At 43.8% G+C, this 144,179-nt stretch overlaps 3 protein-coding genes and 1 non-coding gene across 6 annotated transcripts; 2 read left to right on the forward strand and 2 right to left on the reverse strand.

Annotated features, from left to right (window-relative positions):
• Positions 1 to 2,746: 2,746 nt before the first annotated feature.
• Positions 2,747 to 63,611, reverse strand: LOC139279056 (uncharacterized). Its single transcript, XM_070898384.1, has 9 exons — positions 63,445 to 63,611; positions 56,610 to 56,851; positions 52,779 to 52,855; positions 51,545 to 51,627; positions 41,754 to 41,871; positions 41,141 to 41,277; positions 19,762 to 19,922; positions 13,025 to 13,142; positions 2,747 to 4,405 (listed from the first exon to the last, which is right to left on the reverse strand). Exons 2-9 carry the CDS (start codon positions 56,825 to 56,827, stop codon positions 4,163 to 4,165), a joined length of 1,155 nt encoding a protein of 384 aa, XP_070754485.1. The 5' UTR covers positions 56,828 to 56,851; positions 63,445 to 63,611; the 3' UTR covers positions 2,747 to 4,162.
• trnac-gca (transfer RNA cysteine (anticodon GCA)) lies at positions 47,935 to 48,006 on the reverse strand. Its single transcript has one exon. It is a non-coding gene; the product is annotated as a tRNA-Cys (tRNA).
• A 176-nt stretch (positions 63,612 to 63,787) lies between the features above and the next one.
• cenph (centromere protein H) lies at positions 63,788 to 108,171 on the forward strand. Of its 2 annotated transcripts, none has more exons than XM_070898397.1 (10): positions 63,788 to 63,874; positions 69,553 to 69,696; positions 72,153 to 72,208; positions 79,130 to 79,178; positions 79,296 to 79,367; positions 80,609 to 80,665; positions 96,252 to 96,315; positions 104,701 to 104,752; positions 105,181 to 105,341; positions 107,358 to 108,171. In XM_070898397.1, the coding sequence occupies exons 1-10, from the start codon at positions 63,870 to 63,872 to the stop codon at positions 107,463 to 107,465; spliced, it is 768 nt and encodes a 255-aa protein (XP_070754498.1). In that variant the 5' UTR covers positions 63,788 to 63,869; the 3' UTR covers positions 107,466 to 108,171. The 2 variants fall into 2 exon arrangements, with proteins under 2 accessions (XP_070754498.1, XP_070754557.1); XM_070898456.1 differs by lacking the exon at positions 107,358 to 108,171 and adding an exon at positions 103,816 to 103,966 and having other exon boundaries at positions 105,181 to 105,268.
• A 19,938-nt stretch (positions 108,172 to 128,109) lies between these two features.
• kgd4 (alpha-ketoglutarate dehydrogenase subunit 4) lies at positions 128,110 to 142,399 on the forward strand. Of its 2 annotated transcripts, none has more exons than XM_070879655.1 (4): positions 128,110 to 128,187; positions 136,177 to 136,240; positions 138,988 to 139,205; positions 140,777 to 142,399. In XM_070879655.1, exons 1-4 carry the CDS (start codon positions 128,137 to 128,139, stop codon positions 140,792 to 140,794), a joined length of 351 nt encoding a protein of 116 aa, XP_070735756.1. In that variant the 5' UTR covers positions 128,110 to 128,136; the 3' UTR covers positions 140,795 to 142,399. The 2 variants fall into 2 exon arrangements, with proteins under 2 accessions (XP_070735756.1, XP_070735766.1); XM_070879665.1 differs by lacking the exon at positions 128,110 to 128,187 and adding an exon at positions 133,063 to 133,562.
• Positions 142,400 to 144,179: the final 1,780 nt, after the last annotated feature.

Genomic DNA, 144,179 nt, shown 5'->3' on the forward strand with positions numbered 1-144,179 from the left:
TTCTCACAGGCATGTGTGCACTGCAATATCAGCCTGTAACTCAGTAACTGCATGTGCAAGGATCCAGGCAGCTGGTTGCTTTCTTCTTCCAAACACGAAGTTGGCATTTTATACACCAACTTTTATTTTTAGTAGAACCCATTCCTAAAGTCCTCTCACTGAGCTGTCTAGATTATGCAGGAACCTTAAAAGGCCATCAACCAGGTGTCAGTTTATTAATCAGTCAGTTTCAAGTTGGCCTCCTGCCTTCGATTGCTATACATTTGGATCTTTTCTCAGGATAGAGAACACAAATGGAGGAATGAATCCTACTTGTTAATCAAGTAAAGGGTCAACAATCAATTAATGAGTCCTTGTCCCATACAGTCATGCAGAATATTTTCAATTTAATTTTACATCAGTGCGTGCATGGAATTCCCTCTATGTTCGCTGTTGGTATAATTGTACCTCAAATTTCTGGATACACTGGAGTGAGTAATTCTAGAATGGCTGTAGCTTCAAAATGCTATTTACAATCCTATAATAATTAACAGAACAATTAACAAAAAGTGCAAAACAATAGCAGTCAGTTAATTTCCGCCACAGTAGAATGTGACAAACCTAAATAGCAGGGAACATTACGAATAAGGGAAGAGAATAGATACCAGATTGTGTGAAGCTTGATGCTTTTCTGCAAGGCTTCTTCATGCTATTTTATATTCAGCAATGATTTAAAAAGCCAGTCTAGATAGAGCAGACCTCAACTATTTACAATCTATATAAATGACTTGGAAGAAGGGACTGAGTGTAACGTAGCCAAGTTTGCTGACGATACAAAGATGGGAGGAAAAGCAATGTGTGAGGAGGACACAAAAAATCTGCAAAAGGACATAGACAGGCTAAGCGAGTGGGCAAAAATTTGGCAGATGGATTATAATGTTGGAAAGTGCAAGGTCATGCACTTTGGCAGAAATAAATCAAATAGCAAGTTATTATTTAAATGGAGAAAGATTGCAAAGTGCTGCAGTACAGCGGGACCTGAGGGTAATTATGTATGAAACACAAACGGATAGTATGCAGGTACAGCAAGAGATCAGGAAGGCCAATGGTATCTTAGCCTTTATTGCAAAGGGGATGGAGTATAAAAGCAGGGAAGTCTTGCTACAGTTATACAGGGTATTGGTGAGGCCACACCTGGAATACGGCATGCAATTTTGGTTTCCATATTTACAAAAGGATATACTTGCTTTGGAGACAGTTCAGAGAAGGTTCACTAGGTTGATTCCGGGGATGAGGGGGTTGACTTATGAGGAAAGGTTGAGTAGATTGGGCCTCTACTCATTGGAATTCAGAAGAATGAGAGGTGATCTTATCGAAACATCGAAGATTATGAGGGGGCTTGACAAGGTGGCTGCAGAGAGGATGTTTCCACTGATGGGGAAACTAGAATTAGAGGGCATGATCTTAGAATAAGGGGCCACCCATTTAAAGATGAGAAATTTCCTCTGAGGGTTGTGAATCTGTGGAATTCGCTGCCTCAGAGAGCTGTGGAAGCTGGGACATTGAATAAATTTAAGACAGAAATAGACAGTTTCGTAAACGATAAAGGGTAAGGGGTTATGGGGAGCGGGCAGGGAAGTGGAGCAGAGCCCATGATCAGATCAGCCATGACCTTATTAAATGGCGGAGCAGGCTCGAGGGGCTGTATGGCCTACTCCTGCTCCTATTTCTTAAGTTCTTATAGTTCCTGCTACTCATGTCATGTTAGAAACTAAAGATGCCTAAAAATGTATGTGGTTACGCGCTTAAAACTGTGACGCGAAGAATGCCGTGTTTAAATGGTCCTCAGACTAGCTAGATGCTTAGAAATGCTAATGTTTTGATTTCCTACGAAGCATATAGTATTATGTACTATATACAATTTCCCCCTGTTGCTAAGTGATTATCTGTTGTGTTTAAGGTAAGAATGGAAGTTAGCTTAACAGAACTGCTTGCGAAGATAATGGAAGGAAGTTGGGGGAAGTTAGTATAAACACAAAGCAGTTTGCTATGTCATAAAGAAGGTAACGACCGATTGAAGTAAGAAAGCACTACTTTGGGCCTCAGTTATACCTGAGAGGATAGGGACGAGAGTGATGACAAATTCCAAAGAATTTTTAGTAAGGAAAATACATGTGAACAGATCACAAGACATCTTTAAGGCGGGCTTTTGATTCGAGAGTTGTGACAAAAAACTCGAAGCCCCATTGGGTATTGTGATTTATGGGGAACCTGCATAGGTCAAAAGTTCTTATCAATATCCCGTTTCAGGTCCTAAAAAATAAATTAAAAGTGAGCTCCTGTGAGCTTGTCCTCACAGATGGAGGAAGAGAGGAGGCTCTAGACGAAAAGAAGAGAAGCCGCTCAGAGAATTGCTCACGTGTGTCAACCGTCTGTCCGATCAGATCGGTATCAGCTACTTGTCATGGTCGTATGTTTCTGCTGTATAACTAGTGTGTTATAGTCCATCTTAAACTTTGATTAAACACAATATAACCACCATATTGTGTTGCACTCAAACCTGATTATAATTAAAGTGATCAGATAGCCGTAAAGAGGTTATGTCTAACACATTCCTTGACTCAATCGTATTGGAGCTAGTTCACATCTGGCCTATTTGCCTTGAAGTTACAACTGAAAGCTGGAAGTCTTGAGAATAATTGTGTATTAAAACAGTTAACTAATGCAAAATTCATCATGGTGTAAAAGTTGGACACAAGTCTTAAAATCAGTTAAATTGTAAGTTTATGTAACAAGTCTTTTATATTCATCATACAATTTTATACTAGCATATTACAGATACAAGATAATTAAGGTTCTCACTACTGGCTTATTATACTGCTACAAAATTTGCAGTGTCAACAGATCTTCTTTCACTATCTAGCTTCCCATTTTGCTGTGTGCATCAGCAGACTATTCAACTGCAAGGAATGTTACAAATGAACTCATCTTTCCCGCATCGGTTGTCCACATATACATCACCAGCAAGAATCACTGAATAGCAATCTCGAGTAGAAACACTGGCTGATTTGTCCATTCCCTAACCCAAGTGGCTAAGGTTAATTGTAGCGCTCCCTCGCGAAGATCAGCTAATTCAGCACAGACCAGGGATTGAAACTTGTACCTTCCTGGTCTGAATGGCTCAGGTACTCAGGCTTATGTATAAAATAAAATAGGTATATCTACTATACATACTTGAAGTGTGATGGACAGAAAATTATCACCATTTATACTTTTAAATGTGACACAAAGGTTTAAGAATGAAAAGAACTCTAGAACCAGCAAAATGGCACATCCTCTAACTTGCCATAACCAGCAAAGTGGAGATTTGCTAATATCATGTAAAAAAAATGCATGTACTTCCCGTCCATCACACTTCATATGCCAGTCAAATGCAAATTTCTGTGTCACACTTGGAAATGATATGGAAGCAATAGCATTCATCCCCTATAGCACATGGTGGGGAGGGCAAATTCATTTGTGACTAAGCAACTGCAACTGCTCAGGCACTCCAGTTGCATTAGCAGGAGCAGCTCTAATTTAAATAAATTGCATGGCCTTAATGAATTTCAGTACAAGGAGCACTTGCAATGGCATTATCAACCCCACTGTATTTTACACAGTAAGTTGGAGGGCGTACTATTTTATATGGAGCAAAAGTGGGTAAGTGAAGTTGAGGTACAGTTTAGCCACAATCTAATTGAATGGCAGTGCAGGCTCAAGGGACTGAATGGCCTATTCCTGTTCCTATGTAATGAGCAATACATGATTATACCCATTTGTATCTAAATCATTCTAAAGTCAAGACTCGTTTAAAACGGCATTCCTAAATCTTTTGCACAAATATTGGTGTAAAACAAGTCAAAATGCTAGTCCAGATAAAAAACGTTACATTACTTTATAACAAGCTAGTTATACAGAGCAGCTAGAGAATAATAAGACTGAGATGTCTGTTCTAGAATTAGTTACAATTTGACACCAATATCAAGTTCTAGTTGTTTGCAAAACAAGAAATATCCAATAATTCAGAATACAAAAATTGATCATAAAATCAGTTACATAAATTCTTAATATGGCATAGACCTCACATCTCTGAATAGCTCTACAATCTGATTTGGAAGAAGTTAAATTTGCAACAGTCCATTTAGCAGACACATGGCCAGCTGTAGATAGTCTTCAATGCAAGTAATAGTTTAATAACTGGTGTGCACAATGCAGTAATCACTGGCAGGCTGTAGTATTGAAAGTAAAAGGAGACATCGTGGACTTTTATTAATCCGAATATGTTCAAAATCCCACGGCTTGTTGGAGGAAGGCATCGGAATCGCCAATAGGTGACAATGTCATGGTAGCTGCGAAGATCATAGCCCGTTACTGCTAGATCGGCCTGAAATTGTGCAACACATATTGATTAGTTTACATCATCACAGCTTAAAAATGAAGCTTCCTTCCATTTTTGCAGAGGAAGGCTTACTTCCATGGGATAATTTGTCTTTGTTGTGGGTTTTAAATCCATAACAATGCAAATTTATGAAAATCATAAGGCATTGAATCTGACTCCATATGGGCCCCACTTAGTCTACTCAAAGTAATAACCTGGTGATAGAATAACAGGAATTCCAGTACATCAGCTAAATATGAAATACAGCACAATCCAAATCACACAAGAACATCACCAAACACATCAAAACCCCACTGTAACTATTTACTATCAACTACCACACATCTGTCCCCATAGGCTAGTAGTGTGCGTGTTGCTAGGTCATTCTGGTCCGAAGATGTGGCCGGAGACAGGTACTGAGGGACAAGGCAAGGTTCTCAGTCACTTCGACTCAATGCTCAACAAATCAGTGCCGTGACTGGAACATAATGCTTCACGCTGTCCAGCATCAAGACCAATCTCAACGCTAGGCTGGTCTGTGATAACGGCCCCAAATAAGGTCTAACTGGTGACAAAACTGCTACCTCAAGCATTGTGGGAGTAAATCTTGAAATTAATTTGCTGAGGCATAGTGATGGTTGGGAAAGACATAATCCTGGTCAGAGCAGTTCACTTGATCAGTGGCCCTGCCACTGGACTCCATGCCAGCTCCCTACATCACTGGCGCACTATGGCTGCAGTACGTTTGATCTGCAGGATGCACCGCAGCAATTCACCAAGAATACTACAACAGCACCTCCCTCCCCTGCGACCTCTACCATGAAGAAAGATAAGAGCAGCAATGCTGTGGGAACTCCATTGCCTCCAAGCTCCCCAAATCACCCAACATCCTGACTTGGACGTATATTACCGTTCTTTCATTGTTGCTGTGTCAATATCCTGAAATTCCCAACCTAACGCCATTGTGGGAGCAACATTACCACATAGACACTAGTGGTTCACGCAGAAGGCACACCAGCAGCTTCTCAGCAGTGGAACGAGCAACCTTGCCTCCATTGCCCACATCCAGAGAACAAAAAAAAAGGGGACATGGGTGTGTGTGTGTGTGTGGCTGGGAACTTGGGCCGAAGAGTAGCTAAAGCGTGGAGATGGGGAAGCCAGTGAAGCGTGCATTTGAGAAATAAATTCTTATTGCAGTGAAGATGCAGAAAAGGGTTTTAGCATGGGTGGAATTAAGATAGGTCAGGGTCAGGATCAGGCATGAGATTTTAAGCTCAGCTTAAAATCAAACAGGACTGAAGCTGCACACCACTTGATTCAACCAGAGAGACTGAAGAAGTTAGAGGCACATAGGTGCAAATGAGAGATGCACTGGTGTTCAGAGTTTCAGAGGAAGCAAGATCATTAATTGTAGTTGCACAGTATAATCCAGGGCAATGCAAGTTAGACATGACGAAATAAGTCTCTCTGTGCTGCTCAGATTAGTACAACAGTGATAACTGAAGGTGAAAGAAAATAGTGTAATGCATAGAGAATATTTATTTATACACTTATTAAAATGGAGAACTTAATTCTGACTGTAAACCATTATTTCAGGTTTGATAGATTCATTTAATTCTATTAAGATCACGATGCAAGAGGCCAAAATTAGAACAAATATTGCACAGGAATGAGGGTGTGCAATTTAATCCATTCTGTAAAGTTTCTCCCCTTTTTCTAGGCATACCCTGTGCCACGCACCAGAATTAGACTAAGACCGTGGGTGTTACCGTGCAAAACTGAACTCCTGGTTCATTTTAAGATCACTGTAGTAGTCTAAATATAGTTTTTTTTGCATCATCGACTTGAATCCGGTGCTATTTTTACACTGCACTGTGGTCCTTTATGTCACCAGCTTTAGCTTCCTCCCAAGTGTTTTTTTTAAAAATGGTGTTGCTTGTTCTCATTATAGCTGTCTCAATCTTATAGCGTCAACATGGACCCTTCTTTCTGTGGCAGCTCATTAAAATGGTAAATTAAGTTTCATTAAAGTTACCAAAAAAATGAAAGCCAAACTTTCTACATTCCACAGCCTTTGAGAATCAATGGGAGAGTGAGATTTCAGATGCATTGTACCTGCACAAAATCCACATTCTGATCTGGCTTTCCAGCAATACACTTTTAATCTAAAGGCACCATGAAGACTGACACACACATGTATTACCAACTACTCACTAGATCGTGGGCTCAATTTTCCCCAATGCCGTTTTTTGCCGTATTTCAAAAGTTCCGCCCGTTTCTTTTGGCACCGACGACTCTCAAAAAATAACTTGAAAGTTTCCCCGTTCTAATTTTTGAAATTGGTGCCGCGCAGCCTGTCCTTTAGCTTTGGGGGGGTGGAGCCTAATGGCTGTGCCGGAAAAAAATGTTGCCCCTTCTGCGCATGTGCGAAAAAAAAAGACATTTTTTACGTGACTGCTATAGGCGCGCATGCCCAGTACACCACCTGGTCTGCATTCGGCCATTTTTAAAGAGCGTGAGAACTTTAATTCTCAGTGGGGGAAAAAAAAAAATCAGAGCTGCAATATGCAATGCGGCTCAAAGACTAAGAATTTCTCACAAGAGGAAGTGGAGGCACTAGTTACTGTAATTGAGGCTAGATGGCACGAGCTGGACACCAGCAGAGGTCAAATAAAAGTTTCACCAAAAGAAATGAAGAAACGCTAGAACCAACTTGCACAAGATTACTGTGCAATGGTGATCACCCCGAGGTCCGGAGGCCATTGCAAAAAGTGGCAGGACCTTGGTCAAGTAGTTAGTGTAAGTAATATTTTCATTTATTCACTGGAATTGCAATTGTAAATGTGACCAGCTGTATATGTCCCACCCAGCAGAAAGACACCCTCTCAAAAAAAGTGTTATATTTTCACCTTTGCAGAGGAAGGTGGCACACATCAAAAGGGAAAGCATTCGAACAGGAGTAGGCCCAGCAAATCTGTACCCACTGACACCCTTGGAAGACAGGGTCACTGCTTTGATGGGTCCTGCCTGGAGAAAAGCAACCACCACTGCACAAGCTGGGAAAGGGCAAGTCCTGCACATTCCACAGTCTGGCTTTGCTAAAAGTTAAATACTGTGTGGGCTAGCCATGCTTCGGTTCATGGGGATTTCTCCATCAGCTACGCTTCAGTTGATGCTACCATTCATCATGGTCCTTCAAATGAGCCTGCTGTCTGTGCTGTGTGAGGGTACTCATGCCACCCACCCTGCCCCCTCCTCTGCTGCTAACCATTTGTCTGTTCTGTTATATTTTGCAGAACTTGAGGCCAACTCCGATGAGGATGAAGCCGATGCAGAAGATTCAGACGTGGACGAGCCTGAAGAAAACATTTACCAATCCCATCTTCCAGACCAAGAGCATGGGGGTGAGGACAATGGTGAGGGAGAGGGGGTGGATGAAGCCCCCACTGTTGTACTCACTCTGGAGGAGGTGCCAGCCCCTTTCCCGAGTGGGACGAACGTTGGGACATTTCATGGTTTCACACTGTCCGAGGCTGCGGGTCCCAGTGGGACGCAGCGAGCCACACCCAGGGTGAGGAGGGGAAGGAGAGCTCGACAGCACTCTCCTGAGGTGCAGGATGTAACAGATGTGGTTCAAATGATGGCAATGAGTGGGGAGAGCATTGACCTGGCGTAAAAATAAAAAAGGGAAGGTGGCTCAACCATGGCTATCAAGGGAAATCAGGGATAGTATTAAAGCCAAGGAAGTGGCATACAAATTGGCCAGAAATAGCAGCGAACCAGGGGACTGGGAGAAATTTAGAACTCAGCAGAGGAGGACAAAGGGTTTGATTAGGGCAGGGAAAATGGAGTACGAGAAGAAGCTTGCAGGGAACATTAAAACGTACTGCAAAAGTTTCTATAGATATGTAAAGAGAAAAAGGTTAGTAAAGACAAACGTAGGTTTCCTGCAGTCAGAATCAGGGGAAGTCATAACGGGGAACAAAGAAATGGCAGACCAATTAAACAAGTACTTTGGTTCGGTATTCACTAAGGAGGACACAAACAACTTTCCGGATATAAAAGGGGTCAGAGGGTCTAGTAAGGAGGAGGAACTGAGGGAAATCCTTATTGGTCGGGAAATTGTGTTGGGGAAATTGATGGGATTGAAGGCCGATAAATCCCCAGGGCCTGATGGACTGCATCCCAGAGTACTTAAGGAGGTAACCTTGGAAATAGCGGATGCATTGACAGTCATTTTCCAACATTCCATTGACTCTGGATCAGTTCCTATCGAGTGGAGGGTAGCCAATGTAACCCCACTTTTTAAAAAAGGAGGGAGAGAGAAAACAGGGAATTATAGACCGGTCAGCCTGACATCGGTGGTGGGTAAAGTGATGGAATCAATTATTAAGGATGTCATAGCAGTGCATTTGGAAAGAGGTGACATGATAGGTCCAAGTCAGCATGGATTTGTGAAAGGGAAATCATGCTTGACAAATCTTCTGGAATTTTTTGAGGATGTTTCCAGTAGAGTGGACAAGGGAGAACCAGTTGATGTGGTATATTTGGACTTTCAGAAGGCTTTCGACAAGGTCCCACACAAGAGATTAATGTGCAAAGTTAAAGCACATGGGATTGGGGGTAGTGTGCTGACATGGATTGAGAACTGGTTGTCAGACAGGAAGCAAAGAGTAGGAGTAAATGGGGACTTTTCAGAATGGCAGGCAGTGACTAGTGGGGTTCTGTGCTGGGGCCCCAGCTGTTTACACTGTACATTAATGATTTAGACGAGGGGGATTAAATGTAGTATCTCCAAATTTGCGGATGATACTAAGTTGGGTGGCAGTGTGAGCTGCGAGGAGGATGCTATGAGGCTGCAGAGTGACTTGGATAGGTTAGGTGAGTGGGCAAATGTATGGCAGATGAAGTATAATGTGGATAAATGTGAGGTTATCCACTTTGGTGGTAAAAACAGAGAGACAGACTATTATCTGAATGGTGACAGATTAGGAAAAGGGGAGGTGCAACGAGACCTGGGTGTCATGGTACATCAGTCATTGAAGGTTGGCATGCAGGTACAGCAGGCGGTTAAGAAAGCAAATGGCATGTTGGCCTTCATAGCGAGGGGATTTGAGTACAGGGGCAGGGAGGTGTTGCTACAGTTGTACAGGGCCTTGGTGAGGCCACACCTGGAGTATTGTGTACAGTTTTGGTCTCCTAACCTGAGGAAGGACATTCTTGCTATTGAGGGAGTGCAGCGAAGGTTCACCAGACTGATTCCCGGGATGGCGGGACTGACCTATCAAGAAAGACTGGATCAACTGGGCTTGTATTCACTGGAGTTCAGAAGAATGAGAGGGGACCTCATAGAAACGTTTAAAATTCTGACGGGTTTAGACAGGTTAGATGCAGGAAGAATGTTCCCAATGTTGGGGAAGTCCAGAACCAGGGGTCACAGTCTAAGGATAAGGGGCAAGCCATTTAGGACCGAGATGAGGAGGAACTTCTTCACCCAGAGTGGTGAACCTGTGGAATTCTCTACCCCAGAAAGTTGTTGAGGTCAATTCACTAAATATATTCAAAAAGGAGTTATATGAAGTCCTTACTACTAGGGGGATCAAGGGGTATGGCGAGAAAGCAGGAATGGGGTACTGAAGTTGCATGTTCAGCCATGAACTCATTGAATGGCGGTGCAGGCTAGAAGGGCCGAATGGCCTACTCCTGCACGTATTTTCTATGTTTCTATGACCTTACACGATCACTCCTGGACACCATCAGTGGGGTGGGTGATGAGGTATCGGGACTGTCAGGAGAAGTTAACAATACTCTCGCAAGAAATGGGAACACTGTCTGGGCACATTAGGGATAGAATGTCGCAGGTAGCTGATATACTGTCGGTGAATATGAGGGAGGGAATGTCGCAGGTAGGTGAGACACTGTCAGGGCACATGAGGGAAGAAATGTCAGAGGTAGCTGCTGCAATGAGGGACACGCCCAGACCCCACGGCCATTGACTGAATCAATTGCCACTCCCACTCCAATCCCCAGACCAACCTCTGAAGAGGCCCAAGCTGGGCCTTCCACATTACCTCCTTCCCATGCCCCCCATCAAGAAGTGCGCATTACCTGAGATGCTCGAAAGAATAACTTGGTATCAACCAGAGAAAAGCTGTGCTACTGCCTGCGGGCGGGGATGGAGTCACCAAGACCAAGCACAGCGGGTGGTCTTCGAATAAGGTGGAGGAGAGATGGGTGCAGCCTTTCTTTTCTGCTGCTGTTATTATTATCATTGTTGTTGGTACTGTTGTAACTGTTCTCAAATTAAACGTTTTTTGTAAGTGATGTAAATTTACAAGTTTAAAAGTTTGTAAGTGATCTTAACTGAAAACTTTAAAGTTTGATACAAGAATATTTTTATTAAAGTTAAGTACAAACAAGTGTTAAACTTTTGAATAAAATATATTTTAAATTATAACTGAATCATTTACATTATTTGTTCAATTATTAACACAACTTTTTGAACTAAAGAATCATTTCTATTATTTGTTCCATTAACACAACATTATGGAAAAGGTCCAAACAGTAAACATGGTCCATTTGGAACAGTTGCCGCTGAGCCTTCAGGCAGCAAAGCATTCACGGATGAGCTGCTGGCACAAGGCTCGAGCAATCATTAAAGGGGCACGACGGCCCGCCCTCCTTCGCCGTCATGCTCTGGGTTCAGATAGTTGCATGGCTTCCTCATCATCGTCCTCCTCCTCCTCCTCGTCATCTGCATCTTCCTCATCATTATCATCAGCCACTCTCACCTCAGGTGGGTCGTCTTCTACCAGCTGCTGCTGTCTCATGATGGCTTAGTTGTGCAGCATGCAGCACACAATAGTGAACTGACCGACAATCTCAGGGGAGTATTGCAAGTTGCCTCCGGAATGGTCCAGGCATCGGAAACGCTGCTTCAAGATGCCAATGGTTTCTATTACGCTGCGCATCGCAATGTGCGCCATGTTGTATTCCCCGGTCAGCTTCTGTCCGGGTCACACGTAGGGGCATCATGAGCCAGGTGGCGAGGCCATATCCTTTGTTCCCCAGCAGCCAGACCTGCCCTTCTGGCTGCTGCTGAAACATGGCAGATTTAGCACTCTCGAGTAGGATGAATGCATCATGGATGTTCTTAGGGTATCTTGCATCAACTGACATGATGCGATGCATGTCGTCACAACGAGCTGCACATTCACGGAGTGGAAGCCTTTTCTGTTCCTGTACATCTCAGAATCCTCCAAAAGGTTCTCGTGAGGCAATGTGGGTACAATCAATGTAGCCCTGCACCTTTGGGAAGCCAGCAATCCTGGAGAAGTCCACAGCCCTGTCATGCATTGCCTGGGCGGACATGGGGAATTTTATGTAGTCATTCCTCCGGGCATATAGTGCAGCAGTCACCTGCCATATGCAGATATGTGCTGCATGTTGAGAAATGGTGCAGTGTTGTGGCCTGGAATGATCCAGATGCATAAAATGAAAGTGCAGCTATAACCTTTACTTAAACTGACAAAGCAATCCGCCTGACGATTCTAGGGTGCAGGTCTGCTTTTATTAACTCACAGATCTCGGTTACAACTTCTTTGTGGAAACGCAGCCATCTGACACAGTTTGCATCACTCAGGTGCAGGTATGAACACCTGTCTCGATATACCCGATGTGGATAAGGCCTCCTGCCCATCATCCTACATGTTCTGAGGTTCCTCATGAGATGATGCCGAATCAATCTTCTCCTCCGCAGCACCATCATGCAGAAGGCTTGCACAAGGTATGGCATTGTCAATATTGCCCCCATAATTTAAGTGTAGCTTTGCAAGAAGCTCAAAACAGCAAGACAAAGCACTCATACCTTCTTTCCTCTCTCTCCTCAAGGTGGACGCCCTAGTATGGACCACACCCTGGTTTGTGCATGCGCAATAGGCTTGCTTAGAACATGAATTAAGACATTTGGGGTAATGAAATCGAATGCAATTCTTGAATTTTTGATGATTTTCAAAGTACCACCTCACCACCAAACATCTCCTTACCGGGCTCGAGAGTCTGAGCGCAGCCGGCAGAATCGCTCGGCTTCCAGCAACCCTCTCTCTTTCCCTCTCCCCCACTGCTGCTTCTTTTGAAGCTGCTGTATAGCCTAAGGGTTCTCATACCTTATACAAGTGGATGTGGCTGGCAGTTCAGTTCCCTCAATTGGAGAAAATTGAGCCCATATTTTCTATTTAGAAATATATCTATTACACATCCAAACTCAGAGAAGGTAGTTGATTCAAGATCAATTAGCACTTCTACAAAGGAGTTCCATCGGTGTCTGTTGAGATGTAGAATTCAATGTTGTAGAGATATTTAACAGCACTGCATGATTTTATTCTCCCAAGGAAAGGAACTGGTGTTCCCTCAAATAGAGAATCAACAAGTCAGGAGGAGTTTCTGAACTAATAATTATACATGGACTGGGGACAGAGTAGGTTCGAAGGGCTGAATTGTGCTTGCTCTGGATTGTTTTATGTTCCAATGTTTATTATTTCAAATATTCATAAAAAGTGCAGAATTTGTCTCGGTAGCATTTGTATGTAAGTTAAAGTCTATGAAGTGATAAACCATGTGCCTCACCAGTTCTTCTAACAATCTGTACACTGTTCCTTCAATTGCACGTTCTAAGTGGTGTGCAGCAACCAGCAGCTTCATCATAAGAAAGGTCCAGGACGCAGTAACCACCAGCAGAGTCAACCTATTTAAAAGAGCAAATACATTTCTTATAATGACAAACATGAATGGTTTTCCAACAGACAGCATTATAATAGTGACATCGGACAGTGCCCTTTATTAAGGTGCTCTAACCTGTCAATGTTGATCGCAACCGTCATGCAATAGTGTTAACATAATGCGCATAGTGTGTGGATATTTTTTAAGCAATATATGATCCAGGTTCTATCAATGAAGTGGTCAAGCTGTGGATTCCTTTGTTAGTGCAGACTGCCTCAACATCTCGTACTGTTGTCAAGCTACATATCTGTTACATAATCCATGGTATATGACCAAACCAAAAAAATCAGTGGTGCATCTAATCCCTTTCTACTGAGACACACCCGGGATAAATCAGTTAACACTGGTTTAGCAATTAAAAAAAAAAATTGTTCCTGGGATGTGGGCATCGTCAGCAAGGCCAGCATTTATTGTCCATCCCCAATTGCCATTAAGCAGGTGGTGGTAAGCGGACAGAGATGAGGAAGAATTTCTTCACTCAGAGGGTTGTGAATCTTTGGAATTCTCTGCCTCAGAGGGCTATGGATGCCAAGACTCTGAATACATTCAAGTCTGAGATAGATAGATTTTGGGAGTCTAGGGAATCAAGGGATTATGGAGATTGGGCAGGAAAGTCGAGTTGAGATCGATGATCAGGCCTACTCCTGCTCCTATTTCTTATTTTCTTATGTTCTTCTGGAACCACTAGAGTCAGTGTGGTGAAGGTACTCCCAGTGATGTGAGGGAGGGAGTTTCAGGATTTTGAGCCAGCAACAATGAAGGAATGGCGATATATTTCCAAGTCAGGATGGTGTGTGACTTGAAGGGGAACTTGGAGGTGGTGGCATTCCCATGCTCCTGCTGCTCTTGTCCTTCTAAGTGGTAGAGGTTGTGGGTTTGGTAGGTGCTGCCAAAGAAGCCTTGGCGAGTTGCTCCAGTGCATTTTGTAGATGACACACACTGCAGCCACGGTGCACCGATGGTGGAGGGAGTGAATGTGTAAGGTGGTGGATGCGATGAACATTTTACTGGAGTCAAAGTCCACCATTTCCCTTGCACCTGCCCCTCCCCTTTCCAGCAGCAGATTTGTATATAAATGGATAACATACAGCCTCAGAAGTAGCCTTTATACACTAGTGGTCTGGTTTCCATACACAGGGCATCATTCTGGGAAAGTGAATGTTTTTAAAAAAAATATGGCTCACTTGCTTAAAAGGGACTTAAAAGAAATCCAGGTTGTCAAAATTCTACAAACATAGACAATCTAAAACGTATTTTAATAGGAAAGTCTAAAAAACAAGTCAAATAACTTCCAAAATGTGAACCTTGATCTATATTCCATACAGCATGAATTATGAAGCAGGCAGGTTAAATGCACTTTTTCCATATGCAAACAGATTAGATTAGAAACAGTAACTGACAGGCAGGTGCAACATTCTGCTGCTAATAGTTCAGTCACTGTTCCACCTTCACCAACATGGAAGGTGTTATTTGTTCCACTGATAACTGCCAGCCATTTACAGGCAACAGATGCTGAAATGATTCCAATCATGGAAAGTTGCAAGCCCACCATCTGGTAGACTGGCTTAAATACAGTGAAACACTATCACACTTGGGTGACTCGGTGAGGATTGCCTGGTACCACATTTCAGCAGCCAGTCTACAACTGCAGGAAGTGCATTTAATTTCTTCCAGATTCCAGTCCTAATCCACCCAACGCTCACCATGAGGCAGTGTAATCAATGGAATAAAACATCAGGCGGGTTCTACACTGTTGGGCAATCCACTCACCAGGTTACTGACCATGCAGTGGAGGTTAAAATTACCCTAAGAGTGTCTTTTGAGCCAGTCAGGTTTCTCTCATATTAAGTGTGTTGGTGACATCTAGTGACAGTGAGAAGGTACTACAAGAAAAGTCTGCATATATTTCAAGGTCTATTCACTGAATGTTTTAAGAGATTGATGGCGCTGCAGTAATAAAATTACATAAATCTATTTTGGTTTACTTAAATCAAATTAAGTGAAGAATCTAAAAGTCCCGATGTGAAATCATTAAACAATTTATCATCATCATCATCGGCAGTCCCTCGGAATCGAGGAAGACTTGCTTTCACTTCTGAAGTGAGTTCTTTGCTGGCTGAACTTGGTATAGGGAATAAAATAGAGAACTTTAAATAACAGTGGACTATTGTAACTAATTTAGCTCCTAAAGCATACTCTAAATAAACTGTGCTGTACATAGTGCATTACATAACTCCCTCCTACACCAAGGACAGTTCTGTTACAAGCAGAAGATATCATATTGTAGGTCACGGTTTGTTTTTCCAGAAGCATGTGTGACAGTGGGCCATATAATATACAAAATATTTACAGACATTTTTTTTAAATATTTGAAGTTAAATTCTAATAACTTCAGCAATGACCAAGACTAAACCACACATTTGAAAACAGATTAGAGACAGATCAGAATTGCGGTGGGTTGTTTTAACTTTGTTTGCATCTGTAATATACAATGAAGCAACACACTGCAGAAAAAAATCTAATATCAGAGTGATCAGCTTAAAATGTTGACTGATTTCAAGTACCTGTACAAATTTTGTAACACAATTCAATGCAGATATGTGCATTTTGTCACTCGATTACTACACCAAAACTCCATCAAAAATATTTTAGCCATTGGAAGTTTACAAGCACAGTCAAATATTCGTGATCAAATCCGGGTAAGATTAGGCAGTGTATGATTTAGACCAATATTGTCCAGTACATTAGCCACTAGCTTTATGTGACTAATTGGGAATCCAGATGTGGTTAATTGTAGTTTTAATTAGAAAATAAAAAATGAGTAATAAACACAATTGGGCATATGATCTCAATAATCATATTTGCACAGGGTATGCATGTGTACTTTAACTTTTGTGTGCACTTGTGAATTAAAATGGCAAGACAAAAAGCAAAGTGTTTGTGCTTTACTTCCTTGGCTCCTGTTTATAGAAACATAGAAAATAGGTGCAGGAGCAGACCATTCAGCCCTTCAAGCCTGCACCACCATTCAATATGATTATTGGTTATCTACTAAAATGGTATGTAATATGGGTGAAAATGACACACTTTAGCACCATGGAAACAGCAGCAATATTGTTCAGAGAAAGGAGCTGTCATTGTGGTCAGCTCAACCAATCAGAATAACCACTCCAGGTCAACAGAGGAAAAGCCCAACAAATAATGAACAGCTCCAACCAGGCACATCATGGCAAAGGGCAAACAGCATCCAACTGCATCCTTGGTAGAGAGCAGGAACTGAAGCAAAAAGCCGAGAGTCAATATTCTCAGCAATCACTCTGATGAAGTCAAAGTACCGCTTGCAGCTGCTGGGTAAATAGCTAGAAACTGCACTGAGATGTGCTGGATCTGATAACCTCATACCAGAATTTCAATCTTTGGTGAAACAGAAAGACGCCAAAGTTATGCATATACTGGTGGTAGATGTGTGTTAAGTAAATATGCACGAAGTACATTTACCTGTACTGTGTGCAAGTCGTTTTCTATTAAAATGAGTGCATGTGGCTGAAACGGTGTTGCCGTAGCCACACCTGTAGCTAGTCAGCGATTTCTATTGGACAACACTGGTTTAGACTAGACAGTTAAAACCTATGATTAGAATATTTAGTATACGGTGTACTGACAATCTCTGCAAACTCCAATGTCCTCAACGAGGATTTAAACCTGCAATCACAAAAAGTGTGATTGTAGTGACTGCACTACAGAGACTGATTTTTTGGGCAAGTAATTAATCATGTTGGTAGCCACTTGGAAGTGTATAGTTGTGTTTCAGTAGTGTGAACATAATACCAGGATATTATTAGAGGTTATGACAAAATGGTTATTGTATATCATGCAATGGTGTTGTAAATAAATTCTGCATTCCTAACTTTAAAGAAGCAATGTAATACAATCATATCATGTACGTTATATGGGGACAAGGAATACTTTTTATATAGGTCACCGCTTGTGAGGTCACAAAAATAACCGGTTTACAAAATATATTTTATAGGAATGGTATAAATTCAATTTTGCATTTTAACCTTTGTTCCGGATATAACTCCTAACTTGACTTGGTGTGTTAGTGTAGTGGTTATGAGCCTAAGTTTCCCCAGGAGTTGCTCCTATTTTTTTGGAGCAACTATTTTCTTTAGGAGTATCTTAAAAATCGCAATTCTCCCCATTTAGTTTACTCCAGTTTAAGTGAGTTAGTTCATTTTTTTTTCCCAAAAGGGGGCGTTACCAGCCACTTACGCCTGTTTTGGCCATTAAAGCAAGTTTAGCCAATGAAAAGTTACTCCAAACTAACTTAGGCCAGCGTATGTGTCCACTTTTGTACGCTCAGAAAAACCTTGGAGACTTAAGAAATCAGTGCAGGTAGCCAGAGATTGGGGGGGGGGGTGGGGATGTTAGAGGATTTTCCAAAGCATTAAACACTTCACTTTTAACAATAAAGAAGCATAGAAACCATCATAATTAATAAATAATAATAAATGAAAAATAAATCATGTAATAAGAAATAAAAAGTCCTACCTTGCCGACTGGAGCACACACCGGCAAAGCCGTTCGGCCAGGGGTAGGAGCAGGATCCACAGAAGAAGCACCGGGAGAGCTGCTCCTGTTCCCATGCCAGATCTTTGCCGGAAGCATGGCGAAAACCCCATGTTGGCGCCCGTTAACGGGAGTTTGGCCTCACTCCCGACTGAGTGATAGCAATGTAGCCAGGAGCAGCTCGGCATCGATGTGGAGCACTCAGGCTGCTCAGTCAACCTGACTGTTTGCCTGAATGACTTTGGGCGCATACTAAACGATCGATTGAGATAACATCTCCTTGTCTCCCGCCCCTTCCGACCTTGCTCCCTTTTGTTAACTCATTTTCAGCTGCTCCTGTTCCCTTTGTTGCTCTCACATCTCCAAATAATTCCCATGTCTTTCGCATCAATCTCAACCTTGGGCAGTGCATTTAATAATCACTCACACGTCTCCTCGATAAAGGCTCCTCTGTGAAGCATCGATCCAACTCTCTCCACAAATCAATCTTAAACCAAATATTCCTTTCTTGCTGCTAAACCCAAATTGTCTTTTACTGAGCTCAATGAATGATACTGTATTGCAGAGGTGTTAGTTCACTGAATGCCAGGGCAGGTGCTATCTTTTTAAACTCAGTTTAAAATCATTATTAATGGAACAGCAAACACTTACTTCTCTCTCTGGTACATTTTCCTCTGGTCAGGTTCTCTTGCTTCCGACTTATATCTACTTTCCCCGCTCACATTGGCAAATGGAACAGAATAAGGAAATGGGACCACAGTGGTTATGTTCCGGGACAAGTAATCCACAGTGCTAGTGAGCCAATGCACATGCACGCACGCTCCAACGCGCATGCGCAACGCTGCCGACACTCAAACACACTGGGCCCTAGCCCCGCCCCCCCCGCAGCTGTGTTGACCCAGCACGGCCATAACTCCGCTCCCTCACTGGTTCTGCTGCGCTACGCCAAGGGCCTGCATCGTTCAGACTGCGGGGAGAATAGCAAGGTAACTTTTAGGCGTGGTTTTTGTTCTAAAAAGTCGGCGCACCTCGTGGGGGCAAACTTGGGCCCTATGATACTGGACGAGTAATCCAGAGGCCTGGATTAATATTGCAGAAAATGCGAGTTGAAATCCCACCATGGAAGTTTAAGAATTTAAATTCAGCTTAAAAAAATAAAATCTGGAAATAAAGAAATCCAGTGTCAGCATAAGTGACCATGAATCGGTCGGATTGTCGTAAATGCCTGACTGGCTCGCTAACGTCCTTTAGGAAAGGAAACCTGCTTTCCTTACCCGGTCTGGTTTATATGTCATGCCAGTCCCACACCAATGTTATTGACTCCTAACTGCCCTCTTAAGTAGCCTAGCAAGCCACTACAATGCACCAAAGACCAGCACTACCGTCTCATGGTAATTAGGGATGGACAATAATCGCCAGCTTTGCCAATGATGCCCACAGCTTGAAAATGAATTAAAAACATTACAAATAGGCAGGAAAGTAGGGCTCTAATCAGCTGAGAACTGTTGTATAAATAACAGTTAAAACGTACACGTAAATACGCTAATTTTTTAATTATTTATCTTGGGATGTGGCAATGCTGGCAAGACAGCATTTTGTGCCAATCCCGAGTTGCCCTAAAAAGTATTAAGAAACAACATACTGTGGGACTTGAATCACACATAGGCCAGACCAGGTAAGTTGCACAGTAAGGTCCCACAAACAGCAATGAGTTAATGACCAGACAATTCTGTTTGTGGGGTGGGTTGAGGTGGAAAGTGACAGGCTCCCCTCACAAACGTTCCATATTCCACAAAGAAAGCTACTTTTGACAATTTAAAGTGGCCATGGAGAAATGTAGTGGATTGCTCTCGCAAACTGACAACATAGACACAATAGGCCAAATTACCTCCTTCTGAGCCACAAACATGTACAGTTCTACCACTTAGGCCCTTAGTCTTCTGCTTGAAGGAGACAGGAGGGAAATAGAAAGTTGTGGCTGCTTGTTTACATACATTAAGGGATGGGAAACTTACCAGATCTTTGTTCTCTTTGGAGTGAGTCTGCTTTTCTGAATCATGTTATCCACTAGGTAATAAAGCAGCACTGTTATCCCAGCAATGTACAACATTATATACAGGATGAAGGTCACAGGCACATGATGAAAGGGCACTTCAAATTGCCGTTGAATGTTATCCTGTAGTTTAAACAAATTACACCAATGACATCATTTAATATCGATGGAAATAATTTATTTGACATCTGAGGCTTTATCTAAATATAATTAAAAATACCATTTTTGAAGAACAGTCCTGATATCAACACTACAGTCCAACTGGAAGACCAGATTTTGAAACACTGGTGTGAAATGTTGCCAGTCTGAGGGAAAGAGGAAAGATTGTCTGGAAGAAGCAGACATCCCGTTTCACTCTTGGAAAGTATACAGCCTGACAGACCAATCAAGAAGTTAGCAGAACATAAGAACATAAGAATTAGAAACAGGAGTAGGCCATCTAGCCCCTCGAGCCTGCTCCGCCATTCAACAAGATCATGGCTGATCTGGCCGTGGACTCAGCTCCACTTACCCGCCCGCTCCCCGTAACCCTCAATTCCCTTTTTGGTTAAAAATCTATCTGTGACTTGAATACATTCAATGAGTTTCCTCCTAAACAAGAGATTTTGACATTCTATACAAACTCTGTGGGATGGAAAGAGAAGGGGGAAAATGCGACAGTGAAGGAACACACCACTGGTGAATCAGTAACTAGTGTGCATAAATTTATCATCACCGAAAGAGGGGTTTAGGAGAATATCTGTTTTAAAAAAAAAACACAGAAGTTTTAGAACAGCAGTCAAATGCATTGCTAAACATGCTCAACCAAAGCTGAGTAGCAATCAACAATGCCAAGAGAATGTTTAACTATATAACTAGAACGGTAGTGTACAAGTTAGAAATTCAAAGTGCACAGTACTCATGTTCAGACTACATCTTGAGTACTGTGCCAGTTCTGGTTACCCAAGAACAAAAGAGACATTTATTGCTGGATGCAACTCCTTGGGTAATGAAGCAGTCCATGCCTGCATGCAGCAAGACATGAACAACATCCAAGCTTTGGTTGATTAAGTGGCAAGTAGCATTCGCACCACACAAGTGGCAGGTAATGACAATCTCCGAGAAAGCTTAACATAAGAACATACATGAGAAATAAGAATTAGGAACAGGAGTAGGCCATCTCGCCCCTCGAGCCTGCTCCGCCATTCAAAAAGATCATGGCTGATCTGGCCGTGGACTCAGCTCCACTTAACCGCCCGCTCCCCATAACCCTTAATTCCCTTATTGGTTAAAAATCTATCCATCTGTGACGTGAATACATTCAATGAGCTAGCCTCAACTGCTTCCTTGGGCAGAGAATTTCACAGATTCACAACCCTTTGGGAGAAATAATTCCTTCTCAACTCGGTTTTAAATTATCTCCCCCATATTTTGAGGCTGTGCCCCCTAGTTCTAGTCTCGCAACCAGTGGAAACAACCTCTGCCTCTATCTTGTCTATCCCTTTCATTATTTTAAATGTTTCTATAAGATCACCCCTCATCCTTCTGAACTCCAACGAGTAAAGACCCAGTCTACTCAATCTATCATCATAAGGTAACCCCCTCATCTCCGGAATCAGCCTAGTGAATCGTCTCTGTACCCACTCCAAGGATAGTATATCCTTCCTTAAGTAAGGTGACCAAAACTGCACGCAGTACTCCAGGTGCGGCCTCACCAATACCCTGTACAGTTGCAGCAGGACCTCTCTGCTTTTGTACTCCATCCCTCTCGCAATGAAGGCCAACATTCCATTCACCTTCCTGATTACCTGCTACACCTGCAAACTAACTTTTTGGGATTCATGCACAAGGACCCCCAGATCCTTCTGCACCGCAGCATGTTGTAATTTCTCCACATTCAAATAATATTCCCTTTTACTGTTTTTTTTCCAAGGTGGATGACCTCACATTTTCTGACATTGTATTCCATCTGCCAAACCTTAGCCCATTTGCTTAACCTATCCAAATCTCTTTGCAGCCTCTCTGTGTCCTCTACACAACCCGCTTTCCCACTAATCTTTGTATCATCTGCAAATTTTGTTACACTACACTCTGTCCCCTCTTCCAGGTCATCTATGTATATTGTAAACAGTTGTGGTCCCAGCATCGATCCCTGTGGCACACCACTAACCATCGATTTCCAATCCGAAAAGGACCCATTTATCCCGACATTCTGCTTTCTGTTAGTCAGCCAATTCTCGATCCATGCTAATACATTTCCTCTGACTCCGCGTACCTTTATCTTCTGCAGTAACCTTTTGTGGCACCTTATCGAATGCCTTTTGGAAATCTAAATACACCATCGGTACACCTCTATCCACCATGCTCGTTATATCCTCAAAAAATGCCAGTAAATTAGTTAAACATGATTTTCCCTTCATGAATCCATGTTGCGTCTGCTTGATTGCACTATTCCTATCTAGATGTCCGGCTATTTCTTCCTTAATGATAGCTTCAAGCATTTTCCCCACTACAGATGTTAAACTAACCGGCCTATATTTACTTGCCTTTTGTCTGCCCCTTTTTTTTTTAAACAGAGGCATTACATTAGCTGCTTTCCAATCCGCTGGTACCTCCCCAGAGTCCAGAGAATTATGGTAGATTATAATGAATGCATCTGCTATAACTTCCACCATCTCTTTTAATACCCTGGAATGCATTTCATCAGGACCATGGGACTTGTCTACCTTGAGTCCATTAGTCTGTCCAGCACTACCTCCCTAGTGATAGTAATTGTCTCAAGGTCCTCCCTTCCCACATTCCCGTGACCAGCAATTTTTGGCATGGTTTTTGTGTCTTCCACTGTGAAGACCAAAGCAAAATAATTGTTTACGGTCTCAGCCATTTCCACATTTCCCATTATTGAATCCCCCTTCTCATCTTCTAAGGGACCAACATTTAATTTAGTCACTCTCTTCCGTTTTATATATCTATAAAAGCTTTTACTATCTGTTTTTATGTTTTGCGCAAGTTTACTTTCGTAATCTATCTTTCCTTTCTTTATTGCTTTCTTAGTCATTCTTTGCTGTCTTTTAAAATTTTACCAATCGCTAGTTTCCCACTAACCTTGGCCACCTTATACGCATTGGTTTTTAATTTGATGCTCTCCTTTATTTCCTTGATTATCCACGGCTGGTTATCCCTTCTCTTACCGCCCTTCTTTTTCACTGGTATATATTTTTGTTGAGCACTATGAAAGAGCTCATAGAAACATAGAAAATAGGTGCAGGAGTAGGCCATTCGGCCCTTCTAGCCTGCACCGCCATTCAATGAGTTCATGGCTGAACATGCAACTTCAGTACCCCATTCCTGCTTTCTCACCATACCCCTTGATTCCCCGAGTAGTAAGGACTTCATCTAACTCCTTTTTGAATATATTTAGTGAATTGGCCTCAACAACTTTCTGTGGTAGAGAATTCCACAGGTTCACCACTCTCTGGGTGAAGAAATTCCTCCTCATCTCGGTCCTAAATGGCTTCCCCCTTATCCTTAGACTGTGTCCCCTGGTTCTGGACTTCCCCAACATTGGGAACATTCTTCCTGCATCTAACCTGTCTAACCCCGTCAGAATTTTAAACGTTTCTATGAGGTCCCCTCTCATTCTTCTGAACTGCAGTGAATACAAGCCCAGTTGATCCAGTCTTTCTTGATAGGTCAGTCCCGCCATCCCGGGAATCAGTCTGGTGAACCTTCGCTGCACTCCCTCAATAGCAAGAATGTCCTTCCTCAGGTTAGGAGACCAAAACTGTACACAATACTCCAGGTGTGGCCTCACCAAGGCCCTGTACAACTGTAGCAACACCTCCCTGCCCCTGTACTCAAATCCCCTCGCTATGAAGGCCAACATGCCATTTGCTTTCTTAACCGCCTGCTGTACCTGCATGCCAACCTTCAATGACTGATGTACCATGACACCCAGGTCTCGTTGCACCTCCCCTTTTCCTAATCTGTCACCATTCAGATAATAGTCTGTCTCTCTGTTTTTACCACCAAAGTGGAAAACCTCACATTTATCCACATTATACTTCATCTGCCATGCATTTGCCCACTCACCTAACCTATCCAAGTCGCTCTGCAGCTTCATAGCATCCTCCTTGCAGCTCACACTGCCACCCAACTTAGTGTCATCCGCAAATTTGGAGATACTACATTTAATCCCCTCGTCTAAATCATTAATGTACAATGTAAACAGCTGGGGCCCCAGCACAGAACCTTGCGGTACCCCACTAGTCACTGCCTGCCATTCTGAAAAGTCCCCATTTACTCCTACTCTTTGCTTCCTGTCTGACAACCAGTTCTCAATCTATGTCAGCACACTACCCCCAATCCCATGTGCTTTAACTTTGCACATTAATCTCTTGTGTGTGACCTTGTCGAAAGCCTTCTGAAAGTCCAAATATACCACATCAACTGGTTCTCCCTTGTCCACTCTACTGGAAACATCCTCAAAATATTCCAGAAGATTTGTCAAGCATGATTTCCCTTTCACAAATCCATGCTGACTTGGACCTATCATATCACCTCTTTCCAAATGCACTGCTATGACATCCTTAATAATTGATTCCATCATTTTACCCACTACCGATGTCAGGCTGACCGGTCTATAATTCCGTGTTATCTCTCTCCCTCCTTTTTTGAAAAGTGGGGTTACATTGGTTACCCTCCACTCCATAGGAACTGATCCAGAGTCAATGGAATGTTGGAAAATGACTGTCAATGCATCCACTATTTCTAAGGCCACCTCCTTAAATACTCTGGGATGCAGTCCATCAGGCCCTGGGGATTTATCGGCCTTCAATCCCATCAATTTCCCCAACACAATTTCCCGACTAAGGATTTCCCTCAGTTCCTCTTCCTTACTAGACCCTCCGACCCCTTTTATATCCGGAAGGTTGTTTGTGTCCTCCTCAGTGAATACCGAACCAAAGTACTTGTTCAATTGGTCCGCCATTTCTTTGTTCCCCGTTATGACTTCCCCTGATTCTGACTGCAGGGGACCTACGTTTGTCTTTACTAACCTTTTTCTCTTTACATATCTATAGAAACTTTTGCAATCCGTCTTAATGTTCCCTGCAAGCTTCTTCTCGTACTCCATTTTCCCTGCCCTAATCAAACCCTTTGTCCTCCTCTGCTGAGTTCTAAATTTCTCCCAGTCCCCGGGTTCGCTGCTATTTCTGGCCAATTTGTATGCCACTTCCTTGGCTTTAATACTATCCCTGATTTCCCTTGATAGCCACGGTTGAGCCACCTTCCCTTTTTTATTTTTACGCCAGACAGGGACGTACAATTGTTGTAGTTCATCCATGCGGTCTCTAAATGTCTGCCATTGCCCATCCACAGTCAACCCCTTCAGTATCATTCGGCAATCTATCCTAGCCAATTCACGCCTCACACCTTCAAAGTTACCCTTCTTTAAGTTCTGGACCATGGTCTCTGAATTAACTGTTTCATTCTCCATCCTAATGCAGAATTCCACCATATTATGGTCACTCTTCCCCAAGGGGTCTCGCACAACGAGATTGCTAATTAATCCTCTCTCATTACACAACACCCAGTCTAAGATGGCCTCCCCCCTAGTTGGTTCCTCGACATATTGGTCTAAAAAACCATCCCTTATGCACTCCAGGAAATCCTCCTCCACCGTATTGCTTCCAGTTTGGTTAACCCAATCTATGTGCATATTAAAGTCACCCATTATAACTGCTGCACCTTTATTGCACGCACCCCTAATTTCATGTTTGATGCCCTCCCCAACATCACTACTACTGTTTGGAGGTCTGTACACAACTCCCACTAACGTTTTTTGCCCTTTGGTATTCTGCAGCTCTACCCATATAGATTCCACATCATTCAAGCTAATGTCCTTCCGAACTATTGCCTTAATTTCCTCCTTAACCAGCAATGCTACCCCACCTCATTTTCCTTTTATTCTATCTTTCCTGAATGTTGAATACCCCTGGATGTTGAGTTCCCAGCCCTGATCATCCTGGAGCCACGTCTCCGTAATCCCAATCACATCATATTTGTTAACATCTATTTGCACAGTTAATTCATCCCCCTTATTGCGGATATTCCTTTCATTAAGACACAAAGCCTTCAGGCTTGTTTTTTTAACACCCTTTGTCCTTTTAGAATTTTGCTGTACAGTGGCCCTTTTTGTTCTTTGCCTTGGGTTTCTCTGCCCTCCACTTTTCCTCATCTCCTTTCTGTCTTTTACTTTTGCCTCCTTTTTGTTTCCCTCTGTCTCCCTGCATTGGTTCCCATCCCCCTGCCATATTAGTTTAAATCCTCCCCAACAGCACTAGCAAACACTCCCCCTAGCTCCTTAAAAGTCCTCCACTGTTCCTCAATTGTGCCACCGTTTAGTCTGTGTTCCCAGTCTACTTTAGCCAACTCTGCCCTCATCCCACTGTAGTCCCCTTTGTTTAAACATAGTACGCTCGTTTGAGACACTACTTCCTCACCCTCAATCTGTATTACAAATTCAACCAGACTGTGACCACTCATTCCGAGAGGATCTTTTACTAGGAGATCGTTTATTATTCCTGTCTCATTACACAGGACCAGATCTAAGATAGTTTGCTCCCTTGTAGGTTCTGTAACATACTGTTCTGAGAACCAATCCCGTATGCATTCTATGAATTCCTCCTCAAGGCTACCCCGTGCGATTTGATTTGACCAATCGATATGTAGGTTAAAATCCCCCATGATTACTGCCGTTCCTTTTTCACATGCCTCTATTATTCCCTTGATTATTGTCTGCCCCACCGTGAAGTTATTATTTGGGGGCCTATTAACTACGCCCATCAGTGACTTTTTCTCCTTACTATCTCTAATCTCCACCCACAATGATTCAACATTTTGTTCATTCGAGCCAATATCATCTCTCACAACTGCCCTGATATCATCCTTTATTAACAGAACTACCAACTTCCCAGTGCCATTCAATGACATTACCATAGTTGAATCCTCCACCATTGACCAGAAACTTAACTGGAATAGCTAGATAAATACCTTGGCTACCAGAACATGTCAGAGGTTGGGTATTCTGTGACGAGTATCTCACCTCCTGACTCCCCAAAGCCTCTCCACCACCTATAAGGCACAAGTCAGAAGTTTGATGGAATACTCTCCAATTGCCTGGATCGGTGCAGTTGCAACAACACTCACGAAGCTCAACACCATCCACGATAAAGCAGTCCACCTGATTGGCACCCCATCCATGACCTTAAACATCCACCCACTTCACCAATGCTCTGTGGCTACAGTGTGCAATATCTGCAGGATGCAAGTCACCAAGGCAGCACCTCCTAAACCCACAATCTTCACTACCTAGAAGGACATGGGCAGCAGGTACATGGAAACATCACTACCTGCAAATCATACAGTCTTAACTTTTTTTTTCCGTTCCTGGGATGTGGGCGTCGATGGCAGGGCCAGCATTTATTGTCTATCCCTAATTGCCCTAGAGAAGATGGTGGTGAGTTGCCTTCTTGAACCGCTGCAGTCCATGTGGTAAAGGTACTCCATAGTGCTGTTAGGGAGTTCCAGGATTTTGACCCAGCAACGACATATTTTTAAGTCAGGATGGTGTGTAACTTAGAGGGGAACAGGGTGTTCCTATGTCCCTGCTGCCCTTGTCCTTCTAGATGGTAGAGATTGCGGGCGTGGGTATAGGAGGTGCTGCCGAAGAAGCCATGGCGAGTTGCGGCAGTGTATCTTGTAGATGGCACACACTGCAGCCACGGTGTGCCGGTGATGGAGAGAGTGAATGTTTAAGATATCGAGCTTGTTATTGGAGCTGCACTCATCCAAGCAAGTAGCAGTATTCCATCACACTCCTGACTTGTGCTTTGTAGATGGTGGAAAGGCTTTGGGGAGTCAGGAGGTGAGACACTTACCACAGAATACTCAGCCTCTGACCTGCTCTTGTAGCCCACAGTATTTATGTGGTTGGTCCAGTTAAGTTTCTGGTCAATGGTGATCCCCAGGATGTTGATGGTGGAGGATTTGGCAATAGTAATGCCGTTGAATGTCATGGGGAGGTGGTTAGACTCTCTTATTGGAAATATATATTGCCTGGCACTTGTGTGGAGCGAATGTTACTTGCCACTTAGCAGCCCAAGCCCGAATATCATCAATGTATTGCTGCATTCGGGCACAGACTGCTTCATTGTCGGAGGAATCGCAAATGGAACTGAACACTGCAATCATCAGCGAACATCCCCACGTCTGACCTTATGATGGAGGGAAGGTCATTGATGAATCAGCAAAAGATGGTTGGGCCTAGGACACTGCCCTGAGGAACTCCTGTAGCAATGTCCTGGGGTTGAGCTAGAGCCATCTTTCTTTGTGCTAGGTATACTCCAGTCAGTGGAAAGTTTTCCGCCTGATTCCCATTGCCGTCAATTTTACTTGGGCTCCGTGATGCCACACTCGGTCAAATGCTGCCTTGATGTCACTCTCTCTTCAACTGGAATCGAGCTCTTTTCCCATATTAGGATCACGACTATAATGAGGTCTGAAGCGGAGTGGTCCTGGTGGAACCCAAGCTGAGCATTAGTGACAGGGTATTGGCGAGTCCGCTTCCATGTCCGGACCGGGGTCAAACAGGGCTGCGTCATTGCCCCAACCCTCTTCTCAATCTTTCTCGCCGCCATGCTCCACCTCACAGTTAACAAGCTCCCCGCTGGAGTGGAACTAAACTACAGAACCTGTTCATAGAAACATAGAAAATAGGTGCAGGAGTAGACCATTCGGCCCTTCGAGCCTGCACCATCATTCAATAAGATCATGGCTGATCATTCCCTCAGTACACCTTTCCTGCTTTCTCTCCATACCCCTTGATCCCCTTAGTCGTAAGGGCCATATCTACCTCCCTCTTGAATATATCCAATGAACTGGCATCAACAACTCTCTGCGGCAAGGAATTCCACAGGTTAACAACTCTCTGAGTGAAGAGGTTTCTCCTCATCTCAGTCCTAAATGGCCTACCCCTTATCCTAAGACTGTGTCCCCTGGTTCTGGACTTCCCCAACATCGGGAACATTCTACCCGCATCTAACCTGTCTCTTCCCGTCAGAATCTTATATGTTTCTATGAGATCTCCTCTCATCCTTCTAAACTCCAATGTATAAAGGCCCAGTTGATCCAGTCTTTCCTCATATGTCAGTCCTGCCATCCCAGGAATCAGTCTGGTGAACCTTTGCTGCACTCCCTCAATAGCAAGAACGTCCTTCCTCAGATTAGAAGACCAAAACTGAACACAATATTCCAGGTGAGGCCTCACCAAGGCCCTGTACAACTGCAGTAAGACCTCCCTGCTCCTATACTCAAATCCTCTCGCTATGAAGGCCAACATACCATTTGCCTTCTTCACCGCCTGCTGTATCTGTATGCCAACTTTCAATGACTGATGAACCATGACACCCAGGTCTCGTTGCACCTCCCCTTTTCCTAATCTGCCGCAATTCAGATAATATTCTGTCCGCGTTTTTGCCCCCAAAGTGGATAACCTCACATTTATCCACATTATACTGCATCTGCCATGCATTTGCCCACTCACCTAACCTGTCCAAGTCACCTTGCAGCCTCCTAGCATCCCCCTCACAGCTCACACCGCCACCCAGTTTAGTGTCATCTGCAAACTTGGAGATATTGCACTCAATTCCTTCATCCAAATCATTGGTGTATATTGTAAAGAGCTGGGGTCCCAACACTGAGCCCTGCGGCACTCCACGAGTCACTGCCTGCCATTCTGAAAAGGACCCGTTTATCCCGACTCTCTGCTTCCTGTCTACCAACCAGTTCCCTATCTATGTCAGTATATTACCCCCAATACCATGTGCTTTGATTTTGCACACCAATCTGTTGTGTGGGACCTTGTCAAAAGCCTTTTGAAAGTCCAAATACACCACATCCACTGGTTCTCCCTTGTCCACTCCACTAGTTACATCCTCAAAAAATTCCAGAAGATTTGTCAAGCATGATTTCCCTTTCATAAATCCATGCTGACTTGGACCGATCCGGTCACTGCTTTCCAAATGCGCTGCTATTTCATCCTTAATCATTTATTCCAACATTTTCCCCACTACTGATGTCAGGCTAACCGGTCTATAATTACCCGCTTTCTCTCTCCCTCCTTTTTTAAAAAGTGGTGTTACATTAGCTACCCTCCAGTCCATAGGAACTGATCCAGAGTCGATAGACTGTTGGAAAATGATCACCAATGCATCCACTATTTTTAGGGCCACTTCCTTAAGTACTCTGGGATGTAGACTATCAGGCCCCGGGGATTTCAATCTCATCAATTTCCCGCCTAATAAGGATATCCTTCAGTTCCACCTTCTCACTAGACCCTCGATCCCCTAGTACTTCCGGAAGGTTATTTGTGTCTTCCTTCGTGAAGATAGAACCAAAGTATTTGTTCAATTGGTCTGCCATTTCTTTGTTCCCCATTATAATTTCACCTGAATCAGACTGCAAGGGACCTACGTTTGTCTTGACTAATCTTTTTCTCTTCACATATCTAATAGAAGCTTTTACAGTCAGTTTTTATGTTCCCGGCAAGCTTCTTCTCGTACTCAATTTTCCCCCTCTTAATTAAACTCTTTGTCCGCCTCTGCTGAATTCTAAATTTCTCCCAGTCCTCAGGTACAACCTGCACTGTTTCCAGGCCAGATCCAAGACCACCCCAACCTCTGTCATCGAGCTACAGCACGCGGACTCCTGCGTCTGCGCACATGCAGAGGCTGCACTACAAGACATAGTCGACGTATTTACTGAGGCGTACGAAAGCATGGACCTTACGCTAAATGCAACCCTGAACACTGTGGATCACTTCCCATATCTCGGGAGCCTCCTATCAACAAGAGCAGGTATCGACGACGAGAGCCAACACCGCCTCCAGTGCGTCAGTGCAGCCTTCGGTCTCCTGAGGAAAAGAGTGTTTGAAGACCAGGCCCTCAAAACTGCCACCAAGCTCATGGTCTACAGGGCTGTAGTAATACCTGCCCTCCTGTATGGCTCAGAGACATGGACCATGTACAGTAGATATCTCAAGTTGCTGGAGAAATATCACCAACGATGTCTCCGCAAGATTCTACAAATCCCCTGGGAGGACAGGCGTACCAACATCAGCGTCCTCATTCAGGCTAACATCCCCAGCATTGAAGCACTGACCACATCTATCATCTCCGCTGGGCAGGCCACATAGTCCGCATGCCAGACACGAGACTCCCAAAGCAAGTGCTCTACTCGGAGCTCCTTTATGGCAAACGAGCCAAAGGTGGGCAGCGGAAACACTACAAGGACACCCTCAAAGCCTCCCTGATAAAGTGCAACATCCCCACTGACACCTGGGAGTCCCTGGCCCAAGACCGCCCTAAGTGGAGGAAGTGCATCCGCGAGGGCGCTGAGCACCTTGAGTCTCAACGCCGAGAGCATGCAGAAATCAAGCGCAGACAGCGGAAAGAGTGTGCGGCAAATCAGTCCCACCCACCCCTTCCCTCAACAACTATCTGTTCCACCTGTGGCAGAGTCTGTGGCTCTCGTATTGGACTGTTCAGCCACCGAAGAACTCACTTCAGGAGTGGAAGCAAGTCTTCCTCGATTCCGAGGGACTGCCTATGATGATGATATATGATGAGTAAGTGCCACTTGATATCACTATACTTGAACATATACTGCTGTTCCTTCATTGTTGCTGGGTCAAAATACTGCAACTCCCTACTTAACAATTATTGCCATAGTTCCACCACATATACTGCTGACATTCAAGAAATAGGCCCATCACCATCTTCTCAAGGGTAACAAGAGATGGGCAATAAATGCCAGCCTTGCCAGCGAAACTCACATCCCCAAAGAATGGTAAAATAAGTGTGCAAAGAGCCACAAGGCTGCTTCCTCGTGTTAGAAGTTTCAGGTATGAGGAAAGACGGGAGAAATTTGGATTTTTCATGAAAGGTGATCATAGAGGTGTATCAGATGGTTAAAGGTATTGTAAAGATAAATCTGGAATACTACTCAAAATAAATTGCAAGAGTAGGACAAAGGGATCACAGGTTCTATCAAGTAACAGGTAAATTTAGGACTGTCATCAGGAAATTCTTCTTCATACAAAGAGTGATCAACACGGAGTGAACTCCCTGATATAGTGCAGGCAAAAACTCTCGAATAATTTACGAAACAGTTAGATACTGCAATTGAGAGGGTGTAAAGTTCATTCTCGGGATATGAACATCACTGGCAAGGTCGGTATTTACTGCCCATCCTTAATTGCCCTGGATAGATGAATCAAGATGGGCTGAATGCCCTTTCTCATCCATAATTATTTTGTGTGACATGCAATGCCCCACCAGAAACAGTGGTACATGCAGAATCCAAAGAAATAATTAAAATTAAATTGGATAAATATATATTTTTTAAAAAGGATAGAGAGAAAAGCCAAGGGAATAGGACTAAGTGACAGGTCTTTCAAAGAACTGGCTCAGGCGCAATGGGTCAAATGGTCTTCTGTGCCGCAGAACTCCGATTCTGTAACACAAGATTGCTCTCAATACAGTAGTATGCTATTATGCTTTCACTCAGTGCTAAACACACACATTTGAAATAACATCCAGCAACTTAGCCTATGAGATTTATGTAAGGCCTTCAGTAACATGTGACTAGCATTGTGATTACGCCCTACACAAAAAGAGAGAGGAGAAACATACTATAGTTTCAGGATTTCATTGCTGAGTAGCGCATTTTTAACAAATTGGCTCTGACTTCAGGAACTCATGGCGACCGTGGAATGAGTCATAAGAAACATAAGAAATAGGAGTAGGCCATTTAGTCCCTCGAGCCTGCTCCGCCATTTAATAAAATCATGGCTGATCTGATCATGGACTCAGCTCCACTTCACTGCTCACTCCCCATAAAACTTTATTCCCTTATCCCACAAAAATCTGTCTATCTCCACCTTAAATGACTCAGCCTCCACAGCTCTCTGGGGCAGAGAATTCCACAGATTTACAACCCTCAGAAGACATTCGTCCTCATCCTAGTTTTAAATGGGCGGCCCCTTATTCTGAGACTATGTCCCCTCGTTCTAGTTTCCCCGAGTGGAAATATCCTCTCTACATCCACCTTGTCGAGCCCCCTCATTATCTTATGTTTCGATAAGATCACCTCTCATTCTGCTGAACTCCAATGAGTACAGGCCCAACCTACTCAACCTATCTTCATAAGTCAACCCCCTCATCTCCGGAATCAATCTAGTGAACCTTCTCTGAACTGCCTCCAATGCAAGTAGATCCTTCCTTAACCAAGAGACCAATACTGTTTGCTGTACTCTAGGTGTGGCCTCACCAATACCCTGTACAGTTGTAGCAGGACTTCTCTGCTTCCATACTCCATCCTCCTTGCAATAAAGGCCAACATTCCATTTGCTTTCCTGATTACTTGCTGTACCTGCAGACTCACTTTTTGTGTTTCATGCACAAGGACCCCCAGGTCCCTCTGTACTGTAGCACTTTGCAATTTTTCTCCATTTAAATTATAATTTGCTTTTCTAATTTTTCTGCCAAAGTGGATAACTTCACATTTTCCCACATTATACTCCATCTGCCAAATTTTTGCCCACTCACTTAGCCTGTCTATATCCCTTTGCAGATTTTGTGTGTCCTCCTCACAATTTGCTTTCCCACCTATCTTTGTATCGTCAATAAACTTACATTACACTCGGTCCCTTCATCCAAGTCATTAATATAGATTGTAAATAGGTGAGCACCGATCCCTGCGGCACTCCACTAGTTACTGTTTGCCAACCGGAAAATGACCCATTTATCCCGACTCTGTTTTCTGTTAGTTAGCCAATCCTCTATCAATGCTAATATATTACCCCCAACCCCGTGAACTTTTATCTTGTGCAGTAACCTTTTATGTGGAATCTTATCGAATGCCTTCTGGAAAGTTAAATACACCACATCCACTGGTTCCCCCTTATCCACTCTGTTCATTACATCCTCAAAGAACTCCAGCAAATTTGTTAAACATGATTTCCCTTTCATAAAATCTCCCGACTCTGCTTGACTGAATTATGCTTTTCCAAATGTCCTGCTACTGCTTCCTTAATAATGGACTCCTGCATTTTACCAACAACAGATGTTAGGCTAACTGGTCTATAGTTTCCTGCTTTCTGTCTGCCTCCTTTTTAAAAAAAAATAGGGGCGTTACATTTGCGGTTTTCTAATCTGTTGAGACCTCCTCAGAATCCAGGGAATTTTGGTAGATTACACCCAATGCATCCACTATCTCTGAAGCCACTTCTTTTAAGACCCTAGGATGGAAGCCATCTGGTCCAGGGGACTTGTCCACCTTTAGTCCCATTATTTTACCGAGTACTACTACTTTAGTGATAGTGATTGTTTTTAGTTCCTCCCTCCTTATAGCCCCTTGATTATCTGCTATTGGGATGTTTTTAGTGTCTTCTACAATGAAGACTGATACAAAATATTTGTTCAAAGTCTCTGTCATTTACCCTGTTCCCCATTATTAATTCCCCAGCCTCATCCTCCAAGGAAACCAACATTTACTTTAGCCACTCTTTTCCTTTTTATGTACCTGTAGAAACTCTTACTATCTGTTTTTATATTTTGTGATGGTTTACTTTCATAATCTATCTTCCCCTTCTTTATTATATTTTTAGTCATTCTTTGCTGGCATTTAAAAGTTTCCCAATCCTCTGGCCTCCCACTAGTCTTGGCCATTTAGTATGCCCTTGTTTTCAATTTGATACCATCCTTTATTTCCTCAGTTAGCCACGTGTGGTTATCCCTTTTCTTAGTCTTTCCTTCTCATTGGAATATATTTTTGTTGACGTCAATATATATATTTTGGGTCAATGGACAGGAATTGACTAAAGCAAGATCAAAATTTGCATATTAAGGACGTGTTCTCTCTATGCAATAGACAAGGTCAGGATGGAAATTTAATGAAGCATTAAAATCAAACAGAAGTAGTGACGAGTTGTACAGCTGCATTTGGTTTATTTAAGGTTCTGTAGACATTGTTATTTGCTTGCTGAAATCAGCATAATTTAGCCAATGTATATTTAATATGCGAGCTTTAAAAAAGGCTAACGTTGGGATCCTTCTGCTTCATTATTAATCAAAATACAATTTTATGTTGAATTTTAGCCCAAAGTGCACAATACAATTTCGTGTTTATCCTTCTTCCCACTATTAGAAAATACGAAGGATTCAGAGAATTGTGACTAGATCAAGTCAGACTACAAAAGCAGACAGCAGATCCATGCAGTATTCATTATGCAAGAACATAATAGGAGCAGGTGTAGGCCATTTGGCCCCTCGAGCCTGCTCCACCATTCAATAAGATCATGGCTGATCTCATCTTGGGCTCAGCTCCACTTCTCTGTCGCTCCCCATAACCCTTCACAACCTTATCGTTTAAAAATCTGTCTATCTACGCCTTAAATATATTCAATGACCCAGCTTTCACAGCTCTCTGGGGCAGAGAATCCAAAGATTTACAACCCTCAGAGAAGACATTGCTGCTCATCTCAGTTTTAAATGTGCAGCCCCTTATTCTGAGACTATGCCTCCTAGTTCTAGTTTCCTCCATGAGTGGAAATATCCTCTCTGCATCCACCTTGTCGAGCTCCCTCATTATCTTGTATGTTTCGATAAGATCACCTCTCATCCTTCTGAACTCCAATGAGTACAGGCCCAACTCAACCTACCTTCATAAGTCAATCCCCTCATCTCCGGAATCAATCTAGTGAACCTTCTCTGAACTGCCTCCAATGCAAATATATCCTTCCTTAAATATGGAGACCAAAACTGTATGCAGTACTCTAGGTGTGGCCTCACCAATACCCTGTACAGTTGTAGCAGGACTTCTTGGCTTTTATACTCCATCCCCCTTACAATAAAGGCCAACATTCCATTTGTCTTTGAGTACTTGCTATACCTGCATACTAACTTTTTGTGTTTCATGCACAAGTACCTCCAGGTCCCTCTGTACTACAGCACTTTGCAATTTTTCTCCATTTAAATAGTAATTTGCTTTTCTATTTTTTCTGCCAAAGTGGATAACCTCACATTTTCTCACATTATACTCCATCTGCCAATTTTTTGCACACTCACTTAGCTTGTCAATATCCCTTTGCAGATATTTTGTGTCCTCCTCACAATTTGCTTTCCCACCCATCTTTGTATTATCAGCAAACTTGGCTACATTACACTCAGTCTCTTCATCCAAGTCATTAATATAGATTGTAAATAGTTGGAGTCCCAGCACTGATCCCTGCAGCACCCCACTAGATATTAATTGCCAACCTGAGAAAAAAACATTTATCTCGACTCTCTGTTTTCTGTTAGTTAGCCAATCCTCTATCCATGCTAATATATTACCCCCAACCCTGTGAACTTTTATCTTGTGCAGTAATAGTACATCAAGCCAATTCCAGTACAATAAATGTCAATACTTACGTAAATTACTTATTCTAATCACACGTTAGTGTTAAAATTTGGAATTTGAACCACTAGAAGCTGCTTATCATATATTTTTAGTATATGATCAGATCAAAATGCTAAAACATTATTATTTTATGTGGTACGTTGGCACAGCGGTTATGTTACTGAGCTAGTAATCCAGAGGCCTGGATTAATGATCGGGAGAGGTGAGTTCAAATCCCACCATGACAGCAGCGAATTTAAGTTGAGTTAATTAAATAAATCTGGAATTAAAAACGACCGGATTGTTGTAAAAACTCATCTAGTTCACTAATGTTTACTTTAATTTGCTATCCTTACCCGGTCTGGCCTAAATGTGACTCAGCAATGCAGCTGACTCTTAACAGCCCTCTGAAATGGCCTAGCAAGCCACTCAGTTGTACCAAACCGCTGCAAAGAAGTATCATGGACTGTAGTGGTTCAAGAAAACGGCTCACCACCATTTTCTTAGGGTGACAATTAGGGATGGGCAATAAATGCTGGACTTGGCAGTGACACCCACATCACTTGAACAAATTAATTAAAAAAATATATTTCCTCTTGGATTTAGGTATCCCAAGCACCATAACCAGTACCTGTCTGTAATCGCAAGCAGGCAATCTATTCAGAGCTCAGCAAAAGTGCATTGGAGGTGCAAAGGAGGGATACAGATTAACTCATCCTCTTACTTTTTCTTAGAGAACTGGGATCATGGCCAGTCTGTCGGGAAATAGATCAGCCATACAATCAGTTTTTGTTATTACTATATAATTGAACCTCATCACAAATCATATTGCAGCCCATTTTATCATTCTTGTAAGTTAAAAGCAAGCACCTGAACCATTTCTAGCCTGCCAGCACATCATTGTACAGGCAACTCTCGATTATCCGGGGCCCTCGGGGATTGGGCTATTCCGGGTAAATGATTTTGCCGCTGTGCGAGTGCACGTACTTGCCGAGAATATTTTGGTCCCAAATTTATACTTTAATGCAAGATTAACTTGCTGGAGTCAACGACCCCTCCCTCAAATCAATGTTGAAACTAGTTAGAACACCAACTCGACGAGCCTAATCCCCAATCCTTCGGCAGTCATCGGTCGGCGGAGAAAGAGCACTGACAAGCCGGACGGTGCCAGCATTGCAGGGTCCCCAGATCCTGCCTAGAAACCCAAGCTCATTCCCCGCTAGTGCCGCGATCAGGCCCAGCAGCGTGGCTGAAAGGTGAAATGGCCAGTCTAAAGGCTTCAACCGCTGGAGGTCGAATGAGACTCGGCTTTATTTACCCGAGGCCAGGCGGCACCCTCAGTGGCGGACAGGTGCAGAAAGTGGTCAGCGCAGGACTGTGTGTGGAGTGGGTGTATTGGTCGCATTCAGCTGTACACAGGACAGAATCACAGTTTTTAAAAGTGCCGTTGCAGCGGGTTCTCCGTTAGATCCATGTAATCGAGAGTTGCCTGTATTTTCATATTCTGCCTAAGTGAATAGGTTCCAGTAATATCATCTGGCTATTTATTTTTATCACTTATCTTAACATAAGAAAATCTTCCACTGCAACACTTATTTAACAAGATTAACAAAAATCACATTAAATTTTACTTAATCCACTTTGCCTTTTCTGTTCGCAATTGTGAAAGGATTCATGACTGAAGCAGTGGAACCATGTGCTAATCTATTTGCATTATCAGCATTTTGCCCAAAGCCTTTTGTGATAAATAGGTTCTATTTTCTTTATAAGTTGCAGTCGCTGGAACTTCACCAATTGGCTGTAGTACTGAACTACTGTCAATAGAGGGCATGAGAACATTATGTAAATACAGTTACGCTGTACTTAAATTCTTCAATAATATTAAGAATTTCAAATGGAACATGTCCCATGTTTGTTCCCCAATTATTTCTGGAACATGCATAATTCTGCCAGCCACCTACTCAGCTTCAACAAGTTGCACAGCTACATCATTTAATTCAAATTGGCAACAGTAGTCTGGAGGAAGAGTTCATGGAATGCATTCGAGACAATTTCCTAGAACAATACGTCATGGAACCAACCAGGGAACTGGAGATTTTAGATCTTGCATTGTGCAATGAGACAGGGTTAATTAGTAATCACATAGTAAAGGATCCTCTGGGGAAGAAATATGAAAACTTTTACATTGAGTTCGAGAGTGAAATACTTCAGTCGGCAACTAGAGTCTTAAACTTAAATAAAGCAATTACATAGGTATGAGGGGCGAGTTAGCAACGGTAGATTGGGAAGTTAGATTAAAAGGTATGATGGTAGATAAGCAATGGCAAACATTTAAAGCAATATTCAAAAATTCTCAATGAATATACATTCCATTGGAGAAATAAAAACTCCATGAGAAAAGTGATCCATTCGTGGCTAACTAAAGAAGTTAAGAATAGTATTAGATTAAAAGAGGATTAGAAACTAACAACGGATGACCAAAAAATTGATAGAGAGAAAAAATAGAATAAGTAAACTGGCAAAAAAAGATTGTAAGAGCTTCTCCGAGTATGTAAAAAGGAAGATAGCAGCAAAAGTAAGAGTTGGTCCTTTAGAAGCTGAGACAGGTGAAATTATAATGGGGAATAAGGAAAAGGTAGAGACTTTAAACAAATATTTTGTACCTGTCTTGACAGTAGAAGATACAAAAAGCATATCAAAATAAGTGGAGAACCAAGGGGCTAATAAGAGTGAGGAACTTCAAGTAATTAATATCAGTAGTGAAAAAGTACTTGAGAAATTAAGGGAATAAAAGCCAACAAATCCCCTGGACCTGATGGCCTATATCTCAGGGTTCTAAAAGAGGTAGCTGCAGAGATAGTGGATGCATTGGTTGTGATCTTCCAAAATTACTTAGATTCTAGAACAGTCCCAGTGGATTGGAAGGTAGCAGATGGAACCCCGCTATTCAAGAAAGGAGGGAGAGAGAAAATGGAACTACAGGCCAGTTAGCCTGTCTGCAGTCGTCAGGAAAATGCTGGAATCCATTATTAAGGAAATAGTAACAGGGCACTTAGAAAATCTTATGATTAGACAGAGTCAACATAGTTTTATGAAAGGGAAATAGTGTTTAACAAATGTATTAAGAGTTTTTTGAGGATGTAACCAGCAGGGTAGATAAAGGTGAACCAGGGGATGTAGTAAATTTGAATTTCCAAAAGGCATTCAATGAGGTGCAACATAAAAGGTTGGTACGAAAGATAAAAGCTCAAGAGGTCGGGGGTAATATATCAGCATGGATAGAGGATTGGTTAACGGACAGAAAAACAGAGAGTAGGGATAAATAGGTTATTTTCCAGTTGGCAGGTTGTAACTAGTGGGGTGTTGTAAGGATCAGCCTCAGCTATTTACAATCTATATTAATGACTTAGATGAAGGAACCAAGTGAAATGTATCCATGTTTTCTGATGAAACAAAGCTAGGTGGAAAAGTAAGGTGTGAGGATGACACAAAGAGCCTGCAAAGGAATATAGACAGGTTGTGGGCAATCAGGTAGCAGATGGAGTATAATGTGGTGAAATGTGAGGGGGTTATTCACTTTGGTAGGAAGATTAAATAAAAAGGAATATTTTTTTTTAAACGGAGAGAAACTATTTGGTGTTCAGAGAGATTTAGGTATCCTTGTAATGGAAACATGGAAAGTTAGCATGCAGGTACAGCAAGCAATTAGGAAAGCAAATGGCATGTTGGCCTTTATTGCAAGGGAGTTGAAGTACAAGAGTAAGGAAGTCTCACTACAATTATACAGGGCTTTGGTGAGACCACACCTGGAGTACTGTGCAGAGTTTTGATCCCCTTATTTGAGGAAGGATATACTTGCCTTAGAGGCGTTGCAATGAAGGTTCACTTGACTAATCTCTGGGACGAGAGGGTTGTCCTACGTGGAGAGATTGAATAGTTTGGGCCTATAGTCTCTGGAGTTTAGAAGAATGAGAGTTTATCTCATTGAAACATACAAGATTCTGAGGGCGATTGATAGGGTAGATGCTGAGAGGTCATCTCCCCTGGCTGGAGAGTCTAGAACTACAAGGCATAGTCTCAGGATAAGGGGTAGGACATGTAAGAATGAAATGAGGAGGACGAAAGATGGTCAGTCTTTTGAATTCGCTATACCATAGGGCTGTGGCAGCTGAGTTGTTAAGTATATTCAAGGCTGAATTTTTGGACTCCAGGGGAATCAAGGGATATGGGGGTTGGGTGGGAAAGTGGAGTTGAAGATCAGCCATGATCTTATTGAATGGTGGAGCAGGCTCGAAGGGCCGTATGGCCTACTCCTACTCTTAATTTTTATGTTAAGTTATTCACTGTTGTAGTGTAGGGAAATTGGACAGTCAAATTGTGTACAGCAAGCTCCCACAAACAGCTATGAGATAAGTGACCAGATAATCTGTTTTTAATTATGTCAGTTGAAAGATAAATATTGGCCAAGGCACCAGGAGAGCATCCTTGCACTTCTTCAAATAATGCTATGGGATCTTTTACATCCACCCGAGAGCCTCAGCTTAATGTCTCATCCAAAAGATGACACATTCAACAGTACTCCCTCAGTACTGTACTAAAATCTTAGGCTAGATTTTGGGTTCAAGTCTCTGGAGTGGGGCTTGAACCAATAACCTTCTGACTCAGACAAGAGGGCTATCACTGGGCTACCCTATTTAACAGGTAAGTAGGGGAGCAGCACATAGTCCGTGATAATAGGTAATGGAGTTTTGGACCAGTTGTAGTTTTTGTAGGGTGGAGCTAGGGTTGCTGGTTAAGGAAAGCACCAGAAAATTCAAGCTTTGATTCTGTATTAATAGGCTTTCCAGTTTTTCTTTACTCACCAATAGCTTCCAGAAATCCTTGTGCCACCTTATGAGCGATTGGTTGAGTGCTATTTCAGAACTGCTTGTAATAGGATGATGCCTGTGAAATGCCCTCACTCTCCCACTGTAGTAATTCAAATGCATCAGTAATGGGCCTAAAAACAGATACAAGTTCAATCACATGACTTGATGTGTCCTATTAAAGTTAAAGCATAAGCAGATTTAAGAGTAAATTGCTCAGATGGTACAAAGCACCAGAGAGAAGGTGGATTCTCTTCAGATTAGAGACTCAAATAAATATGGGCTACTAAATGAAATAGAAAAAGGCTATTCATCCCATCGAGCCTGCTCCTTCCAGAGATCACATGCAATCTACTGTAACCAGAGGACAAAAAAAATCAACAGCTTCTAATAAAACAGTTTAATCTGAAGGAAAAAAGTGTAAAAGCTAGATACTGAAATAAAAACAAAACATTGGACCCGGTGTGTATTTCCATCAACATCCGAAAAGAGAAAAGATGGTTAACATTTCGGAGACAGGCACAGGCTAATTTTAGAGCCAAAACTGTGGTGAAGTAATGGGTAATTTAAATAAGCTTTTGGCCCTTCCAGTATTAAACTGAACACATACCATGCAAGTATTCAAACAAGATGATAACAGCAAAACATAGGAGCAAAGATGACATAGTGAGAACAATTACTTCTCCTTTAGTAAGTCTCATATTGTCCATTTCTGGCCATAGGCTGATCTGTAAACATAGAAATTGGATCATTAGAAATCTGTTATAAACGCACGATTTTTCTTTAAATTTATCTGTTAGCTTAATTTCTCATCAAGTCTTTTTTTTGGCGATTCTTCGTGTTAATCAACATGAGGGACTTCTGTGTTTGGGAATGGAATTACTTTTCCATTTTGGGCATTTAAATTAGGTATAGTGTTGCTAGATACCAAATATATTTCCCTGTACTCTGCTCTACTATATCTTAACCTCAACACCATGGTGTTCCTAACTCCCCAATGCTTTACAATCTTCTAAACTCAGTGTGATTGTTATTTTTAGCACCTATTTGTGCCAAATTTTGGGAATTGTTTCCTTGTTTCCTCAAGAGCATACATTCAAGATCCTGCAAATCCATTGGCAGGATAGGCACACCAACGTCCGTATACTTGCTCAGGCCAACATCCCCAGCATCAAAGCATTGACCACGCTCGATCAGCTCCGATGGACGGGCCATATCGTGTGCATGCCCGATACTAGACTCCCAAAACAAGCGCTCTACTCAGAGCTCCGACACGGCAAACGAGTCCCAGGTGGGCAGAGGAAATGCTTCAAGGACACCCTCAAAGCCTCTTTGAAAAAGTGCAACATCCCCACTGACACCTGGGAATCCCTGACCTAAGACCACTCAAAGTGGAGGAGAAGCATCTGGTAAGTTGCTGAGCACCTTGAGTCTCTTCGCCAGGAGCACGCGGAAGCCAAGCGCAAACAGTGGAAGGAGTGTACGGCAACCCAAGCACCCCACCCACCCGGCCCTCCAACTATCGTCTGCCCCACCTGTGACAGAGACTGTAGGTCCCGCATTGGTCTCATCAGTCACCTGAGAATTCATTAGCGTGGAAACAAATCATCCTTGACTCTGAGGGACTGCCTAAGAAGAACATTCACTAGTGGGCTTATCTAGTCAAATAGATTTTACATAGGATTTTTATCGCTGGCAGAGAGAGATTTATCACATCAATTTAGACTATATTCAAGGACAGATCCCACAGGTGACTGTGTTCCAACTCCAATATGCTACTCTCTCTCTCTGCAAACAAACCCCCCCCCCCCCACCACACAAACGTTTCAATTGAAAAGCACAGCAAGAAAGTCAGGCAATTAACTGACATTAAATATGGTGTTTTTTTGTTAATTTAGCCTGGGTGCACATTAAGTAACTACTTATCAGACAGGAAAGGAGAGAGAATGACAAAGACTTTGTATAATTATAGACTGCCACATTGATTGGTAGCATTGAGCACTCAGAGCACTGGGGTGCACAGTTCCCTAACAATGCAACACTATTTCAAATGCAAGACAGCTCCTCCAGCAACCAGTGTGAGATTCCACTTCATAACAGGAGGTAAAAGAGCGACAGAGTGGAGATATTAGAAAACATAGAAACATAGAAAATAGGTGCAGGAGTAGGCCATTCGGCCCTTCTAGCCTGCACCGCCATTCAATGAGTTCATGGCTGAACATGTTTGTTTCAAAATTAAATTTCTTTAGCTTCAAAAAAGATACAACTTCCATCGTCACCACCTTAGCTACATTTCTACTACTGGTTGGATTACAATGATCATGAGATTTTGGAATGCCTTAGTTACAGCATCCTTGTGACAGCAATACATGGACAAGGTGATGTTGTGACCTGAAGGAACTGTGATAATGATGGCAAATTCTAGCAATGCAATGTTACAATTTGCAGTCTAGTTACATCCACACCTCCTCCCCTCCCAACACAGGAAGGTAGACTGATAAAGAAGCTAGTCTGCAAGGAATGAAAATTGCTGTCAACAGCCTTATTCCGTATACAGAAGTGCCTTTTAATCAACTCGCACGCCATGTTATTGTAATACTATACTGTACAATATTACAGTCTACAAATCTTTAACCAGCCAATTTACTCAGATTAGTGAATCCAACTATGGTATAACTATTTCCCCAAACTACACAGTTAGTGCTCATGTATCATTAAGATATTTCAGATCATTTTAACTATTTAAATATTACACTTGTCCAATGAGTAACAGATGATGAAAGTATTATACAAAGGGATGGAAATTCATTACAGAACTTTCCTAGGGCAAAATAATCATAATCGAGAGTTTTAGTGAACCTTTTAGAACAAGAAGGGTTTTCTCCAAGGTCAATAATTTTGTATTTTGCAACTCAACCGGTAATAGAACTATAGATTATGTGGTAGTAATGGGGTTTTATTTAGCTGAAGTATTTACATTTTGAATTTTTTTTTAAATGTTAGTTTTCTCTTATTTCCACGGTCAGAGTGGATAACCCTTCTCCCCAAATGTGCACACACACACACACACACACACACACACATAGGCAATTGCTTTCTAACTGGCTAAATGACTGGCCACACTGTTATGGGCTTTTTGAATCTGTTTGCTTGATTGACTTTGCCTGGTAAGATGATCACACACTTGTTATTACTATCTACTACACCATTTAAAATATGCAGCTGATTTTCTTCTTTGCCTTAAGCCATGCACTTCAGTGTTATCTGAATGCATGCCATCATTTTCTGTACTGAAGTGAGCTTTGCAAAAACAGACTCAAGTGGTTTTGGAAACAAAGGTTCACTTAGGAAGCTCAATCACTGCAACTTGTTCACAGTGACCTTCCACCCCCCCGCAGATTTGGAACAGTTCCAACAGATGGAAGCCCCCAGCAAATTGGAGCTTTTGTTAGTGTTCAAATGGCCAACAGGTCAAATCAAGGTGAGCAATAGGGAAAGAGAGAAGCTATCACAAAGCAACCAGCATGAGGAACATACCAGAAGATAGGCAGAAGCTGAAGGAGTTACGTGGTGGTAAAAGCATGACCATAGCAGCTTTTCGAGGGCATCATCAAAAAGCATCACAAGGGGTCTGGACAGAGTAGAGAGAGAGAGAAACTGTTCCCATTGGTTGAAGGGTCGAAAGGTGATGCAAGAAAAAACTTTTTTTATGCAGCGTGGTTGGGTTCTGGAATGCATTGCCTGAAAGGGTGCTGGAGGCAGACTTAATCATGGCTTTCAAAAGGAAATTGGATAAGTATCTGGAGGAAAAAAAATTGCAGGGCTACAGAGAAAGGGCACGCGAGTGGGACTAGCTGAGAGTCGGCACGGACTCAACCGGCTGAATGGCGTTCTGGGGAGGGAAGGGGAACAGCCAGTGGTTGTGGTCCACATTGGTACCAACGACATAGGTAGAAAGAGGGGTGAGGTCCTGAAAGCTGAGTTTAGGGAGCTAGGAGTAAGATTGAAAGCCAGGACCTCAAAAGGTGGTAATCTCGGGATTACCTCCAGTGCCACGAACTAGTGAGAGTAGAAATAGGAAGGCTAGTCAGGTAAATACGTGGCTGGGGCATTGGTGTAGGAGGGAGGGCTTTAGTTTCTGAACAATTGGGACCGCTTCTGGGGTAGGTGGGACCTGTACAAGTCGGACAGGTTACACCTCAACAGACACGGGACCAATGTTCTCGCGGGTGGTTTTGATAGTGCAGTTGGGAGGGCTTTAAACTAGCTTGGCAGGGGGATGGGAACCCAGGAGAGGGCTCTGAGCTAGTTAGAGTGGGTGAGAGCTCAGATGAACAGAACCCCAAGAAAGGATGCAAAAGGCAGGAGGCAACAGAGCAGAGTAGCATTGGGGTAAGTGTAAACCACAAGGTGATAGGAAGGGACAATATGTATGAATATAAAGGGGCTGCAGGAGGGGTCAAAACTAAAAATCATGGTTTAAAAACTAGTATTAAAACACTTTACCTAAACGCACGCAGCATTCGAAACAAAGTAAATGAGTTGACGGCACAAATCATTACAAATGGATATGATTTGGTGGCCATTACAGAAACGTGGTTGCAGGGTGGCCAAGACTTGGAATTAAACATATAGGGGTATCTGACAATTGGAAAGATAGACAAGAAGGGAAAGGAGGTGGGGTAGCTCTGTTAATAAAGGATGATATCAGGGCAGTTGTGAGAGACGATATTGGCTCTAATGAACAAAATATTGAATCATTGTGGGTGGAGATTAGAGATAGTAAGGGGAAAAAGTCACTGGTGGGCGTAGTTTATAGGCCCCCAAATAATAACTTCACGGTGCGGCGGACAATAATCAAGGGAATAATGGAGGCATGTGAAAAAGGAACGGCAGTAATCATGGGGGATTTTAACCTACATATCGATTGGTCAAATCAAATCGCACGGGGAAGCCTTGAGGGGGAATTCATAGAATGCATACAGGATTGTTTCTTAGAACAGTATGTTACAGAACCTACAAGGGAGCAAGCTATCTTAGATCTGGTCCTGTGTAATGAGACAGGAATAATAAACGATCTCCTAGTCAAAGATCCTCTCGGAATGAGTGGTCACAGTATGGTTGAATTTGTAATACAGATTGAGGGTGAGGAAGTAGTGTCTCAAATGAGCGTACTATGCTTAAACAAAGGGGACTACAGTGGGATGAGGGCAGAGTTGGCTAAAGTAGACTGGGAACACAGACTAAACGGTGGCACAATTGAGGAACAGTGGAGGTCTTTTAAGGAGCTCTTTCATAGTGCTCAACAAAAATATATTCCAGTGAAAAAGGGCGGTAAGAGAAGGGATAACCAGCCGTGGATAACCAAGGAAATAAAGGAGAGTATCAAATTAAAAACCAATGCGTATAAGGTGGCCAAGGTTAGTGGGAAACTAGAGGATTGGGAACATTTTAAACGACAGCAAAGAATGACTAAGAAAGCAATAAAGAAAGGAAAGATAGATTACGAAAGTAAACTTGCGCAAAACATAAAAACAGATAGTAAAAGCTTTTACCGATATATAAAACGGAAAAGAGTGACTAAAGTAAATGTTGGTCCCTTAGAAGATGAGACGGGGGATTTAATAATGGGAAATGTGGAAATGGCTGAGACCTTCAACAATTATTTTGCTTCGGTCTTCACAGTGGAAGACACAAAAACCATGCCAAAAATTGCTGGACACAGGAATGTGGGAAGGGAGGACCTTGAGACAATCACCATCACTAGGGGGTGGTAGTGCTGGACAGGCTAATGGGACTCAAGGTAGACAAGTCCCCTGGTCCTGATGAAATGCATCTCAGGGTATTAAAAGAGATGGCGGAAGTTATAGCAGATGTATTCGTTATAATTTACCAAAATTCTCTGGACGCTGGGGAGGTACCATCGGATTGGAAAGCAGCTAATGTAACGCCTCTGTTTAAAAAAGGGGGCAGACAAAAAGCAGGTAACTATAGGCCGGTTCGTTTAACATCTGTAGTGGGGAAAATGCTTGAAGCTATCATTAAGGAAGAAATAGCGGGAAATCTAGATAGGAATAGTGCAATCAAGCAAACGCAAAATGGATTCATGAAGGGGAAATCATGTTTAACTAATTTACTGGAATTCTTTGAGGATATAACAAGCATGGTGGATAGAGGTGTACCGATGGATGTGGTGTATTTAGATTTCCAAAAGGCATTCGATAAGGTGCCACACAAAAGATAAAGATACGCGGAGTCAGAGGAAATGTATTAGCATGGATCGAGAATTGGCTGGCTAACAGAAAGCAGAGAGTCGGGATAAATGGGTCCTTTTCAGGTTGGAAATCCGTGGTTAGTGGTGTGCCACAGGGATCGGTGCTGGGACCACAACTGTTTTAATATACATAGATGACCTGGAAGAGGGGACAGAGTGTAGTGTAACAAAATTTGCAGATGACACAAAGATTAGTGGGAAAGCAGGTTGTGTAGAGGACACAGAGAGGCTGCAAAGAGATTTAGATAGGTTAAGCGAATGGGCTAAGGTTTGGCAGATGGAATACAATGTCGGAAAATGTTGGGGAAAAAAAAAAAACAGTAAAAGGGAATATTATTTGAATGGGGAGAAATTACAACATGCTGAGGTGCAGAGGAACCTGGAGGTCCTTGTGCATGAAACTCTTTTGGAGAAACTCCAACTGACCTTCATCACCACAAGGATTCACTTGTGGAGAATAGTGCTTATGGTCACTGAGAAGCACAGAATGGTTAGTTGTGCAACATGAATGACTCTGAGGGGGCATCTGGATTTGAACCAGAGACCTCTTGATCTGCAGTCAAATGCTCTACCACTGAGCTATACGCCCAGGCACATAATCGAAGCTTTTTCCTAATTGACTGAATTTTGAGTCGGCTCCTGGGAGTTGTGAACTCACGACCCCAGTTTGCTAGACCAGTGCTCTAACCCCTGAGCTATGGAGCCACCTGCCCCAAAAAGTTAGTTTGCAGGTGCGGCAGGTAATCAGGAAGGCGAATGGAATGTTGGCCTTCATTGCGAGAGGGTTGGAGTACAAATGCAGGGAGGTCCTGCTGCAACTGTACAGGGTATTGGTGAGGCCGCACCTGGAGTACTGCGTGCAGTTTTGGTCACCTTACTTAAGGAAGGATATACTAGCTTTGGAGGGGGTACAGAGACGATTCACTAGGCTGAATCCGGAGATGAGGGGGTTACCTTATGATGATAGATTGAGTAGACTGGGTCTTTACTCATTGGAGTTCAAAAGGATGAGGGATGATCTTATAGAAACATTTAAAATAATGAAAGGGATAGACAAGATAGAGGCAGAGAGGTTGTTTCCACTGGTCGGGGAGACTAGAACTAGGGGTAAAGCCTCAAAATACGGGGGAGCCAATTTAAAACCGAGTTGAGAAAGAATTTCTTCTCCCAGAGGGTTGTGAATCTGTGGAATTCTCTGCCCAAGGAAGCAGTTGAGGCTAGCTCATTGAATGTATTCAAATCACAGATAGATAGATTTTTAACCAATAAGGGAATTAAGGGTTATGGGGAGCGGGCGGGTAAGTGGAGCTGAGTCCACGGCCAGATCAGCCATGATCTTGTTGAGTGGCGGAGCAGGCTCGAGGGGCTTGATGGCCTAATCCTGTTCCTAATTCTTATGTTCTTATGTTCCATGCTGTAACCAATCTATGATTCTAAACGTGTCCACCTTTTATGTACAGATTCTTACAGAAGTTTAAAGAAAGCATGTTGGAAATTCAAGTGCACACTTGCCCCTTATAAATGTTGAAGGTTTACAACAGTATACACAGTAGGGACTGAGGTGTGACAGTCACAAATGGTTCTGTGGTTTCTCCCTCACTCCTGAAATGTGCTACACATTCCTCTGTTAGTTCTTTAGATATTACCCCAAGTTTTTTTCTCGGCAAGGTGTATACTTTCACATGTTGAAGCTAATCCTTGAGCTGCTCACTGTAGAAAAAGGCACACCACCACCACCATATGAGTGCAACTATCATGGGCAATAATCGTAGCCTTGCCAGCGCCACACACATCTCAAGAAGAAAAAAAAAACTTTAAAATGACTTCCCATCAACTGGTGGCAATTGATGCGAATCATCCTTCGTTGTGGACATCACTGCACAATGACGTGGAATATTTTCTTCAGATTCATCCACATCATTCACAAGTGAGAGAGGGCGAGGGTTCTGCTCCCAGGCTCAGCAACGCTTGCCTTAAATCAGTGGATAGAAGGCAGATGAGAACACACGAGGGTAACTCTCGATTTCTCCTTCATGTTAAGAAGGGCTTGATGGCCGGCCAGCACTTTGTGTGACAGAATCACTAAGATAGTTCACTCACAAAAATGAAGAATTGAAATCATGAGTTCATGCCTCATCATTCCACAGGAGACTGTGCACCACATTATCAACTGGTGTCTATGTGTTATTAAGAAATGGATATTCTGGAGTGAGTTAAAGGTAATAGATTAGGGGAGCGAAATTGCCCTCCGCCTGTTTGGGGCGGATAATTTGAATGAACTGAAGATTTAGCGCCTGTAGAGATGGGGCGGAGAATGGAGCAATATTCGGGACTTCGTTTTTTGGCAAGCCTCCTGGCGCTTTCGAAACGTTTCCCCACCCCACCCCCACCCCCCTTCATTACAAGTGACTACACTCCAAAAGTACTTCACTGGCTATAAAGCGCTTTAAGATGTCTGATGGTCATGAAAGGTGCTATGTAAATGTAAGTCTTTCTTTCTTTCCTTCTTCACTTAAAGAGGTGAGGCTTCCGTGACATCCTCTGGGCCACCAGTGGCCGCCATTGTCAACAACAACTTGTATTTATATAGCACCTTTAACGTAGTAAAATGTCCCAAGACAAAAAAATGTGACACCGAGCCATATAGGAAGAAGTTACAGCAGATGAACAAAAGCTTGGTCAGAGGTAGGTTTTAAGGAGCATCTTAAAAGGAGGAAAGAGATACAGAGGTGGAGGTGTTTAGGGAGAGAGTTCCAGAGCTTAGGGTCCAAGCAGCTGAAGACACAGCCACCGATGGTTGAACAGTTATAATCAGGGATGCTCAAGAGGGCAGAATGAGGAGCGCAGATATCTCGCAGATATGTGAGGCTGAAAGAAATTAGAGATAGGGAGGGGCGAGGCCATGGAGGGATTTGTAAACAAAGATGAGAATTTTGAAATCGAGGCATTGCTCAAACAGGAGCTAATGCAGGCCAGTGAGTACAGTGGTGATGGGTGAATGGGACTTGGTGCGAGTTAGAAAATGGGCTACCAAGTTTTGGATGATCTCAAATTTACATGAGGTAGAATGTGGGAGGCCAGCCAGTAGTGTGTTTGAGTAGTCAAGTCTAGAGGTAACAAAGGCACTGGTGAGGGCTTCAGCAACAGATGAGGCAGGGGCGGAGACAGGGAATAGGCGGTTTGAGTTTTGCCATGGATATGTTGCCGGAAGCTCATTTCAGGGTGAAATCGGACAGCTAGGTCGTGAACAGCCTGGTTCAGCCTCAGATAGATGCTAGGGAGAGGGATGGAGTCGGTGGCTAGGGAACGCAGTTTGTGGCGGGGACCAAAGACAATGGCTTGGGTCTTCCCAATATTTAATTAGAGAAAATTTATTTTCATCCAGTACTGGATGTCGGACAAGCAGTCTGACAATTTAGAGACCGAGGAGGGGTCGAGAGAAGTGGTGGCGAGGTAGAGCTGGATGTCGTCAGCGTACATGTGAAAACTGACGGCATGTTTTCGGATGATTTCACGAAGGGGCAGCATATAGATGTGAAATAGGAGGGGGCCAAAGCTCAGGAGTCGACCGACAATTAAACAAAATGGCGGCCGTGGCGGTACGCCTCCCTTTGAAGGGCGGCCACAGTACGCAGCCATCGGCAGCTTTGCGCTCCGCGAAGTTGTCGGCGACACCAACCAACGCCGTCCGCAAAAGAGGTTGACACACCAGGCTCGGGACAATTATGGATGGGTCGCACCCTCCGCCTGCCCCCCAGGCGGAAAATCCTCCTCCTCCTCCCCCCCCCCCCCCTCCCCACGCCTTTAAAAAAAAGGGCAATTCCGCCCCATAGATGTTTTTTCCTAATCAATTATCTAAAACTGACATTTTAAGGAAAATATGATTCCTTCAATTTCATTTCTGTTCATTTAGGCGCATGCATTTCATTTTAAAAAGTGTAGGAATCTTTTAATGAGAACACAAATGCAGCCTTTATCTAGTAACAGAACACCAGACATACAAAGGAAATGCAACTGTGCCTGTGTAGATGTCCCCATTAACCAGCACATCGTGTTCTCAGCAAATGGCAGGATGTAATCCAATACAACGTAAAGCATTCAGAACATTTTAGGAGATAAATACTTACCCCACCTCCTACAGGAATCTTGTCCACTGACGATTTTGCCTTCAGATGCTTTTCCTGTAAAATCTTTTGTTTCTGTTGAAGACCTGGTTCATCAAATATGCAAAATATAATTAAAAGACTTTCAATTTTACTTTGCATGCTACCGTTGTGTAAGTGTGTACTGCAGCTTTTTATAAGAACAGTTTGACAGTTTAAACATATTATTCTGGATTTCAGGAAAATTAGTGTAATGAAACATCAGCTTTGGCGACTGAATAAGCCTCAAACTGTTTACAACATCTTGAAATGAATGAGCATTCGTTATCATCAGGGACCTTCACTAATTTGATATGGTCCAATCAAACAGAGAGAGCTTATCGCATGTTCCTTGCAGGAATGTCAGCAACAGCTAAAATATGGGACAGAAGAGCTGAGATCACCGTGGAAACGTTTATAAAGCATGCTCAGCTGTAATGCACCATTACATTTTAAAACTACAGATGATGCCAAATGTGTCCTTCTCTTGCAGTTAGTAATATAAATGCCAAATTCCCTTGTTCTATCGGCAGCAAAGATCCACCTTTTTCATGAGTCTTAGGAACTGCTGCTGGATTCACCAGCTCCGTTTCTACTCAGCGTATGATGAACAGCACCAGATAGAAGAGAGGAGGCAGCCCGATAGAACGCTGCTCTCCCAAAACCAGGCTAGAAACATAAAGGCAACTAAAGAGGCTCTTCAATCTGTAGCTAAAGATAATGCCAGATCTTTAATTAATTGCTTGGATTCCCCTCCAATCACCATTCATAGTCGCACTGTTCTCTCAATAACTTAACAGCCCTGGTTGAAATACATCATCTAATTTGCATCTGTGATGAGCTTTTGTGGCAGAACATCCAAACCTTTAGCGTTTATGGGTTATATAGATGCGTACCACAGAGGTGGGAGGCACATATAAATCCATGTTCTTATTGCTTTGCATATATCTGAAGTTACTGATCGTGACAGATCTTAGTCTTCTGATTTAGATTTATCCACCAATAAGAGCACCATGAACAACATTTTCCTAACCTTCAGATCCACAAAATGCAAACAGGACAAAGCAGCGAGTAAGGAATGTAAACACAACTGGGACTTAGCTGCCTGGGCTTTGAGGGTCAGATTGCCAGGGTGCAGGGACTACTCCAAGTCAACAGGTTGTACACCTTTGTGGCATTCGATTTAAAGTAGTAAGATTTCATCAAACTACCAACTCACCTGGTGTCATTCTAAGCATCGCAAGATTTGGGCTGACTGGTTTTTCTGATTTTTTTTGGCTGTTTTCAATACTGGAGCTGTACAAAACAAAACATTTTCTTTCAAAAGAAAATTCAATGAAATGAAAACTTTTTTCTGCTTCCTTTCCTGAAAATACCTGGGGGCGATTGTAAGCTACGTCAGTGGCAGAAAGCGGGTGGTAGTGGGTTGGCCGCTCACCAACGTTTCCTTTAAGCTGCGCAGCTGCCATCTTTTCAATACAAAAACCACGCATGCACAGTATTGTGAATAGGGGGCTGCGTGGGCCAAAGAGGTCATGTGGCGCCAAAAACAATTAGAGGAAACATTGCTGCTCACTATACATCTCCTTTCAAAAGGTGGGTGTATGAGTGGCTGATCCATTATACATCCCCTTTCAAAGGACAGGGTATAATGAGTAGCTGATCCACTACCGCCTGTTTTCCGCCACTATCACCACCGACTCTTACTGGGTCATTTCAAGGGCACAGGCTACCTTAGGTGGTTATGCTTTACTGTGATCTAAGACAGTGGCAGGTGGTGTCACAGCCGAGCCCAAACCTGCTCTCACCCCATGCACCTCCCAACAGGGGGTTGCTGTATATACCAATACCTTGCCGATTCACCACCCCACCCCCCACCCAAGGAAATGGGAACCTAATTATAGCAATCCAACCACTGACCAGAAGGAGAGAGCTAACTCAGCACAAACCAGGGATTGAACTCTGTTCTCTATCACTCAGTTCCACAGCAAATAGTGCATTTGCCCACTGAATTATCAGGGAGCCCAACAAAAACTTTAAAAAGAGGTTTCTATCTATCCCTTATAATAATGTATAATCAGATGAATATTTTCAGTCATACCAACCATTTTGAAGACTTACTGTGAATATGTAGCAAGCATAGAAGGTAATTTTTTTTTTTTTAAATCAGTTTTTCCATACAATGAAATGAATGCCATGACTTCCTGAGCATGGGAAATATGCTACAGACAATGCTGGCATGAAATTTCCCAAGTGGCGAGACACTGCAACAACGTCTGAGCTACTGTGGGAACATACAGCAGCTCGCAAACACTCTGGGGGGGGAAAAGTGGAGGTCATGGGAAAAATCGAATGTCTGCCATCCACTAAAGAAGTGGTGGGACTCAGGAGACAAAGAATGCATTTTTTCCACATTAGATGGGAGTTCTGACAAAGACAGATACAACTTTGCATTTTAAGTACATTGTGGCATTAAATTAAAATGTTTGCTTTATATTTCCCAAAACAATAATTCCAGTGGAACACTTCTGCCAATCAGTCCACTCTCCTGGGTCCAGTGGTCTTTGCAAACCTGACTTTCATCATCTTCCATGGGACATAAAATAATGGAATTTATCATTAGCAGTAAACATTAGGATTATCTGTACAGGCAGAGTCAGCATGGATTTATGAAGGGGAAGTCATGTTTGACAAATTTGTTGGAGTTCTTCGAGCATGTAACAAACAGGGTGGATAAAGGGGAACCAGTGGGGATGTGGTGTATTTGGACTTCCAGAAAACATTTGACAAGGTGCCACATAAAAGGTTGCTGCACAAGATAAAAGTTTATGGGGTTGGGGGTAATATATTAGCATGGATAGAGGATTGGCTAACTAACAAAAAACAGAGTGTCGGGATAAATGGTTCATTCTCGGGTTGGCAATCAGTAACTGGTGGGATGCCGCAGGGATCAGTGCTGGGACCCCAACTATTTACAATCTATATTAACGACTTGGATGAAGGGACCGAGTGTAACGTAGCCAAGTTTGCTGACATTACAAAGATGGGAGGAAAAGCAATGTGTGAGGAGGACACAAAAAAACTCCAAAAAGGACATAGACAGGCTAGGTGAGTGGGCAAAAATTTGGCAGATGGAGTATAATGTTGGAAAGTGTGAGATTATGTACTTTGGCAGGAAAAAAAATTGAGGAGCAAGTTATTATTTAAATGGAGAAAAATTGCAAAGTGCCGCAGTACAATGGGACCTTGGGGTCCTGGTGCATGAAACACAAAAGGATAGTATGCAGGTACAGCAAGTGATCAGGAAGGCCAATGGTATCTTGGTCTTTATTGCAAAGGGGATGCTCTTATTAGTAACCTAGTTAACAGCAGTCAGCTTGGATTCAGAAGGGGAAGATGCTGCCTGGCCAACCTCCTCAACTTCTTTAAGGAACATAAGAAATAGGAGCAGGAGTAGGCCATACAGCGCTCGAACCGGCTCCGCCATTTAATACGATCATGGCTGATCCGATCATGGACTCGGGTCCATTTCCCTGCCCGCTCCCCATAATCCCTTATTCCTTTATCGGTTAAGAAACTGTCTATCTGTCTTAAATTGATTCAACGTCACAGCTTCCACAGCTCTCTGAGGCAGCGAATTCCACAGATTTACAACCCTGAGAAGAAATTCCTCCTCATCTCAGTTTTAAATGGGCGGCCCCTTATTCTAAGATTATGCCCCCTAGTTCTAGTCTCCCCCATCAGTGGAAACATCCTCTCTGCATCCACCTTGTCAAGTCCCCTCATAATCTTATACATTTCGATAAGATCACCTCTCATTCTTCTGATTTCCAATGAGTAGAGGCACAACCTACTCAAACTTTCCTCATAAATCAACCCACTCATCTCTGGAATCAACCTGGTGGACCTTCTCTGAACTGCCTCCAAAGCAAGTATATCCTTTCTTAAATATAGAAACCAAAACTGTACACAGTATTCTAGGTGTGGCCTCACCAATACCCTGTATAACTGTAGCAAGAATTCCCTGCTTTTATACTCCATTCCCTTTGCAATAAAAGCCAAGATTCCAATCTTTCTCCATTTAAATAATAACTTGCTCTGTGATTTTTTTTCTGCCAAAGTGCATGACCTCACACATTCCGACATTATACACCATCTGCCAAATTTTTGCCCACTCATTTAGCCTGTCTATGTCCTTTTTCAGATTTGTTGTGTCCTCCTCATACTTTGCTTTTCCTCCCATCTTTGTATCGTCAGCAAACTTGGCTACGTTATACTCAGTCCTTTCTTCCAAGTCGTTAATGTAGATTGTAAATAGTTGAGGTCCCAGCACTGATCCCCTGAGGCACCCCACCAGTTACTGGTTGCCAACCAGAGAATGGACCATTTATCCTGATTCTCTGTTCTCTGTTAGTTAGCCAATCCTCTATCCATGCTAATATATTACCCCCAACACCGTGAACTTTTATCTTGTGCAATAACCTTTTATGTAGCACCTTGTCAAATGCCTCTTGGAAGTCCAAATACACCACATTCATTGGGAAGACTGGAGAAACTTGGACTATACAGCCTGGAAAGGAGGCATCTGAAGGGTGATCTTATTGAGGAATACAAAATACAGAATAAGCAAATCTAGAATGACACTGAGCGAGTACTGTACTGTCAGAGATACTGCCTTTTGGACAAGATATTAAACAGATGTCCTAATGCCTGTTCTGGTGGTTCAGGATCCATAGATTCTATTAAAGGAAAATGAGAGTTCTCCCAGTATCTTGGCCAACATTAACTTCTGTCAACCAGTGCCACCAAAAGCACATTAACTGGTCATTTATGTCACTGTGGGACATGCTTATGGACAATGGCTGCTCCCTTTGCCCACGTAACAGTAACTGCACTTCATAAAGTAATTTGTGTGAATCTCCACGATGTTTTGATGTGATAAAATGTTATACAAATGCAACAATATTTAATGCTTGGAGGTCAGTAAGACTGTATGCAACAAATCATTAGGCTTTTTGCCCGATTTTCTATATTTAACCCCAATACTTACATCAGATGATTCAGTGTGTTTGAAATTAGAGGCGTTACCAATCGCTGTCGTGGAGTAAAGGCAATTTTGGTCTTCTCATTAGAAGTCTGCATGTTTTCCTTTCTGTTTGAGAAGAGATGCTGAGCTTGCATTTTTATTCCTAGTTGGAGGTTCTTACATCCATGGCATGGCGTGCCATCTACTTCCTGAAATTTGTTTGATCTAGGAGTAGGAGCCATAATGTGGCACTGTACTCACCAAATCTAGAAAAACAATAGAATATATTTAGATTTATACAAATTCCTTATTAAAAACTGAAATCTATGCACTGTGTGAGGCTCTGGGTAAGTGGCAGTGGTAAACAAGAGTACGAAGAATGTACAGCTGTACATACTTTTTAAATCATATTCTGCAAGGTACCGTGACATAGGGCAACACTTACACCGTCAAATGACTTAGCCACTGTGCATGTGCTAATACATAGGGGGTAAATGTTGTCTGCCTACCACACTGCTCATGTTGAAACATGAGGCAGTGGGCATACAGCACAGAAGGTGGTCATTTGAACCATCGTGCCTGTGCCGTACTCTTAGAGAGCTATCCAATTAGTCCCACTCCACTGCTCGTTCCCCATAATGCTGCAAATGTTTCATTTTCAATTGTATACCCAATTCCCTTTTGAAAGTAACTATTGAATCTGCTTCCACAATCCTTTCAGGCAGTGCATTCCAGATTATAACTCATTGCAATAAAAAAAATCTCATCTCGCCTGATTCTTTTACCAATTATCTTAAATCTGTGTCCTCTGGTTACCGACTCACCCACCAGTGGAAACCGTTTTCCCTTATTTACTCCTATTTGGAGATTCTTACAACCAGGGCACGGCTTTTCAATAACACAAAATCAAACCCCTTCATAATTTTGAACACCTCTATGAAATCTCCTCTTAACCATCTCTGTTCTAGAGGACAATCCCAGCTTTTCTAATTTCAGAGGGCATATGAATTTTTTAAAAAATGCATTGGTACCTGAAAATTGGGTTTGTTTACTGCAACTGGTGTATAACTAAATCCATAATGTCCATAGTGTCAGCCATGGCTCAGTGGGTAGCACTTTCACTTCGGAGTCAGAAGGTTGTGGGTTCAAGTCCCACTCCAGAAACTTGAGCACATAAATCTAGGCTGACACTCCAGTGTAGGGCTGAGGGAGTGCTGCACTGCCGGAAGTGCTGTCTTTCAGATGAGACGTTAAATCGAGGCCCTGTCTGCTCTCAAGTGGGCGTGAAAGATCCCATGGCACTATTTCAAAGAAGAGCAGGGGAATTATCCCTGGTGCCTTGGACAATATTTATCCCTCAACCAACATAACAAAAACAGATTGGCCCTGAAATCCTGGCCTCGCTGGGTCTGTACAGAATACGCAAGGACCCGGCGAGGCCTCACAAAAGCTGGTTTTCGGCGCGCAATGCGCATGTGCCTAAAACCAGCTTTTCTGATTGGTCAAGATATCTCAACAGATCGAATGTATCCCCACAGGGAGGACATTCGTGCAGGCTAGATTGGGCTATTTGCCCAGCGAATGTCCTTCAAACTCTTGCGCCTGGTAAAAGCAGGCGCATAGCCTACTTTTGCCAGCGTAAGAGTTTTAAAACAAAAATAAAATTTAAAAACACATTTTAATGTTAAAAACCCTGTCCACTAAGGCAATTTTATTGCAAACCCTATTAAAACACAAAAAAAAAATCCCCAAAATAAATATTTTTTCCAAAACATTTAATTAACTTTAATTTTAATATGAGAGATTTGTTTTTAATTTTTTATGTTGTGTTTGGGTGGTTTAGGGGGTATTCTCATTGATAGTAATAGGAACTCGGAGTTCCCATTATTATCAAGGAGGATACTGTACCGTGATTGGTTGCCCAGTCCCACGTGACCACAGTATCTGCACCCTTATCTCCAAGACGTGAATGCACTGCGAAGCGTGGGAAGAGAAGGCCTCCGACCGGAATTCAGGGTACCTCTGGGACCACCAGGTACTTTCGCAAACATTTTTTAGGTCGGAGGCGTTCGTCCGAAGGTAGCCTTCAACCAGAATTTTAGCCCCAGTATCTGGTCATTATTACATTGCTATTTGCGGGAGCTTGCTTGTGCGCAATTTGGCTGCCGCATTTCCTACATTACAACAGTGACTACACTCCAAAAATACCTCATTGCTGTAAAACGCTGAGACACATTCGGTGGTCGTGAAAGGCGCTATATAAATCCAAGTCTTTTTTACTTTATCACAGTATCTTGTGCTGTAGCAAAATCTTAAAATATTGTACTGGCATTCTTGTATTTAGGAATCAATTAAAACTCATTATTGCACCAAACAAGCTCTCTTATTATTTACAAATTGTGACAATTTCACAAGTGCAGAGATAGGAATGTCCAGATAATGCCAGGTAATGCATTCACACCAGAACTATCCTCCTTAATTCAAAGGAGTATCTGCAGCTAATCTTGGAAAAAAATACAGATATTTACAAGTGGACAGTCAGTTAGAAAAGTGAAGTTTTTAAAGAACTGTCTTTCAGTAACTTAGTTATTTGGAGACATACACTAAACAGCTGCAACTCTCAAAACACCACCTCATCTAAAAAAAATGCTACCTCTAATTCCTAGACAGGCAATAGCAGAAAGCAACACCTGACTGTTTGAACACAAGAACATAAATAGGAGCAGTACCCCATACTGCCTCTTGAGCCTGTTCCGCCATTCAATAGGATCATGGCTGAACTTCTGCATCAACTCCACTTTCCCACCCAATCCACATATCCCTTGATTCCCTTAGTGCCCAAAAATCTATTGATTTCAGTCTTGAATATATTCATCGACTGAGCAACCACAGCCCCCGGGATAGAGTTTTCCAAAGATTCACAACCCCGAGTGAAGAAATGTCTTCTCATCTCAGTCCTAAACGGGCGACCCCTTATCCTGAGATTATGGACTCAATTTTCCCCAATTATTGGCGCCGTTTTTTTGGCGTGCACCATTTTTTTGGAGTAAATTCAAATCTCCAAGTTTCCCCAAAGTTTCTGTGCTAGCGTAATTCACTAAGGTATGATTTTTTTTAGGCTACCAATTTTTTTTTACCTCATTGGGGGCGTAACCTGCCACCCAAGCCAATTCTGGCTATTTAAATAAGTTTAGCCAGCTCCGATTTACTCCAATTTTTCTTAGGACAGCGTATGTGACCACTCTGGAAAAACCTTCTGGGCAGTTGGCAAAAATCAGCACAGGTAAGAGAATCAGTGCAGTAGATGCAGTTCCACGGCTAGAACAGCAGCAGAGAGAGGGAAGGTTGGGGGGGGGGGGGGGGGGGGGTGAGGGAGTGGCCTTTTGGCCAGAGTTAGGAGCGGCAACCGGCACCAGCAGGGAAGGGAAGGGAAGCCTTTTGGCCAGGGCTAGCAGCGGCAACTGGAAGGGGGGAGGGAGGCCTTTCGGCCAGGGTTAGGAGCGGCACCGGCGGTGCAGGGAGGGGGGGCCGGGGGGGGGAGGGGCAGGGAAAGAGAATAGACTTTTGGCAACCTGATCTTTTTGGCGCAGATCTTAGGCTCCACCTCCAAAGTTAAAGGACAGGCTAGGCAGCGCCAAAATCAATTCAAACAAGGAAAGTTGGATGATTTTTTTTTGACGTCGCTGGGCCCCCAAAAATCAAGCGTAACTCTTCAAGTATGCCAAAGAATGGCTTTGGGGAAAATTGAGCCCGATGAACACTAGTTCTGGACTCTCAAGCCAGGAGAAACAGCCCTCTCAGAATTTACATGATCAAGCCTTCTAATAATATAGGTTCATTCTACTCAATCTTTCCTCGTAGGATACCCCTCTCTCCCAGGAATTAGTCTGGCGAACCTTCATTGCACCTCCTCCAAGGCAAGTATACCCTTCCTTAGGCAAGGAGACCAAAACTGTACAGTGCTGCAGGTGTGGTCTCACCAACACCTATATATCCTTATACTTGTAATAATGGCTAACTTGCTTTCCTTATTGCTTGCTGTACCTGCATGTTAACTCTGTGATTAGTGTACAAGGACCCCCAAATCCCTCTGAATTCCAACATTTATTAGTCTCCCATCTTTTAAAAAAGTATTCAGATTTCCCATTCTTCCTACCAAAGTGGATAATTTCATATTTCCCCACATTATACTCCAACTGACACTTTATTGCCCAATCACTTAACTGCTCAATATCCCTTTGCTGCCTTTTCACATCCTCTTCACAGCTTACTTTCCCACCTAGCTTTGTATCATCAGCAAACTTGGATATATTACACTCAGTCCTCTCATCCAAGTCATAGATATAGATATGCTTCAGTCCTACTTTCCATCCGTTCTGATGGTTGCGGCAAGAAACCAGTGAAAGAAAAGGCTGATTTTTCTGGTGAAGTACTTGTTGTTTTGTATGACGGGAAACGTTTAGAATGAGATGTCTAGTTTGGCTATCCATTTGATGGCCTCCTGAGGCACCAAGTGGAGAAATGAGGTGCCTCCTGCAATAGATCTTAGGTTGATGTGATGTGTTCCATGGTCTGGGATTCACGGCCATGGTCACACTTTGGGTCGTCCCTCACCTTCCACTTGTGGAGCAGTTGGCCGCATCATCTGTGCCCTGTGCAACTCGGTTGAGCCTTGTCTGCTGTTTTTGATGGCGGTTGAAGCCAGGGTCCTCTGCTGTTGGGTCAGGGTCATCGACCTGAAACGTTATCTGTTTCTCTCTCCACAGATGCTGCCGGAGCTGCTGAGTATTTCCAGCATTTTCTGTTTTTTTATTATTGTTGGTTCTTTATGTTGCATGACAAGTTGACACATTGTTTACAACAATAATGGTTGGCACATATGCAGTCATTGCATTTCAGAATCAAAACTAGAAAATACTAGTTTCAGTGCAGCAACAACATTGGCACCTACCCAACAAAGTGGAAAATTCCAGATATGTCCTGTCCACAAAAAGCAGGACAAGTCCAATCCGACAATTACTGCCCCATCAATCTACTCTCAATCATCAGCAAGTGATGGAAGGTGTAATTGACAGAGCTATTAAGCGGCACTTGCGCACCAATAACCTGTGCACCAATGCTCAGTTTGGGTTCCGCCAGGACCACTCGGCTCCAGACCTCATTACAGCCTTTGTCCAAACATGGACGGAAGAGCTGAATTCCAGAGCTGAGGTGAGAGTGACTGCCCTTGACGTCAAGGCAGCATTTGACCAAGTGTGGCATCAAGGAGCCCCAGTAAAATTGAAGTCAATGGGAATCAGGGGGAAATCTCTCCACTGGCTGGAGTCATACCCAGTACAAAGGAAAATGGTTGTGGTGGTTGGAGGTCAATCATCACAGCCCCAGGACAATGCTGCAGCTGTTCCTCAGGGCAGTGTCCTAGGCCCAACCATCTTCAGCTGCTTCATTAATTCCATTCGCAATTCCTCAGAAAATGAAGCAGTCCATGTCCACATGCAGCAAGACCTGGATGACATTCAGGCTTGGGTTGATGAGTGGCAAGCTACATTCGTGCCACACAAGTGCCGGGCAATGATCATCTCCAACGAGTGAGAGTCTAACCCCCGCCACATTATCATTGTCGAATCCCCCACTATCAACATCCTGGGGGTCACCATTGACCAGAAACTTAACTGAACCAGCCAAATAAATACTGTGGCTACTGTCAGATGCTGGGTATTTTGCAGCGAGTGACTCACCCCCTCCTCCCAAAGCCTTTCCACTATCTACAAGCATTAAATCAGGAGTGTGATGGAATACCCTCCACTTGCCTGGATGAGTGCAGCTCCAACAACACTCAAGAAGCTTGACACCATCCAGGACAAAGCAGCTCACTTGAATGGCACACCATCCACCATGGCTGCAATGTGTACCATCTACAAGCTGCACTGTAGTAAATCCCCAAGAAGGACAAGGGCAGCAGCTGCATGGGAACACCATCCTGCCTTGTCACCCATTCCTTCATCGTCGCTGGGTCAAAATCCAGGAACTCCATACCCAACAGCACTGTGGGAATGCCTTCACCACACGGACTGCAGCAGTTCAAGAATGCAGCTCACCATCACCTTCTCAAGGGCAATTAGGAATGGGCAATAAATGCTGGATTTGCCAGCGACGTCCCCATTCCGTAAATGAATTTTAAAACTACACCGCAGGTCTGGGAGCATCTGTACAGAGAAGACTCATTCATATTTCAGATATAACCCTTCATCAAAATTGAAAAGTGGAAAAAGACTTGCATTTATATAGAGCTTTTCACAACCACCGGACGTCTCAAAGCGCTTTACAGCCAATGAAATACTTTAGGAGTGTAGTCACTTGTAAAATATGCAAACAATCTGTGCAGGTGGTGGGGGGAAAAGGGCAGCATCTATGGAGAGAGAAACCGACCTGAAACGTTAAATCTGTTTCTCTCTCCACAGATGCAGCCTGACCTGCTGAGTATTGCCAGCATTTTCTGTTTTTATTTTAAATTCCAGCATTCGCAGTATTTTGCTTTTTGTATTGTGTGGGAAAGGGGTTATTTAAGTACTATTTACCCAACCCTACTAACTACTTTACCCTCTCTGTATATACCACCTTCTCAAGGACAATTAGGGCTGGACAATAAATGCTGGCCACGCACGCGACGCCCACATTCCGGGAACGAATTTTTAAAAATGTTAATGACTCTGTTCTATATAGCTGATGCCTATTTCCAGTATTCGCTATTTCCATTTGCAACTATCAAAGTCTGCCCCAATGTTATGTCAAGACCTCCTCGATGCAATGCAGCTTCTGAGATCCGAGACCAGGTCTTCCCCTTGCCACCAAACCTTACCTTGATTTATGCTTCTGGCTGGGGTTGCTGCCTGGTTATTGGCTCATGTTGTAATTAGTACAGAGAAAAAGGACGGGGTCTGTGTCCTTCTCCCGAGTACCTAGGCCCGAGTCGGTTTAGAGCAGGGACGCCCCGCCTCCTCTCCCGCTTCAAATTGAACTGGCTGGGTTCGTGAGACGCGGCTAATCGACTGCGGACCCGAGCAGCGCGCGCCCTCATCGATGTCAGCTGCAATCGATTGGTTGCTGATTGACGTGTCTCTCCACCAAACAGAGGCCGGGAACGGCCGAGCCCCGCGAGCCTTTGCTCGCTCGGCCAATCCGAGGAGCGGATGGGCGGGGCCAGTACCAACGGCGGGCAGCCTTTGAAAAGTGTTGTGGGCGGTGGAGCCGGAGCCCGGAGCGGGAGTGGCGGCGGCGGGGAACATGGAGTAAGAGATCGGGCTGCTTCATAAACTACTTGTATCATGCTGTGGGTTGAAAGCCGCTCGGCAAATCGTAGTCTCCCCGGGACCCGAGCCTCCGTTCGGTAGCGGGGGATGTCTGAGCTGGAGCCTCTCCGCCCTTTAAGAGTTTGATGGCGGTCTGCCTGCCTGCTGAGGTCATCATTATGGGCAGGATCGAGGAAGACTTACTCCCACTCTTAGCATGAGTTCTTAGGTGGCTGTACAGTCCAATACGAGAACCACAGTCCCTGTCACAGGTCGGACAGATCGTCATTGGAGGAAAGTGTGGGTGGGACTGGTTTGCGGCACGCTCCTGCCGCTGCCTGCGCTTGATTTCTGCATGCTCTCGGCGACGATACTGAGCTCAGCGCCCTCCCGAATTCACTTCCTCCACTTAGGATGGTCTTTGGCCAGGGATTCCCAGGTGTCAGTGGGATGTCGCACTTTATCAGGGAGGCTTTGAGGGTGTCCTTGTAATGTTTCCTCTGCCCATCCTTGGCTCGTTGCTGTGGACGAGTTCCGAGTAGAGCGCTCGCTTTGGAAGTCATGTGTCTGGCATGCGAACAATGTGGCCTGCCCAGCGGAGCTGATCAAGTGTGGTCAGTGCTTCGATGCTGGGGATGTTGGCCTAGACGAGGATGGTAATGTTTGTGCGTCATTCCCTGCTGAGGTCATCATCATAGGTATTGTATCGAGGATGACTTGCTTCCAGCCAAAAAAGGATGAGTTCACAGGTGTTTCAATGAAGGACCTAATATTCCATGTCCTGAACTACATGTTGAAGGGTGGAAGATGTCTGTGCATGGATTTTTTTTAACGTGTGGTGGCCGTTGGAGTTAACCAAGATGACTGGAGACCTGCTCTGCTGCACGGATCTAGTGCGCACTCGTATCGCAGTTTGGGCTGGCCCGTGCTGCCTCTGGGCCCACGCCTCTTCTGCCCCCGAACTCGCACCTCTCCTGGGCCCCGATCACGTCGCTCCACAATCTCTCGCCGCTCCTGCTGTAACTGCCCACGCTCCAGTCAGCGACTTGCACCTTGTACAGGATCTGTGAATGCATGCACGTCCTCTGGGACCAGGCACTATTGCCCACTATTCATTTGTGAGCCGGGGCAGTGGGTGTCCGCAGACGATTGGACTGTGGGTTGGGGTTGGGTGGAATGGAATGAGTGGCATCACAGCTGAGTTGTATCCTGTACTCACCTGAACTGTACTAAACTGGCTTCAGGTGTGGTGCCAGAGGACTGCTAATGTGGTACCCTTGTAAGAAGGGAGAAAGGGATAGACCGAGTAATTACAGGCCAGTCAGCCTAACCTCCGTAATGGGGAAATTATTGGAAAAAATCCTGAAGGGCAGGATAAATCTACATTTAGAGAGACACTGATTAATCGGGGACAGTCAGCACAGATTTGTTAAGGGAAGGTCATGTCTGGTTAACTTGATTGAATTTTTCGAGGAGGTAACCAGGAGGGTCGATTAGGGTAGTGCGTATGATGTAGTGTATATAGATTTTAGCAAAGCTTTTGATAAGGTCCTACATGGCAGACTGGTCATGAAAGTAAAAGACAATGGGATCCAGGGCAAAGTTGCAAGTTGGATCCAAAATTGGCTCACAGGCAGGAAGCAAAGAGTAATAGTTGATGGATGTTTTTGTGACTGGAAGGATGTTTCCAGTGGTGTTCCACAGGGCTCAGTACTGGGTCCCTTGCTTTTTGTGGTATATATCAATGATCGAGACTTGAATATAGGGGGTATGATAAAGAAGTTTGCAGGTGATACAAAAATAGGCTGTGTGTTTGATAATGAAGAAAGCTGTGGACTGCAGGAAGATATCAATCAACTGGTCAGGTGGGCAGAACCATGGCAAATGGAATTTCATCTGGAGAAGTGTGAAGTAATGCATTTGGGGTGGGCTAACAAGGAATACACATTAAATGGTATGAGACTGAGAAATGTAGAGGAACAAAGGGACCTGGGGGTGCATGTCCACAGATCTTTGAAGGTAGCAGGCCAGGTAGATAAGGTGGTTAAGAAGGAATATGGAATGTTTGCCTTTATTAGTCGAGGCATAGAATATAAGAGCGGGGGGGCGGGGTGGTTATGCTTGAACTGTATAAAACACTGGTTAGACCACAGCTGCAGTACTGTGTGCAGTTCTGGTCACTGCATTACAGGAAGGATGTGATTGTACTGGAGAGGGTACAGAGGAGATTTACAAGGATGTTGCTGGGAGTGGAAAATCTTAGCTATGAGGACAGATTGGATAAGTAGGGTTTGTTTTCGTTCAAACAGAGGAGGCTGAGGGGAGACCTCATTGAGGTGTATAAAATTATGAGGGGCCTAGATATACTGGATAGAAAAGGTCTATTTCCCTTAGAGGGGTCAACAACCAGGGGGCATAAATTTAAAGTAATTGGTAGAAGGATTTGAAGGGAGGTGGGGGTTTGGAACTCACTGCCTGAAAGGGTGGTAGAGGCAGAAACCCTCACCACATTTTAAAAAGTACTTGGATGTGCACTTGAAGTGCTGTAACTGCAGGGTTACAGACCAAGAACTGGAAAATGAGATTAAGCTGGATAGCCTCTTGTTGGCCAGCATGGACACGATGGGCCGAAATGGCCTCCTTCTGTGCTGTAAAATTCTATGATTCTGACCTATACAAACCCAGAAATTGGAAAAATAATGGTGAGTTCAAAGCATTCACCATTCATCATAGGCATTCTCTCGGAATCGAGGAAGACTTGCTTTCCCTCTTAACATGAGTTCTTAGGTGGCTATAGAGTCCAATACGCGAATCACAGTTTTTGTCACAGGTAGGACAGATAGTCGTTGAGGGAAGGGGTGGTTTGCCGCACACTCTGCTGCCTGCGCTTGATTTCTGCATGCTCTTGGCGACGAGACTCGGAGCTCATCGCCCTCCCGGATGCATTTCCTCCACTTAGGGCGGTCTTTGGCCAGGGACTCCCAGGTGTCAGTGGGGAAGTTGCACTTTATCAGGGAGGCTTTGAGGGTGTCCTTGTAACGTTTCCGCTGCCCACCTCTGGCTTGTTTGCCGTGAAGGAGTTCCAAGTTGAGCGCTTGCTTTGGGAGTCTCGTGTCTGGCATGCAAACCATTATTGGTGCATTAACCCCCTCCCCCCCCCCCCCCCCCCCCCCCAATTTGGGGCGAAGAAGAGCTACACAGTGGGATTGGAATTAGTGGTGGGTAATAATGGTGAACCAACAGCATTCATAGTCATTACCCCTCAGAAACTGATTGTAATGTCGAGGTTTAGCGCATGCGCAGCTAAATGTAGAAATCCTGAAGTTGCAGTCAGTCGTTCATTGCTCCGACACTGGCAGTGCTGTGAACCTCACCCTCTGATGAATACTCTGGCTTATAGAATGGTTACAGCACAGAAGGAGGCCATTCGACCCGTCGAGCCCGTACCGGCTCTTTGCAAGAGCACTTCAGCTAGTCCCACTCCCCTGCCCTTTTCCCATAGTCCTGCTAATTTTTTTCCTTCAGATACTTATCCAATTCCCTTTTGAAAGCCACGATTGAGTCTGCCTCCACCACCTTTTCAGGCAGTGCATTCCAGATCCTAACCACTCGCTGTGTAAAAACATTTTTCCCTCGTGTCGCCTTTGGTCCTTCTACCAATCACCTTAAATCTGTGTCCTCTGGTTCTCGACCCTTCTGCCAATGGGAACAGTTTCTCTCTATCTACCCTGTCCAGACCCCTCATGATTTTGAACACCGCTATCAAATCTCCTCTCAGTCTTCTCTGCTCCAAGGAGAACAACCCCAGTCCGCAATAACGCTGTGAAATATTCCATTAAATGTTAGGCTTTGTTGGATTAGGTGTAACTGGGGTTTCCACAGCGTATTGACCGCTAAACAAATGTTATGGCCCTGAAAAATAAAGTCCCTGTTTTAAGTGTCAGCTTTGGCTGTGGTACCCTCGTAGATAGAAGGTTTTGGTTCAAGTCCCACTCCAGCGACGAGAGTGCCTCACTGTAGGAGGTGCTGTCTTTTGGATGGGACGATAAATCGAGGCCCCGCCTGCCCTGTAAGGTGTACATAAAAGATCCCATGACACTATTTCGAAGATGAGATCCCCTCCGTGTCCTGGCCAATATTTATCCCTCAACTAACATCACAAACAGATTATGTGGTCATTATCTCTTTGCTGTTTGTGGGACCTTGCTGTTTGCAAATTGGCTGCTGCACTTCAATACACTACAACAGTGACTATAACTTCCAAAGTATGGTCAACTTTTGTCCGATTACACTCCTATGAAGCACCTTGGAACATTTTACTATGTTAAAGTGCTATATAAATGCAGTTATTGTTGTTCATTGGCTATAAAGTACATTAGGACGTCCGTAAGTCATGATGGGCACTATATGAATGCAAGTTATTTCCTGTTCTTTTAGTGCCATGGGATCCTTTACACCCACCTAATGGGGCCTAAAATTAACATCTTATCTGGAAGACGGCACCTCTGAAAGTGGAACACATCACAGCACTGAAGTGTTAGCCTGGATTATATGCTCAAGTCTTGGAATGTGGCTTGAATCCACAATCTTCTGATTTAGAGGTGCCTGTGCTGGCACTGAGGCAAGATAACATGCAAAACACTTAACTGGGAGGTGCCAGAGCATGAACCAGTGGCCTCAAATGGAAAAAGTGCCCTTCCACTCCAAGTCCCCTTCCCTTTTTCTCTTCCCTGTGGGAGAGTACCTGGACCCCACAGAAGGTGTGACCGACATCTATCCACTCTGACAGTCAGAATACACTTTTAAGCAAACACGTTGTGGTGAAGAAGGCAAATGGCATGTTGGCCTTCATAGTGAGAGGATTCGAGTATAGGAGCAGGGAGGTCTTACTGCAGTTGTACAGGGCCTTGGTGAGACCACACCTTGAATATTGTGTACAGTTTTGGTCTCCTAATCTGAGGAAGGACATTCTTGCTATTGAGGGAGTGCAGCGAAGGTTCACCAGACAGATTCCCGGAATGACAGGACTGACATATGAAGAAAGACTGGATCGACTAGGCATGTATTCACTGGAATTTAGAAGAATGAGAGGGGATTTCATAGAAACATATAAAATTCTGACAGGTTAGATGCAGGAAGAATGTTCCCGATGTTGGGGAAGTCCAGAACCAGAGGTCACAGTCTAAGGATGAGGGGTAAGCCATTTCGGACCGAGACGAGGAGAAACTCCTTCATTCAGAGAGTTGTGGGCATGTGGAATTCTCTACCACAGAAAGTTGTTGGGGCCAGTTCGTTAGATATATTCAAAAGGGTGTTAGGTACGGCCCTCATGGCTAAAGGGATCAAGGGGTATGGAGAAAAAGCAGGAATAGGGTACTGAAATGCATGATCAGCCATGATCGTTTTGAATCATGTTGCAGGCTCGAAGGACCAAATGGCCTACTCCTGCACCTATTTTCAATGTTTCTATCCAGTGTTGGCATAAAACACCCAATGGCTAACTTTTAGAAGTTGTGTGATGATAGCTCTCTCAATTTATCTCTTTCCTTTGAGGATGTATCTAGCCTCCACAGAATCTGTGGCTGCGATCTGGAGAGACAACCACTGTACACTTCTTAAAAATTGTGGCATTCTCTGTTTTCCATCTTACGATACTTTACTTGTTCTCTCTATATCAGTTATAAAGCAGAGAGACGTATTCTTCAGGAGCTTGGTACTTCCTGCATGAAGCTGGGACAGTTGGCACTTGATAACTTCCATGTAACACCAGCAGTTGGTCAAGAAAATCCTGCTGTAACGGACTCCATCCTGTACCTTATGTGGTGAGTAATGGCTGTGCATTAAGTGAAGTATGGTAGATTTTCTACATCACATTATTACAATAAAAATGTTAGAGCAAATGTTTGTTACTAACTCAATTGAAATAGTAATTTTGAAGGTGTTGAATTCAGGATAAAGATTAGCTTTTGCCTTTGAAAATGTTTTAGTTTGAAGTTAAATTTTAGAATTTCCTTTTTTATTAACCAGTGCCTTCCAAATTCAATGCTTCATCTGAGCTATTACTGACTCGTATTCATAAAATAATATAGTGCAGAAGGAGACCATTCGGCCCATCATACCTGCACTTTTCGAAAGAGCTATCCAATTATTCCCACTCCCCTGCTCTTTTCCCATAGCTCTGCAAATTTTCCCCCTTCAAGTATATATCCAATTACCTTTTGAAAGTTCCTATTGAATCTGCTTCCACCACCCTTTCAGGCACTGCATTCCAGATCATCTTAACACGCTATGTAAAAAAACAATCCTCATCTGACTTCTGTTTCTTTTGCCAATTACCTTAAACCTATGTCCTCTGGTTACCAACCCTCCTGCCAGTTGAAACAGTATTCAATATTTTATTGTAGCAATTTGCATTTTCCTTGAAAGCATTAAGAGCAATTGTATATGTATCTAAATATCTATTGCTATCTTTCTGGAGGGGAATGTGTGAGTTATACAGGAAATGACATATGCAGCATTACCAATGGCAGTAGGGTGTAATTATAGCACGACCAGCTTACATAGGCAGTTTCTATTATAAATGTGGTCATACAAATGTTGCTCTAAATGTTTGCCTGCTGTAAATTAAAGTAGCTTAATGATTTATGTCTGACCTTGTCACACCAAGTGTTCACTCGAGCTGTCTTCAAAGAGATTGAAGAGCACCTGTTTCCAAGGACACAAATATCCAGTTCAGATCACAATGGGATACTATTGCACAAGCAGATATAGTGCAGTGAGAGTCAATCCCGTGAGGGGAAAGAATCCAATGCAGCACCTCATTTTGTTGATCCGTGAAAGATTGTAACTTTATTATTTTTCTCAAGTTCTAAGATTCAGGAATTTTATTCGTCACAAATGTATTTTTAACTTTGATGCTGACTTCTGTAGAACTTGATGAAATGTGATAGTCTTTCTCATTTGTTTAACCTTCACATACAAGCAAGATGCCATCATGTGTAGGGTGAGGAGGGAAACATCTGAGGACACTGTCCCATGAGATGCATTGTCTTGTATGGATAGGTGATCTCCCGCACCTCATCATCAATGCAAGTACGGCCTATTCCGAACAATGTCTTCATCCATTTTTTCCTCCCGTTTCTGCCAATTTTGTTTTACTTAAGCATACTTTATATAGAGAGGTTGAAAAAACACACACGTAATTACCTGCCTTCGAGTAGGTCTTACTCAATGTTTGAGTGCGGTTCAGCCTCTTTATATGAAGCTCCTTAATTTGTCTTCTCTTTTTGGTTAAGCATGGCTTGTGCTATATTTTGTTTTGTTTCAGTGGTCTTGTTATTAATTGCTGTTTCCTTCAAGCAAAGTGTTCGGGCTACAGTCTGGAATTTGGCCTAATGTACAGCAAAGTTAGAATAGACTGTGGTGGTATACAGAATGTGTATTTTCTTAAGAGGCAGTATCTTAAGCTTTCCCCTGTTTCATGCTCCTACCCCATAAGACTATAACAATATCCTATAACAGCAAAACATTCCAAGGCACTTCACAGGGGCATTATGAATTAAGCAGGACTTTGGAGAATAGTTAGACAAGGCTTTGAAGATGTAGGCTTTGACAAAGCTTCTGAAGATGAAGAGATTTTTCAAGGTGGAAGAATTTAAAAAGAGAATTCCATAGTGTGGAGCATGCTGGCTGCAAGCTCTGCCACCAGTGGTGTAGAGGGTGGGAGGAAGGCACAGTATACCTGAATCTGAAGAGTGATGTCTTCAGATTAGAAGAGGTTGCAGATGTAGAGCGAGGCCATGAAGGAATTTGTGAACAATATAAAGATTTTTGAAATCAATGCACAAGAAGGCACCAGTGGAAACCATTGAGGACTGTGGAGCAGGATATAGTACTGGATTGGCGTTTGGTCTCTTGTGCTCCACCCTACATAATGAGAATAGCACTGAAGAATTTGGATCTGGAGATATTTCAACAGTGAGGGGAAAATAAGCAACCTTTGTGTTTGGTTGAATATTGACGCTCAGCTGAGCAGTACATCAAAATTGCTAAATATCCCAAGTATGTGGAGGGTCAATGCTATTCAGTGTAAAGTCAGTAATATTTCAAATGGAACATTGCGGTAATAAGGCAAGCCCAATGTCCGTTTTACTCCTGAAAATCTGAAATGAAGGTAATACATGTGTTTTTCCCATCTTGCTGGACCTGACCTGCCCTGGTATATACAAAGAAAACACTTGCCAATCTTACATTTTTTGTATTTTTTTTTTCTTTTTAGGTTAAAGGATCAAGTAATCCAACAAACTGTGGAACTGCAGACTGGTGTGAAAGCTTGTAAGTTCTTTTGAATTGTATGTTAAGTCATTTAGGTTTACCTCGGGTTGTCTGAGTTGTTGCAGCTTTTATTTTTACTTGTTAAAACCAGTGTACTTGATTTGACAATATTATAATAGAATAATGCTTATAATAAGTATATATATTTCCTTGTGTGGAACATGTTTGATATTATAACATGGAAAAATAATGCTGATACAGAAACCATTGATTCATATTCTGTTCCTTTTACATGTTCGCCCAGAGACTCCATTAGTACGAGCCCTGCACTGTGAAACTGAGCCATAGAAACTAGAAACATCCCAGGTTCAATCCCTAGTCTATGCTGAGTTATCTGGTGTCCGCCTGGGTGACAACGAGGCCCGATAATGAGTCTCAGTCCTCTTACCTGAGGAGATTAAAAATCTACCAGGATTCCCACTCCAAATTGCCACCCAGTAACTTCTGTTGGAAAGTTTTTGTGTGGACATCAAATGCCAATATTTGATTCTATCCTACCAAAACTCAATGCTTATAACATGTGAGGTACCAGAGAAGTTGGTACTAGTGGAGCCATAAACCAGCATGAGTCTCGAGTATCGTGAATCTTGTGACTGCCTCTGCGGTTGCTTTCCTCCCTCTGCCCCCCCACCCACACACACACACACACACACACCCATCCTTCTCGTTGGCTACCTTTACCTCCTCTCTCTCTCTCTCTCTCTCCATATATGCTCCTTCCGAGCTCAACTTGTCCATGACACCCACTTTTTGGTCCCATGCTAGCTGAGATTGTAAGTGATTCTCTTTCAAGGCGAAGTCTGCCTTGGCTCAGTGCTAGCATTCTAGCCTCTGAGTTAGGTTGTGCATTCAAGTTCCACTCCAGTGATTTGCGCACATAATCTAGTGCAATGTAATACTAAGGGAGTAATGCACTGGCTGAGGTACCGTTTTTCAAATGAGATGTTCAACCGAGGTCGTGTCTACCCTCTTGGATGGACAAAAAAGATCCCATGACACTATTTCGAAGAAGGGCAGGGGAATTCTCTGTGGTTCCTGACCTTCAACCAACATCACTTCAACAGATTACAAGGTTGCTTTTTCTCATTGCTTTTTGTGGGATCTTAGTATTACAAATTGGCTGCCACGTTTCCTTCATTACAATAATAACTACACTTCAAAAGTACTTCATTAGTTGCAAAGTGCTTTGTGACGTCCTGAGGTCATGGAAGATGCTATATGAATGTAAATCGTCCATGCCTTTGTCACTCTCCAGACTCGACTATTCCAATGCTTTCCTGGCCAGTCTTCACACTCTGTAAACTTGAGTTCATCTAAAAGGTTGCTGCTCATATACTATCCTGCAACACTCTTGTCCTCGTTGACTCACATTTGGCTCCAGGTCCTCCAACACCTCCTATTTTAAATTTCTCAATTTTGTATTTAAATCTCTTCTTGACCTTGCTCTCTCTCTAACCTTCTACAGCCCTACAACCCCACCAGTACTCTCCATTCCTGAGACTCTGTCCCATAGTGCATCCTTCATTCCCTTTGACCCACCTTCAGCTGTGTAGGTCCCATACTTGGGAATTCTCTCCATAAACCCCTGCCTCTCCACCTTCTTCTCCTTTAAAATTTTCCTTAAAGCTCATCTCTTTGCTTAATCTTTTGGTCATTCTGCTTAATATCTCCTTCTTTGACTCGGCATTCATTTTTATCTGGATTACCCCTCTCACCTTGGGGCAATTGGTAAAGGCATTATATAAATGTAAGTTGTTAAGTAGGGGAGAAGAGAAAATTGGATGGGGAAGATGCTTCATTTTGACTTTTAGTTACAGAAAAAGACAAGTTTTTCCCCTATTTTCTACTCCTGCATAACATTACATAGTTGAAAGTAGGGAGGGAGCCAGGTTCTTGGCCTCACTTAAGGGTATTGCTTAACTTCTAGGGGCTTTCTAAAAGAGGCTCAGTGTGACTTTGCTGTGTTTTTTTCTAATGTTCCTTTCCTTGGTGCATCCTTCAATAAAGTGGCTGGTGTTCCCTGTGCGGCATTGTCTGTTAGTATATAAAAACAGAAAATGCTGGAAATCTCAACGGGTCAGGCAGCATCTGTGGAGAGAGAAATAGTTAACATTTCGGGTCGATGCCCCATCATCTGAACTGTTTGTTCCTATTTTGGTTCACCCACAATGTTTGTGAATGACATTTTGTATATTACTTTTTGATTTTTCTGAGGGGTGAAATAAATATTATCTTGCAGAAAAAGTTACTTCAATGTGTACTGAATAACTAGAAGCAAATGAAATAGTTTCTAGTGCTCTTTAAATTGTAATAGATATAAGAACATAAGAATTAGGAACAGGAGTAGGCCATCTAGCCCCTCGAGCCTGCTCCGCCATTCAACAAGATCATGGCTGATCTGGCCGTGGACTCAACTCCACTTACCTGCCTGCTCCCCATAACCCTTAATTCCCTTATTGGTTAAAAATCTATCTATCTGTCATTTGAATACATTCAATGAGCTAGCCTCAACTGCTTCCTTGGGCAGAGAATTCCACAGATTCACAACCCTCTGGGAGAAGAAATTCCTTTTCAACTCCGTTTTAAATTGGCTCCCCCGTACTTTGAGGCTGTGCCCCCTAGTTCTAGTCTCCACGACCAGTGGAAACAACCTCTCTGCCTCTATCTTGTCTATCCCTTTCATTATTTTAAATGTTTCTATAAGATCACCCCTCAACCTTCTGAACTCCAACGAGTAAAGACCCAGTCTACTCAATCTATCATCATAAGGTAACCCCCTCATCTCCAGTAACAGCCTAGTGAATTGTCTCTGTACCCCCTCCAAAGCTTAGTATATCCTTCCTTAAGTAAGGTGACCAAAACTGCACGCAGTACTCCAGGTGCGGCCTCACCAATACCCTGTACAGTTGCAGCAGGACCTCCCTGCTTTTGTACTCCATCCCTCTCGCAATGAAGGCAAACATTCCATTCGCCTTCCTGATAACCTGCTGCACCTGCAAACTAACTTTTTGGGATTCATGCACAAGGACCCCCAGGTCCCTCTGCACCATAGCATGTTGTAATTTCGCCCCATTCAAATAATATTCCCTTTTACTGTTTTTTTTTCCAAGGTGGATGACCTCACATTTTCCGACATTGTATTCCATCTGCCAAACCTTAGCCCATTCGCTTAACCTATCTAAATCTCTTTGCAGCCTCTCTGTTTCCTCTACACAACCCGCTTTCCCACTAATCTTTGTGTCATCTGCACATTTTGTTACATGACACTCTGTCCCCTCTTCCAGGTCATCTATGTATATTGTAAACAGTTGTGGTCCCAGCACCGATCCCTGTGGCACACCACTAACCACCGATTTCTAACCCGAAAAGGACCCATTTATCCCGACTCTCTGCTTTCTGTTAGCCAGCCAATTCTCTATCCATGCTAATACATTTTCTCTGACTCCGCGTACCTTTATCTTCTGCAGTAACCTTTTGTGTGGTGGCACCTTATCGAATGCTTTTTGAAAATCTAAATACACCACATCCATCGGTACACCTCTATCCACCATGCTCGTTATATCCTCAAAGAATTCCAGTAAATTAGTTAAACATGATTTCCCCTTCATGAATCCATGTTGCGTCTGCTTGATTGCACTATTCCTATCTAGATGTCCCGCTATTTCTTCCTTAATGATAGCTTCAAGCATTTTCCCCACTACAGATGTTAAACTAACCGGCCTATAGTTACCTGCCTTTTGTCTGCCCCCTTTTTTAAACAGAGGCGTTACATTAGCTGCTTTCCAATCCGCTGGTACCTCCCCAGAGTCCAGAGAATTTTGGTAGATTATAACGAATGCATCTGCTATAACTTCCGCCATCTCTTTTAATACCCTGAGATGCATTTCATCAGGACCAGGGGACTTGTCTACCTTGAGTCCCATTAGCCTGTCCAGCACTACCCCCCCTAGTGATAGTGATTATCTCAAGGTCCTCGCTTCCCACATTCCCATGACCAGCAATTTTTGGCATGGTTTTTGTGTCTTCCACTGTGAAGACCGAAGCAAAATAATTGTTTAAGGTCTCAGCCATTTCCACATTTCCCATTATTAAATCCCCCTTCTCATCTTCTAAGGGATCAACATTTACTTTAGTCACCCTTTTCCGTTTTATATATCTGTAAAAGCTTTTACTATCTGTTTTTATGTTTTGCCCAAGTTTACTTTCGTAATCTATCTTTCCTTTTATTGCTTTCTTAGTCATTCTTTGCTGTCGTTTAAAATTTTCCCAATCTTCTAGTTTCTCACTAACCTTGGCCATCTTATACGCATTGTTTTTTAATTTGATACTTTCCTTTATTTCCTTGGTTATCCACGGCTGGTTATCCCTTCTCTTGCCGCCCTTTTTCACTGGAATATATTTTTGTTGAGCACTATGAAAGAGCTCCTTAAAAGTCCTCCACTGTTCCTCAATTGTGCCACCGTTTAGTCTGTGTTCCCAGTCTACTTTGGCCAACTCTGCCCTCATCCCACTGTAGTCCCCTTTGTTTAAGCATAGTACGCTTGTTTGAGACACTACTTCCTCACCCTCAATCAGTATTACAAATTCAACCATACTGTGATCACTCACTCTGAGAGGATCTTTTACTAGGAGATCGTTTATTATTCCTGTCTTATTACACAGGATCAGATCTAAGATAACTTGCTCCCTTGTAGGTTCTGTAACATACTGTTCTAAGAAACAATCCCGTATGCATTCTATGAATTCCTCCTCAAGGCTACCCCATGCGATTTGATTTGACCAATCGATATGTAGGTTAAAATCCCCCATGATTACTGCCGTTCCTTTTTCACATGCCTCCATTATTCCCTTGATTATTGTCCGCCACACCGTGAAGTTATTATTTGGGGGCCTGTAAACTACGCCCACCAGTGACTTTTTCCCCTTACTATCTCTAATCTCCACCCACAATGATTCAACATTTTGTTCATTAGAGCCAATATCGTCTCTCACAACTGCCCTGATATCATCCTTTATTAACAGAGCTACCCCACCTCCTTTCCCTTCTTGTATATCTTTCCGAATTGTCAGATACCCTTGTATGTTTAATTCCCAGTCTTGGCCACCCTGCAACCACGTTTCTGTAATGGCCACCAAATGATACCCATTTGTAATGATTTGTGCCGTCAACTCATTTACTTTATTTCGAATGCTGCGCGCGTTTAGGTAGAGTGTTTTAATACTAATTTTTAAACCATGATTTTTAGTTTTGACCCCTCCTGCAGCCCCTTTATATTCATACATATTGTTCCTTCCTATCACCTTGTGGTTTACACTTACCCCAGTGCTACTCTGCTCTGTTGCCTCCTGCCTTTTGCATTCTTTCTTGGGGTCCTGTTCATCTGAGCTCTCACCCACTCCAACCAGCTCAGAGCCCTCTCCTGGGCTCCGAATACTCCTCGCATTGAGTCACCGAGCTTTCAGGCTTGCCTTTTTATTACACTTTGACCCTTTCGAATTTTGCTGTACTGTGGCCCTTTTTGTTTTTTGCCTTGGGTTTCTCTGCCCTCCACTTTTACTCATCTCCTTTCTGTCTTTTGCTTCTGTCTCCATTTTGTTTCCCTCTGTCTCCCTGTATTGGTTCCCATCCCCCTGCCATATTAGTTTAACGCCTCCCCAACAGCACTAGCAAACACTCCCCCTAAGATATTGGTTCCGGTCCTGCTTAGGTGCAAACCGTCCGGTTTGAACTGGTCCCACCTCCCCCAGAACCAGTTCCAATGCCCCAGGAATTTGAATCCCTCCCTGCTGCACCATTGCTCAAGCCACGTTTTCATCTGAGCTATCCTGCGATTCCTACTCTGACTAGCACGTGGCACTAGTAGCAATCCCGAGATTACTACTTTTGAGGTCCTACTTTTTAATTTAGATCCTAAAATTCGTCCCGTAGGATCTCATCCCTTTTTTTACCTATATCGTTGGTACCAATGTGCACCATGACAACTAGCTGTTCACCCTCCCTTTTCAGAATGTCCAGCACCCTCTGCGAGACATCCTTGACCCATGCACCAGGGAGGCAACATACCATCCTGGAGTCTCGGTTGTGGCTGCAGAAATGCCTATCTATTCCCCTTACAATTGAATCACCTATCACTATCGCTCTCCCACTCTTTTTCCTGCCCTCCTGTGCAACAGAGCCAGCCACGGTGCCATGAACTTGGCTGCTGCTGCCCTCCCCTGATGAGTCATCCCCCTCAACAGTACTCAAAGCAGTGTATCTGTTTTGCAGGGGGATGATCGCAGGGGTCCCCTGCACTACCTTCCTTGCAATGCTCTTCCTGCTGGTCTTCCATTCCCTATCTGGCTGTGGACCTTTCACCTGCGGTAAGACCAACTCGCTACACGTGCTACTCACGTCATTCTCAGCATCGTGGATGCTCCAGAGTAAATCCACCCTCAGCTCTAACTCTGCAACGCGGTCCGTCAGAAGCTGGAGGTGGATGCACTTCCCGCACACGTAGTCATCAGGGACACCGGAAGTGTCCCTGTGTTCCCACATGGTACAGGAGGAGCATATCACGTGACCGAGCTCTCCTGCCATGACTTAACCTTTAGATACACTTAGTTTGGCGACAACACATATGTGACTATAATTTTGCAAACGACATTGAAAATTCAAATAAAATAATGTGAAATTAAACTGTTGGCTGATGGAAGATGCTGTTTTTCAGAATATGATGGATGCTATGTTTACTTCTCACCTCCACCCCACCTCCCATACACACATGCATTCAGAATAGAATGCCCTGCTACCACACAGTGCTTCATCTCTCAGTCTGTAAACTGACCAGCAAAGCTCAACCACCAAAATGAAGCCGATAACAAAAGCTTGTATTTTTTTTTAAATGCCCAGTTTAACTGGTATCTGTATTTTATTGCCAGGTGTTGAAACCAATACAGAGGCCATGTCAGAAGACAACCTGAAAGAAGCGTATGTTGGTGCAATTTACTGTTCTGCTGTGAATTTCATTACCAAGAAACATAATGGAAAGGCAACATGACCTGTCAGTTGTTTGTGGTATGATTATTTTTTAAATGTTTTTGGCAGAATTCAAGTGATTGAAAAGGAATTAGAAGATGCTTCAGTATCTTTCCAGCACAAAACCATGGCACTCCACAGGTACAAAAAAAAAATCCAGATCCCACTTTTGCTCAGGCACATTTATCTTGTTTGTAACTCAATTCCAAATCAAATAAATTGCTTTTTTTATTTTCATTGCTGGGATGTGGGCAAGGCTGGTATTTATTGTCCATTCCTAGTTGCCTTTGAGAAGGTCGTGGTGGGCCACCTCCTTGAACCAATGCAGTCTATGCGGTGAAGATGTTCTCACCATGCTGTTTGGTGGGATGTTCTAGGATTTTGGCCTGGCGATGATGAAGGAACAACGATGTATGTCCAAGTCAGGATGGTGTGTAACTTTGAAGGGAATTTTATTTTTTTATTAAATCTAGACTGCCACAAACCTGTACTGTTAAACACTTCCAAGTAATCTATACTGCATGGATATATACTGTTTTGATGGCTTAGATTTTCCACCTGCACCCGACTTTTTTTTCTTTAACTTAACTGGATGGGCATAGATGGAAACTTTCTCATGAACATGCTCTACCACATCCCCACCTCTTCTCTAACCCTCTCCCCACCATTTTCCAGTTGGCAAACCTGGCATTCTCCCATATATGGGCAGGTGCATGCAAATTGAATTAAAATGAGGTAAATATGGACTCTGCCATATTTCCCACTGTTTTCTCTAATTGGAAGCTGGGACTGTGTTTTAGGCTCCAGTGTTGTAAAGTCAGCAGAGTGGGGGGTGCTTTGGGGTTCTAATGAAGAGGGGTCTGTGTAAGAGCGTTTAGCGTTGTTGTGCATAGGCCCCATCAGCAACAGACAAGTTTATTTGAAGGTTGGTCTTGGTTGCCCCTTCTTCCTATTGTGACAGGCCCCTGAAGCCCCCGGCCTGGTGAGACTCTCTGTAGAGGCCAGGAAAGCTGTCTCTCACGTGCAAACAATTCCAGGGTCAGGGGCATCTCCAGGGCAGGCAGAAGACCCAATCCAATACCAGTGCACTCTCATCATAAAATCCAGGCCAATATCTTTGAATTATGGTGTTGGACCTTCTGTGAAGAGTTGCAAGTTGTAATCTTAGACATGTCTGCCATAAGTTGGATCACTCTGTCAAGCTACTGCTAAAGGCAGATTAATCCATCTTGATGAGCATCAGCCCTATACTTCCTGGATAGCTAACCTAAAGAAACCTATCAGCAGACTACAGTTTTTCCAGCTTTCAGGTGCAAACTTGGGACCCAAAAAGAAGAAACACACAAAATAACTTGCTGTTGCATTCCTTTCTTGTTTCACAGGCTTCAGTACACACATGCACTCCGAGAAGTAGCACAGATGAATAATGAAGAAGGAAAGTAAGTATTTTCACTGCATGAATTTTAGTGAAGGTTATATTGTCTTCTCCATTTGTGTGCATCTGCGCTAAAGTCAAAGTAGATTCTTAAGTCAAATTTCTGCTCCTTAATTTCTATGGGATGAGTTCTCTTGATTGTTAATTTAAATTTGGCCTTCAGTACTGTTACTTTGCAAACATGTTTTGTAACAGGCCTATTGATTGCCACTGTGAGAAGGAAGAGCAATGAACTACATTTATGTAGAAGATAATAGGACCACTGCTTTTCTTGATGTATATTAATGACATGGATGTACAGGGCGTAATTTCAAAATTTGCAGAGGACACAAAACTTGGAAATATAGTGAACAGTGAGGAGGAGAGTAATGGATTTCAGGAAGACAGACTGGTGAAATGGGCGGACACATGACAGATGAAATTTAACGCAGAAAAATGAAGTGATGCATTTTGGCAGAAAGAATGAGGAGCGGACATCTAAACTAAATGGTACAATCCTAAAGGAGGTGCATGAACAGAGACCTGCGGGGGGGGGGAAAAAGGTGTGTGGTGGTGTGCATAAATCGTTGAAGGTGGTAGGGCAGGTTGCGAAAGCAGTTTAAAAAGGCCCATGGGATATAAATAGCGGTGTAGAGTACAGAAGTCTGGGAATTATGATGAACCTGTATAAAACACTGGTTTGGCCCCAACTGGAGTACTCTGTTCAATTCTGGGAACCACACTTTAGGATGGATGTGAAGTCCTTGGAGAAGAACATAAGAAATAGGAGCAGAAGGCGGCCATCTGGCCCCTCGAGCTTGCTCTGCCATTCAATACGATCATGGCTGATCTGATCTTGGCCTCAACTCCACTTCCCTGCCCTCTCCCCATAACCTTATCTCTCAAAAATCCGTCTATCTCCACCTTAAATATATTCAATGACCCAGCCTCCACAGCTCTCTGGTTAGAGATTTCCAATCGTGAGACTCTGAGCGAAGAAATTCCTCCTCATTTCCATTTTAAATAGGTGACCCCTTATTCTGAGACTATGCCCCCTAGTTCTAGATTCCCCCACGAGGGGAAACATCCTCTCTGCATCTACCTTGTCAAGCCCCCTCAGAATCTTATACACTTTAATAAGATCACCTCATTCTTCTAAATTCCAATGAGTATAGGCCCAACCTGCTCAACCTTTCTTCATATGACAACCCCTTCTTCTCCGGAATCAATCTCTTAAACCTTCTCTGAGTTGCCTCCAATGCGAGTATATCCCTCCTTAAATAAGGAGACAAATACTGTACGCAGTACTCCAGGTGTGGTCTCACCAACGTGGTGCAGAAAAGATTTACGAGAATGATTCCAGGAATGAGGGATTGGAGAAGCTGGGGTTGTTCTCCTTGGAGCAAAGAAGATTGAGAGGAGATTTGATAGAGGTGTTCAAAATCATGAGGGTTCTGGACAGAGCAGATAGAGAGAAACTGTTTCCATTGGCAGAAGGATCGAGAACCAGAGGTCACAGATTTAAGGTAATTGGCAAAAGAACTAAAGACGATGTAAGAACAAAAAAATTACGCAGTGAGTGGTTAAGATCTGGCATGGTTAAGATCTCCAGACCCACAGTAATGTGGTTGACTCTTAACTGCACTCCAGGAATGGCTCCTTAGTTGTATAAGGTGGCTCACCAACATATTCTTACGAGGATGTTGCCAGGACAGAGAATTTTAGCTATGAGGCTCGGGTTGTTTTCCTTGGAACATAGGAGGCTGAGGGGAGATTTAATTCGGGTGTATAAAATTATGAGGGGTCTAGATAGAGTGGATAGGATGAACCTATTTCCCCCAGCAAAGGGGTCAATAACCAGGGGGCATAGATTTCAAGTAGTTGGGAGAAGGATTAGCGGGGGAAATGAGGAAATGTTTTTTCACCCAGAGGTTGGTAGAGGCAGAAACTTTCTCCACATTTAAAAAGTACTTGGATGTGCACTTGAAGTGCCATAACCTGCAGAGCTACGGACCAAGAGCCGGAAAATGGGATTAGGTCGGGTGGTTCTTTGTCGGCCGGCATGGCCACAATGGGCTTAAATGGCCTCCTTCCATGCTGTAAATTTCTATGATGCACTACCTGAAAGGGTGGTGGTGGGAGACTCGATCTTATCTTTAAAAAGGGAGTTGAATAAGTATCTGAAGGAAAAAGATTTGCAGGGCTATGGGAAAAGGGTGGGAGAATGGGACTAGCTGAGAGTCGGCACAGGCTCGATGGGCCGAATGACCTCCTTCATGCTGTAACTATTCTGAGAATGGGGGCTAATCAAGCAGTCTTTATAAGAAGTGTATTTTGATTCGGCCCTTGCACAGTAATATTTGGTTATAGTAGTAATACCCGCCCTCCTGTATGGCTCAGAGACAAGGACCATGTACAGTAGACACCGCAAGTCACTGGAGAAATATCACCAACGATGTCTCCGCAAGATCCTACAAATCCCCTGGGAGGACAGGCGCACCAACATCAGCGTCCTCATTCAGGCTAACATCCCCAGCATTGAAGCACTGACCACACTTGATCAGCTCCGCTGGGCAGGCCACATAGTTCGCATGCCAGACACGAGACTCCAAAAGCAAGCGCTCTACTCTCAGCTCCTTCATAAGAACATAAGAATTAGGAACAGGAGTAGGCCATCTAGCCCCTCGAGCCTGCTCTGCCATTCAATAAGATCATGGCTGATCTAGCCGTGGACTCAGCTCCACTTACCCGCCCTCTCCCCGTAACCCTTAATTCCATTGTTGGTTAAAAATTTATCTATCTGTGACTTGAATACATTCAATGAGCTAGCCTCAACTGATTCCTGGGACAGAGAATTCCACAGATTCACAACCCTCTGGGAGAAGAAATTCCTTCTCAACTCAGTTTTAAATTGGCTCCCCTGTATTTTGAGGCTGTGCCCCCTAGTTCTAGTCTCCCCTACCAGTGGAAACAACCTCTCTGCCTCTATCTTGTCTATCCCTTTCATGATTTTAAATGTTTCTATAAGATCACCCCTCATCTTTCTGAACTCCAATGAGTAAAGACCCAGTCTACTCAATCTATCATCATAAGGTAACCCCCTCATCTCTGGAATCAGCCTAGTGAATCGTCTCTGTACCTCCTCCAAAGCCAGTATATCCTTCCTTAAGTAAGGTGACCAAAACTGCATGCAGTACTCCAGGTGTGACCTCACCAATACCCTATACAGTTGCAGCAGGACCTCCCTGCTTTTGTACTCCATCCCTCTTGCAATGAAGGCCAACATTCCATTCGCCTTCCTGATTACCTGCTGCACCTGCAAACTAACTTTTTGGGATTCATGCACAAGGACCCCCAGGTCCCTCTGCACCGCAGCATGTTGTAATTTCTCCCCATTCAAATAATATTCCCTTTTACTGTTTTTTTTTCCCAAGGTGGATGACCTCACATTTTCCGACATTGTGTTCCATCTGTCAAACCTTAGCCCATTCGCTTAACCTATCCAAATCTCTTTGCAACCTCTCTGTATCCTCTACACAACCTGCTTTTCCACTAATCTTTGTGTCATCTGCAAATTTTGTTGCACTACACTTTGTCCCCTCTTTCAGGTCATCTATGTATATTGTATCGGTCCCAGCACCGATCCCTGTGGCACACCACTAACCACCGATTTCCAACCCGAAAAGGACCCATTTATCCCGACTCTCTGCTTTCTGTTCGCCAGCCAATTCTCTATTCATGCTAATACATTTCCTCTGACTCCGCGTACCTCTATCTTCTGCGGTAACCTTTTGTGTGGCACCTTATCGAATGCCTTTTGGAAATCTAAATACACCATATCCATCGGTACACCTCTATCCACCATGCTCGTTATATCCTCAAAGAATTCCAGTAAATTAGTTAAACATGATTTCCCCTTCATGAATCCATGTTGCGTCTGCTTGATTGCACTATTCCTATCTAGATGTCCTGCTATTTCTTCCTTAATGATAGTTTCAAGCATTTTCCCCACTACAGATGTTAAACTAACCGGCCTATAGTTACCTGCCTTTTGTCTGCCCCCTTTTTTAAACATGGCAAATGAGCCAAAGGTGGGCAGCGGAAACATTACAAGGACACCCTGAAAGCCTCCCTGATAAAGTGCGACATCCCCACTGACACCTGGGAGTCCCCGGCCAAAGACCACCCTAAGTGGAGAAAGTGTACCCGGGAGGGCGCTGAGCACCTCGAGTCTCACCGCCAAGAGCATGCAGAAATCAAGCGCAGGCAGCGGAAAGAGCGTGCGGCAAACTAGTCCCACCCACCACTTCCCTCAACACACCTGTGACAGTCTGTGGCTCTCGTATTGGACTGTTCAGCCACCTAAGAACTCACTTCAAGAGTGGAAGCAAGTCTTCCTCGATTCCGAGGGACTGCCTAAGATATATTTGGAATTCCTTTAGGCATCAAAGTTTAAGCTTTCAGAGCATCCAACAGAGCTGAAATCTGTTAGAATAATCCCGAAAGCATTTTGGCAATTACCAGCATTTAGCTGAAAGTGAAACATAACTTAATTGCAGAAGATATAAAATAGTTGAGAGCCTCTTCGAAAATTCAATAGTTGTGCAGTTAATATGCACAGTCCTTGCTTTATCAGATTAGCAGTTCAGCATTTTTATATGTAGTCTATTGTGTTCCTAACACAGATGAGACTGCACACAGGGAGGTTAAAGTAACAGTGACCTCAGTCTTTATTAAAACACTCCAGAGTGAGTAACTGGCCTCAGGGGTTGGCTTATATACAGTGCTCCCAAGGGATGCTGGGATCCCTTGGGACTTCAGGGGATGCGCTCCCTGGTGGCGGAACATGGGAGTGCATACATTACAGATACACAACATCACTCCAACCGCCCCCCCACCCCCCCCCCCAAAGTCAAAGTGAAAACTATTTGCAAGGTGAGGCAGTCAGGAGCCTTTCTTTCCCAGTCTGTGAACCGCAGTCTCGTTTGGTCCAGGTGCTTTCTGCAAATTTGTCCATTGTCTAGTTTGACTACAAACACCCTACTCCCTTCTTTAGCTATCACCGTGCCCGCGATCCACTTGGGATCATGTCCATAGTTTAGCACATACACAGGGTCATTCAGATCAATTTCCCATGACACAGTGGCGCAACCATCATTTACATTTTATTGCTGCCGCCTGCTCTCTACCTGATCATGCAGGTTGGGGTGAACCAGCGAGAGTCTGGTTTTAAGTGTCCTTTTCATGAGTAGCTCAGCCGAGGGCACCCCTATGAGTGAGTGGGGTCTCGTGCGGTAGCTGAGCAGTACTCGGGTCAGGCGGGTTTGGAGTGAGCCTTCTGTGACTCATTTAAGGCTCTGTTAGATTGTTTCTACTGCCCGCTTTGCCTGCCCATTGGAGGCTGGTTTAAACGGGGCCGAGGTGACATGTTTGATCCCATTGCAGGTCATGAATTCTTTAAATTCGGCACTGGTGAAACATGGCCCGTTGTCACTGACCAGTCTGTCAGTCAGGCTGTGGGTGGCAAACATGGCCCTCAGGCTTTCAGTGGTGGCGGTGGCGATGCTTCCCGACATGATTTCACATTCAATCCATTTTGAAAAAGCATCCACCACCACCAGGAACATTTTACCGACAAATGGGTCCGCATAGTCGACACGGATCCTCGACCATGGTCTGGAGGGCCAGGACCACAAACTTAGTGGTGCCTCTCTGGGCGCGTTGCTCAACTGAGCACACGCTGCATTGCCATACACAGGACTCTAAGTCAGAGTTGATACCGAGCCACCACACGTGGGATCTGGCTATCGCTTTCATCATTACTATACCCGGGTATGTGCTGTGGAGCTCCAAGATGAACATCTCCCTGCGCTTTTTGGGTAGCACTACGCGGTTACCCCACAGCAGGCAGTCTGCCTGAATGGACAGCTCGTCCTTTTGCCGCGGGAACGGCTTTTTTAGCTCGTGCATTTCAACGGAGATGCTGGCCCAGCTCCCATGCAGAACACAGTTTTTTACTAGGGACAGCAGAGGATCTTGGCTGGTCCAAGTCCTAATCTGGCGGGCTGTGACAGGTGATTTATCATTTTCAAACGCTTCCATGACCATCAACAAGTCTGCGGGCTGCGCCACCATCAAGTTTGCAGGCTGCGCTATTTCCACCCCCGTGGTGGGCAATGGTAGCCGACTGAGAGTATCCGCACAGTTCTCGGTGCCTGGCCTGTGGCGGATGGTATAGTTATACGCTGATAGCACGAGTGCCCATCTTTGTATGTGGGCTGAGGCATTCGTATTTATCCCCTTGTTTTCAGCGAACAGGGATATGAGGGGCTTGTAATCAGTTTCCAGCTCAAATTTGAGGCCAAACAGGTACTGATGCATTTTTTTTACCCCAAACACACACGCTAATGCCTCTTTCTCAATCATGCTGTAGGCCCTCTCAGCCTTAGACAAGCTCCTGGAGACATAGGCGACAGGTTGCAACTTACCCACAATGTTAGCTCGTTGTAATACACACCCGACTCCGTAGGACGATGCATCACATGCTAGCACAAGTCTTTTACACGGGTTATACAATACAATCAGCTTGTTGGAGCATAAAATGTTTCTGGCTTTCTCAAAAGCAATTACTTGATTTCATCCCCATACCCAGTTCTCACCTTTATGCAATAACACATGTAAGGGCTCTAAGAGGGTGCTTAACCCCGGTAGGAAGTTACCAAAATAGTTGAGGAGTCCCAGGAATGACCGCAGCTCTGTGACGTTCTGTGGCCTGGGCACGTTCCTGTTCAGTTTTAATGTAAAATATATTTTATTCAAAAGTTTAAAATAACTTAACTTTAATAAAAAATGATTCTTGTATCAAACTTTACTTTAAGATCACTCAAAGATCACTTATAAACTTGTAAATTTACATAACTTATAAAAAAAATTTATTTGAGAAGTTACAACAGTAAAATATTAATGACAACAACAGCAGCAAAGAAAGGCTGCACCCATCTCTCCTCCACCTTATTCTAAGACCGCCCGCTGCACTTGGTCTTAGACACTCCACCACCCCTGCCTGCAGGCAATGTCGCAGTGTTTCTGGGCTTGATACCAAGCTTATTCTTTCTAACATCTCGGGTACTGCGCACCTCTTGAGGGTGGGGGCCGTCAGCTTCAGGCAGCAAGTTGGAGGGTCCGGCTTTGGGCTCTTTAGAGACTGGTGTGGGGATTGGAGTGGGAGTGACAGTTGATTCTGTCAATGGAGGCGGGGTCGGGGCGTGTTCCCTTATTGCAGCAGCTAACTCCAACATGCCGTCCCTCATGCGCCTTGACAGTGTCTCAACGACCTGCAACATTCCCTCCCTCATGGCTAGTGACGTGGTTTGCACTCCTTCTGACATTCCCTCCCTCATGGCCACTATTCCCTCACTGATGGTCCTGGATATCGTTCCCATTTCTCATGAGTGTTGTTACTTCTCCCGACAGTCCCGCTTCCTCATCACTCACCCCATTGATGGCGTCCAGGAGTGATCGGGTAAGGTCAATGCTCTGCGCACTCAATGACATCATCTGAACCACATCTGTTAGATCCTGCACCTCAGGAGAGCGCGGTCGAGCTCTCCTTCCCCTCCTCCCCATGGGTGTGGCTCGCACCCCAACACTGGGACCCGCAGCCTGGGACGGTGGGGCCCTGGGTGTGCCTCGCTGCACCCCACCACTGGGACCTGCAGCCTCGGAAGGTGGGGCCCTGGATGTGACTCGCTGCACCCCACCACTGGGACCTGCAGACTCGGAAGGTGGGACCCTGGATGTGCCTCGCTGCAGCACACCATGGGACCCGCAACCTCGGAAGGTGTGAAACCACGGAATGTCCCACCAACACTCAAACCACTAGTCACGGAAGGGGCTGTCACCTCCATGAGCAGCACCTCCTCCAAAGTCAGTACAACAGTGGGAGCTTCATCTAGCTCCATCCCCTCACCCCTATGTTCTTGGTCTGAAGGGTTGGATTGGAAGAAGTTCTCCCCTTCAGACTTGTCCGCATCTGAATCTTCTGCATAGTCAGGGTTGGCCTCAAGTACTGCAAAATATAACAGTCAAATGGTTAGCAGTAGAGGAGGGGGCAGGATGGGTGGCATGAGAAGGCTCACACATCGTAGGCCAGGCAGCAGGTTGATTTGAAGGGCCACGATGAATTTGCACGACTTGCCCTCTCCCTTGAGTGTGGGCCCAGCTTGTGCAGTACTGATTGCTTTTTTCCAGGCAAGACCCATCAAAGCAAGACCCTCTTCCAAGGATGTCAGTGGGTGCAGATTTGCCGGGCCTCCTCCTCTTCGAGTTCTTTCCCTTTTCTTGTGTGCCACTTTCCTCTGCAAAGATGAAAATGCAACTTTTTAGAGAGGCTGTCTTTCTGCTGGGTGGGACACATACAGCTGGTCACATTTACAATTGCATTGAATAAATGAAAATATTACTTACACAAACTACTTGACCAAGGTCCTGCCATTTCTTTTTACATTGGCCTCTAGATCTCATGATGTTCACCACTGTGCAGTAATCTTCTGCAACTTGGTTCCAGTGTTTCTTCTTTTCTTTTGGTGGAACTTTTATGTGACCTCTGCTGGTGTCCAGCTCCTGCCATCTGCTCTCAATCACAGTAACTAGTGCTTCCACTTCTTCCTGTAAGAAATTCTTGGTCCTTGCACTGCGTTGCATCTTGTACTGCTGCAGCTCCGATTTTTCCAATGCTCTCACAAAGCACTTGTACCACACACAACTGGCTCTTTAAAAATGGCAGATGGCCAAATCCGAGCTGTAGTGAACATGTGCGTCCATTGGAATGACGTCAAAAACTTAACTTTTTTTTCCCGCGCATACACAGAAGGTTTGGCATTATTTTTTGGCGCAGACAGCAGGCTCCACCACCCCGACTGGACAGGCTGTGCGGCGCCAAATTTGAATTATACATCGGGGAAATTTTGGCAAAATATTTCTGGCCTAGAAAAACGGGCGTAACTCTGGCAATACGCCAGAAAACAAGCTTGGGTAAAATTGAGCCCATTGAGTACAACATCAAAGAGGTAATGCAAAACTTACACAAATCATTGACTAGACCATGGTTAAAATTGTGTGTCTAGTTTTGGGCTTCTTACTTTAGGAAATATATCAAGACTATAGAGAGGGTACAGAAGAAGTTCACTAAGCCAATAACAGCGACGCAAGGGTTTAGAACATAAGAAACAGGAACAGGAGTAGGCCATACGGCCCCTCGAGCCTGCTCCACCATTCAATAAGATCATGGCTGATCTGATCATGGACTCAGCTCCACTTCCCTGCCTGCTCCTCATAACCCCTTATCCCCTTATCGATTAAGAAACTGTCTATTTCTGTCTTAAATTGATTCAATGTTCCAGCATCTACAGCTCTCTGAGGCAGCGAATTCCACAGTTTTACAACCCTCTAGGAGAAGAAATTTCTCCTCGTCTCTGTTTTAAATGGGCGGACCCTTATTCTAAGATCGTGCCCTCTAGTTCTAGTCTTCCCCCATCAGTGGAAACATCCTCTCTGCATCCACCTTGTCAAGCCCCCTCATAATCTTACTCATTTTGATAAGATGACCTCTCATTCTTCTGAATTCCAATGAGTAGAGGCCCAACCTACTCAACCGTTCCTCATAAGTCAACCCCCTCATCCCTAGTGAACCTTCTCTGAACTGCCTCCAAAGCAAGTATATCCTTTCGTAAATATGGAAACCAAAACTGCACGCAGAATTCCAGGTGTGGCCTCACCAATACCTTGTATAGCTGTAGCAAGACTTCCCTGCTTTTATACTCCATCCTCTTTGCAATAAAGGCCAAGATACCATTGGCCTTCCTGATCACTTGCTGTACCTGCATACTATCCTTTTGTGTTTCATGCACAAGTACCCCCAAGTCCCGCTGTATTGCGGCACTTTGCAATCTTTCTCCATTTAAATAATAACTTACTCTTCAATTTTTTTCTGCCAAAGTGTATAACCTCACACTTTCCGACATTATACTCCATCTGCCAAATTTTTGCCCACTCACTTAGCCTGTCTATGTCTTTTTGCAGATTCTTTGTGTCCTCCTCACACATTGCTTTTCCTCCCATCTTTGTATCATCAGCAAACTTGGCTACGTTGCACTCAGTCCTTTCTTCCAAATCGTTAATATAGATTGTAAATAGTTGGGATCCCGGCTCTGATCCCTGCGGCACCCCACTAGTTACTGGTTGCCAACCAGAGAATGAACCATTTATCCTGACTCTCTGTTTTCTGTTAGTTAGTCAATCCTCTATCCATGCTAATAATATATTATCCCCAACCCCATGAACTTTTATCTTGTGCAGTAATTTTTAATGTGGCACCTTGTCAAATGCCTTCTGGAAGTCCAAATACACCACATCCACTGGTTTCCCTTTATCCACCTTGTTCGTTACATCCTCAAAGAATTCCAGCAAATTTGTCAAACATGACTTCCCCTTCATAAATCCATGCTGACTCTGCTTTTCCAAATGTCCTGTTACTAATTCTTTAATAATGGACTCCAACATTTTCCCAACCACAGATGTTAGGCTAATTGGTCTATGGTTTCCTGTTTTTTGTCTGCCTCCTTTTTTAAATAGGCATGTTACATTTGCAGTTTTCCGATCTGCTGGGACCTCCCCAGAATCCAGGGAATTTGGTAAATGACAACCAATGCATCCACAATCCCTGCCGCTACTTCTCTTAAGATCCTAGGATGCAAGCCATCAGGTCCAGGGGATTTATCTGCCTTTAGTCCCATTGGGCCCAAGTTTCCACACGATAAAAAACGGGCGCCCCTCTGAGCTGGGCGCCCGTTTTTCGCGCATAAAACAGCGCCGGAAAAAAAACTCGCGATTCTGGAGCGCCCTGCAGCTCCTTGTCTGTTTGGCGCGGCGCCCAGGGGGGCGGAGCCTACACTCACGCCGATTTTGTAAGTGGGAGGGGGCGGGTAATATTTAAATTAGTTTTTTTCCTGCCGGCAATGCTGCGCGTGCGCGTTGAAGCGTTCGCGCACGCGCAGTGTGAAGGAAACATTGGCACTCGGCCATTTTTGTAGTTCTTTGTAGCTGTTTAATTTTTGAACATTTTTTAATAAAAGCACATTGCCATCAGCACATCAGCACTGAGAAGGCTGCAGGAAGCCTCAGAAAGTTGAGGCAACCGTTTCCCGACGACCTCCCCCTTTTGCCGTTGGGAAATGGCTCCTCAATTTCTAAGGCTTCCTGCAGCCTTCTGTCTCCTTCCCTCCCTCCCTCCCGCCGTCTGGAACGGCTTCCTTCCCCCCACGTTCGGTCGGCGGTCGGCTCCCTCCCGCCATCTGGAACGGCTCCCCTCTTCCCCCCCCCCCCCCCCCCCCGCGTTCGGGAACGGCTGCCTCGTTTTGTGAGGCTTGCTGCAGCATTCTCCCTGGCTGAAGCACTTTCACACAGGTAGGAAGATGGTTTATTTAATCTTTTCTTTGATTATAAATGTTTATTCAGGTTGGATTTATTTGTATAATATTTGTATAAGTATAAATAAGGATTTATTGTAGAATTTAATGACTTCCCTCCCCCCCCCCCCCCCCCACCTCGTTCTGGACGCCTAATTTGTAACCTGCGCCTGATTTTTTAATGTGTAGAACAGGTTTTTTCAGTTCTACAAAAATCTTCACTTGCTCCATTCTAACTTGGTTTGGAGTACGTTTTCACTGTGGAAACTTTGAAATCAGGCGCCAGTGGCCGGGCACGCCCTCTTTTGAAGAAAAAATTCTGTTCCAAAGTGGAACTGTTCTACCTGACTAAAACTGCAGAAAAAAAAATGTGGAGAATTGCGATTTCTAAGATAGTCCGTTCTCCACCAGTTGCTCCTAAAAATCAGGCGCAAATCATGTGGAAACTTGGGCCCTAAATCTTACTGAGTACCACCTCCTTTGTGATTGTGTTAAGTTCCTCCCTCCCACCCCCATAGCCCCTAGACTATCCATTGTCAGAATATTGTTAGTGTCCTCTACCGCAAAGACTGATACAAAATATTTGTTCAGAGTTTCTGCCATCTCCATGTTCCCCATTACTAATTCCCCGGTCTCGTCCTCTAAGGGACCAACATTTACTTTAGCCACCCTTTTTCTTTTTATATACTTATACAAACTCATGCTATCTGTTTTTATATTTTGCGCTAGTTTACTTTCATAGTCTATCTTCCCTTTCTTAATCATTCTTTTAGTTGTTCTTTGCTGGCTTTTAAAAGCTTCCCAGCCTTCTGTCCTCCCACTAGTTTTGGCCACTTCGTATGCCCTTGTTTTTAATTGGATACCGTCCTTTATTTGTTTAGTTAGCCACGGATGGCTATCTTTTCTCTTGCACCCTTTCCTCCTCACTGGAATATATTTTTCTTGAGAGTCGTGAAATATCTCCTTAAGTGTACACCACTGTTCATCAACCGTCCTAATTTTAATCTATTTTTCCAGTCCACTTTAGCCAACTCTGCCCTCATAGCTTCATAGTCTCCTTTATTTAAGCTTAGTATGCTGGTTAGAGATCCAACTTTCTCACCCTCCATCTGAATTTGAAATTCAATCATGCTATGATCACACATTTCGAGGGGATCCTTTACTAGAAGATTGTTTGTTTATTAATCCTGTCTCATTATACAGGACCAGATCTAAGATAGCTTGCCCCTTGGTTGGTTCCGTTACATACTGCTCAAGGAACCCGTCCCTTACGCACTCTATGAACTCCTCCTCAAGGCTACCCTGACCAATTTGATTTGTCGAATCAGTATGGAGGTTAAAATCACCCATGATTATTTATGAGACTTAGTTATGAGACTCTGGAAACTTGGACTCTTTTCATTAGAGCAGAGAAAGTTACGAGATATGAGGAAGTGTTAACTTGATTTTGATACATTAATCATCTATTTTGTTGATGTAACATTACATCCACATCATTTTCCTAAAGTTCATTGTTCTGATGCTGGTAATATTTTACTTATTTTCACTCTTTCCACGCTCATTTTATTGTCGGCTGTGGCTCAAAAGGAGGCAGACAAAAAGCAGGAAGCTATAGACCAGTTGGCCTAACATCTGTGGTTGGGAAAATGTTGGAGTCCATTATTAAAGAAGCAGTAGCAGGACATTTGGAAAAACATAATTCAGTCAGGCAGAGTAAGAATGGATTTATGAAAGGGAAGTCATGTTTGACAACTTTGCTGGAATTCTTTGAGGATGTAACAAACAGGGTGGATGAAGTGGATGTGGTGTATTTGGACTTCCAGAAGGCATTTGACAAGGTGTCACATAAAAGGTTACTGCACAAAATAAAAGTTCACGTGGTTGGGGGTAGTATATTAACATGGATGGAGGATTGGCTAACTAACAGAAAACAGAGAGTCAGGATAAATGGTTCATTCTCAGGTTGGCAATTAGTAACTAGTGGGGTGCCGCAGGGATCAGTGCTGGGACCCCAACTATTTACAATCTATATTAATGACTTGGAAGAAGGGACCGAGTGCAACATAGCGAAGTTTGCTGACGATACAAAGATGGAAGGAAAAGCAATGTGTGAGGAGAGCACAAAAAATCTGCAAAAGGACATAGACAGGCTAAGTGAGTGGGCATACATTTGGCAGATGGAGTATAATGTTGCAAAGTGTGAGGTTATGCACTTTGGCAGAAAGAATCAAAAAACAAGTTATTATTTAAATGGAGAAAAATTGCAAAGTGCTACAGTACAGAGAGACCTGGGGTACGTGCATGAAACACAAAAAGTTAGTATGCAGGTACAGGAGGCCAATGGAATCTTGGCCTTTATTGCAAAGTGGATGGAGTATAAAAGCAAGGAAGTCTTGCTACAGCTATACAGGATCATCATCATAGGCAGTCCCTCGGAATCGAAGAAGACTCTAAAAATGAGTTCTTGGGTGATTAAACAGTCCCTGGCACAGGTGGGACAGACAGTCGTTGAAGGAAAGGGTGGGTGGGACTGGTTTACCGCATGCTCTTTCCGCTGCCTGCGCTTGGTTTCTGCATGCTCTCAGCGATGAGACTCGAGGTGCTCAGCGCCCTCCTGGATGCACTTCCTCTACTTCGGGCGGTCTTTGGCCAGGGACACCCAGGTGTCGGTGGGGATGTTGCACTTTGTCAAGGAGGCATTGAGGGTGTCCTTGAAACGTTTCATCTGCTCACCTTTGGCTTGTCTGCCGTGAAGGAGTTCCGAGTAGAGCGCTTGCTTTGGGAGTTTCGTGTCAGGCACGCAAACAATGTGGCCTGCCCAGCGGAGCTGATCGAGTGTGGTCAGTGCTTCAATGTTGGAGATGTTGGCCTGGTCGAGGACGCTAACATTGGTGAGTCTGTCCTCCCAGGATATTTGCAGGATTTTGCAGAGCAACAAGGGTTTATCAACACCGCCTCCAGTTATACAGGGTATTGGTGAGGCCACACCTGGAATACTGCGTGCAGTTTTGGTTTCCATATTTAAGAAAGGATATACTTGCTTTGGAGGCAGCTCAGAGAAGATTCACTAGGTTGATTCCGGAGATGAGGGGGTTGACTTATGAGGAAAGGTTGAGTAGTTTGGGCCTCTACTCATTGGAATTCAGAAGAATGAGAGGTCATCTTATCAAAATGTATAAGATTATGAGGGGGCTTGACAAGGTGGATGCAGAGAGGATGTTTCCACTGATGGGGGAGACTAGAACTAGGGGGTATAATCTTAGAATAAGGTGCTGCCCATTTAAAACAGAGATGAGGAGAAATTTCTTCTCTGAGGGTTGTAAATCTGTGGAGTTCACTGCTGGGTCATTGAATAAATTTAAGACAGAGATAGACGTTTCTTAACCGATGAGGGATTATGGGGAGCGGGCAGGGAAGTGGACCTAAGTCCATGATCAGATCAGCCATGATTGTATTAAATGGTGTAGCAGGCTGTATGGCCTACTCCTGCTCCTATTTCTTATGTTCTTAGTTGGTGTAGCACTCTTGCCTCTGAGTTAGAACGTGTGGGTCCAGAGACTTGAGCACAAAAATCTAGACTGGCACTCCAGTGCAGTACTGAGGGAGTGCTGCATTGTCGGTGGTGCCGTCTTTCAGATGAGATGTTAAACCGAGGTCCCAGCTGCCCCCTCAGGTAGATATAAAAGATCCCATGGCACTATTTTGAAGAAGAGCAGGGGAGTTATCCCTGGTGTCCTGGTCAATATTTATCCCTCAATCAACATCACAAAGAAACCGATTATCTGGTCATTTTCACATTGCTGTTCATGGGAGCTTGCTGCGTGCAAATTGGCTGCTGCGTTTCCTACATTACAACAGTGACTACTCCTCAAAAAAGTACTTGATTGCCTGGAAAGTACTTTGAGACGTCCGGTGGTCGTGAAATGTGCTGTATAAATGCAAGTCTTGCTTCCTCCATCCATAAACTTCTTTGCCTATTGGTGGGAAAGCTTTTTAAAGATGTTCTCCATAAGGCAATTTGGGACATTTTCTGTTAATGCTACTATATAAAAGCAAATTATTGAGAGTTGTTAATGAATATCAATGTGTATTGTAGTGTGCAACTCAAGTCTTGAGCTTTTTTCATGAAGCATTCCTTGTTTTTAGGTTGATAATGGAAACTATCAAGCACTCTTTAGACCTTTGCTCTGAGATTGTAACAACCCAGAAAGTAAGTCTGATATGATTAGTAACTCCTGTAGTTTAGGGTTGAAAATTGTTGCCAACAATATGTAAAGTTTTATTATCTGCAGGTACTTTATTTAGCAGTATCTTCAGTTATAAACTACTGTAGTTGATTTTTTGTTTTGGAACAGGAGTAGGCCATTTAGCCCTTCAAGCCTGTTCTACAGTTCAATGAGATCATGGCTGATCTGTGACCTAATTCCATATACCCACCTTTGCCCTATATCCCTAACAAAAATCTATCAGTCTCAGATTTAAAATTAATTATTGACTTGGCATCAACTGTCATTTCCAGAAGAGACTTCCAAACTTCTACCACCTTTTGCGTATAGGAGTGTTTCCTGACTTCACGCCTCAAAGCCTTCGCTCTAATTTTTAGGCTATGTCTCCTAGTCCTTGAAACCAGCAAAAATAGTTTCTCTCCATCTACCCTGCCAGTTCCCCTTAATATCTTGAAAACTTTGATCAAATCATCTCTTAACCGTCTAAATTTCAGGGAATTCAACCCTAGTTTGTATAATCTCTCCTCTTAATTTAACTCTTGGACCTCCACCCCAAAAAATGGACCACTGACCTTCCCAATGCCTGCCCCCAGTCAAACTTCGGATCACGTACCATCTCACTAAAAGGCGCTACTCAGCGCCGAGCTTACGGCCCGCATCTTGCTGTAGGCAACTAGGCTCGCACAGCAGTGCCTAGTCTCCAGTCGTCTTGGACCCCCTTGCCACTGGACCAAGACCTTGCTCAGCTAAGCCCATGTGGTAGCTGGTGTGCAACGGCCACCCCACGTTGAAAGAACTCACGCGCTGCGTAGTTGACCGGGAACTTAGACACTTCGATGTCGACATCGCCCGCCCTAAGCGAGACCTGGCGGGCAGGGGAAGGCTAACTCGAGGAACAAGATGGAGGTTACACCTTCTGGAAAGGGAAACCAGAGGAAGAATGCCGCCTCCATGGAGTCGGTTTTGCCATCAAAAATGAGCTGGTCAACCGCCTCAAAGACTCCCCCTGCGGGATTAACGAACGTCTCATGATTCTCCGACTCGCCCAATCCCGGAACCAATGTGCCACAGTCATCAGTGCGTACGCCCCAACACTCGATGAGACCAAAGAGGGTTTTTACTCCAGCCCTTCAAAATCCCTATTCCCCCCTTGTCCCTGCGGGCAACAAACTGATCCTCCTTGGTGACTTCAACACCAGGGTCGGCAAGGACATAGCCCTCTGGGGAGGCGTGATCGGCAGAGAGGGGGTAGGGAACACCAACTCCAGCAGTACCCCACTCCTGACAAAATGTCTAGAACACGACCTTGTCATCACCAACACCTTGTTCCGTCAGAGGGACAAGTAGAAGGCATCATGGCAACACCCTCGCTCCAAACACTGGCACCTGCTTGACTATATCATCGTCCGAGTCAGGGATCGCAAGGATGTGCGCATCACCCGCGCCATGACAGGAGCTGACGACTGCTGGATAGACCACCGCCTAATCCGATCCATCATCGACATCAACATAGCCCCAAAGCGACAACAGCAGCAGAAGCAGTGCCGCAAAAAAGTCAATGCCGGGGCACTCAAAGACCCAGCTAAGAGAGCCCTATATAGTCAGCGCCTCATTGTTAATCTGGCGTGCCTTGATGACCCCGAGACGCAGAATGCCCACAGCATTTGGTCTGCCCTCCAGGCCTCCATAACCAGTGCCTGCGAAGAGATGCTCGGTCACTCAACCAGGAAACACCAGGACTGGTTTGATGAGAATGACCAGGAGATCCAAGAGCTAATAGATGGCAAGCGCAGGACATTTCTGAGCCTCCAAAACAGATATACCACTTTGGGTACTGTTGGGGGAGATGGCCAATCAGGGGAAGGCAACAGCAGCCAAGTTCATGGCGCAGGAGGGCAGGAAAAAGAGTGGGAGAGCTATAGTGATAGGGGATTCTATTGTAAGGGGAATAGATAGACATTTCTGCGGCCGCAAACGAGACTCCAGGATGGTATGTTGCCTCCCTGGTGCAAGGGTCAAGGATGTCTCGGAGCGGCTGCAGGGCATTCTGGAGGGGGAGGGTGAACAGCCAGTTGTCGTGATGCATATAGGTACCAACGATGTAGGTAAAAAATGGGATGAGGTCCTACAAGCTGAAATTAGGAAGCTAGGAGTTAAATTGAAAAGTAGGACCTCAAAGGTAGTAATCGCAGGATTGCTACCAGTGCCACGTGCTAGTCAGAGTAGAAATAGCAGGATAGTTAAGATGAATACGTGGCTTGAGGAATGGTGCAAGAGGGAGGGATTCAAATTCCTGGGACATTGGAACTGGTTCTGGAGGAGGTGGGACCAGTACAAACCGGACGGTCTGCACCTGGGCAGGACTGGAACCAATGTCCTCGGGGGAGTGTTTGCTAGTGCTGTTGGGGAGGATTTAAAACTAACAGGGAAGGGGGATGGGAACCTATGCAGGGAGATAGGGAAGTAAAATGGAATCAGAAACAAAAGGTATAAAGGAGAAAAGTAAAAGTGGAGGGCAGAAAAATCAATGACAAAAATCAAAAAGGGCCACATTACAACATAATTTTAAAAGGACAAAGAGTGTTTAAAAAAATAAGCCTGAAGGTTCTGTGTCTCAATGCGAGGAGCATTCATAATAAGATGGATGAATTAACTGCACAGATAGCTTTTAACGGATATGATGTAATTGGGATAACGGAGACATGGCTCCAGGGTGACCAAGGCTGGGAACTCAACATCCAAGGGTATTCAATATTCAGGAAAGAGAGACTGAAAGGTAAAGGAGGTTGGGTAGCGTTGCTGGTTAAAGGGGAGATTAATGTAAGGAAGGACATTAGCGTGGATGAGGTGGAATCGGTATGGGTAGAGCTGTGGAACACCACAGAGCAGAAAACGCTAGTGGGAGTTGTGTACAGACCACCAAACAGTCATAGTGAGGTTGGGGACAACATCAAACAACAAATTAGGGATGCGTGCAATAAAGGTACAGCAGTCATCATGGGTGACTTTAATCTACATATAGATTGGGCGATACAAACTGGTAACAATACGGTGCAGGAGTGTATTTCTAGACCAATATGGCCATCCTAGACTGGGTATTGTGTATTAAGAGAAGATTAATTAGCAGTCTTGTTGTGTGAGGCCCCTTGGGGAAGAGTGACCATAATATGGTAGAATTCTTCATTAAGATGGAGAGTGACACAGTTAATTCAGAGACTAGAGTCCTGAACTTAAAGAAAGGTGACTTTGACGGTATGAGACGTGATTTGGCTTGGATAGACTGGTGAATGATACTTAAAGGGTTGATGGTGGATAGGCAATGGCAGACATTTAAAAATCACATGGATGAACTTCAACAATTGTACATCCCTGTCTGGCGTAAAAATAAAACGGGGAATGTGGCTCAAACGTGGTTACAAGGGAAATTAGGGATAGTGTTAAATCCAAGGAAGAGGCATTTAAATTGGCCAAAAAAAGCAGCAAACCTGAGGACTGGGAGAAATTTAGAATTCAGCAGAGGAGGACAAAAGGTTTAATTAGGAGGGGGAAAATAGAATATGAGAGTAAGCTTGCAGGGAACATAAAAAATGACTGCAAAAGCTTCTACAGATACGTGAAGAGAAAAAGATTAGTGAAGACAAATGTAGGTCCCTTACGGTCAGAATCAGGTGAATTTATAATGGGGAACAAAGAAATGGCAGACCAATTGAACAAATACTTTGGTTCTTTCTTCACTGAGGAAGACACAAATAACCTTCCGGAAATACTAGGGGACTGAGGGTCTAGCGAGAAGGAGGAACTAAAGGAAATCCTTATTAGTCAGCAAATTGAGTTAGGAAAATTGATGGGATTGAAGGCCGATTAATCCCCAGGGCCTGATAGTCTGCATCCCAGAGTACTTAAGGAAGTCGCTGTAGAAATAGTGGATCATTGGTCGTCATTTTTCAACATTCTATAGACTCTGGATCAGTTCCTATGGACTGGAGGGTAGCGAATGTAACCCCTCTTTTTTTTTTAAAAAAGGAGAGATAAAACAGGGAATTATAGACTGGTTAGCCTGACATCGGTGGTAGGGAAAATGTTGGAATCAATTATTAAAGATGTAATAGCAGGGCATTTGGAAAGCAGTGACAGGATCGGTCCAAGTCAGCATGGATTTATGAAAGGGAAATCATGCTTGATAAATCTTCTAGAATTTTTTGAGGATGTAACTAGGAGAGTGGACAAGGGAGAACCAGTGGATGTGGTGTATTTGGACTTTCAAAAGACTTTTGACAAGGTCCCACACAAGAAATTAGTGTGCAAAATTAAAGCACATGGTATTGCGGGTAATGTATTGACGTGGGTAGAGAACTAGTTGGCGGACAGGAAGCAAAGAGTAGGAATAAACGGGTCCTTTTCAGAATGGCAGGCAATGACTAGTGGGGTACCGCAAGGTTCAGTGCTGGGGCCCCAGCTATTTGCAATATGCATTAATGATTTAGACGAAGGAATTGAGTGTAATATCTCCAAGTTTGCAGATGACACTAAGCTGGGTGGGAGTGTGAACTGTGAGGAGGATGCTAAGAGGCTGCAAGGTGACTTGGACAGGTTAGGTGCATGGGCAAATACATGGCAGATGCGGTATAATGTAGATAAATGTGAGGTTATCCACTTTGGTGGTAAAAACAGGAAGGCAGATTATCTGAATGGTGACCAATTAGTAAAAGAGGAGGTGCAACGAGACCTGGGTATCATGGTACATCAGTCATTGAAAGTTGGCATGCAGGTACAGCAGGCGGTGAAGGCAAATGGCATGATGGCCTTCAACGCGAGAGGATTTGAGTATGGTAGCAGAGAGGTCTTACTACAGTTGCATAGGGCCTTGGTGAGGCCACATCTTGAATATTGTATACAGTTTTGGTCTCCTAATCTGAGGAAGGACATTCTTGCTATTGAGGGAGTGCAGCGAAGGTTCACCAGACTGATGCCTGGGATGACAGGACTGACATATGAAGAAAGACAGGATCGACTAGGCTTGTATTCAATGGAATTTCGAAGAATGAGATGGGATCTCGTAGAAACATATAAGATTCTGACGGGATTGGACAGGTTAGATGTAGGAAGAATGTTCCTGATGTTGGGGAAGTCCAGGACCAGGGATCACAGTCTAAGGATAGGGGGTAAGCCATTTAGGACCGAGACGAGGAGAAACTTCTTCACTCAGAGTTATGAACCTGTGGAATTCTCTATCACAGAAAGTTGTTGAGGCCAGTTCATTAGATATATTCAAAAGGGAGTTAGATGTGGCCCTTATGACTAAAAGGATCAAGGAGTATGGAGAGAAAGCAGGAATGGGGTACTGAAGTGCATGATCAGCCATAATCATTTTGAATGGTGGTGCAGGCTCGAAGGGCTGAATGGCCTATTCCTGCACCTATTTTCTATGTTTTTAAAACAACAAGCCAACTCTGGAGCAGCAAGGCAGCATTACAGACGGCTTATGGCCGAGGTCCAACAAAAAAGCCGGGACCTAAAGAACAGGTGGTGGGTGGAGAAAGCAGAGGAGATATAGCAGTTGGCCGACAGCCATGGTGTGCGAGGATTCTTCACCGCAGTCAAAGCTACCTATGGCCCAAACACCCAAGGCCCACCCCACTGCTGGCCAAGAACAGGGAGACACTCATCAAGGACACCAAAGCAGTCAGGACCAGCTGGAAAGAGCATTTCGAAGATCTCCTCCACTGAGACTCTGCCTTTGACTCGAGTGTGCTCAACTCCATCCCGCAGCATGCTACCCGCCACCACCTAAGCAAAACCCCAGCCCTGCACGAGGTAGAAAAAGCCATAAGTCAGCTTAAGAATAACAAGGCTACGGGAGCAGATGGAATCCCCGCTGAGGCATTAAGTATGGCGGTGGGGCACTATTGGCACGAATGCATGACCTCATCTCTCTCATCTGAAAGGAGGAGAGCATGCCGGGAGACCTCAGAGATGCAGTAATCATGACCATCTTTAAAAAAGGGGATGTCCGATTGCGGCAACCACAGAGAAATCTCCCTGTTATCAGCCACTGGGAAAGTCGTTGTTAGAATTCTCCTCAACTGTCTCCTCCCTGTGGCTGAGGAGCTCCTCCCGGAGTCACAGTGCGGATTTCGTCTCCAACGGGGTACAATGGACTTGATTTTTTCAGCGCGACAGCTGCAAGAAAAGTGCAGGGGACAGCGCCAGCCCTTATACATGGCCTTCTTTGACCTTACAAAGGCCTTTGACACCGTCAACCGCAGGGGTCTGTGGAGCGTCCTCCTCCGTTTTGGCTGCCCCCAAAAGTTCGTCACCATCCTCCGACTACTCCATGACGACATGCAAGCCGTGATCCTTACCAATGGATCCATTACAGTCTGAGTATCATTCTGGTAAATCTATGCTGCACTCCCCGCAAGGCCAATTTATCCTGCTTAAGGTGTGGTGCCCAGAACTGAACACAGTACTCCAGGTGTGCTCTAACTAGGAATTTGTATAGCATAACTTCTATTCCCTTGTATTCTCATCCTCTAGGTATAAAGAGTTCCATCAGCAGTTTTGATTATTTTCTGTATCTTTCCATGACATTTTAACAATCTATGTACATGGACCCCTAAGTCTCTTTGGACCTCCACATTTTCAGCATTTAGAAGGTACTCTGATCTATCTTTTTTAGATCCATGGATGACCTCACACTGTAACGGCACTTGCATTGTTTTACATATTTTAAATCATGCACAAACTCAGACCAGTAATATGAAGGATATTATTGCATTGGAAATTTATTAGTAATCCTATTATATAGTCCAAGTAATTTGTCACAATTGTTTGATTGCAAATATTTATTATAGAATATGTCATGGGTTTCTGTTAAAGCCTATGTAACTCAAAGAATTCATACAAAAGACTTCACTCCCTTTTATATTGGGTGCCGACCTTGGTTCAGTGGTCGCATTCTTGCCTCTGAGTTAAAAGGCTGTGGATTCAAGTCCCTCTCCAGGATTTGAGCATATAAAGCTGACACTGGGCTGAGGGAGTACTGTATAGCCAGAGGTGCCATTTCTTGAATGAGATGCCTGCTTATTCAGGTGTACATAAAAGATCCCAGCACCATTCATACAAGAGGAGAGTTCTTCCAGTGTTCTGGCCAACATTTATTCTTCAACAAACTGCCAAAAAAACAGATTATATGGTCATTCATCTCCGTGCTGTTTGTGGGACCTTGCTTGTGAAAATTGGCTGCTGTGTCTTCCTACAGAACAAGTGACTACAACTGAAAAGTAATTAATTGGCTGTAAAGCACTTTTGGGATGTCTTGATGCTGTGTAATGTTTGTTTGTACTTTCTCTGCAGCTAAAGTGCACTTTTTCCATATAAAGGAGACAATAACCTCTCCAAATGATACATATGCTGCATAGTTTTTTATTTAATCATCCTGTCAATACATCTTAACATTATTTGCTTTAATAAAATACTTTCAGCACCGATCGTGGACTTTGAAAGATTCATGCACTATAACATCCAGCTCCTTCTCCTGCTTGGCAGCCTTGAGCAGTCAACCCTGCATGGTTTACAAGTGCTTGGTGTTGGCCCTGCCCACGTGGATAAAACTACATTTATCTATATTAAAAGGTATCCTTCAGATGCAGGCTCATTTCCCTCTTTCCCTTCCCCCCTCCCCCCCCCCCCCCCCCCACCTCTTTATCTAGATCTGCTGGTAGTCTGTTTTTCTCATCTAAGATTTTAACACTTGCACATATCTTTGTATCATCCACAAATTTGCAGATGGTTCCTTGACACTTTATCCAAATCATTAATAAAGATGGTGAAAAGCAAAGGTTTTAACACCAGTCCCTATGGACTCTGCTAGTAACTGGTCCCTGTGCAGATCCACTACTATTAATAACTGAGAATGAAACCAATACTTTATCCAATCCAAAATCTGCCCACTACTCCCAACAAGACTACTATCTTATTTAGTGGCCTATTGCGTGGCATCTTATCAAAGGCTTTTTGAAAATCAAGATACACATTGTTGACTGGGCTATCTACCAACTAGGTGACTTCCTCAATTCATGTTGAGGTTCAATAATGCTCTTTTAGAGGTTGGGGCTGAGACACTTTGTTGAGGCAGAATAGAGGCAACTTTACTCTGCATTTGGCTATGCTGTCTGTACCTGACTTGGGAATGCTCGATGTTAATACTGCATGTCAGAAACACATCTGAGCACACAAAAACTAGAGAGTTACTGCTGCAGATGCAAAGTGGTTCATTGTTGGTGTATAGTAGACATTTGATTAACATTAAACATCTAGAGATCTTGATGTAAAGACATTACTGACTCTGTTATATTTTGCTGTTGTAGGAAGTTCGCACTTTGGAGAATGCAGTGCTTGAAGTTCAAAAGCAGAGGCTAAGTAAGTGCCGTAGAGCTGCATTTGTTTCCCATTACTGTATAGACATAAATATTTTGGTAAAATCTATTCTAGGCCACTAGTGTGCTGTATCAATAAAATTATTCCTTGGCTATCTAGAATACAACATTACACCCAGATCTCATTTCAAAATGTAGAATGGATTTTTTTTGTCAGGAAGTTAAGTTGTCAGTAGCTCAGTTACTGCACCCAGACCTGCCAATGCCAGCAGCTAGGAGACACAAGTAGAAACAAATTTCTAATGTTTGCAATACAACATAATTACTAGGTAAGCAAATACAAACAAGTTTGAGATAGACAGTCTTCTGAAACAAGAATAAATATAATTAAAAGTGACAGTGGTACAAAGTGAATTTACATCCTTATCCTCCACAAACAAAGTGATGTATATATTTTTTCAATTTACTTAGTGTTAAAACGAAAGATGCAAGGTGTATTGAAGGACATGAGAACTGAAAAGAAGAAACAGCAAGAATTACTGCAACAACTGGAAAATGAACTTCCAAAACGTGGAGAAAAAAACTTGCGAGAGCTTGTGAAGATGGTGGCTTTAATTCAGAAGGTTTTGCAGGTAGAGATTGGCAACATTTAAATAGCAGAACTAATATTATAACATACATTTGCTTTTTTTTATATATTTAAAAAAATATTGAACATGGAGTTTTCTTATTTACTTTTGAAATGTTCTCCCCCTCCTTCTCTCCTGAATACCTTGATTGCCTCTGATGTGCAATTACCTGGACATTGGGTTCCCTCTAGTACCTTGCCAGATATTCATGCTTCATGTGTGATCCTGGTCAGCAAAACCAGGGTTTTCCACTATGCATTTGTCAGATCGAGATTTTCCTCCCCATTAAAATAATGAGGGGCTATCATAGGTTGGCAACTGTACAAGTATAAACCTCAGCCCAAATGTTGTCAGGCTATTCAACTGCTCGGCGCATCACCACTGAACCCAATCCTGGCCTCTTCCAACATCCACACACACACTTTCAGGCAGGGCAAAAAGGAAAAACTTGCATTTATATGCTGCTATATCACATCTCATGAAAATATCTCAAAACATTTCACATACAATAATTTCAGTTTAAAAGTGCAGTGACAGTTATGCAGGGAATCACAGCAGCCATTTTATGCACAGCCAGCTACCACAAAGAGTATTGAGGTGAATTATCAATTAGTCTATTTTTTGACACTGATGGTTTGAGAAACCAGAAGAACCCCTTATTGCTGTTCGAATAGTGCCATAGGAATAAGCAAATAGGAAGCATAATACTGAAGATGCTGGAAATCTTAAATTTAAACAGAAAATGCTGGAAGCACTCAGCATGTCAGGCAGCACCTGTGAAGCGAGGAAGGTAGGATTAACGCTTCAGGTCAATGATTTAGCAGAGTAGCAATGGGGAAGGGAAGCATGGAAAATCTAGAAAGGCGGAGAAGGCTCAAGTGGCCCGAGTGCAAGAAAAAGGCAGGTGTCACCAGAGGTGTTGTTTCCATCTGTTTTGCTATTCTGTTGTCACCATCTGCACATTCTCTAGGTCTTGGATGCATCTTTTATTTCTCTATTTTCTCTCATTATTGCCTTTTGTCTTAAATCATTATAACTTGATCATCTCCTGCCCTCCACCTAATAACAAACCCATTTTTTCTCCCTGCCGCCATTTCCCTGGCTCTGTTCCTCCTTATTGGCTCTTCCTCTGTAACATCTCCCAAATCTGTCAACGGTCATCGACCTGAAACGTTCATCCTCTCTCCACAGATACTGCCTGCCCTGCTGAGTGTTTTCAGAATTTGCTGTTTTAATTAGAGGCAAATAGGATCTTGGTTTAATGTGCCATTCCAAAGGACATCATTATCATAGGCAGTCCCTCATATCGAGGATGACTTGCTCCCACGCCAAAAAGGGATAAGTTCACAGGTGTTTTAGTGAAGGACTTAATATTCCAGGTCCCGAACTACATGTTGAAGGGTGGAAGATGCCTGTGCGTGGATTTTTTTAACGTGTGGTGGCCGTTGCACACCAGCCATCACATGGGCTTGACAGAGCCAGGAGACGACTGGAGATCAGCACTGCTGCACGGACCTAGTACACACACATATCACAGTGTGGGCTGGCCCATGCTGCCCCTAGGCCCTCGCCTCTTCTAAACACCGAACTCACGCCTCTCCTAAACCCTAATCACATCGCTCCATGATCTCTGTGATAACTTTTGTTTATATTGCGCCTTTTAACATAGTAAAATGTCCCAAGGCGCTTCACAACAATTTTACAACACGTTAGATATTGACCATTAAGGGAAAGAGAAAAAGCAGGAGAAAGAAGTGTAAAAAGAGGTCTGAATGATGATAAATTCAGAAATTAGTTAAAGTGCCTGTATTGCAATCCAACCTGAGGTTAGCTACCTCAGCACAAACTGGAAATTGAATCTGGTATATTGTGCTCCATGTAGCTCCATTTCATGTTGCCTTTATTAATTGAGTCATCGGGAAACCATTTAATTTTCCGTGGAAAATGTGTAGATCAGTAGCTGAACTGACCTGAAAATTATTTGAAAAATAATCAAAGTATTGACTTTTATTTTTACAGGGTGTTATTCTTGCCAGTGGAGTGAACTGGGCCAAGGATCCCGAATTGAAGGAAATTGTTTTGCAGCTAGAGAATAATCCACTTGATGAAGCAGATTCAAGCCATTGATGTTTTCCAATAGCAAACAGTGATGAAGAGAAATATGAAGCTCAATTTGACATGCAATGTGACCTATCACATTAGGCCGTGCCTGTACCATCCCATCACTGCCTGCTTTCTACTAGCATGGGAAGAACCATGTTCTTGAACTACACTTGTTACTGTGCTAAATTTGAAAAGTGAACACTCAAAATTTCATTTTATTTTCCTTTTGTATAGCTGTCTTTTAAATTCAACTTTTTTTATAGATGCTATTTTCTTGTTACAGTGAATGTAAACTACAATTGTGTTTGGTCTTCAAGTAATACTATAAGAAAATAATTGTCTTTTTTTACCTGAGCAACAACTATAAAATAAGCCTTTTAAATGAGTTTTTGATGGCTGTTTAAATTGCCCATGTAGAAATCTGAATTATATCTATCAGCCACCTGATCAATACTGAATACGATTTGGGAGGCATTCAGAATTTACACACAATCCACTGTGCAAAATTAATTACAATTTTTGATCAGATAGTTCGTGGGTGGTGTTTCCCTTCCCTTCCCCCAAATTAATATCTAGTGTATTTGTAAATATACTAACATTAAGAATGTTTAGAACTTGCCTCCAATATGATGTGTTAAACTGTTTCAAAATGTAATGTGCCTACATATTTACATTCTGGAAACATGCAAGTACAAGTGACTGCTTTTAATAATGTATGTATCATTTTATCCTTGAGTATTATAAATAAATTCCTCAACACCATAAACAAGTTTGATTTTCGATATGTCTGTGTATATATGGATATATACAGTGTGTGGTTGACTAAGTCTGAAGAAATGCCATTTTATATGAAAATGGATTTGGTGTGAAATCAAAAATCATTTGTTCAGTGCCAAATTTATTTAATTTGTGTCTGGCAGGCTTCCCAAAGGTTTATTGCAATTTTTTCAGGGTATATTTTAATGAATTACATAATTCACGGTTGTTGACTGGCTTGTTGCTCCAATGCCCGAGTCCATGTATTTAAGCCAAGATCATTTATTTATTGAATTCCTTCCAGGTCAGCAACTCCCAAGACAAATACGTGGATTAATTTATTTATTTAATTCCCAGGGGCCCATTTACTCCGTTATTATATTTAATTGATGTAATTTCCAGATGAACAGAACCAGAGAAAGGAGGGGGGGAAAACACACAAAGACAAGACACCTGGGAACCATGAAATGAACTATAAAATGATACGGTGAGGATCAGAAAAGGGTTAAAGGTCAGAAGTCATGTTCAGGAGACAAAAGGAGGCATAATGTGAGAAATCAAAGACATATACAAGACAGAATGTGAAGCGGGATAGGCAAGTAGAATGAGAAGTATGAAAAATTGGCAAAGTGAAGCAGACTGCAACTGCTCGGAAGTCTGGTGGAAGACAAAAGTAGGTAAACACCAAAGGTGCAGTCCACCCCACCCGTGCAGTGTTCTGATCCTTAACACCAGCCCATTCTCCTCCCCAATCCTGGAAACACCGGTGGATACCCATCACGTATTGCCATCACCTACTACCAGTGAGAAAATGGGAACTATAGTTAAGGTCTGTTAAAGTCAATATTAAGGCCAGAGGGCTGTTTTATTTTTTTTATTACAACTGCTCGATTTGAATGACTAGTTAATTCGGATTTTTTTTAAAGCGCAGAACAATTTTGAATGAACAGGATTAGACTACCTTATGATGCAGAGGCTTCAAGGGGATATAGACAGGCTACATGAGTGGGCAAGAACATGGCAAATAGAATATAATGTGGAGAAATGTGAAGTTATTCACTTGGGTAGGAAAAATAGAAAAGCAGAGTATTTTTTAATGGTGAGATTGGGGAATGTTGATGTTCAGAGGGACCTGGGTGTCCTTGTACACGAATCACTGAAAAGTAACATGCAGGTACAGCAAGCAATTAAGAAAGCAAATGGTATGTGGGCCTTTATTACAAGAGGATTTGAATATAAGAGTAAAGATGCCTCACTACAATTACGTAGGGTCCTGATGAGACCAAACCTGGAGTATTGTGTACAGTTTTAGTCTCCTTACCTAAGGAAGGATATACTTGCCATAGAGGGAGTGCAACAAAGGTTCACCAGACTGATTCCCGGGGTGGGGGGGGGGGGTGATTGTCCTATGAGGAGAGATTGAGTAGACTAGGCCTATATTCTCTAGAGTTGGCTGAGGAGTCTAGAACCAGGGGTCATAGTCTCAGAATATGGGGTCAGCCATTTAGGACTGAGATGAGAAATTTCTTCACTCAGAGGGTAGTGAATCTTTGGAATTCTCTACCCCAGAGGTCTGTGGAGGCTCAGTCGTTGTGTATATTCGAGACAGATATCGATAAGATTTTTGGATATTTAGGGAATCGAGGGAGGCAAGTGGAGTTGAGTTAAAAGATCAGCCATGATCTTATTGAATGGCGGAGCAGGCTTGAGGGGCCAAATGGCCTACTCCTGCTCCCATTAAGTTTATAGATCATGTTATTCCTTGCAATTTTCTTTGCTTTTTATCTTCTCTCCCAAAGCCAATGATTTATCCTGAATATGTTCTACAAGTGCAATCAACAATCCAGTATCTTATCCATGTTCAGCAAGGTATTTAGTTGTTGTGGAATATGAATAACAGCTGAATGGGCCAAATGGTCTCCTGCGCTGTAAGATTCAATGCCAACGTAGTTTAGCAAACAGTGAGGTGAACTGTAAAAGACTTGAACAAGATAAAAGTTCATGGGTTTGGGGGTAATATATTAGCATGGCTAGAGGATTGGCTAACTAACAGACAGCAGAGAGTTGGGATAAATTATTCATTCTCTGGTTGGCAACCAGTAACTAGTGGAGTGCTGCAGCGATCAGTGCTGGAACCACAACTATTTACAATCTATATTAATGACTTGGAAGAAGGGACTGAGTGTAACTTAGCCAAATTTTCTGATGATGCAAAGATGGGAGGAAAAGCAATGTGTGAGGAGAACACAAAAAATCTGCAAAAGGACATAAAACAGCATAAGTGAGAGGGAAAAAATCTGGCAGATGGAGTATAATGTTGGAAAGTGCGAGGTCATGCACTTTGGCAGAAAAAATCAAAGAGCAAGTTATTATTTAAATGGAGAAAGATTGCAAAGTGCCACAGAACAGCTGGGGGTACTTGTGCATGAAACACAAAAGGATAGTATGCAGGTACAGCAAGTGATCAGGAAGGCCAATGGTATCTTGGCCTTTATTGCAAAGGGGATGGAGTATAAAAGCAGGGAAGTCTTCTACAGCTATATAAGGTATTGGTGAGGCCACACCTGGAATACTGCGTGCAGTTTTGGTTTCCATATTTAAGAAAGGATATACTTGCTTTAGAGGCAGTTCAGAGAAGCTTCACTAGGTTGATTCCAGGGATGAGGGGGTTGATTTATGAGGAAAGGTTGAGCCTCTACTCACTGGAATTCAGAAGAATGAGAGGTGATCTTATCAAAACGTGTAAGTTTATGAGGGGGCTTGACAAGGTGGATGCAGAGAGTTCTAGTCTCCTCCATTGATGGGGGAGACTAGAACTAGAGGGCACGATCTTAGAATAATGAGTCGCCCATTTAAAACAGAGATGAGGAGAAATTTCCTCTCTGAGGGTTGTAAATCTGTGGAATTCGCTGCCTCAGAGAGCTGTGGAAGCTGGGACATTGAATAAATTTAAGACAGAAATAGACAGTTTCTTAAACGATAAGGGGTTATGGGGAGCTGGCGGGGAAGTGGAGCTGAGTCCATGATCAGATCAGCCATGATCTTATTGATTGGCAGAGCAGGCTTGAGGGGCCATATGGCCTACTCCTGTTCCTATTTCTTATGTTCTTATTAGCAGGTTAGTGGAATGGGAAGATGGTTAGGAAATCCAACACCGCCTCCAGTGCAGCCTTCGGCCGCCTGAGGAAAAGTGTTTGAAGACTAGGCCCTCAAATCTGCCACCAAGCTTATGGTCTACAGGGCTGTTGTAATACCTGCCCTCCTGTATGGCTCAGAGACATGGACCATGTACAGTAGACACCTCAAGTCGCTGGAGAACTATCACCAACGATGTCTCTGCAAGATCCTACAAATCCCCTGGGAGGACAGGCGAACCAACATCAGCGTCCTCATCCAGGCTAACATCCCCAGCATTGAAGCACTGACCACACTCGATCAGCTCCGCTGGGCAGGCCACGTAGTTCGCATGCCAGACACGAGACTCCCAAAGCAAGTGCTCTATTCGTAACTCCTACACAGCAGGTGAGCCCCAGGTGGGCAGAGGAAACATATCAAGGACACCCTCAAAGCCTCTCTGATAAAGTGTGACATCCCCACTAACACCTGGAAGTCCCTGGCCAAAGACCGCCCTAAGTCGGGAAGGCGCTGAGCACCTCGAGTCTCAACGCCGAGAGCAAGCAGAAATCAAGCGCAGACCCATCCCACCCACCCCTTCCCTCAATGACTATCTGTCTCACCTGTGACAGAGTCTGTGGCTCTCGTATTGGACTGTTCAGCCACCAAAGAACTCACTTCAGGAGTGGAAGCAAGTCTTCCTCGATTCCAAAATTCCAAGGGACTGCCTATGATGATGATGATGACAATTTAATGTAACTAAATGTGAGGTGATATTTTGGGAGACAAAACAAGTAATGTAAGTATACACTCAATGGAAAGCGAGTTAAGATTGTGGATGAACAGAAATCTAGGGGTTTGAATACATATTTGAAAGTGCAAGTGAAGCTAGATAAAACCATAAAGACCAACAACATTTTGCGTTTTCTAAATAGGGGCACAGAGTACAAAAGTAAAATAATGTTAAATTTGTACAAAACATTGGTTAGAGCACGATTAGAGTAGTGTGCAGTTTTGAGTCCCATTCTAGAAAGGACCATCAAAACCATAGCAACAGCACATTGCAAGATGGCTCAGCGACCAAGGGAGAGGCACACAGGTTATCGGATGCAGCACTTGCGGTCCAGAGGAGGAGGAATGTCCTGCAATGCAGGGGGAAGGGCGTTTCCTGCGGCAGATGGTACTGCTCTGCTTGGCCTAATGTCCTCCCATTTCTCATCCAGAGCAAGGTGTCCCCTAGCAAGATGCCGATGACCAAGCACTCCCTTTCTCCTAACGACTCATAAGGTGGAGTAGCACAGCACTCACTCATTTTAGGTTAAGTCCTCAGAGAATTTCCGGACTAAATATTGCTCAAGTGTTGAAATCTTGTCAAAGTGTCCCAGACAATCGCTAATGTGTTGATGTCCTCGTCACAGCTCTAGCATGGTGTTTATCCCTTTAAGTTGCCCTTGAAATTGACATCAACGCCATGTTTAATCCGAAACTGCTGGTCGCTGTTTTTAGAGAGGGTATTTGTTGAAGTGCAAGTTACCAAAATGCAATGCAGCCTCTTTGATGAGCGCTAGCAGGCATTTTAAGTTGCAGTCTCTTTGATGAGCGCTAGCAGGCATTTTAAGTGGCATCCTTCCAGTCACAAAAATATCCATCAACCATTATCTTTGCTTCCTACCTCCAAGCCAATTTTGGATCCAACTGGCCACTTTGCTCTGGATCCCATGGGCTTTAATCTTTGTAACCAGTCTACCATGTGGGACCTTATCAAAGGTTTGGTAAAGTCCATATACACCACATCGTACGCACTACCCTCATCGACCCTCTTGGTTACCTCCTCAAAAAATTCAATCAGCTTAGTCAAACACGATCATCCCTTAACAAATCCATGCTGACTTGTCCCCAATTAACAGAGAAACATAGAAAATAGGTGCAGGAGTAGGCCATTCGGCCCTTCGAGCTTGCACCACCATTCAATAAGACCATGGCTGATCATTCCCTCAGTACCTCTTTCCTGCTAATTAATCCTTGCCTTTCCAAATATAGATTTATCCTGTTTTTCAGGAATTTTTCCAATAATTTTCCCACCACTGAGGTTAGGCTGATAGGCCTGTAATTACTCGGCCTATTCCTTTCTTCCTTCTTAAACAAGGGTACCACATTAGCAGTCCTCCAGTCCTCCGGCACCATGCCCAAATCCAAAGAGGACTGGAAAATGATGGTCAAGGCCTCTGCTACTTCCTCTTTTACTTCGCTCAACATTCTGGGATGCATTTCATCCGGGCCTGGGGACTTATCTACTTTCATAGCTGCTAAAACCCTTAATACCTCCTCTCTATGTTTATTTCAACCAGAATTTCACACTCCTCCTCGATAGCATTGCCCCCTTCCTTAGTGAAAACAGACACAAAGTATTCATTCAGAACCATACCAACATCTTCCGCCTCCACACAAAGATTACCCTCATGGTTTCTAATAGGCCCTACTCTTTCTTTAGTTACCCTCTTGCTCTTAATAGATTTATAGAACATCTTTGGGTTTTCCTTAATTTCACGAGCTAAAAATGTTCCATGTTCTCTCTTAGCATTCTTAATATCCTTTTTAATTTTACCTCTTAATTTTTTATATTCCTCCAAAGATTCTATAGTATTTAGTCGTCGATATATGACATAAGCTTCCCTTTTTTTCTTTATCCTCCCATTAGTCCATAGACATCCAGGGGGCTCTAGAATTGTTATTCCCACCCTTTTTCTTTAAGGGCACATGTTTGGCCTGAGTCTTCTGGATCTCCTCCTTGAATGCCTCCCACTGTTTCGACACTGATTTACTCAAAAGTAGCTGTTTCCAGTCCACTATGGCCAAATAACTCCTCAACTCAGCAAAGTTAGCTTTTCCTCATTTTGGGATTTTTATTCCAGGTCTATCCTTGTCCTTATCCATGACTAACTTGAATCTGACTGAATTATGGTCACTGGCACCCAAGTGCTCTCCCACTAATACCCCTTCAACCTGCCCAGCTTCATTCCCCAAAACTAAATCCAAAACCGCCCCCTCTCGTGTTGGGCTTGTTACATACTGACTAAAATGATTCTCTTGAATGCATTTTAAGAATTCTGCACCCTCTATACCCTTCACACTATATTTGTCCCAATCAATTATTAGGATAGTTAAAATCCCAGATTATTACTACCCTATGGTTTATGGACTTCACATCAATTTGCCTCCTCTATCTCCCTCCCACTGTTTGGGGGTCTATAATACACGCCCAGCAGGGTGATCGCCCTTTTTTTATTTTTCAATTCGACCCATATAGCCTCATTTGATGATCCCTCTAATATCACCCCTCCTCACCGCTGTAATAGTTTCTTTAATCAATATCGTGTCACCCCCCCTCCCATTTTGACCCTCCTCTCTGTCTTGTCTAAATATCCTGTAACCAGGAATATTGATCTGCCAAACCTGCCCCTCTTTCAGCCATGTCTCTGTGATGGCTATAATGTCATACTTCCAAGTATCTACCTGTGCTCTTACCTCATCCGCCTTATTCGCTATACTCCTTGCATTGAAGTATATACCATTTAATACAGGAAGATCTCCTTGATTACTACTTACTAACCCTTGTTTCCTCTGACGTACAGATTCGCTTTCTAAATTCTTGCTATCCAATTTCTGCTTTACTTCCTTCCCTATTGAATTTGTTCTCAGTTTCCCATCACCCTGCTAAGCTAATTTAAACTCTCCCCAACAGCACTAGCAAAATTTCCCGCAAAGATATTGGTCCCGGTGTTGTTGAGGTGCAACCCATTCAGTTTGTACAGGTCCCATCTCTCCCAGAAGTGGTCTCAATGGCTAAAGAATTTAAAGCCCTCCCTCCTACACCAACTCTCCAGACACGCATTCATCCTCTCTCTCCTTCTATTCTTGTACTCATTAGCACGTGGCACCAGTAGTAACCCGGAGATTACTACCTTTGAGGTCCTACCCTTTAATTTTCTTCCTAACTCTCTCAATTCTGCCTGTAGGACCTCATCCCTCTTTCTACCTATGTCATTGGTCCCGATATGGACCACGACCTCTAGCTGTTTACCCTCTCCCTCCAGAATGCCATGCACCCGCTCTGTGACATCCTTGACCCTGGCATCAGGGAGGCACCATACCATCCCGGAGTCACGTCTGCGGCCACAGAAACACCTCTCTGTTCCCCTAACTATAGAATCCCCTATCATTAGAGCTCTTTTATTCTTCATCCCTCTCCCCTGTGCAGCTGAGCCACCCGTGGTGCCTTGGAATTGGCTCTGGCTGCACTCCCCAGAGGCACCATCGCTCAGAAGTGAATATTGGTTTGAAAGCGAGATGGACTCACGGAGGGTCTCCTGCACTACCTGCCTAGCATTCTTACTTCGTCTGGTGGTCACCCACTTCCCCACTTTGCCTGGATCCCATGGGCTTTTACTTTCATGACCAATCTGCCATGTGGGACCTTATCAAAAGCCTTGCTAAAATTCATAATCATTACATAAATGCACTACCCTCATCGACCGTCCTTGTTAGCTCCTCAAAAATTTTTATTAAGTTAGTCAGACACTACCTTCCCTTAACAAATCCATGCTGACTGACCTGTATTTCTAAATGAAGATTTATCCTGTCCCCCAGAATTTTTTTCAATACTTTTCCCACCACCGAGGTTCAGCTGACTGGCCTGTAATTATTTGGTCTATTCCTTTCTCCCTTTTTAAACAAGGATACAACGTTATTAGACCTCCAGTCCTTTGGCACCACACCAGTAGCCAAAGAGGATTTGAAAATGATGGGCAGAGCCTCTGCTATTTCCTCTCTTGCTTCTCTTAACAGCCTGGGATGCATTTCATCTGGGCCTGGAAATTTATCCACTTTCAAAGATGCTAAACCCCTTAATATTTCCACTCTCACTATTACAAAAGCAAAATACTGCGTGTCATGTATGTAACCTCTATGTAACACCACTGCAATACTGTATATACTTAAGCAATGCACACCTTGACCACACGGGGTGAACTTGTGGGAGACACTCCTTACCTGGTCATCCAGGTATATAAAGGGAGGTCCCACTTGGGGTCATCACTTCTTGGTCCTGTGAATAAAGGTTCAGGTCATAGAGTGACCTTGTCCATAGAATGTACCTCATGTGGGTTTTGTGCCATTGAGTAAGGATATTACATTGGTGACGAGAAACGGGAATTAATGACCCACGAGAATGGCCACCGGTAGCACAGAGGAACGGTACTGTGTTGGTGAGGACTGGGACGATTTCATTGAGAGGCTCCAGCAAAGCTTTGTCACGAAAGAATGGCTGGGAGATGCAGCGGCCGACAAGCGAAGGGCCCATCTGCTGACCAGCTGCGGACCCAAGACTTACACGCTCATGAAGGACCTACTAGCACCCAAAAAGCTGGCAGACAAAACCTTTGAAGAGCTCAGCAAACTAATCAGTGAGCACCTCAAACCGGCGAACAGCATACACATGGCCCGACAAAGATTCTATACCCACCAACATCGTGAAGGACAGAGAGTTGCGGACCTCCGGCGTTTGGCCAGCCTCTGTAAGTTCACAGATGCCTGCGGGGGGAGATGTTAAGGGACTTCTTTATTGAGAGCATCGGTCATGCAGGGATTTTCCGAAAGTTAATTGAGACCAAGGACTTGACTTTGGAAGCGGCGGTGTTGATGGCTCAAACTTTCATGGCGGGGGAGGAGGAAACCAAAATAATATATGCGCAAAATTCTGCCTCCAACGCGGCGGGGGATCAGGGAGTCAATATCATAAACGCGACTCAAGAGCCCCGCAGGCAGGTAAGGGCAGTTCGACACACCCCAGGCAGCAATAGACCTCAGAGTAGGTTGTTAACAGAGACAATGGCAGGCTGAACGGACATTTACACCATCACAATGGACAATGCGGTCCGGGATGGGGCCATTGACACCCACTAACAGGGTATTCAAGAGCAGTCAAAGGGACAATCAGCGAGGAATGCCGGGTCATAGCTCCTTTGTTTGCAACAATGGGAATCTCAGCTCATGCTGGAGGTGTGGGGGCAAACATTCTGCCAGGACTTGCAGGTTTCAACAATTTGTCTGCAGAAATTGCAACCTCAGTGGCCATTTAGCTCGAATGTGCAGGAAGCCTGTAACCAGGCTAATTTATGAGGTGGATGGACCAGAAGAGGGGTCTGTGAGGCAGGATGACTCTTGGGGCAAATCAATGGATACTGAAGTTCAGCGGGTTCATGTGGCAAACATTCACAGCTCATATATCAAAATGCCACCAATGATGATGAATATTTTATTAAACGGCATCCCTGTACGCATGGAGTTGGACACGGGGACCAGCCAGTCACTCATGAGCGTTGTTAGCGTGAATGTTTTCTCGGAAGAATCACTCAACACTCAGAGTCGGTTCCAACACCAATGCGGCCTTTATTTTCTCTAGCGGGGAGGAAGCCTCAGGACTGGATCCAGGCACTTCTCTCCGATGAATAAAGAAACTCATCGATATTTATATGTTTTACAATAGTTCTTTACAGTTACTCAGCCCACTTCAGCTGGACACAATCCAATCATAACGATTATAGATTACATATAGGTTTCTTTAACCCAATAGAATTCCCCTGATACCTCAGGAGCTGTGTGTTCAGTTTTTGTCAGCTCGGGCTGATTAATGACCTCGTTATGTGAGGCAGGTTCTCCCCTTATCTCTGTTCCTCGGGGTTCGGCTGTGTGAAACATAGAAAATAGGTGCAGGAGTAGGCCATTCGGCCCTTCTAGCCTGCACCGCCATTCAATGAGTTCAAGGCTGAACATGCAACTTCAGTACCCCATTCCTGCTTTCTCGCCATACCCCTTGATCCCCCTAGTAGTAAGGACTTCATCTAACTCCTGTTTGAATATATTTAGTGAATTGGCCTCAACAACTTTCTGTGGTAGAGAATTCCACAGGTTCACCACTCTCTGGGTGAAGAAATTCCTCCTCATCTCGGTCCTAAATGGCTTACCCCTTATCCTTAGACTATGTCCCCTGGTTCTGGACTTTCCTAACATTGGGAACATTCTTCCTGCATCTAACCTGTCTAACCCCGTCAGAATTCTAAACGTTTCTATGAGGTCCCCTCTCATTCTTCTGAACTCCAGTGAATACAAGCCCAGTTGATCCAGTCTTTCTTGATAGGTCAGTCCCGCCATCCCAGGAATCAGTCTGGTGAACCTTCGCTGCACTCCCTCAATAGCAAGAATGTCCTTCCTCAGGTTAGGAGACCAAAACTGTACACAATACTCCAGGTGTGGCCTCACCAAGGCCCTGTACAACTGTAGCAACACCTCCCTGCCCCTGTACTCAAATCCCCTCGCTATGAAGATTATACCAGTGTACTATAATGGTTCGTTATAATTATCTTGTATCCAAGGCATTCCTGGTAGTGGGCCTCACGGGGTCATTGCTCGGTCATTGCTCGGTCAGCCCCAGTTCATTACTTGACTAACGGGGTTCCCATCATACTTGGGCAGCCATTTTATATGTGGCCACTTTAAACTTATATGAGTTTAGATATATTCAGCAGGTGCCTAATGCCTAGTGTTTTGATATATTCAGCAGGTGCCTAATGCCTACAACAATTCCCTCCTTTCGGTAAAGGGACGAGTCCTAGTCCTAGTCCCCCTTTAACCGACCGCCCTACTTTTATTAGATTTTATGCACGGCCCGGTACTCCCTGCCTTAACGTTGGGCCAGTCACGCGGTTTCAGGAGTCCCGGTTGCTTAAATCAAATTAACAAAGGCCAAATCCTCCTGCCCCTTTATTAGACAGGCTTGTTTAGTATTTGGGGACCGGTCATGGGTCCCTCTTCGTCGTGCTTGGTGCCTGCATGCCTGGCAGGCCATTATGCCCCATGTTATTGCTAAGATCAATTGTATCCCGAAATTATTCGAATCCAAGGATGGATGTTCACATTTATTCCCCAGTCCCAGACCTTTCTCCACCAACTCTGACTTTGTAAGTCTACATCGATATCTTCTTCCAGTACTTTGATTTTAGTTTGCAGTTGGTGGTAGAGCTTTACGGATTGACCCACCCTGAGCCTCAATTCTCGTAATACTTCGGTTAGATGTGGGATAGGGACCTGATCTGGCTCGTCATAATCCTGCAAATGATCGTGGAGCTGATCGGTTACATCAATAACTTGGGGCTTCCAGCGCCTAACCTGGGTGATATGCGCTTGCCCGATCATGACAGGTCGTAGTGGCGTAAAGCAAAAGTTTGGCTGTGGTATTGGGCACTGCAGGTCATTATACTGGTATGAACGCTCTGTGGTAGAGACGCAGTTTCTTCCCTTCCCTCCGTAGCCTGCCCTCGCGAAGTGCCTGTGTGCGGGCACTATTTCTAGTACACACCCGTCGGTTCGGTTAAACCTGCACTCGTCTAGCTCACCTCGGCCTACCGGGTGAGGGCATACTGTGATCTCCCCCCTTTGCTTTCATTCTGTTAGGGAAATTCCGATAAGTATATTGTTTCGACGAACGGCGGTGGTGGTCAGATAGTAACGTATGGAGACATTTTCCCGTATTACTCCGATATTCTCTAGTTGGTACAGGGGGAACGGCCCTGAGTCTGGCGTGGCTATAGGGATCATCAGGACTATCCCTATGCCAGTATTCCTACCCATCTGGCAATCTGGAATTGCTGGGTATACTCGGGTCAGTCCCTTCAGAGTACAATTATCCAGTGTCCCCCTCTGGTTAGCCAACTGAGCCAAATGTGAACTGTCTATCCAATCGGGTACTTCCCCACGTTGGATCTGGTCGAGATTGTGGCGGATCTGTCCCACCATCCACAGACCATAAGCGTGACAGAGTTGCCCCTGTCTTTGCTTTCCTGTATCTTCTTTTTCTCTATCAATGAGGTGATTGATGGTTTTGGCGTGAGCTTCCAGGACTGAGATGCCATCCAACTGGATTTCGGCACCGTCCTTTCCTAGGTTGGCTTGGTCTTCCTTGTTTTGCTCCACCCTCTCTAATAACCCCTCTAAGCTGTTCCACCCTCTCATTTAACCCTTGTATATCTATTGAGTTTACTACGGAGGTCCCTGTATTGAAACCGGTAGCAACATCATTAACTATTCCCCTCTTTATCCTGGGGGCTGACCCCTGTCCTCGGAATCTACTGGCACCCATTGCATCGGCAGCCTGCTGCATTACAACTTTACTTAATACATTGTACATTTTCCTTGACTGTTCTGTACAGTATTCCGGCATCTGGATGCCTGAAATATTGATCAGGACAGGCACAATTTCATGTTTAACATTATCATACAATAATTCCCCTTCGTTGTACAATACAATCCCATTTTCTGGTCCCTTAGTAGTTATGGAACAAGGCAGTTCCTCGGGCAATGTAGTGGTTCTTATGGGGCGCGGTGTCTGAGGGGGTGAGAAGCATATATACAATGATATTGCAGCCGCCCCCACCTCCTCATAGTACCCACAGCCCCACTCCCTTTTTGCAAATGACTGATTGCTGGGACTGTCCCGGAGGCGCGCAAATTATGCCGAAAGTACATTCATCGGGCCCTTTGACATCCCTCCGTTTAATGCAGCTGCTCCTTATACCCGTGAAGCACTGTACACATACCCGGTTCTTATTAGGATTCACTTGTAACCATGCATTAAAATAAGTTCTCCTTGCTCCAGTCCTTGGCTGCTGGGATGCACATTCCATCCATTAAATTAAACAAGACTCCATAATTCATTTAGTTATTTCCTGAGTGCGCTGCAATCTGTTGGTATCATCCAGTGTTTGCGTGGGTCTTGAGGTTCCTAGTATCATGAGTCCCCAGAGTCGAAGTCACCACTGCGGTCCCATCTTGGTGAGTGTTTTATCTGAAAATTTTAAACAGATAGCCTGGTCATCACCAGGTGTTAGGTTCTGGTCTACTTGTGTCGCTGTCACTCTGTGGAATCGGAGGTAAGGATTAGGTTAACCATATTCTTTATAGTTGTACCATCTCTATCACTTCATGTCCCTGTCTGGGCTGCCGTCGGTTCTGCGTTTGAGCCTGCTGTGCTCGAGCCTGCACGATGACCCATCTAAATATTATCCAAACTCCAATCAACACCAATGCCACCATTATTCCTCCAAACATCGCTGTCTGCTTTACCGTTAGGTTGGGTTTGTGGACTACACCTACCCACCATGGGGTACATTGGCTCTATTGCCATAGATGATGGTGCTATGGCTGCGCACTGCACTATCCGTCTAGTCCCGTTTTTTAAAACATCTCTTCCAGCCTGTTTATCTTAGCTTTTAACTCTTGACCAGCTAGTTCCGTTTTATTTTTATTCTGAATATCCCACCATTTCCTCTGTCTGTCAGGTGAGTCTTCTTTATTTTATTAAGAAATCCAAATTAATAATGTCCAGTATAAAACAGCTGTCAATGGAAAGGGTTAACTCCTTTACAGGTTTGTAAGAAAGCCTGATGTCATTACGTGACTTCACGTAATCATCCGAAAAATTCTTTTTTTTTTAAGTCTTTGTGCCTTCAAAACTTGCTTAGAAATTAGGAATCCGTTAAACAGCATAAATCATTAGTAAAGTGGTCATAATAAAAATCTTCTCATCGGGAAAGACAGCATTTTAGATTAAACTCCAATTTTTTCTTAACTTCTAATTCAAGTACTTGCCAAAGAATTTTTTTTTAAAAAATTGATTTAAAACGAGACCACACATTTTTAATAGCTATTTTGTTTACTGAAATTCAATTTTTTTTTTAATTTTCTCTCTCAGCACAAAATCTAAACTTCTGTGCCAGTTCCATTTTTTCTTTCTGTGCTGAGTTAGCATAGCTTAGATCTTTTCTTCTCGTTATTTTCATACATTCCAACATTTCGTTTTTTTCTCTTTTGCTCAACAAACCTATCCTTTGTACATTTCCTAGCTCCATAACTTATCATCCGAATAAATCCACACCTGCGTTTCTAACTTAAAATGTCTTAAAACTTCCCACATACAGGACAACACTACAAAGGGTTAAAAAAAACTTTCACTCTGTTTAGAAAAGTGGGTGGAGCTAAAATAAACAGACACTTGCATTCCTCTTCCAACCAGGCTTTCGGAAACATGAAAACATAAAAAAAAATTAATTCCGCAGTCAAAAAATCACACAAGGACTCTCAACGACAGACATTCACAAAAGTCTCTCTTCATTCAACAAAGCTTATTAATTTTTTTTTTGGCCGGCTCTATTCTTGGATCCATACTTCACTTCAGATAATCACTATCAGGTTTTTTTTATTTCTTACATATTGATTTACTTCTTCTGTTAGTTTTATGTGGGCTCTCAGTATCAAGACCACAGCCTTTTCATTTTTATTCCCACCCTGCTCTAATCATTTTCTCGATTAGTTTCTTTTGTTTTTCCGCCAGGTGGCGGGTAAGGGACCCTTCTGGTCCCCTCGAGGTTACTTGCTTTCGTGGCCATTCCTGGGTAGGACTAGAACCGTTAGGAATCTACTCTCAGAGGTCCGCTTTCTACCTAGCATAACTTGTAGTAGACCGTCTCCTGGCTACTGTCAGGTCACAAGTTCTGCTGTTACACAAACTTATACAATTCTTAAAACGCGTTTAAGCAATTCCCGCAGTGCTCTACGTATCCTTAACAACTACCTACCACCGCTCTGCCCGTTGGTCCGACACTGTTCACAGATTTGGATTCCGTTAGCCGCTGTACACCGCTTGGTTCTACCCCGGGGTATATTTCAAATCACACTACTGGGTCCGGAAGATGTCTTTCAGTATCACGATCCCACAGTCCAAGTGTGTTCCCGGCACCTACTTAGTTCCTGGCCGTCACGTGGGACTAAAGTCCTCTTAATTCAGGCTCAGGCTAGGTGTTTGAGATATTGGACCGTCTCCTTGTGTCGATCAAACAGCATCCACCTTCCGCACCCGTTATAAAATTTTGTTTAAGGTATACTCACCGGTTTCTCCAAGAGCGTCAGCGACCCCGAAATCCTGTTCGTGATGACACTGTTAGTGTGAATGTTTTCTCGGAAGAATCACTCAACACTCAGAGTCGGTTCCAATGCCAATGCGGCCTTTATTTTCGCTAACGGGGAGGAAGCCTCAGGACTGGATCCAGGCACTTCTCTCCGACGAACAAAGAAACTCATCGATATTTATATGTTTTACAATAGTTCTTTACAGTTACTCAGCCCACTTCGGCTGGACACAATCCAATCATAACAATTATAGATTACAGATAGGTTTCTTTAACCCAATAGAATTCCCCTGATACCTCAGGAGCTGTGTGTTCGGTTTTTGTCAGCTCGGACTGATTAATAACCTCGTTATGTGAGGCAGGTTCTCCCCTTATCTCTGTTCCTCGGGGTTCGGCTGTGTGAAGTCGCTGATTATACCAGTGTACTATAATGGTTCTTATAATTATCTTGTATCCAAGGCATTCCTGGTAGTGGGCCTCACAGGGTCATTGCTCGGTCAGCCCCAGTTCATCACTTGACTAACAGGGTTCCCATCATGCTTGGGCAGCCATTTTATATGTGGCCACTTTAAACTTATATGAGTTTAGATATATTCAGCAGGTGCCTAATGCCTACAACAAGCGTTCAACAATTCGAAAAGCTATGGCCACTCAAAGCCAGTAGACCCAAACTAGAACGCATTGCGACACAACTACGGACGTATACCAAAGAAATCATTCCAGTACTAGGCAGTGCAATGTTGGCGGTCACACACAATTGACCAGTGAACTGACTGCTGCTCTGGATTGGCTCGGGCAATGGACCCGCACTGTTGGGGAGGAGCTGGTTAGCTGAGATGAACTGGAAATGGGGGGATGTGCATGCAATGTCATCTGTGGAGCGAAGTTCGTGCTCACAAGTCCTAAACAATTTGAGTCACTATTCCAACCTGGCGTCGGGACGTTCAAAGGTACCAAAGTAGTGATACACATCACCCTGGAAGCCAGGCCAGTGCACCACAAAGCCAGAGCGGTGCCGTATGTGACGCGGAGGAAAATTGAGAGCGAATTGGACCGTTTGCTGAGAGAGGGCATCAGCGACTGGGTGAGCCCCATCGTTCCCGTCCTAAAAGCGGATAGTTCTGTCAGGATCTGTGGCGACAACAAGGCCACTATCAATCGGGTGTCCCTACAGGACCAATACCCGCTCCCGAGAGTGGAGGATCTTTTCGCCACGCTGGCAGGCGGTAAGCTGTTTACCAAGTTGGATCTTACTTCAGCCTACATGACCTAAGAACTGGCCGATGAATCTAAACTACTGACCACCATCACAACGCACAAGGGACTGTTCGTTTACAACAGGTTCCCGTTTGGCATTCGATCAGCGGCCGCGATTTTTCAAAGAAACATGGAAAGCCTGCTCAAATCCATTCCTGGAACAATCGTATTTCAGGACGACATCCTCATCATGGGGGCGTGACACTGAGGAACACCTCCACAACATGGAGGAGGTGCTACGCCGACTGCACTGGGTAGGCCTTCGACTCAAGAAGTCTAAATGTGTGTTTTTGGCTCCTGAGGTTGAGTACCTGGGCAGAAGGGTTGCTGCAGATGGGATTCGGCCCACCGAATCCAAAACAGAAGCGATTCGACGAGCGCCCAGGCCCGGCAACACATCGGAGTTGCGTTCATTTCTGGGACTCTTGAACTATTTCGGGAACTTTCTGCTGAACTTAAGCACGTTGTTGGAGCCGCTTCACGTGCTCCTGCGTAAGGGTTGTAATTGGTTTTGGGGGGACTGTCAAGAACGGGCTTTCAATCGGGCGCGGAACCTACTTTGTTCAAATAAGTTATTGACCCCGTACGACCAATGTAAGAAGTTGGTTCTGACATGTGAGGCATCGTTCTATGGGGTTGGGTGCGTGTTGCAGCAGAGTAATGCTGAGGGCCAACTACAACCTGTGGCTTATGCTTCCAGGTCGCTCTCTCAAGCAGAACGGGGATATGGGATGGTTGAGAAGGAGGCACTAGCATGTGTCTATGGTGTAAACAAAATGCATCAGTACCTTTTTGGCAGGAGTTTCGAATTACAAACGAACCACAAGCCATTAACATCCCTATTGTCAGACAGCAAGGCTGTCAATGCCAACGCATCAGCTCGCATACAGCGATGGGCTCTCACGCCGGCTGCTTATGACTACTCAATCCGGCACCGGCCTGGCACCGAAAAGCCTGACGCACTCAGCAGGCTTCCACTGGCCACCACCGAGGGGGCAGCAGAACAAAGCGCTGAGATGGTCATGGCCGTTGATACCTTTAACAGCGCAGGCTCCCCCATCACAGCCCGCTAGATCAAAATCTGGACAAACAGAGATCCCCTCCTATCTCTGATTAAGAAATGTGTCCTGACTGGAGATTGGGCGCCCGCACACGGAGCATGCCCTGAGGAGGTCAGACCGTTTCACAGGCGGATGGATGAGCTCTCCATTCAAGCTGACTGCCTACTATGGGGCAGCCGGGTAGTCATGCCCCAGAGGGGCAGGGAAGCATTCATCAGAGAACTCCACAGCGAACATCCAGGCATTGTGCTGATGAAGGCCATTGCCCGATCACACGTTTGGTGGCCGGGAATTGATTCAGACTTGGAACACTGTGTTCGCAGGTGCACGACGTGTGCCCAGCTGGGTAATGTTCCCAGGGAGGCCCCGCTCAGCCCGTGGCCCTGGCCAACCAGGCCATGGTCACGTATTCATGTAGACTACGCGGGCCCGTTCATGGGAAAAATGTTTCTCATTGTGGTAGATGCGTACTCAAAATGGATTGAGTGCATCATTTTGGAATTCATGCACGACATCCACCATTGTGGAGCGTCTGCGTATGGTCTTTGCAACCCACGGCTTGCCGGACATCGTTATTTGTGATAATGGCCCATGTTTCACAAGCTACGAATTCCGGGAGTTCATATCGGGCAATAGCATCAACCATGTCAGGACAGCACCGTTCAAGCCGGCCTCCAATGGCCAGGCGGAACGTGCGGTCCAAATCATTAAACAAGGTATGCTCAGGATTTAAGGCCCCTCCCTTCAATGCTGCCTATCGCGCCTCCTGCTGGCCTATAGGTCCCGACTGCACTCGCTCACGGGGGTCCCGCCCGCGGAGCTACTCATGAAACAAACACTCAAAACTCGGTTGTCCCTCATTCACCCAGTCCTAACCGACATAGTTGAGGGCAAGCACCAGTCCCAAAACGAGTACCATGATCGAAATTCAAGATGTATAGAAATAAATGACCCCGTATTTGTCCTCAATCACGCCATGGGGCCTAAATGGCTTGAGGATACTGTAATAGACAAAGAGGGGAACAGGGTCATCGTGGTTAAAATGGGAAGATATGCCATAAGCATCAGGACCAAGTAAAAAAAAGGTTCAACATGGACACTGAGGAACCCAAGGAAGATTATGAGATGGTGCTCACACCACCGCCAGTGAACGAGCAACAAGAACATTCAGCAGCATGCATCGTCCCGGCGGTCAACCCGGACAGGCCGGAATCACCACAGGTGACAGATACTCACGCCAAGGCTCAACAACCAGAGCCCCAACTGCGGCGCTCCACGAGGGAACGTAGACAACCTGAAAGACTTAACCTATGATCCCAATAAGACTTTTGGGGGGGGAGGTGATGTTATGTATGTAACCTCTATGTAACACCACTGCAATACTGTATATACTTAAGCAATGCACACCTTGACCACAGGGGGTGAACTTGTGAGAGACACTCCTTACCTGGTCATCCAGGTATATAAAGGGTCATCACTTCTTGGTCCTGTGAATAAAGGTTCAGGTCATAAAATGACCTTGTGCATAGAATGTGCCTCGTGTGGGTTTTGTGCCATTGTGTAAGGACATTACACTGCGGATGCTGGAATCTGGAATAAAAACAGAAAATGCTGGAAATACTCAGCATCTGTAGAGAAGAGTTAACGTTTTGAGTCAATGACCCTTTATCAGAACTGGCTTCCTCTCTCACTATAGTTGTCTTTGCAGGTCTTTCTTTTTGTGCTGGGTGGGCTGGGCAACCCAACCTTTATGAGGTCAATGCAACAAGAGTTGCAGACGTCACGTGGTCAAGGCTCCAGGAAGACCTCACCATCATAGGCAGTCCCTCGAATCGAGGATGACTTGCTTCCATGTCAAAAAATTCACAGGTGTTTCAATGATGTACCTAAAATTCCAGGTCCGAAATAAATCTTGAAGGGTGGACGATGCCTGTGCGTGGATTTTTTTTAACATGTGGTGACCGTTGCACACCAGCCACCACATGGGCTTGACAGAGCCAGGTCTGGTCCAGTAGCAAGGATTAACCAAGACGATTGGAGACCAGCTCTGCTGCACGGACCTAGTGCGCACATATATCGCGGTGTGGGCTGGCCCGTGCTGCCCCTGGGCCCAAGCCTCTTCTGGGCTCTGATTATGTCCCTCTACAATCTCTCGCCGCTCCTTCGCCCCGACCTCGACGCTCCTGCTGTACCTGCACACGCTCCAATCACCGACCTGGACCTTGAAGACCTCCAACCACATGTTGACAACCCTCTATTGAAATGATGTGGCTCGGATTGACTCAGTTGTGATTTTTTTGATTGACAGGCAGAGTGTCGGTTGGTGATTAGGGAGCCCGCGCACTATGACCATTACCCCCTCGCGCCAAGGCACCACTGGCGCCGGCCCCGCCTTCTCCCCGCCTCCCGCCTTTGGGCCGTCACTGACGTGCCTGCGCTCGTGCCCTGACCCGCCCCATAACCCGGAAGTAAACAGTGATTGGCGTCGCTATGGGGAACATTTGGGGAAGTAAGATGGCGGCTGTTGTTCGGATCGTTCAGGTAAGAGCGGCTCCTGCAGCTTCTCTTGGCGTTGTTGTTTTATTAGCTCCGCTCGCACTTCTTTATAGGGGAAGCAGGCGCAGACGTCAGCGACCGCCAAGAGCAGTGGCGGCGGGTGTTCCGGGCCCTGATCGAGTGCGGTATTTTACTGCGGGCGATCGGCCAGCCGGCCGGGTGTCCTTGTCGGGGGCAGCCGATTGTCGGTGACGGGACTCGCTCAGTGCCCAAGGTCCCGCAGCTTCTCCAGCGGCCGGGCCGGCAATTTCCGGGACCGTAAGAGAGCGAGAGAGGAGAAAAAAAAGTGAGTTGGAGGAGCAGAGAGTCCGAGTCTCAGTAACCAAGGCATTAACCCATGCTGAAGGACGAATGAGTCACGCAGGGACATTGTTCCACTTGTACTGTCTCTACAGTGCAATTTTATAAAGACACGATGATCCTGATTATTCTCCTGTAACACTTTGTAGGTGGCAGCAAAGCCGTTTCCCACCTTTTTCATCTCACTAGTTATTCGAGGCGCAGATTGGTGTGGAAAGATTTGTGACCGGTACCAGCCACTTCGCTGGGTGAAGATTTAAATTGAGTGAACCTTGAAGTGGATGAAACTGGTGGGAGGGGAAAGAAAAGGAATTGAAAAATATAGGCGTGTTTTTTATATATATAATATATATTAGTTTATCTGGTCATTATCCCATATAGAAACATAGAAAATAGGTGCAGGAGTAGGCCATTCGGCCCTTTGAGCCTGCACCGCCATTCAATAAGATCATGGCTGATAATTCCCTCAATACCCCTTTCCTGCTTTCTCTCCATACCCCTTGATCCCCTTAACCGTAAGGGTCACATATAACTCCCTTTTGAATATATCCAATGAACTGGCATCAACAACTCTCTGTGGCAGGGAATTCCACAGGTTAACAACTCTCTGAAGAAGTTTCTCCTTATCTCAGTCCTAAATGGCCTACCCCTTATCCTAAGACTGTGTCCCCTGGTTCTGGACTTCCCCAACATCCGGAAAATTCTACCCGCATCTAACCTGTCCAGTCCTGTCAGAATCTTATATGTTTCTATGAGATCCCCTCTCATCCTTCTAAACTCCAATGTATAAAGGCCCAGTTAATCCAGTCTCTCCTCATATGTCAGTCCTGCCATCCCGGGAATCAGTCTAGTGAACCTTCGCTGCACTCCCTCAATAGCAAGAATGTCCTTCCTCAGATTAGGAGACCAAAACTGAACACAATATTCCAGGTGAAGCCTCACCAAGGTCCTGTACAACTGCAGTAAGACCTCCCTGCTCCTATACTCAAATTCCCTAGCTATGAAGGCCAACACACCATTTGCCTTCTTTACTGCCTGCTGTACCTGTACGCCAACTTTCAATGAGTGATGAACCATGACACCCAGGTCTCGTTGCACCTCTCCTTTTCCTAATCTGCTGCCATTCAGATAATCTGTCTTTGCATTTTTGCCCCCAAAGTGGATAACCTCACATTTGTCCACATTATACTGCATCTGCCATGTATTTGCCCACTCACCTAACCTGTCCAAGTCACCCTGCAGCCTCTTAGCGTCCCCCTCACAGCTCACACCGCCACCCAGCTTAGTGTCATCTGCAAACTTGGTGATATTACATTCAATTCCTTCATCTAAATCATTGATGAATATTGTAAAGAGCTGGGGTCCCAGCACTGAGCCCTGTGGCACTCCACTAGTCACTGCCTGCCATTCTGAAAAGGACCTGTTTATCCTGACTCTCTGCTTCCTGTCTGCCAACCAGTTCTCTATCTACGTCAATATATTACCCCAAATACCATGTGCTTTGATTTTGCACATCAATCTCTTGTGTGGGACCTTGCCAAAAGCCTTTTGAAAGTCCAACTACACCACATCCACTGGTTCTCCCTTGTCCACTCTACTAGTTACATCCTCAAAAATTTCTAGAAGATTTGTCAAGCATGATTTCCCTTTCATAAATCCATGCTGACTTGGACCGATCCTGTCACTGCTTTCCAAATGCGCTGCTATTTCATCCTAAATAATTGATTCCAACATTTTCCCCACTACTGATGTCAGGCTAACTGGTCTATAATTACCCACTTTTTCTCTCTCTCCCTCCCTTTTTAAAAAGTGGTGTTACATTAACTACCCTCCAGTCCATAGGAACTGATCCAAAGTCGATAGACTGTTGGAAAATGATCACCAATGCATCCACTATTTCTAGAGCCACTTCCTTAAGTACTCTGGGATGCAGACTATCAGGCCCTGGGGATTTATCGGCCTTCAATTCCATCAATTTCCCGCCTAATAAGGATATCCTTCAGTTCCACCTTCTCACTAGACCCTCGGTCCCCTAGTACTTCTGGAAGGTTATTTGTGTCTTCCTTCGTGAAGACAGAACCAAAGTATTTGTTCAATTGGTCTGCCATTTCTTTGTTCCCCATTATAAATTCACCTGAATTCGACTGCAAGGGACTTACGTTTGTCTTCAGTAATCTTTTTCTATTCACATATATCTATAGAAGCTTTTGCAGTCAGTTTTTATGTTCCCGGCAAGCTTCTTCTCGTACTCTATATTCCCCCTCTTAATTAAACCCTCTGTCCTCCTCTGCTGAATTCTAAATTTCTCCCAGAGATTTGTGACTGGTACCAGCTATTTCGCTGAGTGAAGATGTAAATTGAGTGAACCATGAAAATTGAGTGAACCATGAAGTGGATGAAACTGGCTCGGGAGAGGAAAGAAAAGGAATTGAAAAATATAGGCATATTAGTTTATCTGGTCATTATCACATTGCTGTTTGTGGGAGCTTGCTGTGTGCAAATTGGCTGCTGTGTTTCCCACATTACAACAGTGACTGCACTCCAAAAAGTACTTAATTGGCTGTAAAGTGCTTTGAGATGTCTGGTGGTCGTGAAAGGCTAAGTCTAAGTCTTTTAGTTGATTGAATATAAGTGAGCCAGGTTGAACTCTTAGCCAGACTATTTTACATCTAGTATTGTGCATTGAGAGTTTTAATTAATAACCTTGTAGTAAAGGAGTCTTCAGGGAAGAGTGACCATCGTATGATAGAATTTTATATTGTGTTTTAAAATGATTTATTAAATCTGAAACTAGGGTTTTAAATCTAAACTAAGCAAACTATGTAGGTATGGGGGGTGAGCTAGCTAAAGTAGATTGGGAAACTACATTAAAAGATATGATAAAAACAGAAAATGCTGGAAATCTCAGTGGGTCAGTCAGCATCTGTGGAGAGAAAAACAGTTAATATTTCGGATCGATGACCCTAAAGAACTGGCGAATGTTCTAAAAGAACAGATTTTTAAGGAGCACTGAAAGGGGGAGGGGAAGAAAGAACATAGGGTGGAAGGCAGGAGGGATTAGAGAGACAAAAGGGATGATGGGCTGATTTGAAATGGTAATGGAAGAAGTTAGGAAAAAGTTAATCTAGATAGGGTGTGAATGGCAGAATAATGACCGGTTGCCATTGGAAACAAAGAGGGGGGAAAAAAACATGAGATCGGGAGTGGCGGGGGGGAGGAAAGGGAGCCAAAATGGGCAGAGGTTATCTGAAATTGTTGAACTCTATGTTGAGTCCAGAAGGCTGTACAGTGCCTAAATGAAAGACGGGGTGCTGTTCCTCGAGCTAGTGTTGAGCTTCATTGGAACCGTGTAGGAGCCCTAGGATGGAGATGTCTGAATGGGAGTGGAGCGGGGAATTAAAGTGACAGGCGACCGGAAAATCAGGGTTACGCTCATGGATTGAACGGGGGCGTTCCGCAAAGCGGTAACCCAATCTGCGTTTGGTCTCTCCAATGTCGAGAAGGCCACTCAGTGAGCAGCGGATTCAGTATACAGTCATCATCATCATAGGCAGTCCCTCAGAATCGAGGAAGACTTGCTTCCACTCTTAAAATGAGTCCTTAGGTGGCTGAACAGTCCAATATGAGAACCGCAGTCCCTGTCCCAGGTGGGACAGATAGTTGTTGAGGGAAAGGGTGGATGGGACTGGTTTGTCGCACGCTCTTTCCGCTGCCTGCGCTTGGTTTCTGCATGCTCTCTGCGACAAGACTCCAGGTGCTCAGCGCCCTCCCGGATGCACTTCCTCCACTTAGGGCAGTCTTTGTCCAGGGATTCCCAGGTGTTGGTGGAGATGTTGCATTTTATCAAGGAGGCTTTGAGGGTGTCCTTGAAACATTTCCTCTGCTCACCTTGGGCTCGCTTGCCGTGTAGAAGTTCCGAGTAGAGCGCTTGCTTTGGGAGTCTTGTGTCAGGCATGCTAACAGTGTGGCCCGCCCAACCGAGCTAGTCGAGTGTGCTCAGTGCTTCGATGCTGGGGATGTTGGCCTGATCGAGGACGCTAACGTTGGTGCGTCTGTCCTCCCAGAGGATTTGCAGGATCTCACGGAGACATCGTTGGTGGTAATCTCCAGCGATTTTGAGGTGTCTACTGTATATGGTCCACGTCTCTGAGCCATTCAGGAGGGCAGGTATCACTACAGCCCTGTAGACTATGAGCTTGGTCGCAGATTTGGGGGCCTGATCTTCGAACACACTTTTTTTTCTCAGGCGGCTGAAGACTGTGCTGGCGCATTGGAGGCGATGTTGGATCTCGTTGTCGATATCTGCCCTTGCCGATAATAGGCTTCTGAGGAATGGAAAATGGTCCACGTTGTCCAGGGCCATGCCGTGGATCTTGATGACTGGGTGGGGCAATGCTGTGTGGTGGGGTCAGGTTGGTGGAGGACCTTTGTCTTACGGATGTTTAGTGTAAGGCCCATGCTTTCATATGCCTCGGTGAAGATGTTGACTATGACTTGGAGTTCAGTCTCTGTGCGCAGACGCAAGCGTCGTGCACGTACTAAAGTTTGACGACAGAGAGATGGTCTTAGATCTGGCCTGGGGACGGCGAAGGTTGAACAGGTTCCTACTGGTTCTGTAGTTTAATTCCACTCCAGCGGGGAACTTGTTGAGTGTGAGGTGGAGCATTACAGCGAGGAAGATCGAGAAGAGGGTTGGCGTGATGACGCAGCCCTGCATGACCCTGGTCCGGATGTGGATTGGGTCTGTGATGAATCCGTTGGTCAGGATCATGCTTGCATGTCATTGTGGAGCAGGCGGAGGAGGTGATGAACTTTTGAGGTCAGCCGAAACTGAAGAGGACGCTCCATAGTCCCTGGCTGAGGAGCTCCTCCCGGAGTCACAGTGCGTATTTCGTCCTCTACGGGGTACAACGAACATGATTTTTAGTGCAACAGCTGCAAGAAAAATGCAGGAACAGTACCAACCCTTGTACATGGCTGCCTTCGACCTTAGAGGCCTTTGACACTGTCAACCGCGAGGGACTATGGAGTGTCCTCCAACATTATGCAAACTGAAAAAAGTACGTAATCCTCTGTACCTGCCATTATTCCACAGCCTGTATATTTATATCACTATGGGTACTCACGTGGTCAGTATGCACCAATATGTGACTAGATGTTTACCAGTCACAGCCTGGATGGAATGAGTGGAACTTCTGTCTGCTATTTCTTTTCACCTTTAGACCCAGTTGCCCTATTTTTTTTTTCCTTAATTTTTTAATTGCTTTAGTGAGAAAAAAAATTGTATTCCAAGATTAGAAAGAAAGGCATACACTTATATAGCGCCTTTCACGACCACCGGACATCCCAAAGTGCTTTACAACCAATGAAGTATTTTGTGAAGTGTAGTCTCTGTTGTAATGTAGGAAATGCGGCAGCCAATTTGCGGACAGCAACTCCCACAAACAGCAATGTGATAATGACCAGATAACAACCTGTTTTTGTTATGTTGATTGAGGGATAAATACAGGCCAGGAAGCCGGGGATAACTCTCCTGCTCTTCCTCGAAATAGTGCCATAGGATCTTTTACATCCACCTGAGGGGGCAGACAGGGCCTTGGTTTAAAGTCTCATCTGAAAGACGGCACCTCCAACATCATAGCACTCCCTCAGCACTGCACTGGAGTGTCGGTCTAGATTTATGAGCTCAAGTCCCTGGTGGCAGTGTGAGCTGTGAGGAGAATGCTAAGAGGCTGCAGGGTGATTTGCACAGGTTAGGTGAGTGGGCAAATGCATGGCAGATGCAGTATAATGTTGATAAATGTGAGGTTATCCACTTTGCTAGCAAAAACAAGAAGGCAGATTATTATCTGAATGGTGACAGATTAAGAAAAGGGGAGATGCAACGAGACCTGGGCGTCATGGTACATCAGTCATTGAAAGTTGGCATGCAGGTACAGCAGGCGATGAAGAAGGCAAATGGCATGTTGGCCTTCATAGCGAGAGGATTTGAATATAGGAGCAGGGAGGTCTTACTGCAGTTGTACTGGGCCTTGGTGAGACCATGCCTTGAATATTGTGTACAGTTTTGGTCTCCTAATCTGAGGAAGGACATTCTTGCTATTGAAGGAGTGCAGCGAATGTTCACCAGTGATTTGCGGGATGGCAGGACTGACATGAAGAAAAACTGGATCGACTAGAATTTAGAAGAATGAGAGGGGATCTCATAGAAACATATAAAATTCTGACGGGATTGGAAAGGTTAGATGCAGGAAGAATGTTCCCGGTTGGGGAAGTCCAGAACCAGGAGTCACAGTCTAAGGATCAGGGGTAAGCCATTTAGGACCGAGATGAGGAGAAACTTCTTCACTCTGAGAATTGTGAACCTGTGGAATTCTCCACCACAAAGTTGTTGAGGCCAGTTCGTTAGATATATTCAAAAGGGATCAAGGGGTATGGAGAAAAAGCAGGAATGGGGTACTGAAGTTGCATGATCAGCCATGATCATATTGAATGGTGGTGCAGGCTCAAAGGAACGAATGGCCTACTCCTGCACCTATTTTCTATGTTTCTATGGAGTGAGACTTGAACCCACAACCTTCTGACTCGCCTTCTCGGAGCGAGTGCTACCCACTGAGCCACAGCTGATACATGACAATATTACTTAAATATTTGTAGGAACCTAACAATTGTCAGACAAAAAAAAGACCACGGTCCAGTTTCCATTCTACCATCCTGGTAATCGTATGATCCAACGATAAGAGTTGTTGACTAATCACGGCAATCAATCTCTTCTCAATTCATCTACAACCGACCCAGATATGAGGTGAGGAAAATCTCAGTGGTGGGTCAACCGTAGGTCCAAAGTTACCTGTTCCTCCCAAGCATATGACACTTATCATGTGTCATGTCTCGTATTACTCATATACTGTATCCCAAAGGATTTTCTGAAAGAAATCTGTCTAATTTGCATTTGAATTAATCAATACCAATTGCTTCCATCATCTCCTTAGAAAGCCCATTCTATAGATTGACCCACTCGCTTACTGAAATATTGTTTCAGAAGATTAGTTTTGAATTTACTCCCCTTCAAGCTCAGGCTGTGTCCTCTGGTTCTACTGTACTGGGCAAGGTGAAATAGCTTGTCATGGTCTACATTATCTAGTCCCCTTTATAATCCTAAAAACAGAAATCTTATCTCCTCTCAAGCTTCTCTTCCAATGAGAACATAATTTTATAAATTTGTAATCTCAAAACTGACCTCAACTGTCAGATGTTTTTTTAATAAAAGGCTTTAGTGACGAGGTTTAAAAGTCACTAGTTGATGTCTGTGAATTCCTATTCAAAACTTGAAAAGAGCCTATTCAGCCCAGACTTCTTGCCACAAATCTTCTGTTCTGAAATCACAAATATTTGCTCGATCATTGAATATTGCCCTTTATATGGTAATATTTTGCATGGAGGTATCAAATTTAATATTTTAATACTTCTACATCTCACAATATTGACTTCAAGAAGTTCATGTGAGATATATGCATTAATGTTGGCGATTTCATTAATTTTATAAATGCAAAATCTTTCTAATGTGCACCAGCGAAGGAAGATGCTGAAAATTCTTAAATGTCTGTAGGGACATTGATGTGAATTGAATTACAAGACTGACCAAGTAAAATATGTATTTTTTTCAATTTCTAGATTGTGAAACCGCATCAACGATTAATTAAATTCCCAGATAGAAAAGCCTCCCCTCGAACCAATGGTAAGTGTTGTTCAATGAAATGTTCTCAGTTCTTCTTTTATTGCCATAGGTTAGGAAAAAAAATCAGAATTATTTTTACCCCATGGGATAATGATTTGAGATCCTTCTTTAGTATTATTTAACAAAAACAACTTGCATTTACATAGCGCTTTTAATGTTAGAAAATGTTCCAGTATGCTTCACAAGCATGTAACCAGATAAATATTGAGACCGAGCTAAAGGAAGAGATATTAGGATGGGTGACTAAAAGCTTGATCTAAGAGGTAGGTTTTAAGCAGAGTCTTAAAGGAGGATAGAGAGGTTTAGGCAATAAAATATCAGAGCTTGGGGCCTATGTGGCTGAAGGCACAACTGCCGACGGCAGGGCGGAGGAAGTCGGGGATGCACCAGAGGCCAGAGTTGGAGGAACGCAGAGTTCTCGGGGTTGTAGGACTGGACGAGGTTCGAGAGATCAGGCGAGGCCATGGAGGGCTTTAAGCATGAGGATGAGAATTTTAATATCAAGACATTGGTGGATTGGGAGCCAGTGTAGGCCAATGAGCACAGGAGTGATGGGTGAGCGAGACTTGATGCAGGTTAGGAAATGGGCAGCAGAGCTTTGGATGAGCCTAAATTTATGGAGGGTGGAAAATGGGACGCTGGCCGGGAGGTCATTGGAATAGTCGAGCCTGAAGCTGACACAAGCATGGGTGAGGGTTTCAGCAGCGGATAAGCTGCAGCAAGGGTGGAGACGGGCACAGTAGCGGAGGTGGAAGTAGATGGTCTTTTATGAACGATGTATTGAACAGTGCCACTTATTTATCAATACACTTGGTGGACAAGTCCCCTGGACCTGATTGCTTACATCCTAGAGTCTTAAAAGAAGTGGCTCTAGAGCTAGTGGATGCATTGGTTGTAATCAAAATTCCCTGGATTCTGAGGCGGTCCCAGCGGATTGGAAAACCACAAATGTAACGCCCGCATTTTTTAAAAAAAAGAGGCAGACAAAATGTAGGAAACTATAAACCAGTTAGCCCAACATCTGTCGTTGGAAAAATGCTGGAGTCCATTATTAAGGAAGCAGTAGTGGGACATTTGGAAAATCATAATTCAATTAAGCAGAGTCAGCATGGTTTTATGAAAGGGAAATCATGTTTGACAAATTCGCTGGAATCTTTTGAGAATGTAATGAGCAGGGTGGATAAGGGGGGAACCAGTGGATGTGGTGTATCTGGATTTCCAGAAGGCATTTGATAAGATGCCACATAAAAGGTTACTGCACAAGATAAAATTTCACGGGGTTGGGGGTAATATATTAGCATGGATAGAGGATTGGCTAACTAACAGAAAACAGAGTCGGGATAAATGGGTAATTTTCCAGTTGTAAAAGTGACTAATGGGGTGCCGCAGGGATTGGAGCTGGGTCCTCAATTATTTACAATCTATATTAGATATGGATGAAGGAACCAAGTGTAATGTAGCCAAGTTTGCTGCTGATACAAAGTTGGGTGGGAAAGCAAATTGTGAGGAGGATACACACAATCTGCAAAAGGATAGACAAAGTGAGTGGGCAAAAATTTGGCAGATGGAGTATAATGTGGGAAAATGTGAGGTTATCCACTTTGGCAGAAAAAATAGAAATGCTAATTATTATTTAAATGGAGAAAAAGTGCTGCAGTACAGAGGGACCTGGGGGTCCTTGTGCATGAAACTCAAAGTTAGTATGCAGGTACAGCAAGTAATCAGAAAGGCAAATGGAATGTTGGCCTTTATTGCATGGGGGATAGAATATCAAAGCAGAGAAGTCCTGCTACAACTGTACAGGGTATTGGTGAGGCCACACCTAGAGTACTGCATACAGTTTTGGTCTCTTTTTAAGGAAGGATATACTTTCAAAGGAGGCAGTTCAGAGAACGTTCACAAGGTTGATTCCGGAGATGAGGGAGTTGACTTATGAAGGTAGGTTAGGCCTATACACATTGGAGTTCAGAAGAATGAGAGATGATCTTATCGAAACTTATAAGATAATGAGGGGGCTCGACAAGGTGAATGCAGAGAGGATATTTCCACTCATAGGGGAAGTTAAAACTAGGGGGACATAGTCTCAGAATAAGGGGCCACCTATTTAAAACTGAGATGAGGAGAAATTTCCTCTGAGGCTTGTAAATCTATGGAATTCTCTGCCCCAGAGAGCTGTGGAGGCTGGGTCATTGAATATATTTAAGGCGGAGATGGACAGATTTTTGAGAGATAAGGGAATAAAAGGTTATGGGGAGCAGGCAGGGAAGTGGAGCCGAGTCCACGATCAGATCAGCCATGATCTTATTAAATGGCAGAGCAGGCTTGAGGGGCCAGGTGACCTACTCCTGCTCCTATTTCTTATGTTCTTATAACAACCACTTAGGAACTGACCAGCCAAACAAACATAACTGTAGCAGAGCACAGTACAGAACATGTTATCTCCTACATTTTTGTCATAAATTACTCTTGCTCTTAATGTTGCAGCAGAACAATATGTATCATGTTTTATAATTTTCTATTCTTAATACCTACTAATGCAGTCTTTTATTGGACTGACCTACAAGCTTTTTATGATTATAGTAAACATTATTTGCTATACATTTTAACTCTTTGTAAATTGAAATTTGTATAAACCATATGTTGTGGCAGAAAGAAAGGAGTCGAGGATACACGTGTGCTGTATAATTCTTTTTAAAGTGGTGATTTCAGCAAAGATTTTTTTTTAAATTCTTGTATTCACTTTATAGTGCAGGAAGCTCTCAAATCAATGAATCATCAGGCACTGCCAAATTCAATGTCAGTATCGATCCAGGGACGGCAACCAACAGCATCAAGTTACATTTCTTCAGTCTCTGTCCCTACTAGCCAACTATCTGGCACACGTGACACTGTAGAATTAGTAAGATCTCTACCACAGAAGTACAGAAGGCTACCAATGCCAGTAGAAGAAATGGAATACATCCAGGTAAGTCTGCACAATCTGAGATTTTAATTGTAGCAAGGTTTGCTATTGAGTATAGTTATAGTCTAGAAATTCAGTTGTACTGGTGGGGAGGGGGAGTCCTGGATTAATTCCAGTGCCTGAATGTTGAGAACTGAAGAGCCCCCGATATTGAGTCTTTGGCCTCATCACCAGCGAGCTGCAGAAAGTAACAGGCAACTAGTCCACAAAGAGCGATCGACGATCAGGCCATTACAGAAACTACTTAAATTAAGGTGAATTGGATAGCATTTGAGAAGAAATGTAAAAGTGTGAGTGGGAAGGGTCGGGAAGTGTGATTAAAGTAGGTAACTACTCTGCTAATCTGTCTGTGTCAACTTTGACACCTGGGAGTAGGCGCGCAGGTACAGCAGGCGGTGAAGAAGGCAAATGGTATGTTGGCCTTCATAGCTAGGGGATTTGAATATAGGAGCAGGGAGGTCTTACTGCAGTTGCACAGGGCCTTGGTGAGGCCTCACCTGGAATATTGTGTTCAGCTTTGGTCTCCTAATCTGAGGAAGGACATTCTTGCTATTGAGGGAGTGCAGCGAAGGTTCACCAGACTGATTCCAGGGATGGCTGGGCTGCCATATGAGGAGAGACTGGATCAACTGGGCCTTTATTCACTGGTGTTTAGAAGGATGAGAGGGGATCTCATAGAAACATATAAGATTCTGACAGGACTGGACAGGTTCGATGTGGGAAGAATGTTCCCGATGTTGGGGAAGTCCAGAACCAGGGGACATAGTCTTCGGATAAGGAGTAGGCCATTTAGGACTGAGATGAGGAGAAACTTCTTCACTCGGAGAGTTGTTAACCTGTGGAATTCCCTGCCGCAGAGTGTTGTTGATGCCAGTTCACTGGATATGTTCAAGAGGGAGTTAGATATGGCTCTTATGGTTAAGAGGATCAAGGGGTATGGAGAGAAAGCAGGAAAGGGTTACTGAGGGAATGATCAGCCATGATCTTATTGAATGGTGGTGCAGGCTCGAAGGGCCGAATGGCCTACTCCTGCATGTATTTTTCTATGTTTCTATTCCTCTGACCTATGACCAAACCATTTGTACAAATGAAAGCAAAAGATGTCCCAGAGCGATTTCTGGGCCACACCACTATTCACGTCCTACCAATCTGGAAAACAACCATTTAAACTTACTGTTTTCGTTCTATCCTCTTGGCCATCACTTTATCCAAGCACTATATTCCCTTCAATACCATGTGCCTCAGTCTTCGTAACAAGTCTCTTGTGTGCCATCTTATCAAAATCTTAAGTCAATGTATACAATATTAGTCAGCACGATCTGCCCTTTACATGCCGACTGTCCCTGATGTAATTCATTGCAGCTAATAATTTTTAGTTCTGTAGTGAAAGTATACCTCAAATCTGTGGCATAATGATGAAAATATGAGCCAGACAAGAAATTGGTAGTTCTAGAAGTGGTTGAACTAAATTGTCCATTTGTTTAATAATAAATGCATATTTTATTCTGCCCTAGTTGAATATATTGTTTGAGTATGTTGAACTGTACACTTATTACTATAATTTTGTTTTACAGCGTGGTGGACCCGAGTAAGATCGGCAGCTTATTTCTGTCTTCCATCAGTGGCTGCTTCTACTGTTTGCTGATTGTTGCCTCCAAGCTGTGGATATAATTGCAATCCTTTGAATACACTTTGAAATCACTGCACTGACTACATGTCCTCAGGCTGAATGGATGTACATACCACAACATTCAATAAACATTGGAAAAAGTTGTCACCTTTCATAAAGCAGAAAAATCCTGGTGTATTCCCCCAAAGCTTGTTCAGTGATTTTCATAGGAAAGATTTGGTAAAATTAAACAGCCTTTTTATATTTTATCTTATTCAAATGTTCTGTTCCCAGTAAAATTCAGTAAGGATAAATTACTTCTTGCCCAATTTTACAGCAATTTCTTCCATAAACACTTCCAAATTCTAATTTGAGTATGTTGAACTTAACTGAAATATTTAACAAAATAATTTCATACAATTATTTTTAATTAGGAAATTCAATATACATAGTTCCCAATTTATGTGCATCACAATGTTTAAAAAAAAAAGTACTATTGACTCCGTTAATTTTTGAGAGCCTGTGGAATTATTTTAATTATCATATTATCAATACTCAGTTTAAATGCAAAGTACATTTGGCATATTTAAATGCTTCGTTCTGCTTAAAATCCTGCTTTAGCCAAATGTTATCCATCTTTGTTTTTGGTATAGCAGTTGCTAAAGATGTATTTAAACATATTGCTGAATTAAGCATAGTCAATTATGCAGTCTCACAGCAGAATTTAAAAGTATTTTTAATTGGGTGTTTTATATCTAAGTTAACCTTGCAGCACTACATTTGCCACAAATATTTGTAGAACAATAATGTGACAATGTTGGAAACTAGAAAATTATGTATATAAGACTTATTAACAGGATGTTGCCATCATCTGCATGTGAAATTGTTGTGCAGGTCTAAAAAAATACTTATTTTAATGTGTGGGGAGGGGGAAGAGAGAAGTACTATTGTACAGAAATATATGGACATAAACTGCATACTGTACTCACTATTACTGCCATATGCCTTTGTTCAACAAAATTATGAATAAAAATAATTTAAGGAATTTAAATATATATGATTAAAACGTGACTTAAATCACCTGTTTTGTGCAGTATTCTGCTGTGATGTGATCACAAATGAATAATTTCCATGTAATTTGTAATTACTCTATCAGCTTCTTGTCAGATGAATGCTTTACAAGACCTGTTTGCCTGTGTTCTCGCTTGGCTCTAAACTTGATCACAGAAACCACCTGCTGTTTCTACTTATTAATTGTATTTCTCTTCATCCATCTGGGGAGTTGAGAGGAAGATGAATCAATCCAGACTCCTATTATATACATGCAACTGATTCAGTATCACATTGACAGAGATGCAAGAACAGACTACCTCCCACTCAGTCGTAGACAAAGGTATATTATGGATGTAGAGGGGTGGATAGATGTCCCAGAACAGAAAAACTTACTCAAGGATGAACAACACTTGTAAAGATTGTTAGTCTTTAGCAGGAGCCAAAGAGGTCCTGTAACTCATGTTGAGGTATTGTTTGTACTGTTTAGTGTTGAGACTTTTTATCAAATAAATGATGTATGAACTATTCTAAATTCTATGTTTGTTTATGCAGTCTTGTCGTAATACATTAGATTTTATTTATCTTGCACAGACAGAAGAGCCCTCAAAAAAAGCTGACTATTTCAAGGTTGCTGTACGATGTGTACGAACTGAAAATTAGAAACTAGCCACCTCCCAATTAGCAACTATCAGTGACTTTGCTTCAGACAAGAGGCTTTGTTGCATTTCACCAGTTACCAACATCATGCCGATTGCTTAATGTGAAAGGAAGTAATCATTCGAGCAGTAAAACAAAAATTGAGTTCAGTACAGAGGGCCGCTTGAGGAAAATACAACATGGCAGTGTGAAGGACTCTTACAATTATTTGCTAAAAAGCACTTTTTGAAAAGATTTAGATAGAAACATTTTGACAGCTCTCACAATGGCTGTGTGTGTGGCTCAGCTATACAGATCAGAAAGGTCCCAGGTTTGATCCTTAATCTGTGCTGAATTAGCTGATCTCGGATAGGATACTATGTGGGAAAATCAGACTGAGTTCCCACTTCTGATTGCTGTTGTCAGCCCAAACACTACACAATTGAGAAAATCTTTAGGAGGCTTCACTTTGGTTTCTAACCATGCAAGTTCCTCTTGTGATAAGCAATTTTTGATCAAGAGGGTGGTAATGCTATATCAGCTTTTTAAAATATAAGGCTAGGATCCGACCACATTCCCCACAAATATAGGTATAGATGAGGGAGGCTATTTGGCACATCTAGCTTAGCCTTCCACAGAAAGTAACAATTCCCTTCTCTTTCCCCCCCCCCCCCCCCCCCCCCCCCCCAATAGCATCTTGGAATTATTTGAGTTCTTACCCCCACTATCCTAACGAAAGGACCACTCCAGGCATCTCTTATGAATGCTCATCATCAGCTCCTCTCTGGGTGACAAACTTGAGCAGCCTGCAGCAGATAATGATATTCGTGGAGACACTGACAGAGGTGTCTTGTCTTCTGGATCACTGCTGATACTGATGGCTATGTGCGTCTTGTTGGATCTTTATTTCGGTTGTCATTATAGTTATGAACCAGACTGTAGGTGGTCTTGGTCTCCCAGGATTCTCCTTTAACCTAGACATTCAGGCCTACCTTAAAATGAAGGAAATCATGACTCCTACCTGGGAATTGGGCATCAACCTATGTAATCCTCTATGCCCGGACATTGATGGAATGGAATCCCTCATGCTTCATGAAGCCATGGTTCATGAAGTATTGTGTGTAGGGGACCAGCTGGCCACAGGGGTGCCATCAATAATGTTATGGACTTTGGAGATCCTGCGATGTGGAAAAATTGCTGCCCGCTCTTATAGTCTACTAGTTTTTAACAGACAGAGTGACTAAGTCTGCCCCGGCAAACAACACATCAATGAATCTGATCTGCAGATGGACTGATGTTGCTGATAGCATCTGAAGAATGGGCTGGAGAAATTAGAATTCAGGGCTGCAGTGACCTCATTTAGGTCAAGTTCCAGCACAGCTCTCTCAATGCAAAAGCAAAATACTGCGGATGCTGGAAATCTGAAATAAAAACAGGAAATACTCAGCAGGTCGGGCAGCATGCCATGAAGAGAGAAACAGGGTTAACATTGAAACATTAACTCTGTTTCTCTCCACGGATGCTGAAAGCTCTCTCAATGCCTTCCTGAATGCCTTTCTCTTGCATCTCTTCTTGCATTCTTTGGAAACATTAGAAGAGGATGTAAGAGAAATAGCCATAGGAATGACCATAATCAAATTAAAAATCTTGCAAACAAAAATCAAGCAATTAGAAATCCA

The sequence above is a fragment of the Pristiophorus japonicus genome, chromosome 1 (genome assembly GCF_044704955.1).
Source record: "Pristiophorus japonicus isolate sPriJap1 chromosome 1, sPriJap1.hap1, whole genome shotgun sequence".
Lineage (NCBI taxonomy): Eukaryota > Metazoa > Chordata > Chondrichthyes > Pristiophoridae > Pristiophorus > Pristiophorus japonicus.

Excerpts from the sequence above, each read along its gene's own strand:
- LOC139279056 (XM_070898384.1), bottom strand. The coding sequence starts at position 56,827 with ATGGCTCCTACTCCTAGATCAAACAAATTTCAGGAAGTAGATGGCACG. Across the intron at positions 51,628-52,778 it reads GATGCTTAGAATGACACCAG|GTCTTCAACAGAAACAAAAG; the intron begins GTGAGTTGGTAG and ends TTGATGAACCAG. Across the intron at positions 41,278-41,753 it reads CTTGTTTGAATACTTGCATG|GCCCATTACTGATGCATTTG; the intron begins GTATGTGTTCAG and ends ATCTGTTTTTAG.
- cenph (XM_070898397.1), top strand. Across the intron at positions 80,666-96,251 it reads ATGAATAATGAAGAAGGAAA|GTTGATAATGGAAACTATCA; the intron begins GTAAGTATTTTC and ends CCTTGTTTTTAG. Across the intron at positions 104,753-105,180 it reads AGTTCAAAAGCAGAGGCTAA|TGTTAAAACGAAAGATGCAA; the intron begins GTAAGTGCCGTA and ends CAATTTACTTAG.
- kgd4 (XM_070879655.1), top strand. The coding sequence starts at position 128,137 with ATGGGGAACATTTGGGGAAGTAAGATGGCGGCTGTTGTTCGGATCGTT. Across the intron at positions 128,188-136,176 it reads CTGTTGTTCGGATCGTTCAG|ATTGTGAAACCGCATCAACG; the intron begins GTAAGAGCGGCT and ends TTCAATTTCTAG. Across the intron at positions 136,241-138,987 it reads AGCCTCCCCTCGAACCAATG|TGCAGGAAGCTCTCAAATCA; the intron begins GTAAGTGTTGTT and ends TTCACTTTATAG.